The sequence below is a fragment of the Canis lupus genome, chromosome 9, assembly GCF_003254725.2.
Source record: "Canis lupus dingo isolate Sandy chromosome 9, ASM325472v2, whole genome shotgun sequence".
NCBI classification, from domain to species: Eukaryota; Metazoa; Chordata; class Mammalia; order Carnivora; family Canidae; genus Canis; species Canis lupus.
Window position 1 is genome coordinate 41,769,984 of NC_064251.1, and position 141,544 is coordinate 41,911,527.

A 141,544-nucleotide genomic window follows, 5' to 3' on the forward strand; every position below is an offset into this window, starting at 1 on the left:
TAACCAACTAGAATATATACCATTTCTCATTCTCATCTGTGGCCATGTGCTTAAGTTTTAGCCAATGGTACATGACTAGAAGTAATTGGGCCAATTCTAGATCATACCTTAAGATGATATGGAACCTCCCCTTATTAGTTGGTACACAGACTGTAGTAGCTGGAGTAGCTATCATGAACCAGAGAATGAAGGTGCCCAAATTGACAAATCAAGAAATTAAAAGGAATCTGCGTCACAAACACTCTATCAGCCCCATGCTTGGACTGTTACAAAAGAGGGAAAACTTCCATTTTATTAAACTTTATTATAGTTGGGTTTTTTTTACAACAGCCAGAATGTGTATCTTAATAAAAACATATTCCCACTGGCAGTACATAAGAGTATATTTTGTTTCACATCTTTACTGACATTAACTATCATGAAATCTCCGCCAAACTGATAAGCTTTTGAAATGGTATTTCACTATTTTTTTAACTTGAATTTCCCTGACTAGGAGTCAATTTTTCATATTTATTAGCCATTCTAGCCTTTTGTCTCAGTCAGTACACTTGTCCATTTTTAATTAAATATTTTATTTAAAAAATATTTTATTTATTTATTCATGAGACACAGAGAAAGAGAGTCAGAAACACAGGCAGTGGGAGAAGCAGGCTCCATGCAGGAAGTCTGACGTGGGACTCATCTCAGGACTCCAGGATCATGCCCTGGGCTGAAGGGGGCGCTAAACCGCTGAGCCACCTGGGCTGCCCTCTTCACCCATTTTTTCGCTGGATATCTTTCTTGTCAACCAAAATCTTTAAATATTCTGTATATATGATGCATTGTAAATTGCTTTTTCTTGAATTAACCTTGCTGTTTGGCGTAATCCCAGTATTCTCAACTGTCAAACAAGACGGTTAACATGGTTTTGCAGTATCTGTCACTTGAGAAGAGGAAGGAGGCTGAGAGCATAATTCTCAGTTCTGCATATAGAGACACCTCTCAGCATCTGGAATTTGCGAACAAATTTCTATAATACCACATAATGGATTTTCTTTCTTTTTTCTCTTATTAAAGAGATTTGAGAGTATGAGTGAGAGGAGGGGCAGAGAGAGAGGGAAAAGCAGCTCCCTGCCGAGCAGGACCCTGGGATCACGATCCAAGCCGAAGGCAGACTCTTATTAACTGAGCCACCAAGGCACCCCCATAATGGATTTTTCTTATAAAAAATGCACAAAAGGGAACACCTGGGTGGCTCAGTGGTTGAGTGTCTGCCTTTGGCTCAGGGTGTGATCCTGGAGTTTCAGGATAGAGTCCCACATCGGGCTCCTTGCATGGAGCCTGCTTCTCCCTCTGCCTGTGTCTCTGCCTCTCTCTCTGTGTGTCTCTCATGAATAGTAAATATTTTTTTTAAAGTGCACAAAAATCAAAAGGAAAAAGGTATATTTCATAGATTGACACTGTCTTTGAAAAACTGTGAGAACTAAAGGATTTAATAACACAGGCACAGTTGGGCACAGTTGGGACACCTGGGTAACTCAGTGGTTGACCATTTGTCTTCAGCTCAGGGCATGACCCCTGAGTGCCAGGATTGAGTCCCACCTTCAGATTCCCTGCATGGAGCCTGCTTCTCCCTCTACTTCTCTGTTTCTCTCATGAATAAATAAATAAAATCTTAAAAATAAAGTAGGCAGAGAGATGGAGCACCTAAGTGGTTCAGTTAAGCATCCAACTCTTGCTATCAGCTTAGGTCTTGATCCCAGGGTTGTGAATTCAAACCCCACATTGGGCTCCATGCTGGGCATGGAGCCTACTTTAAAAAGAAAAAAAATAGGCAGAGTGTGAGGGAGACTGACTAAATTGACTCCAGGAGAAACAAAAAGCTTCACTGAAGGGGCACCTGGCTGGCTCAGTTGGTTAAGCATCTGACTCTTCATTTCAGCTCAGGTCATGACCCCAGGGTCTTGAGATCAACCTCACATTGGGCTCTGTGCTTAGTAGGGAGTCTGCTTGTCCCTCTCCCTCTGTCCCCTTCCCCCAAGCTTTGTGCAAGAATGCACGCTCTCTTATGCTCTCGCCCATACTAATAAATAAGCAAAATTTTAAAAAAAGTTTTTCTTAAGGCTTCACTAGAAAAGAATTGTAATCACATTACATTTCTTGGCCTCTTTTTTTTTAAGATTTATTTATTCATGAGAGATACAGAAAGAGGCAGAGACATAGGCAGAGAGAAAGAGAGAAAGAAGCAGGTTCCCTGCTGGGAGCCTGATGCAGCACTCGATCCCAGGACCCCGGGATCACAATCTGAACCAAAGGCAGATGCTCAACCACTGAGCCACCCACGTGCCTCCATTTCTTGGCCTTTTAAATAAAATTCACAATCATAAAAAATCTTTGTCAATTTCCAATTTTAAAATCAATCTATAGGCAAAACACCTTGTATACAGAACAAAATGTAAATATCCCAACCTTGACACTGCAAGAAGTATAAATGTCCAACGTAGGAAGTGAAAGGTGGAAAAAGAACAGAAGAGTAAAGGATGATGGTATCAAGCAAGGGGTTGAGATACTGTCTTCAACTGATGGAACAGGAATAAAGATACATTAAAGAGATTAATAGTGAAACAAGAAAAGTGATACAATTACATAAAGAAGGAAGCTGTGGTAGAGATGCCACAGGTGAGCTAAATTCTTCCCTAAGACAGAAATCAATAGATATTAAGTCAATAACGTGAGGATGTTATTCAAATACACTAAGGTAAAGCCAAAAGAAATACTGTTAAAAGTAATTCTTCCTTGGGACTATGTGGGTAGCACGGGGAACTATTTGCTTTTTATTTGATCTACATTAGATTTTTAAAAGTGATGTGCATTGCTTCTCTGCCTTTTGAGTAAGATCAAGTGTAAAGGCGGTATGTAGTACTTTAAATAAAAACTTATCTTTAAAAAAAAAAGACAGCAAGGAGGGCACCTGGGTGGTTCAGAGGGTTAAGCACCAGTCTTCGGGTAGGGTCATGATCCCATGTGATCAAGCTCCACATCAGGCTCCCTGCTCAGCGGGAAGTGTGATTCTCCCTCTCCCTCTGACACTGGCCCTGCTTGTGTCACGCACTCTCTAATAAATAAATAAAATCTTTAAAAAAAAAAAAAGACAGTAGGAACTTTGTACAGATTTCCAGGACCTGGGTAAAAGATTTTGTGTTCTTAGTAACTATTAGCATCTAGAGTTAAATACTTTGTCTCACCACTATTTGCTGATTGAGAAAGAGGACCAAGGTATGCTTTGTCAACACTGTTATCAGCTTTTTTTGATTTGAAGATGACATCATAGGGATAAACCTATTCAACAGAACACTTAGTGCCATGTGCAAAGACACTATGAACCACAGGTAGAATAAGCTCTTTCAAACACCACAGTAATAAACTCAGTCACCTATTATGACTACTTCCAAGATATGCTCTCTCCCACCCAAACACGTTCATTTTTGCTTTTGTGATCTCAATACTCTTGGTATACTGCATTGCCCCCAAAAGTCTCCTAGGAACTGATATGATGCTAAACACTAAATACTTGTATTTATTCCCAATACAACCTGCAGCTGGATCCCAGTGGCCAATTACTGGCTCAACTGCACCAATCTCAACCCCCATGACATTATGCTCCCTCATACTGACAGATCATTTGGCACCTTGTCCATTATCAAATCTTTCTTTCTGGGACTCAGTTTCCTGCTATTGTTAGCGGCTAAATTCCAAAATCAGCTTCCAGCCAAGAAGTCCCACACTAGTAACCCATAGGAGAACTGGCTTACAAGTCTGTTTCATTTTAAATTTTAAACAAAACTCTTTTTGCTAAATTTGAAAAGGCTTCTAAATTCCCTAGAAAAATGAAATCTGGCAATCCTGACTAAACATTACACATGGCATAAACCTTGTTTAGAAGGAACAGTAGTTCACCACTCTCCAATTGGTTTGACTCATTTCTATTACCTATCTGGTTCCTGTGAGTATTTTAGCTTGCAATCCCTAGCCTAGCCTACCTCTATTCTAACCAAAAGCTAACCTTTCACCATATAGAAAACAGGAACTTTTTATTCTAGCAGACATCACACAGGAAAAGTTATGTCTCAAAAAAATCCTGATACATTGTATACCCTTCTAATCTTCCTGCAAAAAACACAAATTGCATTTCTCAGAACAGCTATATCCAAGATTACTCTGCTGTTAAAAAGGGTTATAATTTAGCCAATCAGTAAGTATACGGTCTAAAGATCCTGCTTAAAAGAACAGCATGACTGAGTCAGATTTAGATTGCACAATGTTCAAATAAAGGCATGTGCCTATCTGGACCTCTAATCTGTTTCAATGAAATCAATTAACCCACTGCTGGCAAGTTAGTTGGATCCAGCAATTATAAGTACCTCTCTTTAAGTTCCATACTACAGCATGCTAGGTTTAGAGATGCAATGAACAAGACATAGTTCTGCCTTCAAGGAGGTTACAGTCCAGCACAGACAGGCAATATTCAAGGTTAAATAACTGGAGCAATGAAAGCATAAATGAAGGTCATCATGAAGACTCAGGGGTTTATAATAGGAAATAACCTCCAAACTAAAATTTAGTAAGTATGGAAGCAGAAATTTCCAAGCCAAAGAGATAAGGGGAGGAGATATGGAGATATAGGCAGAAAAGAGCTAGAGCTTAGGACCACAGAAGAATGACAAGCATGGACACCGGGAAGACAAGTAGGGGTCAGATTATGAAAGGTGACCAAATAGAGAATAAAACATGAGTGTCATTCATTACTCCTACCCCTAATGTCACTTCCGATCATTCACGTTTTATCCTGAGGGAAAAGATAAATCATCAAAATATTAAAATAAGGGGATCCCTGGGTGGCTTAATGGTTTGGCGCCTGCCTTCAGCCCAGGGCGTGGTCCTGGGGTCCGTCCTGGGATCGAATCCCACATCGGGCTCCCTGCGTGGAACCTGCTTCTCTCTCTGCCTGTGTCTCTGCCTCTCTCTCTCTCTCTCATAAATAAATAAAAATATTTAAAAATATTAAAATAAGAATGGGAAAAGCTGAAGAAACACCAAAAAGAATAACCTAGAGACTATTATGAAGAGTCACTCTGTGAAAAATAGAATTAAGAAAATTAGAAGCCATAAACTGGAAGAAAATAATTGCAAAACCCACATCTGCTTTATCAAAAATATACAAAGAACTCTTAAAGCTCAACAAGCAACCCAATTTAAAAATGGACCAAAGGCCTCAACACACACCTTACCAAAATATAAGCATATGAAAAGATGCTCCACATTATATGATATCAGGAAAATGCAGATTAAAATGAGATACTGGGATCCCTGGGTGGCTCAGTGGCTTAGCGCCTGCCTTCGGCCCAGGGCATGATCCTGGAGTCCCAAGATCGAGTCCCGCATCAGGCTCCCTGCATGGAGCCTGCTTCTCCCTCTGCCTGTGTCTCTCTCTCTGTGTGTCTCTCATGAATAAATAAAATCTTTAAAAAAAATAAAACGAGTTACTACTGTGCACCTATTAGAATGCCGTAAATCAAACACTGACACCACCAAATGCAGGCAATGAAGTAAAGCAATGGCAACTCTCACACGTTGTCAGTGGGAATGAGAAATGGTATATCCACTGTGGAAGATGGTTTGGCAATTTCTTATAAAACTAAACATATCGGGCAGCCCTGGTGGCTCAGCGGTTTAGCGACGCCTTCAGCCCAGGGTGTGATCTTGGAGACCCGGGATCGAGTCCCACGTCGGGCTCCTTGCATGGAGCCTGTGTCTCTGCCACTCTCTCTCTGTGCCTCTCATGAATAAATAAAATTTTAAAAAACAAAAAAACTAAACATATCTTTATAATCCAACAATTAGCTTATGCTACTTGACATTTACCCAAAGTAGTTGAAACTCATGGCCACACAAAGACCTGCACATGATTGTTTATAGGAGCTTTACTCATAAATGCCAAAACCTAGAAGTAACCAGGATGTCCTTCAGTGGGTGAATGGTTAAACTGTTATATCCAATAGAATATTATTCAGCGCTAAAAAAGAACTATAAAGCCATGAAAAGATATTGAGGAAACTTAAATGCTTATTTCTAAGTGAAAGAAACCAATCTGCAGGGATGCCTGGGTAGCTAAGTGGTTGGGTGTCTGCCTTTGGCCCAGGGCGTGATCCTGAGTCACGGGATCGAGTCCCACATCGGGCTCCCTGCGTGGAGCCTGCTTCTCCTTCTCCATCTGGCTGTGTCTCTGCCTCTGTCTCTGTGTGTCTCTCGCTAATAAATAAATAAAATCTTAAAAAAAAAAGAAACCAATCTGCAAAGGCTTTATACTGTAGGATTCCAACTATAGACATTCTGGAAAACCAAGACTACAGAGACAATAAAAAGATCCAAGTAAGTGCTGGTGAGGATAAGGAGAAAAAGGACCTCTTGTGCACTGTTGGTGGAAATTTTTTTTTTTTTCTGTTGGTGGAAATTTAAGTTGGTGCAGCCACTATGGAAAACAGTATAAAGATTCCTCAAAAAACTAAAACTAAAAATACCATACAGCCCAACAATTCCACTTCTGGGTACCTACCCAGAGAAAACAAAAACACTAATGTGAAAAGCTATATGCACCCCTTGTTTACTGCCACATTTTTTACAGTAGCTAAATTATGGAAGCAACCTAAGTGTCCATTGATAGGCCAATGGGTGTTCACATATACAATAAAATATTACTGTCATAATAAAAAAAATGGAATCTTGTCGATGACATTAGAGTGATGACATTATGCTAAGTGAAGCAAGTCAGACAGGAAAAGACAAACACCGTATGATCTCATTTATATGTGAAATCTAAAAAACAAAAACAGAAAAAGACCGTAAGAGTACAAGCTGGTGGTTGCTGAAGATGATGGAGCGGGGCGGGGAGGATGAACAAAATAGGTGAAGTAATTTAAAAGATGCAAACTTCCAGTTTTAAGTCATGGGGATGGACGTACAGCAATACAACCAACAACAATGTAGCAACCGTATGGTGACAGATAACCACACTACTATGGTGAGCACCTCATAATGTTTGTAACTGTCAAGTCACTATAGTGTATACCTGAACTGGTGTATATGTCAGCTACTTCCTCAAAGGAAAAATATAAACAGCAAAAACAAAAAATTATGATCCGTGGTTGCCAGGTGTGGGAGTGGAGATGAATAGATCATAGAGCATTTTTAGGACAATGTAAACACACTGTATAATGCTGGATATAGGGATCCCTGGGTGGCGCAGTGGTTTGGTGCCTGCCTTTGGCCCAGGGCGCGATCCTGGAGACTCGGGATCGAATCCCACGTCGGGCTCCCTGCATGGAGCCTGCTTCTCCCTCTGCCTGTGTCTCTGCCTCTCTCTCTCTCTCTGTGACTATCATGAATAAATAAATAAAATCTTAAAAAAAAAATGCTGGATATATGCTGTCTTACTTTTATCCAAACCCACAGAATGCACTACACCAAGAGCAAACTCAAAGGAAACTATGCATTTGGAGTGACTGTGACATACCACCATAGGTTCAACCTTGGTAAAAAACTGTACTATTCTGGCATAGGATGATGATAAAGGGAGAGGCTATGAATGTGTGGGAGCAGAGGAGGTATGATAAATCCCTATGCCTTTAAATTTGGTCGTAAACCTAAAACTGCTGTGAAAAATAAAATCTAAAATAAGCAAGCAAGCAAATGGTGGTATTCCAGAACACAGTAAAAAACAAAAACCACACAACTGTAAATTTAAGTTTCTACAAGTTTTATACATAAAGCATGTAAAAAAGTAATGGGGGTGCCTGGTTGGCTCAGTCAGTTAAACTCTGCCTTCGACTCAGGTCATGAGCCTAGGGTCCTGGGATGGAGCCCTGCATCAGGTGCTCTGTTCAGCAAGGAGCCTGCTTCTCTGCCTGCTTGTGCTATGTCAAATAAACAAATCTTTAAAAAAGTGAAAAAGTAATGGCCTTGGCTTTTACTATTTTCATGAATCAAGAAAATGGTCATCAAACAAGTGCAAAGTGGCTCAAGAGTGATGCTGGGGGCACTTGAAGATTTGGAGAGATGTGGGAAACCTGACTATATCCTTACACAGAATGGTTTTGCAGCATCATGAACCCAGCAAATACTGTGATGTATGCTTATACATTATACACCTACAGTGTATGATACGCTCAGACATGAAATTGCAAGGTTATGTGACTGACTCAGTGGTGCAGCACTATATAACCAATATTCAAAAAGAAAGGATATTAACCAAAAGTAATCAAAAAATTTATCGAGAACTACCTAATACATCAAAGACTTCAATGAAGGGGAACTTCAGAAGTCGAGGGTTAAAGATGTCAGGAGGACAAGTATAATAAATATATTTATAAGTGGCTCATTTTATTTTAGATGAGGAGCAGCTCACTGATTCTCTCATACTCCAGGTACAAATAACCAGTAATAATCAATAGCATATCCATTTATGACAACTACTAGAAGCTGTACTTCTGTGGAGAACCAGGTTTCAGGAAGGTTCCATGGAGAAATTAGAGGGGAGTTCAATTACGTGCAGAGAACTTTGCTATATGGGCAGAACAGAAAGGTTATTGAGGGAGGGGAGCAATGTCTTACCACTGGCAAAAATGGCAGAAAAAGTGAGGTATTTACCTGAAGGTGACCAAGGAAAATTAAAGTCTTTAAGATTTTATTTATTACACACACACACACACACACACACACACACACACACACAGTCAGGAGGAGAAGCAGGCTCCCTCCTGGGAACCTGATATAGGACTCAATCCCAGGACCCTGGGATTATGACCTGAGCTGAAGGCAGATGCTCAACCAGTCACCCAGGCGCCCTGATAATTTCTAAGAATATTTTAAAATAGGCATGGTGAACAGAAATTTTTGATTTTTTTTTTTTAAGTGAGCTTCTACACCCAACATGGGGCCTGAACTCGTGACCTGGAGATCAAGCATTGCATGCTCAACTCGTTCAGCCAACCAGGTGACTGGAGAAATTCTTTGAACTTGACCAACTCAACAGCAGTCAGGCGCAAGTATAGTTCCCAAGTCTTTCTACCCCACATCAGGACAACATGAAGAAAACAGTGGCAGCCTCTGGTAATCCACTAGAGATTTGGGGCACTTCTGAAGAGATGTGAAGTCCAAAACCACAGCTACAGTGTTATTTAATCTCTATACCTAACAAGGGGCTTGAACTCTCAAAACCCCAAGATGAGGAGTTGTAGATTCTACCAACTATGTCAGCCAAATGCCACTAGTGTTATTTTTTTTTTTGATTTTATTTATTTATTCATGATAGTCACAGAGAGAGAGAGAGAGAGGCAGAGACACAGGCAGAGGGAGAAGCAGGCTCCATGCACCGGGAGCCCGATGTGGGATTCGATCCCGGGTCTCCAGGATCGCACCCTGGGCCAAAGGCAGGCGCCAAACCGCTGCGCCACCCAGGGATCCCACACTAGTGTTATTTTTAACGCTAAAATCAAAATCACTTCATTTTCTAAAGAAAATGTATATCCTAAATGTGATATTCAAGGACCTTTACGTATTAACCTCAAATTACTGTTTCTGTCTCTCCAACTTTCACTCACTTGACTCTCCATACTATTAACATTTTCCACTCTTTTCTCCGAACACCATTTTCAAATTGTCCAAATCCTAACAATCCTTCAAGACATAGTTCAAATGCCACCTCTTCTCGGACATGATGCAAGTGGAATTTCCTTTTGCCAAACTTCCATTGGAGAAATATTCTCTTTATGTTAACATCTATTTTTCTTACTCAACAAGACTAAATTTCGCACTTTTAAAAAAATTTATTTATTTATGATAGTCACAGAGAGAGAGAGAGAGAGAGAATGAGAGGCAGAGAAACAGGCAGAGGGAGAAGCAGGCTCCATGCACCAGGAGCCTGATGTGGGACTCGATCGCGGGTCTCCAGGATCCCGCCCTGGGCCAAAGGCAGGCGCCAAACCACTGCACCACCCAGGGATCCCTCGCACTGGTTTTTTAATCTCTCAATGTCTTACTAGATCCTCAATAAACATTTCCTAAAAAGCAAAGCCTTGCTCATCAGCTGTGGATAGAACCGTGAGTAAAAAAAGTTTAAATTCCAAATCTGTCCCTCTTGCCTTTTTCAGTGCTTCTTCCATTAAAGAGGGTTGGCATCATCTAGCTTCTCCAATGATCATCCAGTCAATTGTTAACACCAGTTCCACCGGAGTTCTCTTCTGAGCCAGGGTTTTCCTGCTTTCTAACTAATCCTTATACTGCCCACCAACCTTCCACCCCACCCCCACAGAAGAGTGAACTTCAAAAAAATCAAACTATGTAATTACTCACCAGCTCAAAAGTCCTTCAATGACTTCCGTTGAAGTAAAACTCAAATCAGTCCAGTGTGATCTGATCCATCTAACCTTCCCAATTTCCTATTACATGCATAACCCCTTCCCCATCCACTCACAAATCTTTTTGTTCTTCCTAAAAATGGTTATGCTCTCCCGTTTCTGCACCTACCCCTTCTGCCTGGCATATGGTTACCCAGAAAGACTTTTTCCAAGGGCTAGCTTCTTAAATCCTCAGCTCCAAGGTCCCTTTTCAGATGCATTACCTATATACATTGGATAGCATCCAAGCATATAGTAGGCATTCATAAGCATTTCCTAAATACAACTTTTCAGATTTTCAGTTAACCGCCTGCCCCCATCCTACCTCTGTAATCTCCACTGGTGGGACAAGGCTAAAGTCTTTTATAAATAGTTACTTTTTCTCACAAGCCTAGGAAATTCGTAATTGTATCATTTTTAGAGAAAGTCATAAAACTAGTAAGTAAATAGACAAGGATTTGACTGCAGGCTCTAAGTTTAGGCTTAGTCTAAACCACTATGCTACTACATCTAGTTCATTCTATCTGTTCAACCTCAACATTTGATCACATACCCCATAAATCCAGTGTAAACATCATCATTTACCTTACTTTCTCCCAAGACATTTCTTTTTTAATAAAAATGCCTTGTCTTTTCCACACAAAAACTGCTTAAGACAGCTGATGTTTATCAATCATTCTCAATATAGATTGTTCTGGATACACTTAATAAAATGAGCTCAGACAACCGTGATAAATAATAAATGAAAGATTTTATTCATCTTTGTAAATAACAGGCGCTGAAATATTAATGGTCAACCACAATCATGGTGCAAAGAGGCTTATGTTTAATAATGCAGAAGCAAAAAACCTTCCACTTTTAGACAAAAACACTAACTGAAAACTGCTTCAGCTCTGAAAATAAAACCCCATTTCTCAATGGTAGTTTTGGCTTTTTTAAAGCTTGGCAATCACCCCCCTCCCAGCCCCTACCAGATTACCTCAAACAAAAAACTGCAGGGCCTTTTGGAGTGTACAGCTATACACTAAGGAACTTCTCCCCCCCCCCCCCCCCCCTAGAAATAGGCTAAAATTCAACACTAGTAAACACAATTGTGGTCATCCACTTCATTTTTCTTTTATTAGCCTTCAGGTGATACGCCATTAGTGACAAAATTCACTAACATAACTTGTGCATGGAAATTTATTTAGAGAGTAAAGGGGAGACGGAGAATCTTAAGTAGGCTCCACACTAGATATAGGATTTATTCTCACAACCCTGAGATCACTACCTGAGCCAAATTCAAGTCAGATATGCTTAACCAACTGAGCCACTCTAGGTGCCCCATAATTTATGCTACTAGCCTAATGCTTGTTTAGCTAGATAATTTAACCACACAAAGGGACTAGTCCTTTCTTTCTCGCTTGCTTGTTCAGGTCCTCCTTACTATCATATATTCCTTGTATAACTTTTTCCATTCCCCTTCTTGCCAGTACAATGCTAGAATGAAGCCTATAGACTGAATTGAGGTGAGAAGGGCCCCCTCTTTCCTACAACCCTTGAACTGCTTCACAAAATAACATTATCCTAGTTTGGAAAGAAATGAACGTATTTCTCAGACATTGGTCACCTCCCCTGTGTAGCAATTAAAAGTTTTCACTTAAAGTTCCATTTACTATCTTATTACAACATCCCGGAGCAAACAGGAGAGATTTCAAATCTCATCACTTTTTCTATTAAATTAAAAAGCACTGCTTCCATGAAATCAAATACCAGCTTCACAACATTTTACTATTAGACAATTATTCCTACAAATATTCCAAAAAGAGCATCAAGTTGTGTTCTTCCCCCCCCCCCCCCATTTCTGATCAGCCGTCTATTGTCAGTTTTAACTGGAGCTGAAAAACAGAAGGCTTTAAACTGAAAAGTCATCACTGGGTTTTTAAATAGAGCATTTAAATAATTCTTCTTGAAGGTATTTTATCAGCCACTTATTTCTACCCTGAAAAAAGCTTAAAATACAATTAGTATTTAAAGCACTATACAAAATAAAAACAAACCAGACAAAAGAGTAAGGTACATTTCAATTTAATCATTGTGCACACAAATTTGTAAAAATGCTAGACACACATACATTAAGTCGCAAAGGAAATTTGAGAATTCTTGTTCATGTCTAAGCATTATTTTAAACTATGGAAATTTGGCTACATACTCTCACCACTATTACATGCATTTAGAGTTACATACTTACCACATTTTCAATGTCTGCTTATCCTTGCTAGGAAAGGACAGACTTCCTTAGAAATTTACTTCACTTTAAATCTTAAAGACATAAATTGAGGGTCCACACTTTGTTTAGTGTTTATCTAAAAGAATACATCACCATTATCACATACTCAAAATATCAATTTTCAGAAGACTATCATTTTCCATACTAAAAAGCATTAAGAGTTTACTATTCATTGTTGGTTTATGAACATCACAGCAAGAAATACAATTTGAAAACCTTAGAGGATGCCTGGGTGGCTCAGTGGTTGAAAACATCCTTAGCTTATATTGACACCAGCTAGAATATGGCTAAAGACTGGAGACAAAAAATAATAATAATAATAATAAAATAAAATAAAATAAATAAAATCCATGTATCACTCTGAAGGAAAGTACTAAACAGGGCGTAAATTTAAAATATACACAGAGGCTAATTCCCACTGGTATACACGGTCCCAGAAACCAGTATTTCTAACCCATGTTTTTCATGCAAGGTTAGAAAGATTTAAAGATTCACTTGAAATTTTCAAGCCTCATTCAGAGATAATTCTGTAGGCATTAGTCTGCAGGAGCATTTCAGGCAAGTCCTCCTTCAAGCCTACCCTCAGCTTTAATCGCTCATGAATCACTGCAACAACAGCTTCACAAAGAGACAAATTCTGATATTTAAATTTTACACCTGTACATCTTTTGAGAACCAAAAGCATTGAGACCAAACTTTCGGTTGTCAGCTAAAAAGAAAATCAAGCTTAAAAACATTTTTAAAAACCACTGGTTTTGAGTGAAAACATTTTTTCCATCCCACCGAAAGAAAAAAAAAGTATGTTAAAAGGTTTTGCAGTTACAGACTAAGTGGAAGTCAGAAAAGTGATCGTGGATTATTAGGAAAACGTCAGGAGGCGAAATAATCAACTTCTAAAATAAATGCCAATTCGGATATTATTTAGAGTGTAAAAACTCAGATTGCCCACTTCTTTGATCAGTAGCCCATTTCAGTTAAAACTTAAAAGGAAAAATTGTGACATATAAGGATAAAATAATACTTACCAGAAAGGCAGCTTTATAGAGATGGTTTTAAGGAAAACCATTTCCACTGTATATACGCCATTTCTTATACAGATTAAACTGTGAAAGGCAATGAAACTTAAGCCCTTAGGCAATTTTATATTAAAAAACAAGTGGATATCTTATAAAATATATTTTATTATCAGTTGACACATTGAGATTTTTAATTAACTAAATGCATGACTTTCATATAAAGTAACATTAAGATGACCTGTTTTCAGTGGCTAATCACTATTCCCATTTAATAGAATATAAGATCGGCTAGTTTTATGGATTGACTGTTTCAAAATAAACATCACATTTAGGGTGTAGAGGAGGTAGCCATGCATCCTAGTCAATGCTACAGAATGAAAGGATGGTTCAGGCTTATACAAACCAAATTGTATACTTTATTATTTTCTCCTTGGTATTTAAAATGTTTACCAACTAAAGAATGTAATATTTAAAGATCAAAGAAAAGGTCTCAAGGGATGGTTGAAGACAACAATGAATTCTGATAGAAACAATTACAGTAATAAAAACCTTAACATATATTTTACAAGCCGTTATACCCTCACTGCACCTCAAAAGGAATATACAAAGAATTTATCTAGGTTTCTTGATGGGTAGTCAGTTTTCATTTGAATATTAAAAAGTGTTCTTACTTTTAATTCAAGGTAAAATGAGCCCATAGTGATGGTGCACCAACAAAATAGATTATAGTTTACAAAAAAGATGAAAATTAGTACTTATACAGCAAGTTACTAAAAACATTTAGCAAAAAAGCAGTATGAAAATATTTTCTAGCTTATGATTGCACACCATTTATCACTGCTAGAGGTGAAGAAACTTGACTTTCTTAGGTTGATTCATACTGTAAAAAGTTGAAAGGTAAAATATGAGTACTACCATGGGAGTGGCTTAAGTAAGAGCCTGGATCCAAAGCCCTGCACTCCTTTATCAGATAACCAACACGTGTAAAGCAAATCGAAACTTTCACTGTCTTTTCCTTTCATGTAAAACGGATGTACTTAGGGTCAACCATGACCAGATAATAAAGGAATAGTATTACACCTTTCTCACAACTGAGGATAATAGCAAACCTAACTACTTTGGCCCAAGTACTAAGTGTTTAAAAGTGTCCAATGGATCTTTTATTAGTTATACTCACATTTAAGTAACTGCACAGCTTTCTTCCTTGTGTGGGTTATATGGATATGTTTGAAAAAAAATAGGAACATCAGGTACTTACAGATTAAACTAACCTGTACTGGCAGGGCTGTGGGATTTTTCTTCTCTACCAGTAAGTAGCAAATGCTGAAATTCTGCTGCTAGTTAACAAAAACACAAATTGTATTAAACTGAGGAGTTCAATCCATAGTTTTAAAAAGTCAATGTGCATTAAATTTCCTCAGAACCTGATATTAATACATTTTAAACTTTTTCCCTAAGTTTTACAAAAGTTACCTTACATTGGCTCTTAAAGTGACCTTTTTGAGAATGACTTAAGAACGCTGTATATCTCTTGGACACACCTCACTTTTAATAAACTATGTAATTCCTGTATGTATATTATATGGAAATTTTGGTTCCTCTAAAAAAAAAGAGGGGCATGTATCTGGGGAAAAAAATTTCAACATGGTAATTTCTAAATTTAAGTGTGTGCAGACTTACTCTATAGAGGAAACCAATTTTTAATTGTTTAAAATTAAATTTTCAAAACACTCGATTTCATTTTCTTTTATGAGATTTAAAACATGGGCTGAAAAGTAAATCTGCTTCTCCTGACGTATATTAATAAACTAGTAACTAAAAGGGAGGCTTTGCTTAATAAATATATGCCCCCTACTATTAGAACTCAAAGCTATAGAAACCTCATTAACTCTTCCCTTGGCTCACTTGGGTGGTTAAGCAGCCTTGTTTTATTAGTAGAGAAAGGAAATGATGCTGCAAATTTTATTTTCATCTGATTGCTCAAATATTTATGAACAAAATGTTAAAAGTAACGTTAGTTATAATAAATGATTTAGTGAAACCTTAATCACAAATGCAAACCAGGAGCAAGAATGCTGTTACCTTTCGCTACATTTAAGGTTCTTAGGCCTAAACATTACCTAATGACCTCTCCCCTCAAATAATATTGGTGTATAGTAAACTGAAGAAACATTCATTTTTATCCAAGTTGGGCATCAAAAATTTCACTGCCAGCTCCTCTCAAATTTAACCAAAGATGAAGGCATACAGACTCTTTAATATTATTAATGGTTTATAAAAAATAAAAAAAAAATCCCCACAAAAACCCAGACGCCGTAAGAATGCCAAAGGGGTCAAGAGAATTCCAGAAAAGGCCTTCCCCTCTTTATACAACATTACACAAACCCCTGGCCAAACACAAGCACATTACTGAAGCTGTGCCGTAAGACGACCTTACACAACATTACAGCATTTAGAATTAATAAATGGGGTCCAAGTTATCAATCATTAAAGTAGTTTACTCACATGTATCTTCTCTGTAGTTAATTTGATCAAGATTAAACATATACACATATTCTATTATAGCTGATTATATGCCTCCTAATGAACCTAATCATGAACAGTCTTGATTTATAATACAGCATTCAATTTGCTTCAAATAGTAATAGTTCAAATTAGCTTCAGTGAAGAGTTCCTTTAGGTCTTCAGTTTCTGCCTTAATATGACTTCTACATCCTGCTTATTAGTAAAATAAAGATATTTCCCTGAGGATACATGAGCTTAATTGAACAGATTTAAAGACATGCTTCAAAATATTCAAATTCATATAGTTTCAAGCTATTATTTTTCCAGAATTAGGAAAATGAAAGGCTCTTCCCTTTACGGCCAAATTATTATACAAGAATGTATACAGCTCAGAGCAGAATAAACAATGCTTATAAAAAGCAATTCTCTTCTGACCTTTATTAAAGAAATCTTTTTTTAAATGCTACTTTCAAACTTACTATATCTCAACAAAAATGCCAAGTATTAACATGAAGACACTGGGGAAAAGTTGGGAGATATTTCAAGTATTTGGGAGCTCAAACTGAAGTCCTGTATCCCATTTCCTAAGCATTTGTTTGATTTACATCCCATGATAGGGTATGCCTAACAGCAAGATATTTTATTTAAAGTATTGTTCGGAAAATTCAACATTAATCACAAAATTACGAATAACCACTATGTACATCATTAAAGTAACTGCTTCTCAATTTTGCCAAGAAATATCACACAGAAGTTAAAGGATTTCTATGCTAGAAAAACAAAAAGTCATTTATTAAAATGATTCAGATGACAGAAAACAAAATACTGAGAAAGGGTAAAAAAAAAGAAAAAAAAAGGGAGGGGGGAGTAACCTTTACTAATATTCAAGTCATGAGACAGTAAGGAGAAGTGTAACTAGGGGAATCGTTTACTTACAAACCTGCCTTAGAGTGAATAGTCTTATAACTGAATCCCTCCTTCTACAAGAGTTTTCCATAAAAGTTACAGTAAGAGAAAGCCGACTTTGTTTTAGAATAACATACAATGATTACTTAATGAAATAATATTGCCTCTTTAAAAGACATACCTGATTTATACAAAATTTTTATATTTTAAATGCTTTTTATCTCCTAACCAATACAAGTATCCATTTACTCAAAACAAAATGTTATCTCTGTAAGATAGCTAGTTCAACATTTCCTTTCATTTACGAAGTTTACCAGTGGAAGTGGACAGACACCTGAAAGTTTTGTAATTCTCAAAATCATACTACTTCAGAGGTATCAAGAAAATTAACAAATTATGCCACTCTTAGAAAATCCCTCCAACTCCCAGTACTCAAGTGTGCATGTAAGCCTATTTTAATTATTTCAAACTATTTCAATTATTTCACCCTATTTCAATATTTTCAATTCTAATTATTAGAATCAAGACAAGCAGCCTCACTCTTGAATATTTCACCATATTGGGTGATGGTAGATTCAATAGAAAACATCTCCAATTAAGGAGACTCAAGCTGTAATTGCCAAACAGGTTATAAATATATTCTTTTGCTGTAACAAATTTTTTTTTTCAAATACTAAGATCTTTTTTCCATGATTCAGTTACAGAGAAAATCCTATGTTCTAATTGTACAGGTGAAAATTTGGAATTCATTTAATGTACACTTCTCTTCATTATGCATTCAAGAATTAAAACCACATAGAAAACAATCCTGGGTTAGCTAAACACTGTACCTACACACTGTTACTGTTCAAAAGCAAATGCAATCTGGATAGAACAGATGTGTCGCTTAAACACAGGAAGGAACAAAAGTAAACCAGGTTTATGTTTTGGGCTATCTTCCATTTCCTTCTTTACCTCCCACAACACACACACATAAACACGTTTCTCACCAGATAAAAGCAAATTTTAGTTGGAATCATATGTGGATACTTTTCATGTGTGCATATTGCCTAAAACATCGTTCAGCAAGGCTGAAAATGAACCTCAAAACGATTATTCCAAAACCACAGTTCAATGTACTAGCTTTACATTTATGATTCTATTTGTTTGATTACCTGAAAATTAGTAATCTAGCCATACTGACAGGTCTGCAATTCCCAAACCCTTTAATTATCCTTTTATCTTATCAAATGTGTAGTGTATATGCATACATACCACACACCACCTTCCCACTCTTCACAAGGGCTCTACATTAACATTTGCTCTAATGTGGTGAAGTTTGAAAATATTAAAAATCACAAGCATTTCCACATGACCCTTCAACCTTAATGTTCAATGCATAACTTTGGGATTAAAAATGCAGATTTCAGTATCCTGTGGTATTTCCAATGATCAAACTTATCCATGAAGTTAAATTTAATAGTTTGAGAAGAAAACGTCTAGTAACTTTTTCCTAAAAGTGAAAGTGGAAAATTTGAACAAAACATTTCATGCCTCCAAATCAAGAATGTCAAATTTTGTCAAATTACTAAAGATTGATATAGCAGTACCAGCTATACTGAGGCTGTTAACACAAAATAAATTACGTAAGATTACATATATCAAATACTTTTTATTAACACCACAGTCAAACGTGAATATTAATATAGAGCCTTCTCTGCCAAAAGAGTATAAAAATCCTAAGTTTAATTAAATTTAGGGGCCTTCACCAAACTTGCTGCAAGTTTGGGGACATAAATATCCAACAGCCATAAAGCTGTGAAAGCCCCTATAAGGAATAAAATAAATCCCACTTGCCTCAGACTGAACAGGGCAACACTGAGACTCAGCCTCAGCCTGTCCTATGGCAGGGCTATAGGAAGAAGAAAATTTTAATTTTAGAAAAACATTACCCAATTAATTTAAAAGACATGCATTAAAAAAAAAGTCCCAATGATCAAGCAAGCAAAGGAAAAAAGAGCAGCTCTTTAAAAAAAAAAACAAAAACAAAAAAACTATTGTCTGCTATAATTTCACTCTGAACCCATACTTTTTTTTTGTTGGGGGATCTTCCCCCAAATAACTAAGTTCAATTAAGCTGAGTTTAAGCTTAATATGTAATTTGATCAGTGGAATAGGAGTACACTAGGAGTCTTTTTCCAATTCCTAATGGTAAATGTGTGCAATCATTACTAAAAATAGAAGTATTCAAATTAAATGATTAATTCCAGCAGCCACTCAAAAGTTGATCCTCACTTGCTGGTCTTGTTCTGTCATACATACAGTAGGTAAAATCAACACACAATAGAAACTAGTGCCAGACAAAACGTTAAGTCGTTTTGGCTTTTTTTTTTTTTTTAAGGTGATATAGAAGTGGACTAAGGGAGAGCCAAAGTTGGCAATCCCATTAATCTTACAACTTCCTAAATTATGGCAATCACAATGCCTGCCTGAATGAATATAGCAAGTCCTAAAGGATGTCTTCTGTGAGGGCAGATGGAAGTTTACTTCAACTCAACTCCATCTACTATTTAAGGGAAGGATAAGTCAAAGTAAGAGTTAATTATTTCAACATGGTTTGTTCCATTCATGATTTAACCACACTATGGACCCCAGAAGCAGTTAGGTAAAAGGGATTTTCTAGAAGCTTAATTATGCTGATGCATGCATATATTATACTTAAAATATACCAAATGGGCACCATCTGAGCCATATACCTAACACAACACAGGAGACGGTGTGCTTAAGTGACATGCATAACACTTTGGATTAACTTTTAATTAAAAGTAAAGCTCTACAATTTATTTAAAAGCAGTAAGATTTTCTCCCTTCAGACTTCAGAAAGCAACCTTGATATAAAATATGTTATCATTGCATTAAATGTAAATAATGCTCTGCATTAATTTTTGAAACATTACTAACCCGTTTGTATTTTGTTGTTAATTAAGCCTGTACGTTAAATGCCTGAGAGACATTTGGTTTCGGAAAACATTTCCTATCTAATTATTCTAAACGTAATCATGCCATTTTAACTTACAGATTTTCAACACAAGTTCTTCTTTGGCAGTCTGATAAATGTGCTGCCAAATCTAAGTGTTAATATTAATTCCAAAACTACTTAGTAAGCAGGTGTTTGGTAAGGGAAAGGGTATGGGCCTTAGCTGCTGGCAGAAGAAACGCGTTCTTGGTAATACACAGATGCTGCCTTTTCAAGCTACTGAATTTTTCTGAACTTCAATGGTATAAGAAAAGAGCTATAAAACATTTCACTGGAGCAAAATATCCGATTTAAGACAGCATGCAGCTTTGTAAATATTTGTTGCTTAAATGAATGACTTTCACTTGTTGCTTAAATACAGACTCTTTATGATTAAAACAGTTTTCAGTATTTTCTTACAAGATTAAAAATTTTTTTCAAAGCCAAAACCCCGATTTCATGTCGTATCTACACCTTCACATATAGGTTATAAAGAATTATCACCATTTTCTTAGAAGTCTTAACTTTATGTTGAGAAAAACTCAACTTGAGCTCATTGTATTAATAATTATGCTTTATGCAGGTCATCTGATCATAGATAACCACAGAACTACCCTGCAAAAATAGATTAAAAAAAAAATGGATGCCAAAAAATGTCAACAAGAGCTGTTATTGTAGGAGACTTGTAACACAAAGATATATTGAATAGCAGTGTCACCTCTACCAAAAAGTTGTTCACAGGACACAGTAACATTCAAATTCCCAAGAATGAAAAAGTTAAGAGAAAAACCACTGAGGATTTATAATAAAAGAAGGTAGCCATCTTAAAGAAATAATGTAATTTCCAGGAGCATAATAAAATAAAAAATTTTGAATCCATCTGTTAACCATCCTAACAGAGGCACATTTAGATCATTTGGCATTATACTTAGAAAAGATTCCAACCCATTAACAGCAAAAAAACTATTACTGCATGCACCTAAGCTTCTAGAAGTTTACACCTGAAAAGCTTCTGAGGTCCACGCAGTATTGCAGTCTCAAAAATAATCAGAAGGAAATGAATGGGTCTGGCACTAGGCTCTAAGCTTTATCAGCAGGGAAGAGGATATACTAAGGTTTACATTTTAAGTATCTAGGACATCTAATGTAGTGACACCAAGGGTGAGGAATGGTGACACAATATAAAGATTTCATACCCACTATATAAGACTCATATATACCTAAGTTTTTCTGTCAACTTAAGCACTAACATACAATTCTATATATAATGTCCAGTTTAAAACATGCAGCTAAGCAACACCTACAATTCAAAGACAGAATCCAATGATTTATCAAAACTGTATCAGTAACTATGAATTTTATTATGTGGACATCTACTGTGGCATGCATCTGTACAAACCTTTCAGGCAGTGGTCCACAGCTGGGTTATGAATAAAAAGGCATAAGTTTTTCTCTCATTTTATTACAATGAAGTTTAACAGTACAGAAAAGTCACATGACCTTGGTGGGTCAGATTTCTTAAACCCTGCAACATGAGGAACTCTAAATACATTAAATATTGTTATACATTCAGACTTCCAATGTACAGGTCTTGGAAACAGTTACAGCCCTCACCAAGCTAGGTTGGGGACATGAAGTCCAACAGCATCTGAAATGCTGTGAAGGCATAACTTTACAAATAGCAATGTAAGCTTACAGAACTTGCCTTTATTAAGGTGGTATGTTCATGTAATTCCAGCGCCTTCACAATATAACGAACCAAATTTACTATACTTCACTTCTAAAAACCTAGATGAAACATGAAAAAGAAGCCATACAGTATAAATTGCAACTTCAGGAAAAGTTCCTGCTTTATTATTCCAAATAATTTTTCCCATGTAAAATAAATGTCCAATAGTTCCTGGTATGTGGGAAGATAATGTTTGTTAAAGTCACAATGAAGCCTTATTGACGGAAGCTTGGCTATATAAACAGCACAAGTTGAGAAAAGGTTTAATCTCCAAACCTATTAGATTGGATGAAGTAAGATCAGTAACGGCCACCTTGCGACATTACAGGAGGTCTCATTCCCATCGGAGGTCGAGGAGGCCCACCTTGGTAAGGGGGTACCATTGGCGGTCCCTGCCCATACGGTGGCATAGCACCAGGAAGGTAACCTGGCATGCCTTGATGATGACCACCATACTGACCTAAAAAACACATTTAAAACACAAAAAATAGATTGAGTTTGTGCTTTATACTTTTAAATGCAATGTATTTTGCAGATAAATTTATGTGTATACTCAGAAAACCCACTACATACAAATATAGCAAATATAAATACAATAAATAAATAATTCAGAAATAAATTTCTAAAAAGAAATACCATGAGGCGGCATTGGGGGTCTCATTCCTTGTTGTTGTGGGATGCCTGGCTGTGGCGGCATCATACCTCCAATAGGTCCAACTGGTGGATTACCAATAGGAGCCTGTCCTGGTCGAGGAAGGTTACGTTGATATTTAGGTAACTGTGCCCTTCTCTCTTCCTACAAATAAAAATAAACACAATGTTAAACATCTGAATGGATGCAGAAAGTCATTAAGCATAAAAGGCAAACATCCAAAATCTTACAGAGTAACTTTTTAAAAATGTACCCTTACTTCCCAATCATTATTTTTCCTCCACAAACCAGTTCAACTATTTAAATCTCAATGCCTCAAGAAAACCTCACCTAATTTTATATTTGAAAAATAGCTAACAACATTCCAGGAATTATACACTGCCTCAGTAAGAAAGCGTCTAGTGAATAAAGTAGATAAGCTTCAAAGGATCTGTAGAATCTACCTCACATTTAACAATTTCATCATTTACTAATATATGTGTAACTAAAATGATTTTTGACTTAAGAACCCAACTTACTGTTTTCTTTTAAAAATAGTCTGGGAGCAGAGGAAAGAGTGTGTCTAAGATCAAAACACAATATTCACTTTATTTTGTGGTTCTTAAAAATCAGAATAATAAAAACCACATAGTAAGCATCAAATTTGATTGTAAGATGACTGAACAAATTAATATTTTTTAAAAAGTTGCTACAATGGTATTTAAACTATGCTAGTTAAAAGCCTATAAAAAACTTACCAGTGATATATCCTCATCTGGGTGGATCAACTTACTGGTTGCACTGGTTGTCGTAAGTGTAGCAGGCTTACTTGTTATTGAAGCTGCTGGTTTAGCTGCAGTGCTATTTGTTGTACTAGTGGTTGAAGCTGTAGACTGTGTATAAGCAGGGAACGTAGGCTTTGGGGGTTCTGTAGTTGTTGCAGGGGTACTATTTAAGGGCTTGAAATCTGTACCAACAGGTCCTTGGACAGCTGCCTGAGCCTGGAAAACACAATCTTTCATTAATGGAACATAAAACGCAAAATTGAATATATCTACTATAATTAACTTAAGTGAGATACCAACATTCAATAAAGGACCAAACTTTAAATGAAATTAAAACAAAGTTAACATAATAAAAACTCTGCAAAAATCAAGATACGTAAGAATATCAAAAGATGCTGAGTCAAAGTCACATCCAAAACTCAACAGTGGAAATAAAACAAGACTGCAAATGTAACTTCTAAGATGTTATCTACCTTCTCACCAAACTTTACTTGCTATATATAATTGCTATTCAAAGCTTTGCATTTATTTCAGACTTATGAAATACAGTTTATCAGAATAGCATGTTCTACTTTTACTACTCTAGATTAGTTTAATCTACCAAGCACCTCAAAAAAAAAAAGTTAGAAATTACAAAAATAAAAATGTTTGGATAAATTTGTTACTAAGCATAGCATATACAGTATATCAGTGGTGACATGTTCAAGATGTCCCTTCAGAAATTATTTTTATATAGATAATACAATGTCCTCCCAATTAACAATGGCTAGATGATTATCATGGACCAAAGGGTTTAGTAGGATCTTCTAAGCATAAAGTTACCAGTAATAAACGAGTTACTTCCCGTAATACCAAACATCTGAAACATGAGGACTTAGGCCAACTTTAGAACCAAATGCAGAGTACTAAATTCCCTTACATTATACGTGATGCATTAAACAGCATAAATCAAAAAAGCTTAATCATGCATCAGGGTAACCATTGGCCACTATAACCCATTTACTGCTTACATGCTTTTTAACCCTTTAGAACCTTAGGAGTTTGGGGTACATTTTTTCTGTTAATGAGTTCAAATTTTCAAATACCATTGATTTTTATACCATTAACTTTACTTAAAAAAAAATTAAACAGTATATTTTTGGGAAAAGATTTAGTTTTAAAGTAGGGTCCAAAGGGTTAAGTTTATAAAGCCATTTTAACAATTTTAAACTGCAACTTCCTGCGTACTTGTGCTGTGCTAGGAAACAGAGCTTTAGAAGATGCAGACAGACTTTCTGAATTGGATGAAGCTGTACTTGAGCTTGTTACAGGTGTCCCCATCTGTAGCATAAAAGAAAGGAAACAGTGAAAAGTCTCCAAACAAATGGGTGAAAATAAGCCACGTGGTAGACTTTTTTTCAGTATAGATTGCATTTTTACAAACGCAAAATATAATGCAATCAAATCTGATTTAAAGAGGCAGTTAATGCATTTACAATATACAAAGCAACAGTATGAGCCTCAAAAAAAAGTTTTTTATTCTATACCAATAAACCTAACCAGTTTCTTTTCTAAAACTGGATGTGTTTTTGCACTGTGCTATTTCAAAAATGATACCTTCAATTGAGAATAAAGATGCATTACTACTGACACTTCAATCCAATTCTCTATCAATGACAAGGTTTTTGTCCTAAGTTTGACATCTCTCAATAAACAAAATCCCCACCCACCTGAAAAACCTAAGTTATGTGCTTACAGGGGACTTAATAAGTAATGCGTGTAATTTAGCAACTACAAATTGAAAAAAATCAAGAAAAGAAAACCTCTATGTTAAATTGAAAAATAGAGAACATACATCCTGATCTTAATTCTGAATACATCTGTTTAATTTTTAATATAACTGGGACAAAAAAGAAAAAAAAATCACAATTATACAGATACTATATATAATGAAAGCATCTTTAACTTCTGAGTTCTGAAAAAGACAAATTCAGTAGGAAAGATTAAGTCTAAAAAAATAAAAATAAAAAGATTAAGTCTAATAAGTGAGTCAAATGATATCCTTCCTCCCAAAGTATAGCATTGTCATAAGGAGTCCAACAAATGATTTGCTGAGATCTTAGGATTTTCACCTTTGACTCTGGTTTATTCCACTCACAGTTTAAGAGATAAAGGAGGACCTCTAAACATTATCTTGTATTTAAGTCCCCAGAAATTAAACTTTCATTTCTAACTAAAGCTAAGGAATAACCAGAGTTCACAGCTATGAAAAAAAACAAAACAAAACAAAACAAAACTATCTGGCTCTAGTCAATCTTTTTTGAGTAGAGGAAATCAATGTGTGTAAACATGGAAGAGAACAGAACACTTCTTTGTATTTAATAAATTATATTAAAAAGATTATAAACAAAAAAATTGACCTATAACAGTTTCAAGGATTTCTATAAACAACTACACTTTACCTTTAACTATACGTGCACTCCTTTCCAGGAATGTCACCTTACCTGTCCAGCACTGGGGAAAAGAGGCTTCGTAACTGGAGGCTGTGGAGCAGGAACTGTTGCTGTCGGTGCAGGTGGTCTATTAAGAATGCCTGGCGCTGAAACAGCCTGTGCTTGAGTCATTGGAGGAATTCCAGGACGGGGAACAGGAGGGGGTATACCTGTAGAGAAGAAATGTAGGGGAATGGGTATGTTGAAACATTTAGTTCAGAAAAAAAGTTCCCAAAACTTTATTAACATGCTCTCATAAGCAAACAAGTAAATAAATAAAGCAAGCTTCTAATACTACAAAGTTACTGATGAACTGTTCAATTCAATGAAATCCAAACAACTTAGGCATTTGTCCACTGGAACAATCTTGCCTCAACCTTTCTATTCCTTTGTGTGTCCTCAGAATTTTGGGAAATGAGATACCACTAGAGATTCTATATATGAGGAAAGCAGCAATTAAGCTTACTGATGTTACTGATTTGGCAAACTTGTGACACATGAGAATTACTTCCATCATCCAACAGCTGGATGCTCTCTGAACTCAAATTACTGTAAAAACTTTAGGTTTTTACATAGGTAGGTCATATACCCATAAATATTTTTCCAGAAAACTAACAATTTATTAACTAATAATAAGCTAATTAATTAAACCAGTAATTTGTTTCTGTAAGCACTTTAGAGATGATCTTTAAGTAATGTCTACACCCAACAATGGGGCTCAAACTCAAAACCCAAGATCAAGTTGAATGCTCTAATGACTGTGCCAGCCAGGTGCCTCTCATTAAGCACCTGAAATAAATTTTCTTATAAAATCCATCACTAGTGCACTCTTCATACTTCAACATAACTTTGCCTAAAACCATCTCAAAATATAAGATATATGGAGCTATTGTACAAATTAATGGTTGCTCTGGCAATGATGCTAATTTTGCTGCTGCTTTATTTTTCCTGTTCCTCTTACAACAACTATCACTTAATGCACTTCTAAATCTGCTACCAACTGCAAAACAAACTTGCTAGAATTACATATAAAAAGGAAACCAAAAAAATTTTTTAAAAATTAAAAAAAAAAAAAAAAAGCAAGGAAACCAACTGAGAAAGCCTCATGAAGGCCTCTGTGGCACACCTACTTGGCTTACCATATTCCACTCCCCACATTATAGGATACAAAGTCAAGATAAGGTTTTTGTTTTTTACAGGCTTCTCTCAGCTAGAGGGTCCGTTAGACCTGTTTGTGGCCAACGGTAATAAGCTAGGAAGCTTCTGGGAGAGTTAATAAAAGAAGAGCACTGTGCTGTTGACACCCTTTCTTGGCAGAGTTCTAACAACTGAGTGATGTGTCTGAGGGAGAAAAGCTACAGTTAACCAAAAAATAAAAAAATAAAATACATGGGTTCTTGATATCACCAGCCACTGAAGCTACTTTTCTTTTTTTGTTGAGACAAAAAATGCCTATATTTTTAAATATGGTTTGATCAGTTTCTCCATTACTTGTCAAAAGACTCTGTTACTCATCTAAAATACTTTTTCCCCTTGTCTAAAACATTCCTAACAAATACAATCCCTCTTAGATATATGAACTTTGGTGCATAGGTTGCGACTCATTTTGACTGCTTCAAAACCTGTTTATTATCTGTTTCAAAACTCAAAAACATGGGATCCCTGGGCAGCTCACAGCAGTTTAGTGCCTGCCATTGGCTCAGGGCGTGATCCTGGAGTCCCAGGATCGAGTCCCGAATCGGGCTCCCTGCTTCTCCGTCTGCCTGTGTCTCTGCTCCCCTCTTTCTTTCTGTCTCTCTTATGAATGAATAAATAAATAAAACCTTAAAAAAAAAAAATCAGAAAGGGAGACAAAACATCAAGACTCCAAGACTCCTAACTCTGGGAAACGAACTAGGGGTGGTGGAAGGTGAGGAGGGCGGGGGGTGGGGGTGAATGGGTGACTTGCACTGAGGGAGGCACTTGACGGGATGAGCACTGGGTGTTATTCTGTATGTTGGCAAATTGAACACCAATAAAAAATAAATTTATTATTAAAAAAAAAATGCCCTCAAAAACCAAACCAAAAGCACACAGTCCATGCTAACACCTCTCCAAGTAATCAAAAAAAAAGAACTCACCAACCTATGAAATTATAAATTACAAATGAACATCCACAAACCTATGTCCAAAATAGCTAATAAAACATGCCAGTCATATTAAAAAGGAAATTATAACATTTCATACCTGGTGGCATACCAGGCATCAGAGGTGGTATTCCTGGTCCAGGTGGCATCATTCCACCCATTGGCATCATTCTATTAGAAAGCAAATTTCAAGAAACAAACCCAAGTTAATTAACAGTATAAATCATTAGAAAATATTTTGGCTAAAGCCTGAAACAACAGATAAAAGACTTGAATTTGACCCCTAATATTGAAATCAATCAAGCTGAAGGAACACACAACACCAAAACAATTCTATCAAAATAAATCCTCTAAAAACCAGCAAACTCTTGGGTTTACCAGTAAAATAAAGGGGGAAAAACCAGTCTTTGTTAACAAAACACTTTCATATATTTAAAGTCACTGAGAACAATTATCCTTCCTTAATATATACAAGAGGCCTCATCTAAAATGTATGATTGGAAATCAAAATCACCTTTGTCTCACTTGGAAAATATTCACACAAAACGTAAATAAAAAGGAAGAACTATTTCAGAGTCATCAGATTATTTTTCCAAAGGAAAATACTGAATGTACACCGTGGAGTAAAGTTTTTCTTGGGGGGTAGGATTACAAAACAAAACCAAACAAAACCCTACCACCAAAATTAAACAGTCAAAACTAATTCATACAATTGCCTATATCTACTTATAATAGCTACCTAACACTGAGCCATGATTAAAAACAGAACCGTATTTATTTTCCTTCCCCTAAAAGAGCTCACCTTCAAATATCAGTGTCCAATTCACTTAAAAAGTTACAAATTTGTGAATTCTTAATTGAGGACTTAATCAAAAGATTAACTTCTATAGATTTCATTACAAGAAAACCCAATTACCTTCTATAATAATAAAGCATTTAATTTGGCAAAAGAATATCTATTCTTTCTAACAACACATTTTGCTAAATTCCATTACTTCAGCAGTTTGGGGAAAAACAGCTGCACATTTAGAAAATGCTTTATTTATATTATATGGATCTATTACTATTTCCTCACAGATGTTTTCTCTCCCTCCATTAAGAGACCTGTGTCAACTAGCTTACACATTTTAGAAGTTTTAGAGAAGAAGGTTAGAAAATTTCTGAAGTCAACTGAATAGATACCATTAAACACACAAAAAAATGACATTATGATTATACCTCCTGAATTACATTATGAATGAGATGCTTACATGTTTTCACCGCAAAATGACTGGGTGTATTTTCTCTGATGATGCAATCTGTGAAAATGTATGACAAAATCAAAATCTAACTGTGATTTTCAAAATACAGTGGGAAAGTGTATTGTATACCTTTCACATCCAACAATATTTAAGTAAAAGTGATAGGCAGAGCACCTCATATTCAGTTTAGTTCTTGATGATTTGACAAATAATATCATTTACAGAGTTTGCTTCTTGTCACAACTACAAAGTGTCATGGACAGTTCTGAATCTCAGAAACATAAATCTACAACCAACTACTTTAATTACATCAGATGCAATTGAAGCAGATGGCTGCCTACAGACATCCTAAAACCCAAAAATCTATGCTTTTCAGAGGCAAATTTATATTCCTTTAATTTATTGGTAGACTCCTTTACTACACAAGTTTAATATTTATGGAGCCCATACCTTTTAGAAGAAGAAAAAAAGGGCAAAGTAACATTTTAAAATTCTTACAACACCCAAGTTGAAAAAGATCATTACTAGGCACAAGCCCACAAGTCAATTAAAAGTTCTCTTACCCAGGTGGCATGCCTGGCATAACTGGTGGCATTCCTGGCATCAGAGGAGGAACACCTGGCATTAATGGAGGTATGCCTATAAATAAGAATTTCAACAACGAAAAATCACAAATATTAAAGGAGTAAGAGAAAGATTTTAATACTACTACACCGTAAAAAAAAAATCCTTAAAATTTTAAATTTTAAGAAACCTTATGTAATACCTGGAGGCATTCCTGGTGCTCCTGGAACCGGTGGTAATCCTGGTTGTGCCATTGGGGGGATATAACCTTGTTGAGGCTGAACAGGCTGTGGCTGAAATGAAGTTGAAGCTGCAGAGTCATCATCATCATATTCGTCAGAGTCATCTTGTTGCTTCTTTTTTTGACTCTCTGCTAAAAAAGTTTTAATTAGTTTTTCCCATAAAATAAAAACTCAGCAAATTTGACAGTCAACATTAAAAAAAATTATTTCAGTGCAATTAGCTCATGAGATTTTCCTTACAAAAAGCTTTAGTCACTACTGTTCTTTTTACTCTTCAAATGTATTTTCAACCTATATTAAACAAGGTTAACTAAAGTACTTCCCCTCGTCTGATAGATGAAAGTAATTTTCCTCAGTTTTTTTTTTTATTTTTATTTATTTATGATAGTCACAGAGAGAGAGACAAAGGGGCAGAGACACAGGCAGAGGGAGAAGCAGGCTCCATGCACCGAGAGCCCGATGTGGGATTCGATCCCCGGTCTCCAGGATCGCGCCCTGGGCCAAAGGCAGGCACTAACCCGCTGCGCCACCCAGGGATCCCCTAACTCAGTTTTCTATTAAAAAACAGATTTCTATTTTATCCCAAAAGGTAAACTATGATAAAAAGGTCTGACCTCTCTGCAATGCTTTTGTTCTTAAGATATTTATTTATTCATTCATGAGAGACCCAGAGAGGCAGAGACATAGGCAGAGGGAGAAGCAGGCTCCCTGCGGGCAGCCCAATGCAGGACTCGATCCCTGGAATGGGATCAGGCCCTGAACTGAAGGCAGATGCTCAACCGCTGAACTACCCAGGCACCCTCCACAAGACTTTTCAAAACAAAAAGTTTCTGGGCACTTGGCTGGCTCAGTCAGTAGAGCATGGGACTCTTGATCTTGGGGTCTCGAGTTCAAAGTCTACATTGGGTGTACAGCTTACTTAAATAAAAAAACGAAATTTCATGGGGCACCTGGGTGGCTCAGTCATTTGAGGATCTCTTGATTTCAGCTCAGGTCATGATCCCAGGGTCACAGAGATCAAGCTCCACGTCTGGGCTCCCCAGCTCAGCACAGGATCTGCTTGAGATTCTCACTCTTTTTCTCTCTGACCACCCTGCACCCCCCACTTACCTAGGTTCTTTCTCAATAAAATCTTTAAGGTAATTTTCTATGTGATTAATGACTTCTACCATCTGGACAGTGATCACAAATTCCAAGACAAATAATAGCACTAAAAAATATTTTACTATTAGTGGTAATATAATCAAATCAAAACGATTTTCAAAAACTTCAACTCTTGCTAATTCCACTTGGAATCCAGTTAGGAACAAAAACATAATAAAGTATTTGGAATCATCCATTTAGTATTACATATATACACAAATCAAATATACAATTCTAAACATAAAGACATAAAAAAACTATAAAACAAAATTGGAATTTTGAATAAATCTAACATCCACTATTAAATTTATACATCAAAGTGGTCGTAATGCTCTCATTAGTGAAGTTGTGTTATGAAAAATGCATACATCTTAGTATCTACCTTGTGTTTTCTTTTTTTAAATATATTTTTTTAACTTTTAAATGTTTTTAAAGATTTTACTTATTCATGAGAGACACAGAGAGAGAGGCAGAGGGAGGAGCAGGCTCCATGCAGGGAGCCTGACGGGACTCAATCCCAGGTCTCCAGGATCATGCCCTGGGCTGTAGGCGGCGCTAAACCGCTGAGCCACCCAGGCTGCCCTTTACCTTGTGTTTTCTGTTCAAGAAGTCGTCTTCTTTCATCCATGTCTTTTTCTGGAATACCTTCCATACCATATATTTCCAATTCTATGTCAGTTCTCCCAGGAATTGCATTTGGTACAGCATCTATTGTCTCTTTATGCACCTGATATTAAAACAAACTTCTATTAGATAAAGTGCTTCATAAAGTCCTTGAAGAGTAATTTGAAATTACTCAGAAAACAACTTAGTATAATGGTTAAGAATAACTGGTTCTATAGTGAATCTCTCTGGATTCAACCCCCAGAGTTTTGCTTACTAACTATGTGGGATTAGGCAAATCATTTAAGATTATTCCATCCACAGTACCTAACACCTAGGATCATTTTAGGATTAAATAAAATATAATGAACATGAAAAGCACTTGGTAGAATGTCTAACACATAGTAAGGATTCGATAAGCATCAATTCAAGTTTACTACAATCTTGCTTAAGTATCATCAACGAACTAGCAATCCTACTCAAATCAGACATATTTCAAGTCTGACTTAAAGCTTATGAATCCGCCATATTATATTGAATTAAAATAAAATTTCCAAGAATGGATCTTGAGACAAGCCTATAGTTACAAACTACAAAAGTAACATTTACAATTAGCATTACCCATAAGTAATGAATTACACCTCAGGCACTTAACACTGCCATAACAGTGATCCTGTCATTACTCTCAATTTATTTGGTACTTCAAAATGAGGAAGAAGTTCTATTCTAAAACACTGGAAATCTACAATTTCTTTTCCACTGTACAGTTTTTGCTAGAACAAATGTCTCTAAGACTCAAACATGGGTAACTTCTGCCAATATGGTAAAATTGTGGTCTTGGCTCTTCAGCATCTTCCATTAACTTAGGCTAAAAAATGCCAAAGTATTTTGCCTGTACTATCAGCATTACCGGAAACCTTATTAAAAATGCAAATTCTCAGGATACCCCCACCCCCACAGCATCATAAACTCTTGGGTAAGGCTGGCAATTTGTGCTTTAATAAGCCCTCCAGGTGATTCTGAGGCATGCTCAAGCTTGAGAACCACTGATTTAGGCTAGTAATGCTTTGGACAAATTTGTCCAAACTCAATTTTTCTTTCCTCCCAAGACACTTTCACCCAAGAACAGAAAGATAATTTTAAAAGCTAAGTATTTTCTTATTTAATATGTATCTCAAAGATTTTAAGCAGTGACATGCAAATGAAATCCAGAAAATACCATAATTTTTTATCAATCTTGAACCACTGCTCCTTATTGTGATTAAAACATCAATGAATAAAGCTGCTGAACAAGTGACTTAATCACCGTTTAAGTTTTTTGGAATGTTACTATTCTTGACAAGTGCAGATAAATTCTTATGTTCTCCAAAAAATAAAACTGTATTCATGTACACATTAACTTAGTCTTGGTTATATTTCTAAATGATAAGGCCAAGAATGAACATATCAAAAGCTGTTGGAAAGAAAGGAAAAATAACATGATTTACCTAACTACCTCCCAATATCCCAGCCAGAATCAGATTTCTTACAATCTTGCCTAGAAGTTGATATGGTCTTGGCTGAAAAAATAGGAGCAAACACTGATGTGAACCATCTATATTATTAATGTCCTGGGTTTATCATCTATATTATTAATGTCCTGGGTTTACAATTGGGAGGATGTATCTGATTTAACTGCCATGCCTATCTCACAGGCTGCTGTAAAATTACACAAAGACTATAAAAACAGAAGGACTTAAAGACATTATTGAAATAATTTAGCTAATCTCCTACTTCAATTCCATTTCTCTGCTCTTCTTTATAGTACAACTTCTTGAAAGAGTGCCTCTACTTCCCTATTTTCCTTGTTTTCTCTTAAAAGCACCCCAATCAGGCTTTCATCTTCATCCTTCTAGGAAATCACTCTTGGTAAGTGACCAATGACCTCCACTTTGATTAATCCAACCTCAGTCCCTTCTTCCTTGATCTACCACCCACACTTCACCCATATTTGACTCAGTTAAATAATTCCTTTAAACATTTGATTTGGTTTCCAGGGCACTATTCTCTTGGATTTCCTACCTTTTCAATGTTCTTGAATGGTTATATTTTAATCTTCCAACCTTTAAATCCTGGGAGTGGCCTAAAGTGGAGTCCTTGCACCTCTTTTATATCTATATTCTACTCCCTAAGAAGAACAGACATCTAATATCATGGGTTAAAATAGCCATCCTTATATGGTATCTTTCCAAATTTCTATCTCCAGCTTCCACCTCTCTGAACCTCAGGCTTATAGATACAACTGCTTATATATCTCCAATTGGATATTCAATAGACCTTCTCAACATTAAACACCCATACACAAAATTAACATAACACAATCTTGGGGCACCTGGGTGGCTCAGTCATTTAAGTGCCCAACTCTTGGTTGGACCATCTCAGGTCATGATCTCATGGGTCTGTAGGACTGAGCCCCCAACACCTTACTCCATGCTTGGCGGGTTGTCTGCTTGAGGATTTTTTTCCTCTGCCCCTTCCTCCACTCACTCTCTCTCTAAAATAAATAAATCTTTAAAAAAAATTTTTTTAAACATAACACAATGCTGATATCCTCACCTCTAAGCCAATTCTTCTGTAGCTTTGTACATCTCAGTCCATGGATACTCATTTCTCACTCCTCAAACCAAAAACCTTCAGATCTTGTAACTCCTCACTTTCTTATACTCCACATCTAATCTGCCAGAAAATTCTGGTTCTCTGTCACCATCACCTCTTGCCTGGAATACTCTAGTCATTCTAAGTATTCTCACTGCCCTCTGCAACCTAATCTCAACCCCACAGCCAGGATAATCATTAAAAAAAAAAAAAAAAAAAAAAGTGACCCCGAGTATGCTGTACCTCTCTCAAACCTCCCATTGCATTCAGAATTTTAAAAAAGCAGCCTACAGTAAGTAAGACCTCCTATATAAAGCACACTGTTTCCTTTTCCTATTCCATTAATATAGAATAGGGGCAGCCCCGGTGGTGCAGCAGTTTAGTACTGCCTGAAGTCCGGGGTGTGATCCTGGAGACCCAGGATCGAGTCCCACATCGGGCTCCCTGCATGGAGCCAGCTTCTCCCTCTGCCTGTGTGTCTGCCTCTCTCTCTCTCTCTCTCTGAATAAATAAATAAATCTTTAAAATACACACACACACACACACACACAGGGATCCCTGGGTGGCGCAGTGGTTTGGCGCCTGCCTTTGGCCCAGGGCGCGATCCTGGAGACCCGGGATCGAATCCCACATCGGGCTCCCGGTGCATGGAGCCTGCTTCTCCCTCTGCCTGTGTCTCTGCCTCTCTCTCTCTCTGTGACTATCATAAATTAAAAAAAAAAAAAATTAAATTAAAATACACACACACACACATATATATATGAAAATACTCCTATATGTAAGGGTCTTTCATTTGCTATTCCCTGGAAGCTTTCTCTTACTTCCTTTCAGATCTCTGTTCAGATGTCGGCTTCTTTTTTTTTTTCAATTTTATTTATTTATGAGAGACAGAGAGGCAGAGACACAGGCAGAGGGAGAAGCAGGCTCCATGCAGGGAGCCCGACGTGGGACTCGATCCCGGGTCTCCAGGATCACACCCTGGGCCGAAGGTAGGCGCTAAACCGCTGAGCCACCCAGGGATCCCCCCAGGTGTCAGCTTCTCATTCAGGCCTTTCCTACCTTGTGGCCCTCCCTATGCCCCCTACCTAGTTTTAGTTTTCTCAATCACCACCAAAAAACAAACTAAATATTTAGTTTATTTTCTTCCACCATATAAATCTAAATTCCACAATGGGGATTTTTTTTCACTGCTATACCCATAGTGCCTCTAGCACAATGCCCTCTCATAGGAACTTTTTGTGATAAATAGTAATAATCTGTAACTGAACTAGCCAATACAATAGTCATCCACCAGCCACATTTGACTGAGCACTGGAAATATGACTATAATGTGATAGAGATGTTAAATATTTAATTTTTATATTAAACTTCTTTTAGGGCAGCCCCGGTGGCGCAGCGGTTTAGCGCCGCCTGCAGCCTAGGGCGTGATCCTGGAGACCCTCGATCAAGTCCCACTGTCAGTCTCTCTGCACGGAGCCTGCTTCTCCCTCTGCCTCTCTCTCTGTGTGTGTCTCTATGAATAGATAATCTTTAAAAAAAAATAAAATAAAATAAACTTCTTTTAAATAGCCCCATGTAACTAGTGATTGCCACAGTGGAGAATTGTGAGTCTAGCACGTAGCAGGCTCTAAAATACTTTTTTTCTAAAATATTTTTGAATGGATACTATTGTTATAATGATATACTTGAAGTGAAAACGATCTATATAAACTTACTTTCTTTCATAAACTTATTTTTAAACTTGGGGAACCATCTTATTTTAATTTACCTCCCTGCCTCCTACCAACAGTAGTTTCCAATGAATAGGGATTTGCTCATCTCACATCTCTCTAGGGTCCAATTAGGCAAAAATTCAGGCAGCTCTAGGATTGGCAAAAGTAGAAGAAATAACGTTGAATAAGACATAATGGCACTTACTAGGTCTTTAAAAATATAAATTGTAAAGTTCTCCCTACGTAGTAGTGAAAAAACTCAAGAAAACCAGAAATTACCAAATGAAACCCAATGTTACCATTCCAAAAGAGGTCCATGGAATAACTGAAGTAAGCCTATCCCCAGGCAACAGAATATAACAAATCCTTCAATGGCAGTGAGTAATGGTAGCTAATTATGCATTAATTTTCATGGGATTAGAACTGGTCAGACTGACCACAAAATTCAAGCCACTGATCCTTGTTCTTTAACCCAAGTACAGAGTAGGGGATAGTTTGGGACCTCAATTTAATTGTCACCAAGATCATCTAGGATAAAAAATATTATCAGTAATTCAGAAATAAACATTATCAACACAAACTTTCCTTAAATGTAAAGGAAAAAAAAAAAACTCCCAATTATCTTAATGGCTAAAAAAGTGTCTGGTTTTTTTAAAAGCTGACTGACCACATCTGATCTTTTGCAATAAACAAAACCCTACAGCTGTCAAATTCAAAATTTTTTCCATGGGATTTCCAAAGAAGGGAATAAAAATTAAATACAGAAAAAAAAATTCTTACCTGCATGCAATGAATAGCTAAACCAGGTCCTGTGTACAACTTCTTATGACATATATGGCATTTAAAATGTTTTGCTTTTTGGTGCTGTATAAGAATCTTCTCATCATCAAAATCTCTATTACAATACCTGATCAATGTTGTTAAGGTACAAAAAACAGTAAAGACACTGGTTACCAAAAAAAAAAGTGTCCTATAAGAGAACAGAAGCAATGTTAAAATATAAAAAGTTAAAACCAAAAACAAAAATGTACTTTATACAAACTTTACTTATGATACTTATTCTACAATTGGAATTATCTCGCTATGTAATTCTATTAAGTTTCCTGGAAACCCTTAATCTCTCTTCACCACCTCCAAATGAACACATCTCAGTAATCAGCAATACAGTTTTGTCAAATCCCTACATTTAACAAAGATTTAAGTGAAACTGCCTTTTGCGTTCGGTATTTCAACAATTAAAAAGCACACTGTGGACTGAACAGTTCAATGCTTAAAAATCCCCAAGTTTATGTCACACTGAATTTCAAAATAGAATACATTAAGTAGAAAACAAAAATAATCGAAATATTAAAAATCTACCCAAAATCTGGAATTTGAGAATATTTATATTATTTAGATCCAAAAATAAGCTCATAGTGGATAAGAATAACATAATTTCGTATGAACAATCCATTAGGCTGTAACTCCTTTACAAATTTGTTGCCAAGAATCTGTTAAAACTCAGAGACGTACACTAATAAAACAGCATTTTTATCTCATTAGCTAGGTTTTCCTAAAAGCACATGAAAAAAATTAGTGACCGTTTTTCAACAAGCATATAAATAAATGCAATTCTGTAAGAAATTTTTAAGTACAAAACAGCTGAGTAAAATCAGTTTTAATGTAAGGTGTATTAGCGCTTCCGGAAAAAGTATTAGAAAGACGCCACGTTTTAGTAAGCAATAAGTAGCATTTTTTTAGTCTTCCAAAGCCAGGTAATACACCCTAAGAAACTCCACCCTCTTGAGAGCGCTCCTTGAAGATTAAGGCGCCAGCGGGTGAGACGCGGAAGCTAGTTCTCCCCCCCAACTCCGGCCAAAAAGAAAAAAAGGAAAAAGGGGGGGGGGTGCTGTTTCGAAACCAGGGTTGACTAACACAAGCCTTTAACCACTGAATCTACAATAGAACGGAAAAAGTGGGTGACAAGACTCCGGAAGATCTTCCCTAACCCTCCGTGTACTCAATCAGCGTATTATACTGAAAAGAAGTCCCTTTGTTGAACTGCACCAAAACAACGGAGGGGGGCCGAACATCCTTAGGGGACACTGTCCTTGGTGGCGGGGTCCAACGGAGCACCGAAGCAAGAACCTCCTGAGTCACGGAGCCCCACGACCCCCAACTGCCAGAGCCTCTCGCCCTAGGGACTTCCCTTTTCTGCGAAGTCTTCCCAAATCCGGCTCTGGCCACCAAGCCACCCACCTCGAGGCCTAGATCGCGGACACCCTCCGCCACAGGCCGGAGCAAGGCCTCCCAGTCCCAGCCACCACCAACCGGCGCCCCCGCTCGGCCTCGACTTCGAACCGATAAAGGATATCAGCACCACGGCTTCAGCTGCTTCTTCTTTTTGCGACCCATAACTGCGTTCTACTGACAAAGTAAAACGGGGGGAGGGGGGGGACAAGCAGGAAAAACGAGGCAAAAATCGCTCACTCGTCCGAGCCAACGGCCACGACCGCGTCCCACAGGAAACAGACACAAAATGGCCGACGCCCTCGTTCGCCGCTCTGCTCCCGTCAGGCACTGCGGCCGGAGGCGGTGCCAGGCTCGGGAAGGGTCACATGACGCAGGCCTCCTCCCTGAGTGGGTGGAGACTCGTGGCCGCTGAGGTGCGGCCGCCATCTTGTCGGTGTAAGCTATGCCGGGCTCTCGCGTGGTGGCGCTTGGTGATCCCTCGGGTTTCCTTTGTAAGGGGGCAGGCGCCTGAGGAACGCCGCCGAGACACCCGCCAATTGAAGAAGAAAAAAAAAAAAAACAAAAAATACCGAAACAAAGCCTGGAAAGGTGGTTAGGGTCATTAAGGACAGACTACAAATCATGAATAATGAGACAGAGAGCCCAACTTTTAACTTTCGTTTCATTGCCCGGATGAATCGTTGATGTAGTAAGTGTTGGGCATTTGCTTGTTACGGGTGAAGTTAAAGAAACGGCAGCCTCCGCTTTGTAATTCGGAGATGGGTGGCAGAGGAGTAACCGAGGCCGTGAATGGGGGAAATACAAAGTGTTGCAGACCTCCGGAGGGGAGCCCCCAGCGGGGTCCTGGCGGCCACTGGGAGTGATAAGAAAGGTCTTCTGAGGGGATCCCTGGGTGGCTCAGCGGTTTCGCGCCCGCCTTCGGTCCAGGGCATGATCCTGGAGTCCCGGGATCGAGTCCCGCATCGGGCTTCTGCATGGAGCCTGCTTCTCCCTCTGCCTGTGTCTCTGCCTCGCTCTCTGTGTGTCTCTCATGAATAAATGGATAAAAATCTTTAAAAAAAAAAGAAAAGAAAAAGAAAGGTCTTCTGAGAGGGAAGTGGAAGAGACAATCTCACAGAAGGAGCAAAAAGTGCACGTCTTTGAGGCTGGGCGCCTGAGATAGAGCCGGAGCTCTCGGCGCTGGCTGGCGGCAAGAGACGATAATTCCAGGGAGGAAGAAGAGGAATCCAGGCTGGAATGGAAGAAGTCCAGCTATTCACCGGCAGCAGCATCTCGTGAGGGTCTGAACTGTGTCATTCGGTTACCCACCCCGCCCCATTCCCGCCATCCCCCACAAAGAAAAAGTAAAGTCCTGGACCCCAGTACCTCAGCATGAGACCCTAGAGCGGTGATGGAGGCAGACAGTGAATAATCCTGACGTAATGTCGGGAGTGCTGAGGGTCCTGAAGAAGAGCTGAACAGTAGAAGGGGACGGGACAGTCTTGCTGGGATGATGGCAGAGGTTTGTGTGGGATGTGGGTTGTGTAGGGCGTTTCTGACTCTCGCTCTGAGGAGGTAACATCTGTGAAGAAAACTGATTCGAAGGAGAAAGACATGCAGCTATCTGGGGGCATTCCAGACAGAGAGAGGCGTAAATTTAGACTGCTACGCTGCGGGGGGGTGGGGTAGGGGTGTGGGGGTAAAAAGGGACCTGTTTGGGAAACCCCTTGAAATGGGACCAGGACAGAGCTAGCAAGGGAGAGGGTGATAAGAAACGAAGGCAAAAGGAGCAGGTAGAGGCTAAATTATGAAGGCCTCTGTGCATCACACAACAGGGCCTTTTTCTTACAATTGTTTCCAAGACCCAAGCAGAAGAACACAATATAAAGTAACAGGGACGCTGGGGTGGCTCAGGGCGTGATTCTGGAGTTCCAGAATGGAGTCCAGCATCCGGCTGCCTCTGGCGGGGTCTGCTTCTCCCTCTGCCTGTGTCTCTGCCTCTCTCTCTGTTTCTCATGAATAAATAAATACAATCTTTAAAAAATAAGACAGCAGTAAAAGTTATAGGTTGATCAAGGCGCCCGTGTGGCTCAGTAGGTTAAGTATCTGCCTTCAGCTCAGGTCATGATCTCAAGAGTCCTGGGATCCAGTCCTACATGGTGCTCCCTGCTCGGTCAGGAGTCTGCTTCTCCCCTCCCCGCTCCCTCCGCCCCCAGCTCCACCCCACATTTGTGCACTTGCTCTTTCTCTCTCAAATAAATCTTTAAAAAAGATTATAGATTGATCACATATTGACTGAGCCTCCATTTTCTTCTCATCTATAAAATGAAGATAAACCCGTCTTACAGAGTTGGTCCAAGGATAAATGATATAAAATACACAAATCTCCTGGCCCATGGTTACTGCTAAATAAATGATAACTATTAAAATATAAATGTTAGGGCACCCTGGGTGGCTCAGCGATTTAGCACCGCCTTCAGCCCAGGGCATGATCCTGGAGACCTGGGATCGAGTCTCACATCAGGCTCCCTGCATGGAGCCTGCTTCTCCCTCTGCCTGTGTCTCTTCCTCTCTCTGTCTCTCATGAATAAATAAAATCTTTTAAAAGATAAATAAAATAAAATATAAATGCTATACTGATACTATTGCTGTTGGCAGTTGATAGACTAATTTGCAAAGACTAATGTCCTCGGTTTATGTTCACAGATGGTCAAGAAGCCAGTAATGAGATTGTGTAAGATCACCCTAACTCTCCATTACTTTCTTGGCAGTGATTACATTTTGCCTTTCCCTGTGTGCATGCTTTGGCTCTTTCAATTGTGTTGCCAGGAAAAAACTTAAATACTGGATTGTCTTCCTATATGTGCATATATTCCAATTCATTCTTTTAATAGCTGTAAAGTCCTCTGGTATACAGGTGTGTTAATTTCTTATTGCTGTGGTAACAAAATTAACCACAAATTTATTATATAACAATCCTGGAGACCAGAAGTCTGGAATGTGTTGGCAGGCCTGTATTCCTTCAGCAGGCTCTTGGGGAGAATCATCTATTGCCTTTCTAGCTTCTAGAGGTTGCCTAAATTCCTTGGCTTGTGATCCCAAATCACTTCAGTCTCTATATATCACAATTGTCTTCTCCTCTGATTTCCTGCCTTTTTAGAGAGATTTTTATGGTTACATTGGGCCTACTTGGATAATCCAAGATATGTCTCCCTTTTCTTTTTTTAAGATTTTATTTACTCATGAGAGATACAGAAAAAGAAGCAGAGACTTAGGCAGAAAGAGAAGCAGGCTCCCTATGGGGAGCCTGATGCAGGACTCAATCCCAGGACCCTGGGATCACAACCTGAGCGGAAGGCAGATGCACAACCACTAAGCCACCCAGGAGTCCCTAATTATCCCATTTTAAGTTCCTTACTATAATCACACCTGAAGAGTCTCTTTTGTATGCGAGGTAACGTATTTTCAGGTTCCAGAGATTAGGATGTGGCCATCTTGGCAGGGTGGGGGGAGTGTCATTATTCTATCACTGCATGTCTACTAAAACTTATGGAATCAGGGATCCCTGGGTGGCGCAGCGGTTTGGCGCCTGCCTTTGGCCCAGGGCGTGATCCTGGAGACCCAGGATTGAATCCCACGTCGGGCTCCCGGTGCATGGAGCCTGCTTCTCCCTCTGCCTATGCTCTGCCTCTCTCTGTGACTATCATAAATAAATAAAAATTAAAAAAAAAAACTTATGGAATCAGTCCTCTATTGACCAGCATTCAGATTGGATCTAGTTTTTCATCATAAACCGTGCCATGTTTGAATGTTCAGTTTATGTATTTGAACTACAATAAACCAACCCTTTTTATATATTAAAAAAAAAAAAACCGTGCTGCAAGGAATATTTTTGGGCTCCTATTTTCACACTTACATGAATGTATCCATTTAATGATGTCCTGGTGTTGCACTGATAGACAAAGGGTATGTGAATTTAAAATACTGATAGACATTTTCAAATTTTTTTCTAAACCGTGTACATTGGGGCACCTGGCTGGCTTAGTTGGTAGAACATGCAACCCTTGATCTTGGGGTTATGAGTTCAATCCCCATGTTGAATGTAGAGATTATTTTTAAAAATGAAATCTAGGGGAGCCTGGGTGTCTCAGTCCGTTGAGCGTCTGCCTTCGGCTCAGGTCATGATCTTAGGGTCCTGGGATTGAGCCCCAAATCTTTAAAAAAATATATGTGGCAAATATTTTTCCTAGTTGGTCATTTGTGTTTTGACTTTAGGCTACACAGAAGTGTTTAGTTTTGGGATGCCTGGGTGGGTCAGCGGTTGGGTGTCTGCCCTTGGCTCAGAGCTTGATCCCCAAAGCTAGGATTGAGTCCCACATAGGGCTCCCCATGGGATATACTATAAAATATTTTTTTTTAAAAAAGAAGTGTTTAGTTTTTACTTAGATTTATTAATCTTTCCCCATGTGGCTTTTAAGATTTTATTTATTCATAAGAGGCAGAGAGAGAAGTAGGCTGCCTGTGGGGAGCCCTATCGGAATTCGATCCCAGTACCCCGGGATCATGAGCTGAGCCAAAGGCAGACCCTCAACCAGAGCCACCCAGGTGGCCCTCTCGTGTAGCTTCTAAGTATTTTAAATATTTAGAAAGGCCTTCTTCAAGAATCTTCAAAAACCTGGGATGGGGCATTTTAAATTCTTACATCTTTTGGAGTGCCTGGGTGGCTCAGTCATTTGGGCCTCTGACTCTTGATTTTTGGCTCAAGTCAGGAAATGGAGTCCTGGGGTCACGCCCCAGGTCAGGCTCGGCGCTTGGCGGGGAGTCTGCTTGTCTCCTCCTCTGTCCCTCCCCGTTTGTGTGTGGGCGCGCTCCCTCTTTCTCAAATAAATAAATCTTTAAAAATAAATTCTTGGATCTTTTATCAAACTGGTGCACGTGAGTGGATGGTAGGAGGGCAGATTCATCCTTTTCCATGCGGCTGGCTAATGGCACCATGTTTATTACGTCTCCTAGACGTCTTAGACAATAGCCAGAAGAGCAAAGGAGTCAAAAGAGAAATGGTAGAAGATCCTGCGGGAGGTAATTGGGCGCGGCCACGAGCCCGTGCGGGGAGACACCCCTCACCCCCCCACCTCCCCACCTCCCAGGCCAGCCCGCCAGCTTCCTGGCCTGCTACTCCGGGAGGCCGGCGGAACGCAGGTGCGCGAGCGCTGGGAGCCGCACGAGCCCGGCCTCGGAGGACTGTACGGCAGCGGGGGAGCGATTTGGCGGGAGCACAGGGCCGCTCGGAGGCCGCCGCCGCGATGCTCCCCTCCTTGCAGGAATCTCTCGACGGGGATGAAAAGGAGCTAGAGAGCAGCGAGGAGGGAGGCTCCGCCGAGGAGCGAAGGCTCGAGCCGCCGCCCAGCAGCCACTATTGTCTCTACAACTACCGCGGAAGCAGGTGCAGCGCCGGGCCGTCCCTGTAGCCCCGCCCCGCCCCGCATCCCGGCCCCGCATCCCGGCCCCGCATCCCGGCCCCGCATCCCACCCTCGGCGTTCGCCAGGGCCTTCTTTTCCCCCTCCCAGCTACCTGGTCTCTGGCCTCAAGCCCTTCTCCCGGGCCAGCGCCCTGGATTCCTCGGCACTCCCACGCCCCTGCCCTCCAGCTGTCCCCCGCGTCCTCTCAACCCCTACCGGTCGCCCCATGCCCTTGTTTGGCACAGCGCCTCGCGCACTCATTAATGTCACTTTCCACCCCCGTCCTTTCCTGTCATTATCGCCCCACTTTCTCCTCTTGGCCCCAAGCATCCACACCTCCACCCCACCCTCTGATTATCCTCCGTTCTCGCTGCCTCCTTTTCCTTGGTCGGGGCAGACATTTCTGGGGCTCTTTTGGCCCTGGAAAGTTTGGTTTTTAGCGGAAATTTCCTTGACTCTTGTTGGTATTTAATTTAGCCTTTCCTCCACCTTTTAGAGGGCCCGGAGAGCGAAGGGGCTCTTGTCAGCACCGTTTCATGGGTTTTCCCTATTGTGAAGGTAGGAATGGAGGATCCATGCACTTCTACCTTGCAGCATTTCCAGTTGACTTTCACCCCCCCACCCCCTACCCCCCACCCCGTGCTTGCCGGCGGGGAAGGGGATGGACTCCGCTGCACTTAGAGCCCATGACTGACAGTTATATTGCTTTTGTGATGTGCAGATTGGCACAGCAGCGAGGGGACAGTGATGATGGAAGCCCAGTTGGCACAAATGCAGAAACTCCCTCTGGTGATGATTTCAGGTAAAAACAGCTTGACCATAGCCCCCACCCATGTGCTTTTATCTTCTCTGCACTCATCTGTCCTGTAGATATCAGTGGTTACCCTATTTCCATTCAGCTTTCCCAAGGCAAACCATCAAGCCCACCTATCCCCTGGGAACCTCATCTGGCTTTCCTCACTAGTTCAGTCATTCAAGGCTGGGCAGATCCAAATACTGGTAGTGCCCCTGGTGATTAGCCAGAGGCAATTAATCTTAGTTCCTTGATTGGGAACTGCATTAAATATTAAATGTCTTATGGGTATAAAGAAATCTAAAATCCTCCTTTTCCCCCGCCTCAATGCCCTTTCAGAGCTCCTCTGCTACACACTAGAATGTAAACTCTAGGACAGCAGATTGTTGTCTCTTTGGTTCATTGATGTCTCCTGACCTGGCACCCTTGGTACTAGGGTAGACATGTAATACAAATTTAGTAAATGAATGAATGAACTTTAACACTGGATGCAGAGTAGGGTAAAATACGACAGTATGTTCACTGACTGGATGATGGATGATATAAGGAATGTTTTAATAGCATTATGGTATTGCAATAAGGAAGTTAAGGTCAGTGGATTAGGGGTCCCAGAGGAGTCATAATACTAGAGAGAATGAGCTGGAAAGATAGGACTATTTTAAACTGTTTGATGAAATAGATCATACTTGGTGACATACACACCTAGAAGCCTCACCAACAGGAGTCATAAAAAGCTTTTTCAAATCCTTAAAGAGATTCTGGCTTTTGGTAATATTCTGACTTATGGGGTACAAATGCAGTAGTCCACTGGTAAGGAATGTGTCTTTCATTTGTCAAGCCTCTCCTTGGTGGATACTAATCTGCCATCTGAAGTGGAGCCAGAGCTGCGCAGTTTCATTGCTAAGCGTCTTTCTAAGGGAGCAGTATTTGAAGGGCTGGGTAATGTTGCATCTGTGGAGCTGAGGTAAGTGTAAAATGTGCTGTGTTCTGAATTTTTTATTTCTGAGCTAAATATGAGAAGATGAGAAATTGCAAAAGATCAGCTCTCACTAGACTTGCAAAGTTCATCTTTGTTCTTTGCACTGGGTCTTACACACACACACACATTTGTGGAATGGAATTAATTGAATTAATTGAATGGCAGACTCTGCCACCTAAGTATACTTATTTAGTCTTGTATTTGGAAAATAAGAATTAATTACCCAAACTAAAATTGTATACACTAGTATACAATTGTAAAGCGCTTTCACAAACTTTGATGCCATTCTCTTCTATAACGGGGCAGTAGAGCAGGTTCTCTTACTTCCATTTTCAGATGAGCAAATAAACTGAAATGTTTGTGACAGTAAGGTCACAAAGCTGGTCATATTGATGACATTCAGGCTAAAACATAGGTATCCTCTGTTGAATTCCAGCCATCTTTCCATTACACCCCTTGATTATAGTTTACTTTAGATTATGATTTTGGCATCAAGCCCCCTCAGGAATATGAAGCCACAAACCAAAGATAAAGCCCCAGGATTAACATGGCACATCTGCCTGAAGCTTCAGTGATTCGTGAAGTTTTGGGGGAAAAGAGAACATGTTTATATTTATGTAAATGTGGATGTACTATGAATGAGAATAAAATTTGCATAAGTTTTTCATATAAGAGAGGACTCAAAGAAATTCCATGTTTGAAATTCCAGGCGCTACTCTCATTAAAGCCTATAATGGTACCTGATAGTTTTCCTCTGCTGTTTCGAGTAAACCAAGAAGTCTAGGACATTCTGACCTAGTTTGCAACCTAACAGTATTGCCAGATCAAGATGACCAGAGTTTGGACAGTCCATAAAACTAGATGTGTGAGTTAGCAAAAGTGTACATTTTATTGTCTTGTCTTTTCTAGGATTCCAGATTACCGAGTCGGTTGTTATTACTGTCTTTTCCAACAAGAAAAAGTGCTTCCTGAAGCAGCAACAGTGGACTCTGAACATAATGCTTCAGAGTACGTGGTCTGTTTTTTAGGAGGATCTGAAAAAGGACTTGAGCTATATCCTTTCTTTGATCTTTGAGGATATCAGGAAGGAAAACATGGGAAGCCGAATGGAGGAGTATTACTACCAACCTAGAAAGAGCTTTTCTACCCCTTACGTATTTACTTCATTTCATACTTTCATACAACCAGTTTGTCTTGGCATGTTTTAATTTACAGTTTGCATTATTTGAGAGATTTTATGTTTCCTATTGAGAAATCAAACGCTGTCTTGATTCATCCTTTATTGCTTCCTTAAGAACATACTTTCAGGCTTGAATTGGACAAGTACATTCAAGGGCTAAAAAATAATATGAGCCATGAGGTAAGATGATCACTTTAGTTGATAAGACTGAGATGATAAATACGTTATACTTATTAAATCATAGATGGACACAAAGACACCCAAATTCTAAAAACGTATAGCTTTGTGGGCTAATAGGAAGGTGCTGGTTAAGGGAAGTAGAGAACATAGTCCTGTAACTGTTGTAAATTTCACAAGACTGTTTCTTATGTTTTGTATCCATGAAAAATTGAATCCATTAAATTCAGGGTATATGGTAACATTGCAAGTGAGGAAGAGGATGCTCTTTTCCTGATTTCTAGGCACATAAGACTTATAGTTTGGACAGAACTAATGCTTATGCAGCCTCTGGTACCAAAGACATGCTCTACAATGGTATGACTGTCCTTGAACTCAACATCAAAGATTTGGGGAAAAATTCCATTTTTTATTAGTCGATCTTTGGTGAATTAAATACATCCATATTGATTAAGTTATCCTTACCTTTAAAAAAAACACACATCCAGCATGTAGTAATTGTTAAAGTCATAACTCTTCTAACTTTACTACCCATTTATTTGGTAACAATTCCTTTTACTTGTCATGTGCTTACAAGATCCTGCAGGAGAGGAAAGGATAGCATAGGAGTAGAATAAGCCAGAGAAATGGGTCTAAGGGGAGCTACTCTCCCAGAGTGGAGCTCTTCCACTAGTCCCCAGTGAGCACCACAGCCTGGAAAGCTTAGATGTCCTCCTGGCAGCATGTCTGACAGCTGGAGCGGGCTAGAGTACTTTGATGAGTTAATATGTGTCCTTCTCTGATCCCATTTGAATCTGAATAAGCTGTCTCACTCCTTCAGCCTCCTTATAAAGGAGGTGCTTTATAAGTTCACACATGATGTTTCAGGCACAGCCAAGTGCTGAGGGATAAGGATTATTAAAAGAATATCTTCTGGGGTGCCTGGCTGGCTCAGTTGGTAGAGCATGCAACTCTTGATCTCGGGGTTATGAGTTTGATCTCCACTTTGAGTGTAGAGATCACTTAAAAAGAAAATCTTTTTTAAAAAAAATCTCCCCAGGACGTCTCTGGGTGGCTCAGTGGTTGAGCATCTGCCTTTGGCTCCGGGCATGATCCTGGCATCCAGATCGAGTCCCACACTGGGTTCCTTGCTGAGAGCCTGCTTCTCCCTGTCTATATCTCTGCCTCTCTCTCTCTCTCTCTTATGAATAAATAAATAAAATCTTTAAAAAAATCTCTAGTAAGTACACAAAGTATACAGTGTGGTAGGGAGAGATGGACATGTAAATGCCCAACTTCTCCCAGCAAAAAAAATAGCATGCAACCCTATTTATTTGGTCTCTTTATTTTATGTATTACATTTCTAAGTGTGTTTTTTAAATTCAGTACAGGATTAATCCCCACTCTGCTCAGGGAAGTTATATTACAATTCCTTTTTTGAGTTGCTGGTGGTAGCTTAAAAAATGGAGGTATCTATCCTCAGTTCTTTTCACTGTCCAATTTAAGTACACTAAGTGAAGGCTTATATTAAAGCAGATGACATTCTTTCTTGATCTAGGAAAGGGGCTTGGAGAATCACATAAAATCCTACCTGAGCAGCTGGTTTGAGGATGTTGTATGCCCAATCCAAAGGGTGGTTCTTCTCTTCCAGGAGAAGCTTACCTTTCTGCTACATGCCGTAAGTATTGCCCAAACAAAAGCATTTCTTTAATTGAGAGTCACTTTGGCAGAGTTTGGATTATTTAAAGACTTATTCACTTTCTCTGAATATTACTCCCCACACCCCTGCCCGATATTCATTCAAACTATGCTTGCAATCAGGACAGACCAAATTCTGTTTTCTGAGACCTAGAAAGTTCCATTACTGAGGTAGAATTGCAAATACTAAATATTCCTAATAGGATAAAACATTATTATTATTTTTTTTTTTGAGTAGGCTCCATGCCCAGCTTGAGTGGAGCTTGAACTCCCAACCCTGACAGATCAAGACCTGAGCTGAAATCAAGTGAGCCAGCCAGACACCCCCTAGGATAAAACATTTAAAAATAATAATTTTGAAGTGATCTGGGAGAGGCATAACTTCTAAAACAATTTGAGAAGGAAAACAAAAATCCAAAGTGATTTTTAACTATATAAAAATGTCCAAATAGGGGTGCCTAGCTGGCTTAATCGGTAAAGCATGCATCTCTTGATCTTGTGATCAAAAGTTCAAGCCCCACATTGTAGGGGAGATTACTTTTTTAAAAATGTCCAGATAAAAAATGAAGAATTCCAGATAATTCTAGAGTATATGGCCAGGCTTTTATTTATATATGTGGTAGGTAAATTCACCTGCAACTGGACAGTCCCATGAGACCAGGGTGGTAATGCCAGGTTTTAGATTGTCAGTGGACAGCTGCTGAACAAGGCTCTGTAGAGCTTCTGGGTGGTGCCCATCAAGAATCGTCCAGTGTGGTGGTTATTGGGGAAGTTATTGATGTTTAGCATCTAGTAGCTGCTCAGTAAGGAAAACTAGAATACATGTATCAATTAGGCTTTATTTTTCTCTCATAGGCTCTAAGTTATACTCCTGTTGAAGTTAAAGAATCAGATGAAAAAACAAAGAGAGACATTAACAGGTAAAGAAGAGTTTTGCAAGGAGGGAACCTTTTCCATAGCAAGTCTGATACTACATTTTTAAAGCCATCACCCAGTGCAGAATGAATTTGCTTTCTTCCTCCTATCCTGCAATACTGTTTGTGAAAAATAACTTGTGTGTTTGGTAGGTTCCTGAGTGTGGCCAGTCTTCAAGGCCTTATTCATGAAGGCACCATGACGTCTTTGTGCATGGCCATGACGGAGGAGCCACATAAATCTGTGGTCATCGATTGCAGTGGCTCCCAGCCTCAGTTCTACAATGCAGGTGAGCCATAACCCCTGAGGCAGCCTCCCTGGCACTGTTGTGAGTCTGTTTTTGCACTGAGAACACATGATGCAAACTTATCTCTCCTGCCTTTTACTGGTACATATTTATCTCAGACTCACCAAAAACAGTATTAATTCTAGAACCACAGATATCCCATCATGCCTAGCAATTCCACTCCTGTGTATATAGAGAAACTCTTACATGTGTATGTAAGGAGATAAGTTCAGAAATATTCATAAAGCCATTGTTTGAAATAGCAAAGAATGGAAGCAAATGTCTATCAACAAGAAAACTGAAAAACTACTATATTCATACAATAGAGTCCCTCCTATATAGCAGCGAAAATGCACGAACTAGAGCTACATGCCTCAGTATAGACCAAAAACGTACTATTTTGAAACAGCCATTAAAAACACAAAGTTTTAACAAATGTAATACTATATAGGCCTTAGAGATTAAAAAAAAAAAGTATGTAATAGAAGTTGAAAGAAATACATGGGAATGAAAATCTTTTCTGATGGGAAAGGAGAGGGGATATGATCGGGAAGACACACTCAGGGCTTCAACCATTGGTCATTTCTTAGCCAGGTGGTGAATAGACTATTTTTTTAGACTATTATAGAAGTCTTAAATAATTCACTGTAAGTGGGGTGACTAGGTGGTTCAGTCTTGATTTGGGCTCATGATTTTAGGGTCATGAGATCAAGCCCTACATCTGGCTCCTCGCTCAGCAGAGAGTCTGCTTGAGATTCTCTCTCCCCCGCCCCTCCCGCCGCTTGAATGTGCTTGCTCTCTCTCTGTCTCTCCCTCAAATAAATAAATAAGTCTTTTAAAAAATTAACTAATTCACTGTAAATGTTTTTACCAAGAAAGAAGGAAAATCACAATGGATATATCTGGTGTACACCTGAAACTAATATATGTCAATTACACCTCAGTTAAAAATACATAAATAACAAAAAGAAAGAATAAATGTTTTATACTTTGTAGGATTTCAGTTTTATTTATTTAATTTTTCTAAAATATTTCATAGGAAGCAACCGGTTTTGTGAGGACTGGATGCAGGCTTTTTTGAATGGCACTGAAGGAGGTAACCCTTTTCTTTTTCGACAAGTACTGGAGAACTTTAAGCTAAAGGTAATTAATTGGCTATGTGCCAAATGCCACACATATTTTTGTCTGAATTTTAATTAGTACCAGTGACAGAGTAACAAATCTGCTTTACAGCTGTGATGTCTATTAAATACGACGTTCTCAAAACTAGAATTCCCAGAAGGCATTTACTTTATATTTTTCAGGAGCTTCTGCATATATATATCATTGCATTTCCAATTAATTTGTTTGAATGCTTGCCTGTATCTCAGGGACATCAGTCTTCTAATTTGTGACGTATCTTAGTTGGAAAGCACCGAAAAAATGGCTCAGTGCCTAAGGGTTCAAAATTCTGATGGAGAGGAGTGTTATTACTTTATTTAGGAGATTTTAAAAGTATTTTTACTTTGTATAAGAAACTGTGGGGAAGCCTGGGTGGCTCAGCAGTTGAGCTCCTGCCTTTGGCTCAGGTCGTGATCCTGGAGTCCCGGGATCAAGTTCCACGTCGGGCTCCCTGCATGGAGCCTGCTTCTCCCTTTGCCTATGTCTCTGCCTCCCTCTCTGTGTCTCTGATGAATAAATAAATAAAAATATTAATAAAAAAAAGAAATTGTGTTCTCCCAAGGGCAAAGCATATTAGTAATAAGAATGATGCAAATATTCAAAAAAAAAAAAAAAAAAAAGGAAACATCTCAGCAACATATGTCAGGCTCTCAGCTGAATAGGAGATATTTTTCAGGCTTCATTATTTTCTCAAGTATATAAACATATATTTAACTGGGTAATCTTTTTCTAGGCCATACAAGACACGAATAATTTGAAGAGATTTATCCGACAGGCAGAAATGAATCATTATGCTCTGTTTAAATGTTACATGTTTCTAAAGAACTGTGGTAGTGGAGATATCCTTTTGAAGATTGTTAAAGTGGAACATGAAGAAATGCCTGAAGCCAAAAACGTGGTGGCTGTCCTAGAAGAATTTATGAAAGAAGTTCTTGCCCAAAGTTTTTGATCACATGTTTTGAGATCATCATATTGTGAAGTTGTACATTCAAGCCTTGGTGTTTGAAACTGCAGTTGTTGTAATTGTCATAGGATTGCTACTTAAGACTATTTCAAATACATTCTAAATTTTTTCATTTTTTACTTTTAAATAACTTACTTAGAACATAAAAATCTGAAGACCATCTTCACTGAGTCCTAGATATGTGTTAGAGTTGTGTAATTTTAGTATACTGCTGGCCCCATAAATTCTAGACTTTAAGGGTTTGATGCTCAAAAATCTTGAAAGGTAATTTTGTGGCTTCTTTGAGGAGTTGGCTGCAGGATTTAGCAATTTTTCCTTCCAGAAAAATTGCAATACTCCTTTCTCAATGTACTATAGCTTCTTATAAAAAATGTCCTCCTAGTCTCACAAATTAGTGCTGTGATACCGTTTCAGAGACAGATCTGTGCATCCTGTGGGTGCTTGGATAGATTTTTTTTTTTGTCTGATTGGTAATGACATGGATGATAAAGCCAGCTTTTAAGTCAATACACAAATCACGAGTGTGTGAGAAATTAAATGAGCTTTAAAAATAGATGCACTAGCTTCAAGACAAAACATCATCTTTGATGGAAGGCTACTGCAGAAGTGGCCTCCATCCCCTTTCTTCATTCATTTGTTCACAGGTATTTGCCAAGAGCCTGTATTTTATTTTCTCTGAAAATGCTGGAATTTTCAGAGTGTTAAAAAAGAAAATACACAAATTCTACAAGCAAACTGTAACATAAAGAATATAAACTGATTCTGCATATTGGAGTTACTCATTGATTTTAGTTTTTTGTATATTTGTTACAAGCCTTATATTGTTTTATTCCAAATCAATTGAATGTGCCCTCAGCTAGAGCCATTTATAATTCCCATGGAAGCCAATTGTAGCTGCACACGTATGATGGCAGTTTGTTCTGCATAGCTCTTTAATAAATCCATTTGATAGTGATTTTTGTTTAGAAGATCAGAAGTCTTCTCACTGCCCTCAGGATGCTCAGAGGAACACAAGCCCGTAAAAATCCTCTCCTAAGCTCATCTAAATTCACGTAAGTGCTGAGTTTTAACTTTTAAAATGACTGACAACGGTCTTCTGCTTTCTCTTCTATAGAAGTCTGGGGACATGACTCACCAAGCCATTTCTTTTCCTCTAATGAGAAATACAATTCAGGATCTTCATAAAGGCTCTCATATGGTTTTAAATTTTAATAACTTGGATTGTAGGCAGTGCAGAAAACAAAATCCAAATAGCATTTTTTAATAGCATTAAATTCAGAATGACTATAGGAAATAAGCAATTCTATGGCACTACTCTTGACTCTTTTTCTAATGTACTTGGTTGCTCATTTAGAAATCAATTTTTTTAATAGACAACATTAGGACATCAACATTTAGAGTCTTAAAAAATGTATTTTTCCTTTTTTAAATTCACATAGCATTCAACAGTCCATGATATAAATGGCATTTAAAAGTAAATGTAATACCTGCTTCAAGCCATTTATGGATATAGTCAAGATATAGTTATATATTCCTTACGTGTACTTTTATATTTTGTGATGCAGGCTCACTACATTATACAGTTGTGTAGCATACAGTCTTATTTTACAAGTCTGTGTCAAACCATCACTACTGTAGGCAAGGAAAATGGTGACATGGAATCAAGTACCTTGTTGGCCATGAGAAGAAACCCAAAGAACTCATGACCAGAAATATGTACTGTATTCAAATTTTAATAAGCTAATGTATTAACTTTTAAAGTTTTAAAAAGGATTTGTTCAGTGTGGAATACATTTATGTATTACTTGTATGCTCTACACACGGAGGAAATATGTTTGTCATGTACCAAAAATGGCCTCGGCTTAATTGTAATTATATTTGTAATAATAATAATAAATCAACTTAGCTTCTCATCAGTAGAGTCATTTTTATTTAACTAGCTCCATTCTCAAGTCTGACATTTTTATTAAGGCACAACAAGCTTATGGGGAAATTATTCTTGTTATGCTAAGGAATTTGTTGAATCACATCACCTGCTGGAATACAACTTTCTACACCTTGCTGGAGGCATCAGTCAGGGTGTGAGGGCAATTTCCCTCACAACGTTTTATTCATTGTCCAGGGAAGTTACACCTGTTGAACTCAATGATCCAAGTCACTTCCCTTTACTCTCATTCATTATTAACGATGACACAATGCCTGTCCTTTACCAGAGGTGCACTTATAATACTAGATACTAGGAAAGCCTGCAGGCATTTGGGAAATAAGAGGAGGACCACAGGAGGACCTAACCATGTATCTTAGTAATGGAGATCCCCCTGGGCGTCGATGAAGTCTTTCTACTTGGACGTCCAAGAGGGCAGCTCCAGTTCTACAACTGTTAAACTTCCTAAATGTGTCACAGACTTCAAATATTTCCGAGTTTGCATAAATGCTAGATTCTGATTTGGGGGTGAAGGGGAGTAGTAATGAATTCATAGCTATGGACTTTATTGCAAAAGTCCTAAGTCTAGGAGGTCTGAGAAAGCAGAGATCCTGTTAAGTGAGCACTGAAAGAATGTCCCAAAGTTCATTACTTTACTACTGCAGTGAGACTGGATCTTTAACACCAACACTTCTACATGTTTAGTGTCCTTAAAGTCCTATATGAACAGCTGAGGATTGAGAGCATGAACTTGGGAACCATAATGTGAATCCATCTATGCCATAAGGTACCCACAAGTCCCTAGACTTCTCTAAGCTTTCCCCTTGTGTAAATATGGGCATATTATACCATTTCATACCAAGTAGATGTGCATTAAGTGAGGATAATCTGTTGAAAATGCCTCATCCTGTGCCCAGCACATACTAAGTAATAAATGGTCTTCACAGTTACCTTATCACCCATAAACATCTCATGAAGTTATCAGAAGAATGAGAATCTAGTAAGTGGGAAAACCAGAAAAATGAAGGGGGAAGTGATAGGAGGCCAAAGGCAAAGCTAGCTGAACAGCTTTTGGCTGTCCAGAGAGCTTGCCTGTACGCTCTAGTAGAGCCTGAAACTGATGGCAGGAGGGGGAGTGAGGGGGGATGCGCACTGGGGCTCAGACAGGGTCCTGATGTGTCCCTCAGGGAAGTTAGTATCCACATGTGAAAGAGAAGTGAGTTCTTTGGTCCTTTAGACTGAGCTGTACTCTCAAGTTTGTTCTGGGATAACTTCTGCAGCTTTTAAAAATGTTTTTACATGGCCTACAGGAATCTGATGAGACATAACATTATGGGAAACAGCTCCCAGGCTGAATTTAACAACGTGGTTTAATCCCTGGATGAAACTGAATGGTTTATCAATGGCAAAACCACATATGCTGCCAATGGTTTAGAAATGGTTTAGAGAAGCTGGAGAAAACAATTCACTTTCTCAGACTTCATCCATTCAAAGCCCATTCGATTGTGAAGCTTCCTAACACTACACTTTACCATGTACGCCCCTCTTGTTTTCCCCTTCTTTTACCCTGAGAACATTCCTATCACTTCCTCAAGATCCGGGTGTTGACTGCCCCTAAAAAGGCATAAAGGGTAGGCTACTGGGGTAAAGAAGGAAGTTCCTAGATGTTTCAAAGAAGAGCATTCCAATAATAGTAGTCAAGCTATTAATCTCTCGTCAGAGTATAGTGTGAGAGTAGAAGGGGAAGACAGGGCATCCACCAGGACAGCTGGCACAAAAATTCTTGACCTGAATCCACAGATGAGTTTTCTTATTTACAGATCACCTTCCCCTAGACATTGTACACAGAATTGTCTGTGCATTTTTAAAGCAAGAGAAAAACATAGCTTTCATCAACCATTCAAAAGAGTTCAGTGATTCTAGAAGGATTAAGAACCACCGAGCTACCAGCACCAGGACCAAGTACCAGGTCCCGGAGCTGTGCTGTACACACATCAGCACCACTGTGGTCCACCGCCTCCCACCTCCCCAATCCAGACAGAGATAAAACAGGCTCCAATAGCCCTTCAGGTCACTTCCTGAATAACGGATGGCTTAAAAAAAATCTTTAATGGAATCTGTGTTCAAATAATATGTTACAACAAAAATATACAGAATGTACACAATACAAAAATATTTAGAAACAAACATTGCAGCTTGTGTTTCCTTTTGTTTCCCACTTACTCAAGTCCTTGGAGGGAGGGGGAATTCAGCCTTGGGCACTGTTTTTTAAGGCAGAGGAGTATTGGTGCTTTCCAGCCGGCGCTGGGAGCAACATGAAGGATGCCAGGAAAGGGCTACCCCTGCACCCAGGAATCTGCATTATTTGCAAATGAAACTGGACCCTGGGCGGGAAGGGGAAGATCTGGGTTTGGTGAGCAATGACTCCCCTAATCCTCTGGGCAAGAATGGTCCTCATAGAAATTGAGAATCCTATTAGCTGGCAAAAACGCCTCATTAGGGAGCTTTTCCTAATTAAAAAAATGAATGATTAATGGTATCATTAAAGCCAAATTTCTCCTTTGAATATTTGTTTTCCCTTCCCTAGTTTCTGTGATTCCTCTTCCATTTAATGAGTGTGCAAATCTATGGCTGCTGTTGGGGGAATCCCTAGTTTTCAATTTCTGCATCCTACAGATGCAAGGCCAGCCACCCTCCACAGCTCCAAGAGGCACACCGGACCAGTGGCTGTACCAGACCAGGAAGGAGGGATGATGGGGGCATGCTGCTGGCAGGGTACTGGGGGTGAGGGCACACGGACTGGCCAAAGAGAAAGCCAGACGCCAAAAAAGAAAACTTTCTTATCAGACAATCTCTGGGTCTGGTTTTGGAGACCTGGGTTATGTAGGATAACTGTGGACCCCACTGGTGGCCCTGCCTGGAGCTGACAGCTGGGTGAGGGTGGGGAGGTGCGTGTTAAGCAGACCAAAGAACTTTTGGGTTACTTTTGGACACTGCTGACAGGGAATAGCTGGGGCTGGTGACCTGAGGTTAGAGGAGGCTCCCTTGCTGCAGCTCAGACAAGAGGGCAAATGAGATTTTCGCCCCAGGCAGTCCTTCTTGGTAGCAAGCTCCCATCTGCAGCCCTGGGTGCTTCTCTGAGGGCTTTCTAGAGTCTTCTAGCTCACCGTCTTCTCACCCCTGCGAGAGGGAGACTCCTCTTCAGGCCACACTGGATGAAGGCAGGGGTGACCTTCCACTCCAGCAGGGCAGACCTGCCTCCCAGTAAGGCACCAGCTGCCTCTGCTCCTCCAGGGAGAGACAGCACCACTTGGGTTTAGGGGGCTGCAGCCCATGGCCAAGGCCCTCCTCGCCATGCTTACCCAAGTCCTCTCAGCCCCCAAGTCCAACTTGGTCTCCTCTCTGAGGAAGCGGACCCTTCCAGCTACACCCTCCTCTCAGTAAGGCAGAGACGGGCTGGTAGGACACAGACAAAATGCCTCAGGGTGACGCCACTCAGCCACCGACCTGGGCCTGAGCCAACTCGGCCTGGCAGTCCTTAGTACTGTGCTGGCATGAGTCCAGCATGACCTCAGGAAATGTGGGGACCAGGACAATCTATTTAGCTTTGGGCAAAGACAGGGAAAGGCTCAGTGTAGTTTGGGGCTGAATGGAGAACTGCCCATTTACCTGTGATCACCAAGGACAGGAAGCCACAGTGCCAAGACCCCTCACTGCCTGGCCCAGTTGACTTCAGATGAAGCCCCTGCCCTCGCCCCTGCAGATCCAGTCCCTCTGCCTCCCAGGCTGGAGTTCTTCATCTTTCTGGGTGGTCAGGGGTTGGGAATTCCAAGAGCAGTATAAAGGGAATCACATAGTTTGTCAAAGGCCATCCTACCCCCACTTTCTCTTCAAGGCCTCATCAGGCCCTGCTCGGGAGTCATTCCTTGAGCTTGGTTGTCCCACTAGTACAACGGGGGTGGGGATGAGCTTGACAATAGCCAAGTTGCCTCCACGCTCTGAGCACCTGAGTCTATGGGCTGCCCTCACTTCTGACCCTCACCCAAATACCCAACAATCCTCCAGAAGCAGCTTTCCTCTAAGCTAGAATTTCTTTTACTGCAGCCTCCTGTTCCCCTCCTACTCAATGGACACACAGCTTCCATATTCCTGCCCTAGCCTCTCTTACACCCCCTAAAGCCTTTCCCTTCTATGGATAACTGAACAGAAGCTCCTCGAGTGTGAAGGTCATTCCAGAGGGAAACAAGAACAGAACTTGGCAAAAGCCAATTGCAGCATCCTGGTGGTCCCTGGGAGGGCCCAAGGTGTCTCTCCACCCCAACCCCCCCACCCCGCACTGGTCAGTGGCTCTCAGAGAGATACCTGGAAAGGATGAGGAAGAGGAAAGAAGGGGCTGGGTTTGCTGAAAGCAAGATCCTCAGGAGTCATGCCCTCCCACCTCTCGGTGCCTTTGCCCCTCTCATGCAGACCCCTGCATACATTCCCACGCCCCCCACAGGCTTCCTCCGCAGCCTCTGACTGCACGCACAGTGTTTTTCCTTCCCTCACATTCCCTCACCTCACATTCTTTCCACACCATCTCCTACCATCACACGGCGTCCTCACCCACCACATAGACACACACACACACACACACACACACACACACACACACACACATATCCCCATGACCAAAGGAAAGGCAGAGCAGGATACTGTAGGGGAGGGCAACGGAAGAGAGAAGGAAAGGCTCTGAGAACAAGGCAGGGCACGGGATGCTGGGCACCAATGTGAGATTCTGGGGGACAGGAAAGGAGAAGTCCAAAGTTGGTACTGGGCATTCCCTAGGCTGAGCTTAGGATGAAGTGTATTCCCTCCTGCTGGGGTTTCTCTCGCTGGATACCCCCAGGGCAAGAGGGAGGCCTGGAGTTATAGCATCTCCCTCCTCTTCCCGCCTAGGCACTAGAGGCCATGCCCCAGTGCCCACCACCAGGAGGGCACCCTGGGCTCCCCTACACCATGTCCTCTGCCACGCTCTCTTCTACTCCAGATCTCCAAACCCAACAGCTGTAGAGCAAACATTTCCTGGCCTGTAACTGTACTGCTGGGCTGGACAAGGGCCTGCTTGCCATCTCAGGGTGAGGGTGAGGGAAGAGGCCATTGCTCAATCCGTAACAAAGGAGGCATCGCCTGAACACACGGAATGAGCCCAGCCCAAGGGGAGCGCTGCTTTCACCGCCCCCCAGGCCTTTGCCCTGGCCGGATGTGCTCAGAACAGTCTAGAAAAACAATGGTAACCACATCCAACTCATCCAGCAGGTGCCTTTCAGAAAAGAAGCTCCATTGTCCAAACCTGAATGCACATATCACAGGGGCCCAGCATCGCGTGCTGTCCTCCCTGCCTCATGGAGCTGGTGCTGAGAACGTCCACGCTTCTTTCTCCTGCTGCTTGTCCCTCCGCTCCCTGACCTCGGTCCCCTGGTGCCTTAAGGAGGTGGTGGCAGCTTTAAGTCCAGCAGGGTGTAGGCGAAGATGTTCCAGAAGACAGCGAACAGCACAAACACTGTGTACATGGCCACAAAAATCCACCACAGCGACTGGTCCTGCAGCCTCTGCTCGTAGTTCCTCAAAACTACCACGCCCAGGGTGATGCCCACAGCCACACCGCCCAGGTGCGCCACGAAGCTCGGGTGAGGGCATGGGGGGTAGGCGGATGGGTGGAAGCGGAGCCACACGGCCCGCCCAAACTCCATGCTCACTGCAAGAGGAGGAGGCAAAGAGAAGTCACAGGAGGACCACTAGGCAGGGGCTGGGGGGAGGCCTTGCACTCCAGCCATCCACCCGGCCATTTACTTACACATCCGTCCGTGAATTCGTTCACTACCCATTAGGTCGAGCACGTTTGTTCTCTGCACTGGAGATACAGGAGTGAGGGACAGACAAACCCTGTTCCCCCAGGGCTTACGGATCTGGCAATCGGCCAGCATTGATTACACATTCCCTCTAATGAGAGAATTCCAGTAAAAAGAAAAAATTCTATGGGGAGTAAAAAACAGGTAATTCTAAATCAATACTGGGTATAAGGAAGGGGATTCTTTAGTTTGGGGAATCAGGCAAGATCTCCTTAGAGATGCAAAATTTGAGCAGAGATGTGACTGTCAAGAGAAGGCCCTGAGAAGAGCATTCCAGGCAGAGTGGATAACTTGTGCACAAACCCAAAGACCCTCGCGGCCCTGCGTTCATGAGTCCAGGAGACTTCGTTTCCCCATCTGTAGAGTACCAGGCTGCACTGCTGGAACGTTAATAACTTCAATAGCTGCTAGCACTTTACAGTTTCTAAAAGTGTTTTCATGTCTTATTTCGAAACCCTTAGGAAACCCTCAGAACCAGTGCTTTTGCGTTTGGAAAGAAGGGATGGGGGAAGAAATGGGCAAAGAAAGAATGGGAATACCCAGCCCCAACAAAGCACTGGCATTCTCTCCTAACAGATGCTAAAATGCCCCCATACCATTCTTTTTTTTTAAGAATGTATTTATTTATTCATGAGAGACACACAGAGAGAAGAAGAAACACAGGCAGAGGGAGAAGCAGGCTCCCTGTAGGGAGCCCAACGTGGGACATGATTCTAGGAACCTGGAATCATGTCCTGAGCCGAAGGCAGACACTCAACCACTGAGCCACCCAGGTGTCCCCCCACCGACTCATCCCATTCTCCAGTTCATTTTTCTTGCATGAATTTGCTGGGTTGGCCAATCCACTGGGATGTACTCTCTCAAAAGGACAGATGCTGAGCAACAGCCATTTCACTGCCTACCACCAAAGAATACTGACAGTCATCGTTATTCCCATTTTTCAGATGAGGAAGCCAAGGCACATTTGACGATGGATAGAAAGTCCTGCGCAGGGACTTTTGTACTTGTTCAGTTACCACTTAATTATCCAGCATGCCTCTTGCCACCTTCACCACCCAGAGATGCCTGCACCTCCATTCCCCTGGGGATTGTCCGGTCTTCTGGCCCAGGCCCTGCAAGTCTAAGAATGACCGATAGATGGCGGAAGAGGAGCAGCCGGGGACCAACACTGAGTCCTTCCTTGAGCCCTCCCTGAGCCCCAGGGGCGTCTTCCTGCCTTTGCTTAGCAAGCCCTGGGTACCTTAAAGGAGGTCTGAAAGACTTTGGTCTCCTGCTCCAAAACAGCATTTTTAGGTTTTATGATATTTTGAGTTGGGTTTTTTGAAACATCAGGACTCAGCCTTCTCCTCCCTTCCTTGCACACAAACAGACTCAGAGTCTGAGCAGACAGGGAAGCTATGCTCACCCCACCCCCACTCCACGGTGCCCCACTGTCCCCCACTGCCCTGATTCAAAGAGTCTGTGGGCCTTAGGGCAAGGAATGTGGAAGTGGACAGAAGTGCAGTCCACATAGGTAGGCCCATGTCTATTCTGACTCTTCTTCCCCACGTAGCAGGCAGTTCCAGGCAGACAGCCCAGGGTGCTCCTGCCCCAGGCTGCCTACAGTGTGGGCATTAGAAACAACAGAGGCCGGCTCTCAATTCTGCCCCCATCACCTCCAGCTGGATGGCTGTGGGCAGGGGCCATGAGCTCCAGTGGCTACCTATAAATAAAGCCTTAGAAAAAATAGACTCTTCAGGTCACCTGGGTGGCTCAGTGATTGTCTGCATTCAGCTCAGGTCATGATCCAGGCCTGGGTCCTGGGATCGAATCCCTCATCAGGCTCCCTGCAGGGAACCGGCTTCTCCCCCTGCCTGTGTCTCTGCCTCTCTCTCTCTGTACCTCTCATGAGTAAATAAATAAAATCCTTTAAAAAAAAAATAGCCTCTTCACAGCCATGTTCTGAGGGCTGAATGAGAGACCATGTGTCCCCTCTTCTCTCTGCCTCCATCACTTCCGTTCAGATTCTTACCTCTTTCCGCCTCAGAATGAGCCTCTCATAACACCCCTACTTTGTCACACACTATTGACATGTTTCCCTTTTTATTTTGACCACAAATGCCTCAAGGGCAGGGATTTGCCATCTTTCTACCCTCCAGGCCTGATGCAAGCAAGGCTCTATTCCACCCAGTTTGCCCTGTCAGTACTTACTACAGATCAAGGCCACAGCCATTCGCAGCAGCTTGAATTGACACTTCATGCCTGACCAGTTCTAGGGAAAAAGAAAGTTTCATTAGTTCCAGATCTGACCACTCCTCTACAGATGTACCTCACTTAAGAAAATCTAACATTAAAAAAAGTTATCTCGGGGATCCCTGGGTGGCGCAGCGGTTTGGCGCCTGCCTTTGGCCCAGGGCGCGATCCTGGAGACCCGGGATCGAATCCCACGTCGGGCTCCCGGTGCATGGAGCCTGCTTCTCCCTCTGCCTGTGTCTCTGCCTCTCTCTCTCTCTCTCTGTGACTATCATAAATAAATTAAAAAAAAAAAAAATTAAAAAAAAAAAAGTTATCTCAGGGGTGCCTGGTGGCTCACTTAGTTAAGGCATCTGACTCTTGGCTTTAGAGCTCAGTTCATATTCATAATCTCAACGGTCTTGAGTTCAAGGCACTAGTCCAGGCTCAGGGCTCAGAGGGGGTCTACTTAAAGATTCTCTCCCTTGGCCCCTCTCCAACTTGCACTTGTGCTCTTTCTCTTGTGCTCTCAAATTAAATAAATAAATAAATCTTTTAAAAAATAATCATCTCCATTAAGTCTTGAATGAGGCAGCTGTGGTTTGGTTGTAGATCACACCAGCATGAGATTTCAGGCAATGGTAAATTTATTACTGTCATGAAAGCACTTGAGCTGTACTATAGGAGAAAAAGAATACAGATCTAGGGAGATGAGGTCCCTGTCCTCTCTACATGGGCAGATAACAGCCAAGAGCTGTATCAACTGCTGGGGTCCCACGGTTGCAGAAGGGATGCAGGACAGCAAGCCAAGCAAAGTCAAAGCAGAATGGTCAGGATGATAAAAGAAACCCAAAATCCCACATATGAGAAATGGATGGAGAGAAGAGCCCGGGGTCAAGTTCACTGTTGTCAAGTATCAAATGAGTCACTGTAAGGACAGGCATATTCAGTATAACCTGTAAGCGGAAGACTCAATGGATGAAAACTTCAGGGATTTTTTTTAAAGCTCCGGACCTTTCTATTTCTAATAAGTAGAGCTGTCCAAACATGAAATGTGCCATCATGGGGGATCGCGAGTCTCCCATCACTGAGAGGTTCAAACAGGGGCTTGACATCACTTGGAGGGGATGCTCTACAGAATCAGGCGTTGGAAAAGAGGGGGGAGCCAGATGGCCTTCAAACAAATCCCTTTTTCCCCTGAGAATCTCAGAACACTCTGAACCTCCACAGCAGATAAACAGAGTATAATTATTCACCTTACAAAAGGATTTTTCACTTTACAAAAGACTTCGCCACAGGGTTCCTTTGAGGGGCTCTCCTGCAGCACATTCAAAGCACCATTCCATTTATCCAGATACACGCATGCACAGAAACGAGTCTGGAATCTGCCTGGAACACATCAGCCCTAGGGAAGGAGGCCACTGCGTACAGACAGGGGCTCCTGTCCCCTCCCACCCAACCCACTCGGTCTTTGCTGCCTGGCCCAGGCCCAGCTGAGGGCGGCACATCTCGTACTTCTTTGATGTTGAGAGAACACATGTGTTAAATGTTACCGGGGCCCTGAGCCCTGGCACATACAGTAACATTTATGGAAGCTTCAGTGGAGCAAGCAAGAGAAGACACAGGGCAACTGCCAAAAAGTTGGTGAAATCTTGCAAAAGACATTCAGCATCCTGCCCGTCGCCTCCTATTCCCCCCTTACTCGTCACTGACCGGCAAGCCCTCTTCATCAAAGGTGAGGTGAGCAACACACAGCCCCTCTGCAGGTGGGGAAGTCTCAGCTTTGCTTGCTGATGTGTTCTCTGCTAAGAAGCAGATGACAGGCAATGTTTGTCACCTGCTGGTGGCTGTCCACAGCGAAGGCCCGCTGGAAGACAGGGAACAAAACAGGAATTGGTGCTTTCCACTGGACCTGGTAACCCAGTCTAACCCAGCTTGGCCAACTGATGGTGGGCAGCCCCCCTGCTCCTCTGGAATGAAACCCTAGGATGGGCAGGTACTTGGGAGGCACCTGACAGACCATCTCCTCTCAAAGGGAGACACCCACTACCAAGCGGCTGACAAAATGGCCCTCCCACCTTTGTGACACTCCTGGAGCAGCCCTGGGAAGGGGCTCTAACCACTAAAAAATTCTTCCTGCTCTTGTCCAGCCAGGCTTTGTCTCCTTGCGATGTCCACGGATGGATCCTATTTCTCCCCTATTAGGGGAGTGACACCCATGTCCATAGCAGCATTATTCACAACCACCAAAAAAAATAGAAGCAAACCAGTGTCCATAGATGGATGAATGGAGATACAAGGGAATGTTAAAAGGAAGGAAATTCTGACATAATGAATGAACCTTGAAGACATTATGCTAAGTGAAATAAGCCAGTCTCTAAAGGACAAATATTGTCTGTATGAGTCCACTTCTATGAGCCACCTAGAGTGGTGGAACCCATAGAGACAGCAAATACAATGGTGCTTGCCAGAGGCTAGGAGAGGCAGTTGTTTAATAGATAAATAGTTTCACTTCTGCAGGATGAGGAGTTCTAGATATAGATGGTAGTGATGACTGCCCAACATTGAGAATATACTTGACAAGGGACGCCTGGGTGGCTCAGCGGTTGGGAGTCTGCCTTCAGCTCAGGGCATGATCCTGGGGTCCTGGGATTGAGTCCCACATCCAGCTCCCTGCATGGAGCCTGCTTCTCCCTCCGCCTGTGTCTGTGCCTCTCTCTGTGTGTCTCTCATGAATAACAAATAAAATCTTTAAAAAGAGAGAGAGAGAGAGAGAGAGAGAGAGAGAGAGAGAATACTTGACACTAAACTGCATAATAAAAATGGTAAATTTTATGCTATGTATATTTCACTCCCCCCAAAAAAGTGATACAGAACACTTCCAATATTCCTTTTCCTCAAAAAAACCCTCTGAATGAGTAGCTTACTTAAAAAGACAGCATCTCTTTCACTGTGTTCTGAGTGATACTATCAGGCCAAGTCAGTCTAGAATATATTGGCCGCGCTGTCCTTCAGCTGAGCTCCATGTTCCCTTTAGGCCCTATCTGGGGCCTGTCTTCAAAAGCACCATCCATAGTTTTGGTCTGGCAAGGCCACTGGTGAGGTGGCTGAGAACTCCTTTCTGGCTAGTGTCTTCATTTGTAAATCTGGGGTAACAAGAGTGCCTATCTCAATTACCTACCTCGCTGGATTGTGAAGGGAAAATGAATTCAAATGCGTAAAGCGCTAAGAACATTGCCTGGCATGTGGTAAGCATCTAGGAAATGTTTGATATTATCAGTCAGGCCTGAGACAAAGGCAGTGGGTTTGGCCTGCACAGCATCTTTAAAACTCCTGAATGACCTTGAACTACTAGCCGGGCAGTCTCTCCAGGCCAGCTCCCTTAATAATCGCTGCCTGGCCCCTGAAGGCACTGGAGTTGGCCAGGTAGATCCAGTCACATCTCCACCCTAAACTTTAGGGAAGAAGAAACTGAGAGTCCACAAGGGGGGCTGGCTCAAGGTCATAGTAAATTAACGTTGAGAGCAATAGGGCCCTCAGGTCTAGGGGTCTGTCTCTTCCTGCTGGCGGCTCCAAGTGCCCCCAAAGCTAAGTGAACGTGGTCAATGCCTCCCAGTAGCTGAAGGGTTAAACTACAGTCACCCCATCCCACACCAGCTGCTTCATTTTCCCCGACCCATTATTCCCTCCAATAAAATGAACCGCAGTGAAACAACAGGAGAAATGAAAAAAGAATCTCCCCACAGCTAGCACTGCTGCTATAAATGTGGAAGCGCCTGTGGCCCCAGGGAACACACATCTTTTGCAGCATCTCCGAGGGGTGAGAAAGAACCCACCCTCAGCAAACAAGGCAGTGACCGGTCTCCTCAGCAGTTTGGCAGCTTGTTCACCCAACCATTTAAGAGCTCAAAGCTGAAATCCAGGCTGGATCTCGATGGCTTTATGTATCCTGGTCAAAACGACTTCAAGAAAACCCAGCACAAGGGAAGGAAAAGCATGACACAGATAAATTAGGGAGCCATTATTTGTCCTACGAAAGGACTTTTATTAATAAAATGAGCCTTACAACAAAGAGACCTCTGGTGTCTTCTAGATAACAATCTTTCTTTGTGCTTTGACAATATGGTCCTGTTGCAAAAACTGAGATCTCAAACACTTTAGGGAAATATCTATTGTATGGAGCAAAGTGTAAGTAAATATTTTGTATATTTAATAATGGAACTCTGGCCTGTGGGCCCCAGCAAAAAGCAATTAATAAATTATTCAATTATGTATATCTTAATACTTCTGGCATTTTTTTTTAAAGATTTTATTTATTCATTCATGAGAGGCAGAGAGAGAGAGAGGCAGAGGGAGAGGCAGGTTCCACACAGGGAGCCCGATGTGGGACTCGATCCCAGGACTCCAGGATCACACCCTGAGCCGAAGGCAGGTGCTAAACCTGCTGAGCCACCCAGGGATCCCCATACTTCTGGCATTTAAACTAACAAGTCTTGATTGCAGGTCTTCTATGCCATCAGTTTTTTTGTTGCAAATTTTTAAAAAAGATTTTATTTATTCATGAGAGACACAGAGAGGCAGAGACACAGGCAGAGGGAGAAGCAGGTTCCATGCAGGGAGCCCGACGTGGGTCTCGATCCCGGGACTGCGGGATCACGCCGAGTCGAAAGCAGATGCTCAACCACTGAGCCACTCAGGCATCCCTGTTGCAATATTTTCTGAATTTAATCCCTTGATGTAAACTGCAAGTTTTTTGGAACTCAGTTTGATTTTTTATTTTTGCCTTTTTTCCTTAAGATTTTAGTTTTAAGTAATCTCTACACAACGTGGGCCTTGAACTCACAAACCAGAGATCAGGGGTGGCATGTTCCATCAACCAAGCCAGCCAGCCAGGCACCCATGGAACTGAGTGTTTTTGTGAAAAATAAGACATGTTTTCATTTCAGGCAGAATCTTTCACTTAAACAGACAACCTGAAAACAGAAGTGTTCAACACTTTTCTATTTTGTATCCAAAGTAAAAAGAACATATTTCCTAATTGTTCTCTGTAGATAACAGACAAAAATGGGTATAAATAAAAAAAAAAATTACATGTATTCAAGGATACAAACACACACACATACACACGCACACTCATGTGCATACACATAAACACACATACACACATGGAATTTCACAGCTGTGTGGTGATTTGCCACATGGAAAGCATTTTCCCATCCATCCTTTTTTTTAATATTTTATTTATTTATTCATGAGGGACAGAGAGAGAGAGAGGCTGAGACACAGGCAGAGGGAGAAGCAGGCCCCTCGCAGGGAACCTATGCAGGACTCCATCCTGGGACTCCAGGATCAAGCCCTGGGCCAAAGGCAGATGCTCAACCGCTGAGCCACCCAGGAGTCCCTCCATCCATCCTTTTCATGTCTTTCTCACAAGTACCTTGTGAAGAACGGGTTACAGATGAGGGAGCAGAGAAGTGAGAAGTAAAGGAGCTCATGGCTCTTAAGATGGTGACACCAGGACTCAAATCCACATTTTCTGACTGTTATGGTTCTTTCTTCTGTCTGTTCTGACAAGGCGCTTTATTGTGCACATGTGTGCACACATGCACACACATATACACACATAGACCAAATCTTCATTTGGGAATTTAAAATACTAGTATATATATAAAAAAAAATACTAGCATATCTGGGGCACCTGGGTGGCTCAGTCAGCTAAGCATCTGCCTTCGGCTCAGGTCAAGATCCCAGGGTCCTGGGATCAAACCCCACATCCAGCTCTCTGCTCAGCGGGGAGTCTGCTTCTCCCTCTGCTCATGCTATCTTTCTCTCTCTCTGTCTCAAATGAATAAATAAAAATTTTTAAAAAATAAAATACTAGCATATCTATTAGATGGAACCACATGACACTGCCAATTGAGTGCTTCTGGCCCATAGAAATGGCCATCTTATAGCATTGTTCCTAACTCGACTCTGAAGTGCTGGGCACTAAGCTAATTTGGGTAAAGGTGGCCTCTTGTTGAAAGGAAATCAACTTTTCTGATAAGAAAATGAGATGTTTTGTTTTGTTTTGTTTTGTTTTTTTCCACCATCAAATAAGTACCACACAACTTCTAGGGAAAGGCAACCCTATGTCATGCTCTGGAGACTATAAAGTTCCCAGTTGGCCAGGGAAAGCTGTGTTCTTCTAGAAGGACAATGGGCTCTTGGACAGGACTGCTCATCTCCACCACCACAGGTCATGGGCTACTTGCCAGAAAGAAGTGCGAACTGGAACAAGACTGCTTTCATACCTCCCTCCTCAACTGCCATGTCCCACCCTGTCATTCTGGGGGTGCTCTGTCCTCACCATGGGAACTTCTGGGGCCTCGGGGCCATTGCCCATGCTGTGGGGAAGGGGGTGGGAACAGGGCATCTCTATGAACTCCAGTTTGTTTCTTCTTACCCTGTTCTCCCCTCATCCCCTCACACACATACACATCTTGAGGGGGAAGGAGGGTTTGTTAGCATTTCCCAGTCCCCTACAGAAAGGAACTGGGGCAGGGGGAGGGGGAGCAGCGGAGGTGGAATTCAGAGAAAAAGCTGTGTCTGGGGAAAGCTGTGGCACTGATACAGAATGACCCATTTAAAAGGGCTACATGAGGCAGCACTGCGCTGCAGACAGGCTGTGTGTGTGTGTGTGTGTGTGTGTGTGTACGCACGTGTGTAAGCACATGTGCTCACACACTCGCACATCCACACAAAGCCTTTCCACACCTGCTGGGTCTCTCCAAGTGCTCATGTGAAATTGCCAAAATTCAGACAAGTAGCAAGTGTTGATAGTGTCTGTCTGTCCATCCCCCTCTCCCGTCTCCCTACCCCGCACCCACCTTCCTTTCTTTCCCTCTGTCCCTCTCCTGTACGCTCACTTATACTCTCTTTTCTCTCTCTCTCTCTCTCTCTCTCAATGCACAAAGGGGACTTCGGTGAAAAGGAAAACGATGGTGCGTTGAGCAGGCAGGTGACGGTGGCAATAATAAAGAAGAAATGGGAGAATTTAGGAACTCCAGACTGTTGTAACAGAGCATTCACACATCTGCCACGTGGGTGAAGACAGTGAGGGAGGAGGAAGGTGAGAACAGGAGGACCGGGTGGGGAGCTACGCCTTTTCTAGAAAGACACACTTCATTCATTCCCTCCTTCCTTCATTCAAAATTTAGTCGGCAGGTGGTGGGGGGGGGCGGGCACCGGGCTGGCTCAGTCAGCAGAGCTGTGACTTGATCTCGAGGTTGGGAGTTCGAGCCTCAGGTTGGGTGTAAAGATTCCTTAAAATAAAAAAATGTAGTCGGCACCACCTACCATTTGTCCAGTCCTCTGCCGGGTACTGGGGATGAGTCAGACCTGGACCCTGCCTAGAGGGCCCCTCCTTCTAACTGCCTCTAAAACAAGGACTTTGGCCTTTTCTGAGACTATCAAACTAATGACAATTTCTTGCCTTGGAGACTCTGTCTCCATTCTGAGTCCACCCTGGCCTCTTCTGGGAGGAGTAGGGAGTTAACATTTATGTTGAATGGTTATCTTCACTTTATCTCATTTATCACATATCATCCTGTTTCACAGATGTAGAAACTGAGGCACAAAAAAAAAAAAAAAGAAACTGAGGCACAGCATAGTTAAGTAACTTGCCCAAGATCCTCCTTTAGGAAGTACGTAGCTAGGACTCAGATCTCGGCTGACGAGCTCCAAAGCCTATGCTCTTAACCATTACCCTAGAATGCCTTTCATGAAAAGGCAAAGAGCACAGGAAAGGAACAGCAGTGTCTTGCCACTATGAGAGGTTGGTGTAAGGGAATGACACTTGAATCATTGTCAGGAGCTATGGGTTCAAGTTCCAATTTTGCCACTGGTGATCAAGGATTGTAAATTTTTTTAAAGGTTTTTTTAAGCAGGCTCCATGCCCAGCATGGAATCCAATGTGGAACTTGAATTCATGACCTCAAGATCAAGACTTGAGCTGAAATCAAGTGTTGGATGTTTAGGGGCGTCAGGGTGGCTCAGTTGGTTAAGCATCTGCCTTCAGCTCAGGTCATGATCTCAGGGTCCTGGGATTCAGCCCCGGGATTGAGCCCCACATCGTCGAGCTCCCTACTCAGTGGGAGTCTGCTTCTCTCTCCCCTTCTCCTTCTGCCCCTTGCCCCCACTTGTGCTCTCTCGCTCAAATTAATAAATAAAATCTTTACAAAAAAAAAAAAAGAGAGAGTTGGATGCTTAACCAACTAAGCCACCCAGGTATCCCTGTCTCCTTTTTTTTTTTTTTAAGTAAGCTCTAGGCCCAAAGTGGGGCTTGAACTCATGTCACCAAGATCAAGTGTTGCATACTCTGCTGAATGAGCCAGCCAAGAGCCTCTATTGTAACATTTTTTAAAGTCTAGTGGGAAAGGGGTAGAATTAGGGAAATGGGTAATTTCATAGTCAAGAAGAAAAAAAAAACATAAATTGTATATGGAAGGGCCCCATCTGAAATAAGCCTGCAGAAAGCAGAGAGCATCTGCAAACTCTAATATTAGCCAGGTCTGCCTGGCATTTATGTGCCTGAGCTGGGGAGTAGATGACTGATGCGCAGGGGGGACGCCAAGATAGGCATGCTGGGACAGGAGGTGCTCACCATCACGATGTTGGCCAGATGGGCAGAGACAAGCGCATACACCCCTCCAGAGGAGCCCACGACCGGTGCAGTCATGTCAGCCACAGACACCGCCAGGGACCCTGGTACAGAGAGATATGCGGAATTCAAGGATGCTGGAGCTTCCTCCCTGCCCCTGCCCCAGGCCCTTGAACCTAGCCTCCATGTCCTCTTCCCTGCATCCCATGTCGTCCTGGAGCCCCCTAGAGGCCTTAACTGATGGCTGGAAGAGCCATTGATTGAAACTTCTCCTTTTATAGGAGACTCAGTGGAGGGGAGGGATAACATGGTGCCACCTCAGGGTTCCGGGCAATACGCAATACTATCAGAGCAGCTGTGATGCATAGGTACCGTGCATCAGACACCGGCCACGTGCTTTACGTACTCTGTCCCATTTAGCTCTTTGAGGAAGACAACAGTGGCCACGCTGCAGAGGTGAGGAGACTGAGCCCAGAGTCACTCAGTAGGAAGAGCAGGAACCAGGATGTAAATCCAGCTTTGTGGACACGAGGCCTGTGCTTTTGGCCTCAACAGCAGCCACTCCCCCAAATGGGTACAGAGGTCAACCTCCATCCTCCATCATCACTCTTGCTGCTCAACTGCGGCATCTAGAAACCTGCTTGGCACCACCTCCAACCTCCCTTCAGCCAAATGAAATCACAACAGGCCAAAAGGATCTCCAGAGTGGGGGTTTCTCTGGAAGAAAAATGTCCTTGAAAAGTCCCAGGGAAGAGAGGGAGAGAGATGATGTCATATCCTCTGGGGGAAAGGAAGGGTGTAGACTCTTGGTCTGGGGGATGACAAACTTTTGTGCTGCGAGGGAGGCTGAGCAGAGAGGAGGGAAATGTATTGTTCTGGTCTCATTTAAGTATGATCAATGCTTTCGCTTCCACGGAAGGACATGGGAGACTAAAAATAACTGGGAGGTAGAGCCTAGGGCCCAGAGGCTGAGAGGTGGCTGGCCCGGGTGAGTGTGCAGAAACCACCACTGGAAAATGCCTGCAGGCTCAGGAGCCAATTAGCTGCTGCCTGGGTGGAGAAGGAGGGTCCGGCAGATGGCCAAACTCTGCAGGTTCTATGGAGGTGGAGGGTCTGCTACATAAGGGGAGGCAGGGCCCAGCCCAAGAGCCAGAGCACCTGACACCCCTGAGCCTGGGGAACCCCCATAACGGCATCCCCCTTCTCTCCCCTACCTGCGCCCTCAGACTTCTCTCAAGGCTCCTTGGCTCACTGAGATCCTTCAAGTAAGAGATCCCAACAGCAAATTCTGGGTCTCAGGGGGATGTGATCTCCCAGGAAAAGGCACTGTTGGGAACTGAGAACTCCCACATCCTTCTCCCCTCCCAGGGTAACTATAAATCTTTCTTCTCTCCTTTCATGCCTTCCCTCTGGCTTTAATTAGGTATTGATCTATTGTCAGATAACTTTCTTTTTTTACTGCCTAGCCAAGGGGTCAGCTGTATATAACAGAAAAAAAAAAATCCCAGGGTGGCAAACCGGCAGGCAGTGGGATCTGCATGACAAAGGATTCCCACGCTCTCCTGGCAGCCAGCGAGGAAGGCTGCATTGCAGGGCTGGCTGCCCAAATGGCTCATTAATTACCGCATGGACAGAGGAAGCCCCAGCCTCCCTGGACTGGCCTCCTTCCTCTCACAGGTCCCTACACACCGGCCCAGCTTCTGCTCCCTCGGCCTCCCCAGTGCGGTGACATCCACCAGTGGCAGAGAGACAGCAGGGAAGCCTGTGCAGTCCAGCTGCCCCACACTGACCTTTCTCTCACCCTACCCATGAATAAGAGTCCTGACCCCAGGATCAGGGGTCAGTTTGGGATTGAGGCAAGAGTCTGGAATGGGGGGTGGGACTGGCTAATCGTGTGACCTTGGGCAAAGCCCCTGAATTGTTTGGGCTTCAGCTTTCACATCTGTCAAATAAAGAGGTCTAAGGCTTTCCAACTTCTGAGCAGCTGAGCAGTGAAACCCTCTTTTCAAAGGAAACTTTACCCACACCCCTACCCTATGGAGCAGAACACAGAGAGCCTATGGCTGAATGGGGGTGGGGTCTGGGGAGTCAAATATGCCTCCCACTGGGGGCACCTCAAGAGTTCCTTTCAGATCAGAGATTCAACAACCTGAGCCTTGGCCTGAGATCCAGGATCTGAAGTTTGGATCCCGGTTCTAGAATCCTGAATGTAACCATCTGGCCCTCCATGTGTGGCAAAGAGATTTTCCCCAAATGGGTGCAGATTAGCCCAGGACTAAAGGAGGTGGGAGACATCAAATATAAGCCTGGGCCTGTGTGCATATCAGTATAGCAATAATGGCCATTCTAGGGCAGGAGGCCTGGGCCAAATAGGATTCCTGACAAGCTGTTTGGAACCTAACCTAACCTTATGGACGACAGTTCCATAAGGCCAGTACAAATTTCCCAGAGGTCCCGGGGGCAGAAGATGGGGACAGAATGGCAAGCTGGAGGGACACACACACCTCTGCACAGCAGTAGGCCAAGACTAGTTCTAGTGGGGGCTATGAACTTTCTCAAAAAAATTCTGGGTCAACCAGCACGCAGATAAATTGGTGACTTTATCATAACACACAGCTGCAAAAATTTTACGCTGAAATATTTAAAGCAGGTGTTTTCCAATGTCTCCCTTAGCCATTAAAAAAAAATCCTAATAAAAATCAGTGGAATATCTACCTTTAAGCAATATAACTTTATTTATGCATGTATTCTTCCATTTGTTCTACAAATATTTGTTGCTTAACATATGCCAATCCCTGTGTTAGGCTCTGGGGAGGCACACATGGTTGATAATCTATATAATCTGTAAGAAAAGCTTGCTGGAGCATTTAAAATGCTGGTTTTCACACACTGGCCTCAAGCATTGGTTAGAAGCATGGGGCAGAGGAAGGGTTTCCACTCACTTCTAGTACTTCTTGATCCTTCTGAGAAAACCAACAAGTCATTTCAGCTCTCTGAACTGCCTCTGAAATGGAGATGACAGGACCCATGTCATAAGACTTGGGGTGAGTATAGGAGGTAACGTATGAGAATCCCCTATTGCAGGCCCAAAGTACCAGATGCACCTGCGCAGAGGTTAGCTGTGCAAACTGTGCTACAAAATCTGACAGCCTCGCCTTTGGAATATTTTCACTGGGTGGGACCTAAAGAGTGGAGCCTGATGTTTGTTAAGACCTCAGTTGGTTTCTGACCATAAATTATCTGCACAAAGGAAAAGGCCTGCCTTTGGGTTCTCACTGCACCTGGCAGTAGGCTGAAGCACAGCCTTTGGGGTCAGGCGGCCTGGGTTTGACGCCAGCTCCACCACATACAACTGAGTCTCCTTGGGCAAGTCTCCTGAGGCACTCTACCACTCAGGTTCTGTACCTGTGACAAGTGGAGCGTGCTGGTACCTGCCTTAGGAAGGCAGGCCCTTCCTGACTACCGGGTATCCAGTCAGGATCTGGCTCTCTGTGAATGGGCCCCCCTCTGGACTTGGGATGCACACAGAGTTGAGAGGGAGGAATGGTGCAGGCAGATCGATCAACTTGATCCTAGAGATTAGTGATATGATACATGGTGACCAGAGTGTCCTCTCTGAGTCCCTGCCTCAGATATAAGAGCACAGGTTATTTGCTTTATGATACACAGTCCCTCCCCATTAGTTGGCAAGGCATACTTCTGTTGATGCACCATCCCCCTCTGCACTGGTGTCACTGGGAAGTGACACTGGCACAGCTTCCCCATGGGGTGTCATCTGGTTTGGGTGAGCCCTGAGTCATCTTGAATCTCATTTCTGTCCTCTGGGTTATTGGCACTCCCATCTAAATGACTACTAACTGCAAGCGTTATGAGTGTCTTTCCTGTTCCTTGCCATTAACCATCTGGGTCTCTGAGTATCTAGGTATAGAAAATGGGACTACAAATCTCCAGATGTCAAGACTTGGGGGTGGGGTGCGTGGGTGGCTGAGTACATCTGGCACACAGAGATCCTCATCAGACCTTGGTTCAAGGATGCGGAAGGCACTAAATGCTGGGAGAAGCTCGGGGGAGAGGGGTGCTGTCCAAAGGGGCCAAGTTTTCAACTCTCAGCACACAGAGAAATGAAGGTGTGGGGCTAATCTGCCATGCTGAGGGCTCATGAACTAGCAGACCGGCCTTGCCAAGAGTGGGCAGTCGGGTGGGACCCTTCTCTCTGGGGTTCTTGAAGTCACTTCAGTGGCTCCCAGGGTCCCAGACTGCCTGTTGTTTACAAGGTCAACGGTGCCCTGCTCTCCTGATGACAACTTTAATGCCACTCAGGAAGGATTAAGATCTTACTTAAACATACACACAAAGCTCCCTTGGGCACAGCTGTCAAGGTGAAGAGCTGAGGCAGCAAACCTTGTTAAAGAAAAAAAAAAGCCAGCTATAAAGTTGGAAACATCACGAGGGAGATCCCTCTGTTCAGAAACCCAGTTGGCGCAGACTTTTCCTGCAGAAATGCAGCCTGTGCTCCCCAGCTCACCCCAGCCTACCTCACCCCCATTGGGGAGGAAGAGGGGGAGTCTTGCTGGCTCTAGGGACCCTGCTATCCTCAAGGTCATGGTCTTGGCCAAGTGAGCGGGGTTAGCGGGGCCCCAGTCTCCTTCGGCTGGCACAGGTGCTCACTATCTCTTAGGCCAGACTGGTTCCTGTCAGCAGGGGGTCAGTCAAGAGGACAGGCGCTGGCCTGGCTGCGGAGGCACCTGGCTCCACACATTGGATGTCCCCAAGGGAATCTCACTGTGCCCAGCACAGTTTACATGGCACTCTTATTTTATTCGTCACCTCACTCTACCCTCCTAACACCCTACAGGCAGATCTTATAAGTTCCTTCCTAAAACCTCACGGAGCCAAGAGAGGTTAAGGAATTTCCCTAAGCTCGCACAGGTACAACATGGCAGTGGAAAGACTGAAATGTTGCTCCCCTGGCCATCCTCTGCCTCTCTTTTCAGATGGCAGTCCCCTTTCCTGCCTCCCTGGGAAGGTGGGGAGATTGGCCTGGAGAGCAACCCTAATAGTTAGGAGCCTAGGTATGGAGTCCGGAGTCCCTGGAGGCCTGGGACTTGCCGACTCCCATGGGATCTCCTAGCCGCCCCAGGGAGGTTGACCCCTGTGGATTCAAGGATCACTTGCCTACCTGCCACAACGCCAGCCACGTAGACAAGCCCAATACGGGTTGCTCCGTGCACCATCTCCAAAGGTACCCCCACGAGGAGCTGCAGCACCACATTGAGTCCCAAGTGTTCTATCCTGTACAGAAAGACCACATTCCATCATTCATTCATTCATTCATTCATTCATTCAACAAATACTGCATGCCAAGATGCTGGGGATCCATTAGCGAATTATACCTGCCAACCTGCCCTGGAGGAGCTCCTGGTCTGGGTTGAGGACAGGAATCACAACCATCTTGGAAAGAGTGCACCCTGCCCTGCCTGCCACCTGGGACAGGAACAGTGCAGGGCCTGGACAGTGACTGGTAGTGTCTGTACCTGCCTTAGTAATGGGGGGCTAACCATAGTCAAGATCCAGAAAATGCATCGGTTGACACACAGGAAGCCAAGGCTCAGAGAGGGGCACTGCCTGGCTTTAAGTCACAGAGCCCAGGTTCCTGATGTACAAAATCTGCTCCATCCACCAGGAGACAAGGTAGCTCTGGCTCCCTACTGTACTTGTAAGAGCTATAGATATTTAAAAGAGAAAGACGTTTTCAAAAGAAACACAAGCATATATCTCTTAGAATTTAATAATTCAAAGTTCTCCCTTAAAATCTCATAGGGGAGGCTTCTTCCTGGTGAGAAGGGACCCACTCTACTCCCAACCCCCTGGGGTTGGGTTTTCTTACTCTGTGAATACTTTCCTTTTTATACTATCATATATCTGTGACCAGATCTTGTTGCTAAATGGTATCTAACTGGGTGAGCCTATTACTAGAAAAAATTGTAACTTTACTATTACTGCATCAATGTGTGCTTTCAAGTTTATAAGACACTCTAGCATCCATTACCTCATTTAAATTGATCCTAGAGCACCTGCTTAGCTTCCTGGGGATGTTTAAGTTATAGGGTAACAGGGTACGTCATGAGAGGTCTGGACCCTGGCCTGGGTCACAGCCCCATCCTGGTCTGGAGGGCCAGGCTTGGAAGCAAACTGCTGTGCCACTCAGGTCACGTGGGTACGTGCCTACCCAGGAGGGCACCTGCAATGTAACTCAGACAAATGGTGCTGTCCTGTGAGGTCAAAGCATGGGACGTAGCAGGCAAAGTATCAGCCTGCACTAACCATCTCCTCTGGCTCAGAGTGGAGACATCCCTTAGAAACCACTGACATGTCTCCTCACCCCAAAACCCCTCTCCTGTAAGTGCAGCCAATTAGGGTTTGGCACTTGTGCTGCTTTGGAGGCTCAGCAGGAGGGGAGACTCACAGTGTGGCTCCCTCTCGGCCATTGTGGGTCTTTCTGCTAAGGAATGGGAACCAGAGTGACCCTCTTCCCACTTCCAAACCCAGGGACAGGCACTCCCAGAGCTTTTCCCAGGCTAACAGTGAACCCTTTTGCTTCTCTCTGGAGACACTGCAGAAGACACCACAGAGGCTAGTGTCTACGGACTCTACTTTCCCAACTGAGTGCTTTTACTATGTAAAAAAAGGTCTCTAGCCAAGATCATGCTCTTCAGGGGACTGGGACCTGGGTGGTCACCTGGCCAGCCAGCAGGTCCTTATCGTGGGGTAGGAGGCACCAGTGAGAACCGACTATATTCCAGCCCCAAAAGAAGCCACATATCTACAAACAGAAACTACCAGTATTGCCAAAATTCCTCAAAGACTCTCACCACCTATGGAGACCACCTTGAGAAAAAGGCACTTTCAAGAAATCTATTCTTTATTTCACTTATGGAGCCACTTGCACACACACAGAGTTTATGGACAATGAATTTGGTTGCTAACCACACTTCCCTTTTTGCTTTGGCCACTAGGAACCTCAGAGCAAGCTTATAACCTACATTTATACTGCTCTCACTATGGGCTTAAATTTAGCATTTTCCTCCATCCATTTCCCCTTTCCCATACGCTGACAATAATTAACTCATATATTTTGCTATTAGGTAAATTTCAAGGAGCCACCTCAAATGCTGTGTCCAGAAAGATAAAAAATAATCTAAAACATATATTTCAATCTAGGCTCTCTGGATCTATTTTCCCACAAGGACTCTGGGTGGAGCAAATGAAGGCAGGTACTCACCCAGCATGCATGAAGATGTACGTCAGGTAGCGCCACGCCTGTGCGCGGAGCTGTGGATGATAAACCAGTGAGTTCTTCAGGTATCGCGGATGGGTTACCTGTAGCACAAATTGATCCAGCGACACTCCATTGTAGAGGAAAAAGGCAACCTGGATGAAAACACAGAATGATGAGGGCCTATTACTAGACACAAGACTGCCCACGAGCCCCTCTGGCGCTAATGTTCAGAATCTCTACTGAAAATTGTCACCTTTCCTCCTTAGAGAACGAGGGGCACCCGATGGTCAGTGTGCAGCCTAGCTTTCAATTACCTCACCCCACTTCTGTCTATTTTGTGTTAAGTGGTCACAATATGTTCAGATGGGCCCTGCCCACACCTCCTCGGGGCTAGGCAGGAAGGGTTCCAAGGTTTTAAACTAATTGCAGTGGGTTGCCTAGGTGGCTCAGTCGGTTGAACCTTGGTTTCGGCTCAGGTCATGGTCTCACGGTCCTGGGATCAAGCCCCACATCAGGCCCTGTGCTCTGCAGGGAGTCTGCCTCAGATTCTCTCTCCTTCTCCCTCATGCACTCATGCGTGTGCTCTCTCCCTCCCTTGCTCTCAAATAAATAAATAAAATCTTAAAAAAATAACCTAATCACAGTAATAATTTACATACCATTTGGGGGAAGAGGCAATTCCACATAAGTAGTTTTTTAAAATTGTGACAAAATACACATAACATAAAATTTCCCGTTTCAATCAGTGTTAAGTGTACAGCTCAGTGGCATTCAGTTTACTTAGGATGTTGTGCGATCATCACTGGCACCATCCACAGAAGTCTTCTCATCTTGTAAAACTGAAACTCTGACTCCATTAAACACCAACTCCGCCCTCCCCTTTCCCCCAGCCCTGGCAACTGCCATTCTATTTCCTTTCTCTATGAACTTGATTCCCTGGGCACCTCATCTAAGAGGACTCATATGGTGTTTGTCTTTTTGTGGCTGGCTTATTCTACATAGTATCATTCCTCAAGGTGCACTCATGTTACAGCATGTGTCCAAATTTCCTTCTTTTTAAAGACTGAATAATATTCCACTGAATTAAAAAAAATTCCACTGAATATATAGACCACATTTTGTTATCCATTTATCCAACACTTTGGTTGCTTCCATATTTTAGCTATTGTGAATAATGCTCCTATAAAGACGATATACTAATAAATCTCTTTGAGTCCCCGCTTTTGATTCTTTTGGGTATTTACCCAGAAATGGGGTTGCTGGATCACATAGTAGTTCTATGTTTAATTTAAAAAAAAAATTGGGATCCCTGGATGGCGCAGCGGTTTGGCGCCTGCCTTTGGCCCAGGGCACGATCCTGGAGACCCGGGATCGAATCCCACGTCGGGCTCCCGGTGCATGGGGCCTGCTTCTCCCTCTGCCTGTGTCTCTGCCTCTCTCTCTCTCTGTGACTATCATAAATAAATAAATAAATACCTAAAAAAAAATTTTTTTTAAAATAAAAAAAATAAATAAAAAAAAATTTATTTATTTGAGAGAGCGAGAGAGTGAGAGTGCACATGCATAAGAGAGAGAGAGAGAGAGAGAAAAGGAGCAGGAGACACAGAGAGAGAGAGATGGAGAGGGAATCCCAAGCAGACTGTGCTCGATCTTACAACCATGAGATCATGACCTGAGCCAAAACCAAGAGTTGGATGCTTAATTGACTATGCCACCCAGGTGCTGCTCTATGTTTAATTTTCTGAAGAACCTCCACAGTTTCCAGTAATGGCTTCATTTTGCATTCCCATCCACAGTGCACCAGGGTTCCAATACCTCTACCTCCTCACCAATACTCCACATGAGCTGCTTTCGCCCATGACTGAAGCATATTTGTTTATACCCTAAAAGGGTACTTTTTAAATAGAACTCTTTCTAAAATGCATCATTCAGTGGGCGCCTGGGTGGCTCAGTCAGTTAAGCATCCAACTCTTGATTTCGGCTCCCATCATAGTCTTGGGGTCATGAGATCAAGCCCTGCACTGGGCTTCGTGCTCAGCATGGAGACTGCCTGGGGTTCTTTCTCTCCCTCTCCTTTTGCCCCTCCCCTCATTCTCTCTCTCTCAAACAAACAAATAAATAAAATCTTAAAAAGATAAAATGTATCATTTAGGGGCACCTGGCCAGCTCAGTTGGAAGAGGACATGACTCTTGATGTTGGGGTTGTAAGTTCGAGCCCCACGTTGGGTGAAGAGATTACTTATATAAACTTTAAAAAACATAAAATAAAATGCAGGGCAGCCCTGGTGGCTTGGTGGTTTAGCGCTGCCTTTGGCCCGGGGTGTGATCCTGGAGACCCGGGATCGAGTCCCATGTCGGGCTTCCTGCATGGAGCCTGCTTCTCCCTCTGCCTGTGTCTCTGCCTTCTTTCTATCTATCTATCTATCTATCTATCTATCTATCTATCTATCATCATGGATAAATAAATAAAATCTTTAAAAAATAAAAAATAAAAATAAAATAAAATACATCATTCATGTCCCTGTGTTCCTCCTCAGGGTGTATGCATACTCTTTTAAAGCTATCTCAGGTACCGATCTGGGCTGGTAGCTTCCTACCATGCCCCTTCCATTATCTGTTACAGAACCAGAAAACCAAAAACAAAAGCTTTGAGCTTTCGTACAAATAGTTTGAAATAATTATTTCAGGGGTGCCTGGGTGGCTCAGTCGGTTAAGCATCTGCCTTCGGCTTGGGTCATGATCCCAGGGTTCAGGGATCAAGCCCTACATCAGGCTCCCTACTTAGCAGGGAGTCTGCTTCTCCCTCTCTCTGCTCACACTCTCCCTCTCTGTCTCTCTCAAATAGATAAACAAATAAAATCTTAAAAAAAAAGAAACGATAATTCTTAAAAAATTATTTCAGTATTTTCTTCTAGATTCGTGGTTTGAGTTTATAAGTTGAGGTTTCTGGAAATTTGAAACCAATCTGGACACTCAATCTGGCCTCTCTGGATGACCTTGGACACATTATTTGAATTCTCTGGTCCTTGGTTTCCTTACCTGGAAATAGGGATACCAAGGTGATCATGAGGTTTGAAAGGGGTGAAGTGCAGGAAGAGCCAGCTGGGTGCCTGTTATACACTCAGCAAATGAAGCTATAATTAGTGTGGGGTTAAGGCCTCCTGGGCTGAGCCTGAGAATGGCTCAGGCCCCCCAGCAGGACTCCCTTGGGAAACGCTCTGTCCATCTCACACAATGCGGGTGGCCTGGCAGCAAATACAGCTCCCAAGGCAGCTCATTATTATTGGTCCTCAAATAGAATTTAATAAATAGACCAACACAGAAAGCATTTGGAGGACGATTCCAAGAATATCTCAGAAAAATCACATCTTCAACATGTACTCGGATGAAGCCATAACAACAAACGGAGGAGCACTGGCTTACAGATCAGCTATTCTGATTTAGGAAAAAAGGAGGATGCCATGGAGCTTAATGATCCTGTTATTTGATTCGGCATCAACTTTACAAGAACATATGCCCAGGTGGTAATTAGGCCCATGGCTAGGAAGAGAAATACTGCAGATTATAGAACGCCGTTCAGGAGCTGGGGTCGGGGGCTCACAGATTCTAGGCTGAACAGCCAAAAGAACTCAGAGTTTCTCACACATAGGCACTGATTGAGAAAGTGGTACCTCTGGATGCTGTTGCATCAGCAGAAGATGTTTAGAATAACAGGTATGGATGATTCCCAAGGGGAGAATGTTCTTTCAAAATATGTTAAGCCCACATTTACCTGTTCATAAACACCCCTTCCCATATGTATTTGTAATGCTTTTGCATTCAGAAAGCACCACCAGCCACTCTTGCTCTAGAGGAGTCCTATGGGAGGAGGGTGGGTCTGGTTATCCTTACTTTACAGGTGGGAGAAGGGGCCCCAGGGGAGCAAACAACTTGTCCACATTACTCACCGAGGGAGGAACTAAAATAGCTTGCTTTAAGGAGTTAGCCTGGCTAACTACCCCAAATCAACAAACTTATTACATTGCTTTTGCTACTGCTGTTTTGGTAGGGATGGGAATGTGGGAAGTTTGCTGTGGTCAATATGGCTTGATCATCTTTGGGATATCTTTGGGGTCCAGGGGTTAAAACAACACTTGCAGGCTCTGGAACACAGGTCTGACTGGTGAATGACAACTGGTCCTCAACCACCTCAATCTTTTGGTGGAAAAGATGCTGCCCTTCCCCTCTTGATCTCAGAGAGCCTCCCGCTGCCTCTCTCCCAACCCCCTCCCCCCCCACTTGTCCTTGCCTCCAGCACTGTGACTGTGATCATGAACCAGGGTGGGGGGCAGCAGGTGTAACTGTCGTAGTACCACTTCCGGTCAATCTCCCGGGGCAGGGTCTCATAGGCCACGTGGCGGATCAGACGCTGGGACAGGTTCAGACCTTTCTCCTCCAGCAGGGCTTTGCTGCAGAGCCTGCGGTTCCCCTGCAGGATGGCCTGGCGGAAGCTGTTAGATCGCTTGTTGCTCATCTGCACAGGACACAGGATGGGGCAAAGGGTCAGAACTGGGGTCTCGGGGGGAGCCCTGACCCATTTCCCAGCCAGTACACTCCTTGGACCAATCGGGCCTGATTCCACCTTCCTCTTTCCTCTGTAATCGTTAACAAGAAGCAATATTCACTGAGCTCTTATCTGGCAGCTGTTGTTCTCAGCATTTGCCATGTGTTGGGCTCATTTGGTACTCTTAACTGGTCTGCCTGTTAGAGAAGGATTATGAAAATGCCCATTCTACTCAATCACACAGAGTTTTAGGGACCCACTGAGTTCAAACCCAGGAAGGCTCTGGAATCTGTACTCATGTTCACCATACCTTCTTTCCATCCCCCTATCCACCAGCCATCCATCACAATTTACTGGGCAATTACTAAAGGTCAGTGCATTGCCAGATACAAGGCATACAATGCTGCTCAAGACAAATAAGTAACCAGCAACTATGCATGGTTCAGAGTGAAGGCTGCTGAGGAGCAAGCAGGAGCCTGAGCCAGTCCCACAGTGGGGGCAGGGAGGGCCTCCTGGGAGGTGGTAACTCAGAACTGAAGGGTGATGAGGAGTTCATGTCCTCAGACATCCTAGCTTGGGAAGAGGTGGGCAGATCTTGATTAGATGGGCAAGTTTGCAGAGAGGTCTCTAAGACTAGAACCCAAAACTGTGCTTGTGGGAGGCCATCACCCCTGAGTGCTTTCAAGGAGCCTGTAATGCCTGGCAAGCCAAGGAACTGGTCCTAGAGCCTTGTCTGCAGACTGGTCATACCATGGCAGCATAATGCTGCCGTGATGCAGCCTCCCTGGAGTCCTGGCTGTCTCCCTCTATGGTCAGTTTGACTCCCAGAAACCAGCTGGCTGATCCTGCTGACTTCCAGCCTCCCGGGGCCTCTGTTGCCTCCCATCTGCCCTCCGTGACCACACTCTAGACCCTCCTTACAGGGAGATACAACTCTTCCAACCCTAGAGCCATAGGGCTGCCCAGGTAACTGAGGTAGGGACTATCAACATATTCCTGAGACTGTAGTCTTAGCAATGGACAGTTAGCTAAACCTGATGGCAGAAGTCCAGAGAGGGCTGGCCAGGTGAGCCAGTCCAGACCAAGACACAGGGGTCTGAAGCTGTGTCATGAGGGAATAAGTGGAAAGGATCTGTGTTCAGAGCAGGCCAGGTGGAATGAGCCTCTGTCTGCAGTACCCTTCTCCATTCCCGGGTTCTGTGATCTTTCACCTTCAAAGTCTGGCTTAAGGCTTGCTCCCTCCAGTCGGCCTTTCCAGATGAGCCCCTTCCATCAATCCCTATTCTCATCCTCCCCATGCCCACAAAGCTTGGATCTGGTTCTTGGTGGCACAGGAGGAGTCCTATAAATGTGGGCAGAGCTTGGGGCTCTGTGTTCACTCACTGCAAACCCAAGACAGGATCACATTATTAAACTGTTATTTTTTTTTTACAAACTTTTTTTTTTTTTAATTTTTAGAGAAAGAGAGTGCACAGGGAGGAGGGACAAAGGGGGAGGAGAGGGAGAGAGAATCCTAAGTAGGCTTTAGGCTCAGTGCAGAGCCTGACATGGGGCTCAATCCCATGACCCTGAGATCATGACCTGAGCCTAAATCATGAATCAGATGCTTAACTGACTGAGCCACCCAGGCATCCCTGTCAAACTGTTTTGTAGCCACTCTTTCCATCCTTTCTCCCAATCCCTGGGTGTGCACAGCATACCTACTCACAACACACCCATGGCCACACCCTGAAGACCCACATGGAGGGAGTGGGCTTGACAGGAGGACAGGGAAAGCAATGTGCACACACTCACCATTCACCTGCACCCTAATGTGCCCAGAACTGGGCTGGGTCTCAGGCCTCATAGGGCTCACAAGGAGAGGTGAATGCTAGTTAATTGGTGCAGAGCACTATCCTCACATTATAAAGATGGGGACTGGGGCACCTGGTCGGCTCAGTTGTAAGAGCATGCGACTCTCTATCTTGGGGTCAGGAGTTCAAGCCCCACACTGGATGTAGAAATTACTTAACTAAATAAATAAACTTTTAAAAATAAATAAATAAAAAATCAAGATGGGGACTAAAGCTTGAAGAAAGTGAGCAATTTTCTCAAGGACCCAAAGATCAGGATTCAAATCCAGATACATCTGACTCCAGAGTCCATGCCAGCCTGTAGGGTGCTCTTGTGTCCGTTAGATAAGGGAGCCTTTTCTTCCAAGTGGATGCACCCATTCTAGGCCTTAGTGAACAGAGCCCAGGCCAGATTTCTGTCCCCATTTATCTTACTGGCAGGCATCCTTGTATAGGATGCAAGCTGCACGCCCATACATTACAACCCTGGCCACCCAGCTGGAATGCAGTACGGTCTGTACTCAAGAGAGGCCTGGGCAAAGCACCAGTGGGGGTCTCTGGGTAAGGTCGGTTCATTCTGCCTGGTCCTGGGTTGGGTTGGGTTGGGGAAGGGCTCCCAAAGGATGCAAAGGGAGTTTCCCTGGGGGAAGAACCTTAGACATAACGAAATCTTTCAAATACTCCACCTTAGGGACACCAGGTTCAGTGGTTGAGCATCTGCCTTTGGCTCAGGCCATGATCCCAGTGTCCTGGGATCGAGTCCCACATTGGGCTCCCTGCGTGGAACCTGCTTCTCCCTCTGCCTGTGTCTTGCCTCCCTCTGTGTGTGTCTCTCATGAATAAATAAATAAAATGTTTAAAAAACAAAAATAAACCAAAAAAAAAACAAATACTCCATCTTATTTAATCCTTATGACAACACCTAAGAGGGCAGCCTTTGGCTTCAATTTACAAATTAGAAAACCTAGGCCCAGGAGATCTTTCTCAGTGAAAGGCAAAGGCAGGGGCAGAAGCAGGACCCAGGTCTGCCTGACTCCAGCCCCTGAGCACTCTGCTTTACCGAGACCTTCCCTCGGGGAGAGAGCCCTTCTTAGGCCTCCACATCCCCAGGGCAGCCCTGCTCACATGAATCCAGGCTCTGGCTGGCTACTCCAGCTTAGGAAGTGAACATAGAAATCCCAACAGTAACAAGTAATCTCCTGCTGGAGTTCACACAAATCTGCAGTTGAATAGAAGCATCTCACTGGCCCATCGAAGCCTTTGCTCCGCCCTGAGACTGAACAGGGCATGTAGCAAACACACTGGGCTGTGGATGAGCCTATGCAGGCTCAAACCCATGGCCTGGTTTGGTGGCACTGCTGGGCTCAAAGTCACAGGGCTCACCACCACTGCTCATCAAATGAATCTTGACTGTCCCCACCCTCTCATTTAGCTCAGCTCTGTCTCCCACCCTCTAGAAGGCCTACTCTCGAGATCTACCCTGAACAGCAGTAGATTTCTTCACCCTCCCTACAGCTGTTCCTTCCAATCATGCTAACCTCTGGGCAAAGGCAGGCTTTCGTCAAGAAGCAAGTAACACAACTCCAAAGCCTGGATACCCAATCAGAGAGCTCACCTAGCACAACCGCAGGTACCATGGTATTGGTCACCCCCATCACCAGTGCTTTTGAATTCTAGGAGCCTGGGGAACCTCTCACAAGTCATTTCATTCTTGCCCCTCCCTGGGTGACAAGCAAAGGGGTGGCTTCTCCATTTCACTAACAGGGAAGCTGAGAACAAACTTCTGGCCTTTTATTCATCCTGCTGGTTCATCCAGCTTTTACTCACGTCCCATTCATCCATGGTGGGAGGCTTCCTATTGGACCCCACTGAACCCCACTCCAACCTTGCCACAGTGGCTCCCATAATAGCACAGCAGTAACCCCCAGTGAGGAGGAAGTCCCTACTCCAAGACACTGGACCCCTGGTCAGGGCTCACAGGTCTCCTGTTTTCAGCCCCTCCAACAACCCAGGGCATCCTCCAGCAGGTCTGAGGAACTCTGACCCCCATCCCAAGCCCTTTGCTCCCAATATCCCCTCCCCAGCTCCTGTCCTTTCATGGATTGCCTCCCGTCTCCTACTCCCAGCCCTCCCTCTCAGTGCAATTGACCCCACCCCCAGCCCATGGGTGGGCACCGATGGGCTTGATTCAATCAACACATCCCACCTACCCAATCTAGGCCAATGGGACAGAGGAAATCCCAAGCCTTGTGTGGGAACTACCACAGGAGTCCCTCTCTCCCTCAGCATGGTGGAAGGGCTGGAACAGCCGCAGCCACTTTGCTGCCACATGGGAGAGTCTGGAACTGCCAGGGGTAAGGGCTGACACTGCAGAAGGCAGAACGGAGACAAAGAGAAACCAGGTCCTCAGTGATTTCCTTTCCCCTTCTGAAGTCCGGACTTTTCCAATTCTGCAAGCCAACAGACCCCTTTAATTGCATAAAAAAGTCTTCTAAGCCATAATCCCCAAACAGGCCCTCCTCCCAGCAGTACAGTCCCCAGAGTGCTCACCAGGTTGACAAAATCCTGGTAGCAGATCTGCCCATCTGCATGGCTGTCGGCGAGAGCCAGGAGCACCTCCCTTTTGTGCGGGTCCAGCTTGGAGCTGTGACTCTCCAGGAGGCTGCGGAACTTGCCTGTGCTGATGTAGCCTGTGTTTCCAGGGTCATACTGAGGGAGAAGCACAGACGGCAGTGGGGTCAGTGGGGTCCCACAGGTGCCTTGTCTCCATCACCACTCACCAACTCCTGTCCCCCACCCTCTGCCAACAGAGGCCCAGGCTGAGTCTGGGATGTTTCTAAGGCCCCCATGGGAAATATCCAGATAGGGCATGGACAACCACTTAAAGTCTTAGAAGGCCCTGGAACCCTTTCAGATCACCCAATCCAACTATCTTGTGTGTGGACAGGATCACTGAGGCTCAGAGAAGTTAAGCTCCCTCCTGTCCACCCCTAATCCTGACCCTGGACAAAAGGAAAGCAGGAAGGAAAAGGCACCGAGGGCAGGGAAGATGAAGAAATTCCAGGGCATGGGCCAGAGGGACTCTGGTGGGGGATGCTGGGGCCTCGGGGAGCAGAGGCCCAGCCTTGTAAATCCTGCTGTACCTGGCTGCTGGCATGGCTCTCAACCACACTCACGTACACTCACAGCGACGCACATAGGCCTGGATGGGGGTCCCCAGAGACACTGTACAGCTTTGCAGCCTGTTCCCCCATCCTTGCCACCCTTGCCTGCCGGGGAGACTCTGACTCACCCTGTCCAGCCACTCTGTGCAGTATCAGGACTCCCCAGGACACAGGCTGCTCTGGCTGCCCCCTGCACACCGGACAGACCTCTGGCTGCCAGCCTGCCCAGCCCTCTAATGTCCTACCTGTGCCTCCTCACTGGGCTGCTGGATCTTAGGCGCTGGTGGCACTGCATACCTCAGGGTTTAGCAGGAGCCTGGTATAACTGGCGCTCAGTAAGCATTTCTTGGGCAGATAAATAGTGGGTGTGGGGATGAACAGAAGGGTACTCATCTTCCAGGGAAAGTATCATCGAATCAGGTAGGAAAGGAGCTCATCCATCTCTCCCAGAGAAGCCCCCAGCCTTTCAATGCCTCTTCCACAGCCCCTCCTTCCTCACCGAGCCCCATCCAGGGTCCCCCCCCCCAGCACACACCCTGCTACAGCATGATGAGAACTGTCTATCGCTAATGTGGACAGCTCTGCTTGTTCACCAACTGCTTCCCCACATAAAGTTGCTGTGCCTACAGACGCTGCAGTGGGCGGCTTAGATTTTAAAGGCAAACAGACGTTGTGGATGTCCTTGTGTGCATCACAGGGGAGCCCAGATGACCAAATCCATGTCTCCCCCTTTCCTAGATAAGGTCAATGGAGACTATTTTAGGAAGGCTGATTCAGTGTGCAGTACCTCTAAGACAACCCAAGAGAAATAGCCAAGAGTCACAAGTCTTGGGCTATTTCAATTCTTCCCAGAACTCAGGGAAGGAGATGACATTCCTAAAGAGGCCTATTTAAAAATTTGCATGTGTCCCCACCCTCAATTCCAAATACCAGGTTCCAAGAATGACACCTATTTGTGTCAAGCACGTTACACCACTGAGTATTTCAGGAAACTCCGAGACTCCCTGCCCCACAAAGATCTTTAAGAATAAAAACACCTGGGCACCTGGGTGGCTCAGTGGTTGAGCGTCTGCCTTTGGCTCAGGTCCTGGGATTCGAGTCCCGCATCAGGTTCCCCACAGGGAGCCTACTTCTCCCTCTGCCTATGTCTCTGCCTCTCTCTGTGCGTCTCTCATGATTAAATAAATAAAATCTTAAAAAAAAATAAAAACATCTAATATTTGCTGTTTTCATGGAGCCAAACGCCTCTCTAAACACTTGATGTGTATAATTTCTTTGACTCCCCGACAACTCCGTGAAACAAGTCCTATTACTATCCCCATATTACAGATAAGGAAATAGAGGCACAGGGAAACGAGTGCTGAGAGATTAGGTGACATGCCTGCCAAGAAGCATTCTGCACCCAGGTGGCTTAGCACTGGTAGCTCATGACCTTCAGCCTCCAGGGGCCTGCTCTGCTGCTCCAGAGCCAAAGTCAAGGATCAAAGAAGTGAGAGGAGGGAGAGGAGGGAGCTCCACGGCTCTAACAGGCCCACCCTAAACAGATTTTGAAAGCAGGAAAGAGTGGCACACTTGGCAGCGGTTCTGATCCCCCCCGCCCCCCCATCATTCAGATAGGAAAGTGAGAGCTTGGGACGCCTGGGTGGCTCAGCTGTTGAGCCTTTGGCTCAGGGCGTGATCCCGAGGTCCTGGGATGGAGTCCTGCATTGGGCTCACCACAGGGAGCCTGCTTCTCCCTCTGCCTGTGTCTCTGCCTCTCTCTCTCTCTCATGAATAAATAAAATCTAAAAAAAAAAAAAAAAAGTGAGAGCTGAATCAGGAAAGGGAAATGATAGCCAGCGAAGGTCTCCCTTGGGTGCTTGGGACCCCTTGTATTCCCGCAGACTGACACAGACCACTGACTCACTGGCATGGCCTCACGTGGCCCCTTGTGCTAGGTGGGCTATGACGGGGGTGAGGGGTAGAGGTGGAGAAGCAACCCTGAATCTGGGGAAAATCCACTCTCCCCCATGACCACCCCCCATGAGCACTGCAGTGGGGGAAGAGATATGCCCACAGCATGGAGTCTCTCCTGACATGGTCTGAGGGAGAAAGCTCAGTGGCCTCTCATTCAAGAGCAAGAACACCAATCCCCTCCCAGGGGCTGCCTCAGAGGCTTGGGAGGGCAGCGGGGTGGAGGACTGGGATCAGGCTAGGGCCCCTCTCCCTTGTTCCAGCTCCAGACAAAGAACCACCTGCTCCCCGGGTCTCCCTCCCCCTCCAGGGCTCCCTGCTGTTGTCCTAGTGACAGGGGCTGCCCTGTGGCTCCAGGAGCCCCCACCCCCCTCCAGTCCTGCCCCAAGCACATTACAGGCTCCAGACTACAGAGAATGAGCTGGAAACAGGCCGAGTCTCCCTTCTCTGCCAAAACTCTACCTTTCATGCCAGGGCCAGACAAGCCAGACAATGGGGGTCATCACTACCCTAATAATGAGGCCTCAGGGATGAAGGAGGGTGCCTAGCAGGGAGGGAGAGGCAGGGAAGGGCTGGCTGCACAGAGGACACCTTCTGCCCCCACCACCAGGGAAGATGAGGGCAAGAGCAGAGGCAGACAGTGAGCATGGGGCACAGGGGCAGGCAGGAGGCAGAGACAGGGAGACAAAGGGAGAAAGAGGGCAGCCCGGGTGGCTCAGCGGTTTAGCGCCACCTTTGGTCCAGGGCGTGGTCCTGGAGACCCGGGATCGAGTCCCGCGTCGGGCTTCCTGCATGGAGCCTGCTTCTCCCTCTGCCTGTGTCTCTGCCTCTCTCTCTCTCTGTGTGTGTGTCTCTATGAATAAATGAATAAAATCTTAAAAGAAAAAAAAAGGGAGAAAGAATCAGGGAGAGCAAGCAGAAGGCGGACAGCGGTAGGTCCTCTCACCCCAGAAGAGGACTGAGGGCTTCTAAAGGGGGCTGCAGGGAGCAAGGCAAAATCCCATTCCAGCCACTAACTAGTTTGTATAATTTAGAGTAAACCTCTCAAGGCATAATTGTCTCATCTATCAAGCATGCCCAGCGTCCCCTCAGGTCGTGGCGGGTTAGAGCAGACACAGGGCAGTGGCTCCCCAGGGCCGAGGGCGGCAGGGACGCAGTGTCCAACTCTTCCTACCTCATTCAAAGTGAAGCAGGAAGCACTCCTATCATGGGGGCCTGGCTGGCCCTCCTGGGCACACTTCCTGCCTTTGGGGCTCCTTCAAAGGCCATGTATGAGGGCTAGGGTCCGTGGTTTGGAGCCTTGGGGAAAAACAATTCTACAAATGCAATTTTCCTTGTTAATAATGTGCGGAAGGCCCCAAAGCTCCCCACATGCCATGCGCCCCACACCCTGGATTCATCCACTTTTAGCAGTGGGTCGCTCTCAGGGTGAGGCCTGGGCTGGATGGGTTCGAGGCAGCAGGGACTAGGGCTGGTGTGTGTGTGTGTGTGTGTGTGTGTGTGTGTGTGTAGGGGGTTGGGGCAGCGGGCTGTGAAAGGGCCACAGGCAGGGGCCCAGCAGGGAGCCAGGAGTCAGGAGCATCCTGCAGCTGCCTCCTGAATAGGGCCCAGCACTGTGGAAGGCAGGGGCAGGCCAAGGCCACATTCAGCCTAGAGAGGAGGTTGCTGGGGGCAGGGGGAGAGAAAGGCCCCGAGGGAGCACTGACCCTCCCTCGGCTCCGCCCACCTGCCACCGCCATGAAAAGAGCTGCCAGAGGCTCTTCAGGGACATTTAATCCCACCACCACCCAGCCCTCTGGCCCCTTAATCCTCCAGGTAGCCAGTTTTCCCCAGCCTGCCCCCCCCCACACACACACCCGGTCACATACCCCATCTCCTGACCTGGACCCCTTCCTGATGCCCTCATGACCCAGCCTGGGAAAAGAACCCACCACATTCTGGACTGTGGACACTTAGGGCTCCTTCTTCCCCTCTCTGGGGCAAGGAGTGAGGGGAGAGTTTCCACAGGTACCCTGCTCTCCCAGCTGCTGTGCCATCTTGGGCAGATCATTAACCATGCTGCCTCAGTTTCTCTTCAATCACATGGTAGGAACTCTCCCTTCTTAGGGTGACATAAGGGGGTCCATCCCCATCCCTGTACATATAAGCACACCATATGTAAATGGGGGCTGGGGAGAGAAATCTACAACCCATACAGCCCCTGGGGGCAACCAACCTTCTCTCCTTGGTCAAAGGACTGATGGGAGATTTGGGATCAGGATGAAGCAACTCACTCTGAGGGTGAGATCTGTGCTGTCGGAGGGACCTAGCGACAGTGGGGAGAGGAACAGCAGGCTGGAGAATCCGAATTTATGGTCCAGGAGAGCTGAAAGGAATCTCTACGGTTCTCAAATCGCTCTGCAGAATTTTAGGGGCTCTGAGGCCCTTGAGAGGATGGGAGGGAGTTACTGAGCAGACCCCACCCTGGAGCTGTTTGACATACTGGCCTTCTGCATAGCACTCGATTGAACATGTTAGAAGCTACAAATACGTAGAATGGCTGCTAAGTATCAGGCCGTCACTGAAACCTCAGCTCACCCCAGGTCCTGGTTTGCCTGAGATCTCCTGCCTGAGCATGATTATTGCCAGCACCCCTTTCACCCTCAAAATGGTCCTGATCTGGATGATAAATTAGGTGGTCCCCCATTTACCTCTCACAACAAAATTCTGAGGTCGACACTATTACAAGCTCCATTTGACAGGAAGGGAAAATGAAGCATGGAGAGTTGAGTTGACCACGTCTGAACAGCCAGTAGTTGGTGCAGACAAATTCAAATCCAGGTGAGGGGCCCAGGGCCTGCACTCTCCTATCATTGGGGCAAAATGGCTAAAAATGGTTTGAGAGACTCCAGTCAATCCTACCTTTGTTCATTTAACAAATATTTACCAAGGATCAACCATGTGCCTGGAGGCGTCACACCTCATTTTCTGGACAGGGAAACAGGTATAGAGAGCAAAAAAACTAGCTCGAGGTTACAGCATGAGTTAGTGGTCAAGATGGGAACAGTCCGGGGTTCCTCCGTGGGAACCTGCCCTAGTCTTGCCCTTCCTTGTATTTGTTCTGTCTTGCATATGAAATATAGCCCCTGGCTCAGAGTTTCCCCATGTGTGTTTTGTGGGACACCAGGCCCAAGATGGTGTCTAAAATAAGGGTTCCAAGGTCTCACAAGTTTGGGAAGCTCTTTTGGAAGGTCCTGATGCATCAAATCATACTGAGATTCTCACAGCAAAGAGACCCGTCTGGTTTTGCTCAGCCTGGCATTTCCCAAACTTATTTGACCTTTGAGCATCATATTTTCCACAGCAGCATGCCATAGAACACTTTTAGGGAAAAATGCATGAGTCCATGGAGTCATTTCTTCCATTTGTGGCACCCAGCCCCTCTGTTCATGGTTCCAAATCACCCTTTCATCTCCATTTCCTGGGCAGCAAAGGCCCTCAAGTCTGCCGCTGGCTGTGTCTGGAGGCCTCCAGCAGTTAGAAGTCTGCAGGCCCCAGGCCGCAACCCAAGGGCTGAGGGGGACGGGACGCTGCCCTGCCTGGGAGGGAGAGGCCTAAGAATCAGGGATTGGCCTAAGGGAAGGCTGGGCTGAGCTCTCTGGGAACAGCCCTGCGGGAGCCAGGATCCGCCTGGTCAGCACCCAGGACAGCGGCGCCACGTTCCCATCCCCACCTCCTGCCGCCAGCCAGGGAGCCGGGCCAAGGCTTCAGAGTTTACCCAGCAGCAGTGAAGCGTAAGGGAAAGAAAGGAACAGTACTTATTTTATATCTATTATGTATGTGTGAATTGGACAAACTGCATTTCCAGGACAATTACACGTCTGGCCCCTATTCCCAGCACTCGAATTCCCTTCCTGCTCCCACGACAACCCACTCCCTCTCCCTGATGTAGAGAGGCCCAGGAGGTCAGTGAAGGGTGTGGGTACCTGCAAGGACTCCGAAGGCAGCACCTGGAATGCCATCCTGGTAGAGACCAGGAGACCCCTCCACTCTGGAAGGTTGGGACCTGGATCTAGGGAACACTGGCCCCAGTGTCTTCTCACTGCCCTCCAAGACAGAATGAGCCCTGGGAAGTGACCACATGGCATGCATGCGAGGGGCAGGGGAAAGTACAGGGAGCTGCCCCTCCCACTTTGGGAACTGTTACCAAGCCTCATCTGCTTTTCCTTGCATCATTACCCGGCTTCTGAGCAGAGATGAATTAACGAGGCTACTCAGGGGCTTATGCCTCAGCAGAGCTGTCCCCACCCAACAGGCAGAGCCCACCAGGGGACTCTGGCCCATTATGGATATTGACTGCCCCATAAATTAGGTCCAGGCGTGCAGCTGCTGAGGTCAGGAGGTGAGGTTATGGGAGTAGCAGCTTTCTCCTCTGGTTCTCCTTCCTTGCAAATGAGGATGCTAATTCTCCCCATAAAGAAAATCCCCTCACATCAGTCCCTGACTTCTCCCCCTGACTCTGAAATACAGATTTTTCACAGATATCTTAATAAGATATTTATTCTTATGTTCCTTTTCTTTTTTTATTCTTTTATTCTCACACCAAATCTAGAGTGAGTGTGATTAATCCCATTTAACAGATTTGGAAACTGAGGTACACAGAGATAAACAGCTAGTCCAGAGGCCCTCCCAGTGAGTGGAGCGGGGCACCATCTGGCTTGCTCAGGCTGGGGCTGGAGTGGATTTTCAGACATCAAGCCTCCCTGGGAAGAAGAGAGACCAGTTCCTGAAGCCCGAGTTCTGACCCTCCTGTTCTTGGGTCACCCCACATGGATGCACAAGGGACCCTTGTGCTCCCCTGGGATTTGGGCAAGCCAGGCCTCTGACAGCTAGAGAAGCTTCTGTGATTCTAGGATTCCCAGCTGTATTATTTCTGTTCTTTCAGCTGCCAGGGAAGGGGTCTAGGGGGGAGGCAGCTCATCCCTCTCAAGAGGTTTCTCCCAGAAGCCCCATATGGGCTCCTGAGCATCCCTCCTCCCCATAAGTCAAACAGCTGAATCTGGCTCTGAGGTTGGCAGGCTGGTTGGGGAGCTAAAACACCTTTCCCTTAGCAGAGAAGCAGGTATCCTGGCCTGAATGAATCCAGGCTGAGTTGCTGGATAATGGGCATGTTTCCAAAACCACCCAACTCTCTCAACACCTGGGCTGGAGGGGAAGAGCGCTCAAGCTCCCCCCAACTCCCATGCAGGAAACTGGGGTTAGGAGGGCAATGAGGGGTGGGCGCTGGCTCTTTCCTCCAGGCTTTGTCTCTTTCCACCCTGAGAGCCTCTTGGAAGCCCCTGCATGTCCTCTTTCAGAGCCCCCCAAGGAAGGCCTTAGAGACTCTGAGAGGGCAGCTGGGGGCTGGGACTCAGAGGCAGGTCCCTTGGGTCCCCAGGAGCAGACGTACTGCCCTGCCTGCGCTGACTCATCCAGGCAGAGCCATCCCAGCGGCCTAAGGACTAAAGCTGAGTCATGGCCACAAAGGCAGGCATCCCAGCCCAGAGAGGAAGCCACAGGCAGGGAGGGGTGGGGTTGGGTCGGAGCAAGGGTCAGGGGCTTTACATCTGCCCCATCCCTCCCTTCAGCCTAAACCCATTTCCTCCTACTGCTTCTCTTGGAAGCCACAGAAGGGTCCCTCATTCCTCAGAAAAGAGAGGGCTGAGAGATCCAAGAGGCAGGGGAGTGGGAGCCAGGCAGGTAGCATAAACGGGTCACCAAACACTTTCACCTCCTGGGGCCCTCCACCCTGTTTCAGAAGCCACCCGAAGCCTTGTGGACAAACTACAGATAACCCCTTCTGCAGAGGACCCTCATTTGCTTTGTGTCTCTGGGCGAGCCCCACCCTCTTGGGCCTCAGCTTCCTCCTCTGTAAAGAGGGGATAGTACTTCTCACTTCACAGAGCTTCTGAAAGATCAAAAGGAGATGAGGACATATGTACATGCAGTAGGCACTCAATATTTGCTCTCTCAAAGAAATATTTACTGACTCAAACCTGTAACTTGCTTCAGAAAAGCTGCTGAGACAGAGATGGTGGCTACCCCTGGCTGTTCACAACTCAAGATACACATGGGCCCATTTCCGTAACACAGAAGACCACTAGGAACTGCCAAATGGACCACCAGGCAGAGGAAGCTGGCTCTGGGCTCTAGTCACTGATGGCCAGGCCCTTCACCCTCAGCCATGCAAGCATCCAGCCTGTGAGCAGAGGGGACACTTGAGCGTCACCCCCATCCCAGGCAGCCTTTGTCCCAAAGCTTCTCTTCTTTCCCTATGGAAAGTTCAGAAGGAATGTGGATTTCCAGCTCCTGTCCTGAAGAAGCCAGCTCAATAGGGTAGAAGGAACCCTAGCCTGGGGACCTGGACACTTTGATTGGCCACTTATAGCTATTACATATCAGAGGTTCTTTTGAAAACAGCATCAATTCTCTTAAATTCCAGTAACATGACACGACTGCCAAGGCTCACTATGTACTGTGCCAAGTGCACATACATGCTAGCTCCTGGGCTTCACCCAACCCTGAGGGAAGGGTGGTATTCTAGGCAGCGTACAGATGGGACAACAGAAGCTTGAGAGGTCACCAGGCTTGCCTGTTGCCACACAGCTGAGAGTAGAACTGGGACTGGAGCCAGATGTGTGAACTCTCCGCTGCCCTAGTCACTCAGGGCACTAAGTAAGCAAATGGAAGTCTGCAAGGCCTGGTGGCGGGAACACAGGTCAGAGGGGAACAGAACCGGGCTCTAGTCCCAGCTCTGATACGACTGCACCAAGTGATCTCAGAAGGCCACTCACCTCTGTTTCTGAGTTTGCAAAATGAGCAGATTGGGTACGATGCTTCCACCAACCTTCTACTAACCTATTAGGTCTTCGAGGTGGTAGCAGCCCCAGAGTGGCCAGCATGAGCAAGGCAGCCCCACAGTCAGGGCCTGCTTGTGGGGAAGACATTTGAACCCAAAATAACACAGGCGGGGCCAGTCTGACGCGTCATCTGCTTGAACACATGTGTGCCTGTCGTGTGGCAACCAACATACAATCTCAGATCCCTTGACCTCATTGCTCAACTGCCATCAAATGTATTTCTGGGAGTGGTCAGGGATAAAAGGGTTCATTCAGCATGACTGCCAGGGTCACTGGGGCAGGATCAGAATAAGAAAGCTGGCTTTGTGGTAAAGGGACATCCATGGCCTCAAGGGCCCTGGAGGCCACCTGATAAGGGGTTGGAGGTACAGAGCCTAAGCAAGAGCTCCAGTCAAACCCATGGCTTTGTCCTTCTCTGGGAACCTCTTTCTGCTGGCTAATCATGTGTTGCGGGGGGGGGGGGGGGGGGGGGGGCTACCATCAATGCCCTGTCTCTGTGACAGTTATTTCCTCTGTGACCTCTCGCTAATCCATTCAGTGGCCCCATCTGAACCTTTTTTTTTTTTTTTCAGCTCCTGCAACTTAAGCCAGCTTGCAGGAGAACTGCAAATGAACTGGGCTTCAGGGTCAACCCTATCAAGCTGGCTTCTTCAGGGGGCTTCAGGGAAGACCCCAGGCTTGAGAGAAGGGGACCATCAGGGGAGACACTTGGGGAAAGCAAACAGGAAAATCCTCTGGGCTCAGAAGTGGCTGTCTTTCCAGGAGCCTGGATTGGGAAGGAGCCAGTTTAGAGAGGTCACTGCCTTCCCTGTGGGGGTCTGGATCTCAGAAGCAGCCCTATGCTTCTTCCAGCAAATTCTGATTGCCAGTTAAGAGACAGCTGTCAAATGTCCACTCGGTATCAGACATTGTAAAGAGTCTCCACTTCAGTTTCATTCCCACAGTTGACCCTGGAGTTCAAGATTACCATCCTTGTTTTACAAATGAGGAAACTGAGGCTGAGAGCTAATGTACTTGGCCTCAGTCACAAAGTCAGCAAGGTTCGAAGCCAGGTCTCTCTGACTCCAAATCCAGGGTCCTGTACCCAGCAGGCTAAGTTGCTCTGTGTGCTGGTTGTAGCACATTTAGAATTGATCCCTGAGGGCACCTCCCTGGGGTCAGGAAGGGACAAAGAGTGAGACTATCAAAGCATAACCTGAAAAAGAAGAGCCTGTGGAACAGCATAAAGCCAGGACCAAAGGGCACATTACTTGTGCAAAATTACAAATATCAGGGCAATAGATGAGAAATAAACAGAACCACGTATAAAAATTTACCAAGTGATAAAACTTTCCAAACACATTAAAGTAAGTGTTTCTTAGTAAGTGTTGGCATAACTGGATAGGAAAAATGTCTGGATGGAGTAAAGGGCCAGATGACTTCTTCAATCACAGAAAAACTGGTAGGAAATAGAAGTGCATTATTTGTAAGATCTAAAAAGGGATGAAGACTGGGGCACCTGGCTGGCTCAGTCGGAAGAGTGTGAGACTCTTGGTCTAAGGGTCGTGAGTTTGAGCCCAACGTGGGGAGTAGAAATTGTTTAAGTAAATAAATAAGTAAATAACATTTAAAAATTTTTTTTAAAATAAAGAGGGTTGAAGCCTGTCTTGAGTCCAAAGCAAAAGAAGGAATCATGAAGGAAAAGCTCAGCAGATTCACTGTCGAAAAGTAAGACATTTTGTACCATGATAGTACACTATGACAACAGACTCATATTTAGGTAACTTTAAAATCTAATACTTAGGAAAACCATTAAGATCCCAAGCATATGAAAAGATAATTCCCTCAAGCAGAAGTGGAAATAGGAAACAAAGCATATGGAATGTCTGGGGGTTGAAGTGATGACGTGCAGGTTTCCTGCCTGCTACAACTTCTGAGATCCATGGGGAAGAAGTCCAGGGTGGGGTGAGGATGGATGGCATGCTACTCTCCTGCTTGAGCAGGACAGACAAATTCCCACAAGAGGGAAGGGGGAGGGAGGTAAACCTCCACAGGACTGGGGTCACCCGTTTTCTCCACTTCCAACTCCCACAAAAGGCATCCTGACTATTTAGTTGAGGGGTGACCACATCAGACCAACAGGCTAAGGTCATGACTTCTAGTTCTTGGGTTTTTGTCTTTTTTACGATTTTATTTATTTATTCATGAGAGACACACAGAGAGAGGCAGAGACATAGGCAGAGGGAGAAGCAGGGTCCTGGAGGGGAGCCCAGTGTAGGACTAGATCCTGGATCCCAGGATCACATCCTGAGCCAAAGGCAGATGCTCAACCCCTGAGCCATCCAGGCATCCCTAGTTCTTGGGGTTTAATTAACTTCGGGCTGGGTGAAAGCTAGTCTATGTGCTGAAGAACCAGACAGCAAAAAAAAAAAAAAAAAAAAAGAACCAGACAGCAGAGGGAACAATGGGTACAATGCCATTCCTAAAGCCTGGGGGGAAGTTCCAACAGGTTCCAGTTTGAAACTGGGTGATCACTGCTGTTCCCTTGACCAAGGAAAGAAAGGAGGACCTACTGGAGCCAGCTTCTCATTCCATCAACCTCTGAAAGAGGAACACCTCACCTTGCAGGGACGGACAGGTGTCATGAACCCTACCCCACTGACAACAGTTTGGTCAGGGCTGTCTATTTCTGTATGAGGTGGTTGGGGGCTACTTCAACCCCCAGTCAAATATTCAGTCCTAAATGCACCAAGTTCCCCAATCCCCAAGTCCTATCTTTAAGCAGGCCCACAGGAAGAGGCAAGGGGAAAACCCTTCCAAGTTCTGAATAACCTTGGATCCTGAAGTTGCACGCTCCTTGGTGAAGCTTCATACCTACTCTCCAGTTGGCATACTGGGGAATGGTCCAGGGGCAGCTTCACGAAGTAGGGGCAAGGAACACAGAGGCACTGGATCTCTGCCAGAGATCAAGCCCCGCTCAGGAGCAGCTCAGCTCTCCTTAAACACAAATCACCCATAGAAAGGAAGGTGACAAAAATGGGCTGCTTCTTCCTTAAAAAAAAAAAAAAAAAAAAGTATATATATATATATATACACACACACACACATATATGGCAACCCAGGTGGCTCAGCAGTTTAGTACCACCTTCAGCCCAGGGCCTGATCCTGGAGACCCGGGATCGAGTCCCACATCAGGCTCCCTGCGTGGAACCTGCTTCTCCCTTTGCCTGTGTCTCTGCCTCTCTCTCTTTCTCTCTCTCTCTCTCTCTTTCTATGTCTCTCATGAATAAATAAATAAATAATATTTTTTAAAATTTAAAAATAAAATAATATTTATTTATTTATTATTTTAGAGAGAGTGCATGCAAGTAGGTGGAGGAACAGAGGGAGAGGGACAAGCAGACTCCTCACTGAGCATGGAGCCTGATGTGGGGCTGGATCCCATGACCTCAAGATTATGACCTGAACCAAAACCAAGAGTCAGACACTTAACCAACTGGGCCACCCATGCGCCCCCACAAATGGGCTTCTAATGTCACATGACAGATGGGGAATAGACATAAGGCTGAACTCACTGTGAGAAAAAATGGTTTGCCTGGAGTACTTTGGTAGTTTCTTTCCTAGAATTTATTTTGTCTGTCTGGCGTGGTTTCTGGGTGGGCCCTTCTAGAAGCAGGGAGATGCTCTCTGTGACACTAGGGACCTCCCTGTGGGATGTGGGGAACACAGAAAATGGATTTCCCAGACCACCAGAGAATATTAGTTGCTACATGTTCTCTCCTCTCTCTGCTCCAAATTCTTCATACTAAAAGTTTTCCTCCATTCACTCAAATAGTTCCTTTTCAAATGTAAACACACACAGAAAATTAATCAAATGAGAAAGACACAGAGGGAAAAGAAACGATACACTTTGTTCTAGGTTCTGATTCTAAATCTGGCAGGAGGTGTGAAGGGCTGGCAGCCTGCTGGTCGCGGTACGGTGGCAGCAGACGGCCCCTCCTGCCTCAGGGCAGCAGGCCAGCAGCTGCTGTGCTCTTAGGAACTGGAGGGAGAGTGGGTGTCCCGTGGGAGCAGAGGGAGAGATGCGCCACCCCACTGGGACAGGAGCCGGTGGATGTTCCCCAAACCACAGCCAAAACTCCCGCTAAGGTGGATGACACCCCCCAAGCCCCGCCTCTGGCCTGCCATGACTTCTCAGCTTTCAGGACCACCTGGGCACCAGCCTTTGGTAGGTTCCTCACACTAAATTTGTCTGAAGCCCAAGCTGTCAGGTTTTTTTTGTTTTTTGTTTTTTTTGCCAGCACCCCACTGCCTACAATAGGATAAGGTCTGGTCCAAGCTACTTCCTCAGCTTCTTCTCCTCCAACCCAGCAGGGCTCTTAAAGTTGCACATACTTCATGGCACAATCATGCTTACATCACTGCAGGACCACAGCACTCGCCACTTCCCCTGTGCTGGGACATCCCTGGCCTCCTCTCCTCTGCATGTGGTGGAATGGAGAGGGGAATGTACATAAGCGCTTAGCACCGGTACTAAGCAACAAAGAAACCGTTTCCTTGCTGAAGGTCGAATGTCCACCAACAGATTCCAAAGTTGGCATTCCCAACACCATTCCGCACATCTAGACTCCAGGCGTTGCAAACAATCACACACTATTTCACAGAACTCTCTCACCCCTGCCGCAAAGTTAGAGTCAGCTTTCAAAAGAGCTCAAACTGTGAGTCACCCTCCAAGGACAGCAGAGGTTTGACTTCAGTGGTGGCCAGGGATCTTTGAAGGTGGAGGTAAAGAAGGAGACGGGATGTTAACCTAAGCCCTTCCCCCACCTCCCCAGTCCGGGCTGCGGTCTCCCCAGGCATACGGGGAATGTCCCAGGCTTCCAATACCTATTGTGCAATTTCTACATGGTATAAACCCAGCTCTGGTGAGGCCGAGTTGGGAGGAGGAGGCAGGGAAGGATCTCTCAGGGGAGCCCACCGCCTACTCCTGGAACCTGGAGAGCCGTGGAGAGCCCTGTCGATCAGTTTCACAGATGCACTAAGCCACGCCTCCCCCCAACGTCACCGTCTCAGGAGTGCGGAGCTAGGGAAGCCCACGCAGGCAGGGAGACTGATTGTGGGGAGGGCTGGAAGGAAGTGGGGGGATTTAACTGCTCACGTACCTGATCAAACAGGACTTTCCAGTGCTGGTAGAGAGGGAGGCCATGCAGAAGAAAAGGAAGAGGAGAGAGAGAGAGAGAGAGAGAGAGACAGAGGGAGAGAGAAACACACACTTATCACCAAGGTCTCTCTAGCCCCCTGATATTTCTGGCATAGCCTCCCATCTGCTCCCCAGACTCAGGAACCCTCAAGACACCAGGGGAAACCTGGGAAGAGCTCCCCAAATGAGGCTGCACTAAGCAAAGAGAGGGAACTGAGGTGGGGGGGGGGGAGGTTGTCCCTCTCTTGGAGACAGGCGGGAGGAGGAATAAGCTGAAGGAGGGGGATTCTCAACAATTACTAAATAAAGGCAGTCCCACTCTGTCCAAGGGCCTCTAATAAGTTCTGTCTAAAGCTTGTGTCCATGTCTACTCCCACACCGGGGAGCGCACCCCCTGCTGCAGTAGCCTCAGCTCGCGGGGGGCCAGAGACCCCTACTCTGGACAACTCAGCCCTGAATAAACACTAACCTTTGCCTGCAGTTTGGGAGGAGGGGTCTCCGGAATGCCCCGAAATCTAACCGGCCTCTTCCAAGGCTGGGTCTAAGTGCCCAATGTATGAGAGGGGGGGTACTGGGGCTTGGGGCCAGAAGCAGGTGAGGGGTTTAACCCAGGCAGCCCAAGGGGAGGGAAGAGGTGAAGCTCCCCTGAGGCTCATTCGCTGTGGCTTAGGGTCCTGGCTTCACTCCATTTCCCTACCCTGGCAGAGGGAGGGCTACGGCAGGGCAGAGAGTCTCCAGTCTGTCACCTCTGTTTGCAGGTTAACCTCAGGAGCGAGTAGCTGAAGCAATTGCAGCTCCCAGGGCTCCCCCGGCCAGAGGGAAGGAGACTCCCGCGGCAGATGGCAGGGAAGCCCTCTGGGGCAGCCCCTCCCCATCCTCGCCCCGCGGACCGTCGCTGGCGCTAGACCCGGTCTGGGACTCCCGGGCTCTTTTCTGGAAGCAACACCGCTCCCGGCACGCTCCGTCCTCCGGCCGGGTCCGGGGGCTGGGGCCGGCGGGCATTTCAATCCGTGTCGCGCCGGGGCAGGTGCCGGGAGGTTGCTAATTCGGAGGGGAGCAAGGCGGTGGCCAGACCGGCCGGCGCGGCCAGGTCCGCGGACTCTGCGGCGCTCGCTGCTTCCCCGGGCCCCGGGGGCCCGCAGGTCGCGAGTGGGAGGGGAGGGAGGGAGGGGAGGGGAGCGGAGTCCCTGCTGCGACGCGGCCGCCTCTGCGGGAAAACGCCGTGTCCCGGGCACTGCACCAGCCGCGGGGAGAGGGCTCCGCGGCCGACCGGTCCCCTGCGCAGCGGCCGGCTGCGTCCCGCGGGGAAGCCGCCGAGCCCGCGCCCGAGCCGGAGCCGGAGCCCGAGCCGGAGCCGGAGCCGAGCCGGAGCCCGAGCCCGAGCCCGAGCGGGGGTGGCGCGCGTCTGGGGACACCGGTCCCTCCGCCCCCTCCCGCCCGCGGGGACCCGGCCAATCCGGGGCGCTCCCGCGTCACCTTGAAACCTCCAAGTGGCCCCGCGGGGGCGAGACGGGGGCAGCTCCCCCTCCGGGCCCCCAGAAAGTTTGCCCGGGCCGGGGAAGGGGCACTCACGTCCTCCGGCGCCGCGGGCGGCCGCTCCTCGGCCTCGGGCTCCAGCTCCTCGATGCGCTCCGCCTCGGCGCAGGCGGCCACCGCGGGGCCCGGGCTGGGGTGCTCGCCCATGCCGGCGCGAGCTCGGGGCGGGCGGGCGGGCGGCTGCGGGGCTCGTCCCGGGCGCCGGGCTAACTTCGCGCCGCGCCGGCCGCGCCGCTCCGGGGGCTCTGAGCGCGCCGCGCCGCCTCCGCCTCCGCCTCCGCCTCCGCCTCCGCGCCAGCCCAGCCGCCCGCGCCCGCGCCCGCGCCCGCCCCCATGGCCCCGGCCCCCGCGCCGCCGCCTCGCCGCCTCGCAGCCTCGCCGCCGCGGGACGCCCAGCCTCCCGCCGCCAAACTTCTCCGCGCCGCGGCCCGCCGGCCCCCGCCTCCGCCCCGGCCCCCGCGCAGGCTCCGGGCCGAGGGCGCCCTTGGGCTGGCCCCGGCCCCGCGCTCCCCGCGCTCCCCGCGCGCTCCCGGCGCTCCCTTCCCGCTCCCCGCGGCCCCCGCTCTGCGCGCGAGTCTCCTCCTCCCCGCGGACTCCTCGGGGGCGGGGCGGGGCGCGGGCGGGGCGGGGCGGGGCGGGGCGGGGCTGCTCCCGGGGACCCCAGTCCCCAGCCCCCGGGCGCCACGGCCGGAGCCAAACCGGTCGGGAGGGGCGGGGGCCGGGCTGCGGCGGGGCCGGCGGGCGAGTGGCCGCGCAGCCCGGGGGTGGGGGGCGGGGGAGTGCGGCGCTCCCGCCGGCCTCCACCCCGGGCCGGGACGGTCTCGGGGCCTGGATGGGGCCGTGCCCACTCCCCAAGACCTACCGGGTTAACGACCACTTGGAGACTGCGGAGGCGTGAAGGAGGCAGGGGCGAGGCTTTCAGTAAGTTGGCGACGTCGGGGTTAACTGGGAGTGAATTGGGGGCGGGATGCTGGGAGGACTGGATCCCGAACACCCTTCAATCTCGCTTCCCCTCCCTTTGGTCTCAGATTCTGGGAGGTCCAGAGACGCCCAGTAATTCGGGGATGGGAGAAGTCAGAGATGGCCGGCGGGGACCCCAAATCTTCAATCTTGTCCTCCCTGCAAGAGAGCCCTGTGACAGTGCCCTGGCTGCATTTGACCTGGTTGACAGAGGCAAGCCCAGAAAACTGCCCAATGGGGAGAGGGGAGGTAAAGAAACTAAAGCAAGTAGTAATGAAGTCAGATCAGAGGAACAGGGGATCTTTTTAAAAAGGGGTGTTGTTTCCCCGCAGGAAAGTGCTCCCAGGAGACTGCCTCCCAGAAGCAGAGGCTCTGCCTGCAAACTGGTCCAGTGGTCCACGGGGACAGATGCCATCTCTCTCTCCCAAGAGGCCCAGGGACTCACTCCTGGTCACTCAGTCCCCTTCCAGTCCTCTTCCCATCACCCAACACCCACCTATTCACTGGTCTTTGCTCCTCCCACCCTCCTGTCAGAAAGGGACACTCTTCCATCGGTGAAAGTTGCATTTAATGCTCACATCATCATAAAGCAGACACACAACCCCAACCCCAGAATCCAACCTGTGACCATCTCACCCGATAATGACTATTCCCCTTAAACACAGAGGAGGAAATTAACTCCGTTCTAATTAGGTGAGTTTGCTACAGACACCAATTTTCATCTCGGTTTCAGAAAGTGTGATCATTTCAACTATTTTTGTTTCTCACCACCCTCCCCCATCCCTACTCTACTAACAAGTCAAGATCCTGCCAAGATTTCCTTGTAAATAAAACTGTCTGCCTAGGGTGTGATTTTGAAAACAGCCTTCAGGGGGACAGAAGAGAGGCCTACTTCTTTGGGGAAAGAAGCCCAGAAGGACAAAAGGAAGCATGGGGCTCTGAGGTCAGTATCACTGCCTCCTCCCCACCCTCTGGATATCATTTACATGACCTGTCTGGGGGCTGCCTGTGTTAGACTCAGATCTCTGGGACTGGACAAGTCATCCAGGAAGCCTGGGGTGGGGTGAGGGGAAGAAGGGCTTAGAGAGGCATTAGCCACTCTGCCGAGATGCCCAGCAGCCCTGGGCAGTGTTCTGACCCCAGGTCCCCTTCAGTTTCTTCAGCCCAGGGGCACCTCTTATCAGCAGCGCCAACTCTGTACTACCCTCAGGTAGAAGGGACCTCAGCAGGCTCCATCCTCTGAACATTTATTTTTTATTTTTATTTATTTTTAAGATTATTATTTATTCATGAGAGACACACAGAGAGAGGCAGAGACATAGGCAGAGAGAGAAGTGGGCTCCCTGCAGGGAGCCCAATGCAGGACTCCATCCTAGGACCCCAGGATCACACCCTGAGCCAAAGGCAGACACTCAACCACTGAGCCACCCAGGTGCCCTGGTACTCTAAACTTTTACTGAGTTCCTACTGAGTGCCAGTGGCAGAGCTTCAGGAATATAGAAATAAATAGGGTCTGGACCCTGCCCTCCAGAAAGTGTTTATCTGGAGGTGACAGCCAGGGAAGGCCAAAGGAGTATAGAAACCCAAAGGACAGGTTTCTTGAGGGTCTAAGAAGACTTGCTAAAGGAAATGTCCCCAGAACAAAGCAAAATGAGATACCTGAAGAGAAGGCATTCTAGGCAGAGGGAACAGCCCAGGCACAGGCTGGGCCTGTGAAGCAATGTAGTATGGCACGGGAACTATAAGGAACCTGGCATGGCTGGCCATGAGGGCAGGGTGCTTCCTGTGAGGAGCCCAGCCTGGAAGGGACAGTGCAAAGGGCTGTGGATTTCCTGAGAAAGGAGCTTTGACTTTACCTAAGGTCTATGGGGAGGCACAGAAGGACTGTGATCAGCAGAGTAATAATTTAGAAGATCTTTCTGGGGGTTCTTGGATGGCTCAGTCAATTAGGCATCTGACTTGATTTTTGGCTCAGGTCATGATTTCAGGCGGGTGAGATCCAGCCCCACGTTGGGCTCCATGGTGGGCATGGTATCTGCTTAAGATTCTCTCTCTCTCTCTCTGCGCCTCCCTCTGCCCCTCTCCTGTTCACACACATGCATATATGCTCTCTTTTTCTCTCAAATAAATAAATAAATAAATACCCTTCCAGGGGTGCCTGGATGGCACAATCAGTTGAGTATCAGACTCTTCATTTCAGATCATGACCTGATCTCAGGGTTTTGGGATTGAGCTCCACGTCAGGCTCCACACTCAGCACAAAGTCTGCTTAAATCCTTCTCTTCCTTTGCCTCTGTCCCTCCCCACTGTGTGCTCACTCTTGCTTTCTCTCTTTCTCAAATAAATAAATAAATCTTTAAAAAAAGAAAAAAAAAAAAGAGACTTCCTTCGGCTGTAACATGGAAGATAGGAGGAGACTGGCCTGAGCATAGGAAGATGGGAGATGCCATCCAGGGAAGGGGTCATGAGCACAGCAGCAATTAGGGGAGGGCGTCTTGTTTCTGTGTCTGCCCCAGGAACATTGCACCCACATGCATGCACCAAAAGTATCCTAGAAAAGAATTCCCAACTGCTAACCAGAAGCCTCCAGTCAGGACACTGCTTCCCTTTCCCTGGCCCCCACTGGAAGGAGAGTGGCCCTCTGGCTTCAGAGGTGGGCTGTAACAATCTACTCTCCCCTTTAGACTTCATGGTAGCCTCAGCCTCATCAGCCAGCCTGTTTCACCCCTCGGCCCCTGGGAATCTGCAGCTAGGTACACCTCGCTGCCCAGGGGGCAGTGGGACTCCCTCTGAGGGATGGGAGTGGCCAGGCTATCTGATAGCTTCTGGGCCACTCCAGCCTAGGACAGCCTGAGGACCAGCACATTCAGTGCCACTCTGCAGACAGAGGAGGGAATGGGCATTGGTGCCTGCTCACTTTCGATGAATGGCTGTCATGTGCCAGGCACCTGTAGATGACTGTACGGGGGCCCTGCCCTCAGAGAACCCTAGGTCTGGTGGGAGGTGCCAGCAAACAAGGACCAATTGGCACTGATTGGTACCCTGCTCTTCATTTTGTTAGTGCTCTACACCCAGGACCTCCCTTACAGTTCCTAACAAGACACTCTTAGGAGTGTTGCGGGACAGGAGAGGAGCCTGAGGGAGAGTAGTTTGAGCTCAGTTAAGAGATGAACCTTGAAAGATGGAGCAGCTTTAGGGTAGACAGTGTAGAAGGGTTTCTGGATGGAAGGAATCACCACAGCAAAGGTGCAGAGGTGAGGAAAGCCACTGACTGTGTTGGGAACAACCACACAGCCAGGTGCTGAGATCCAGGTCACAGAGGTCCTTGAGTGCCAAGCTGAGGGAGGGGCCCTCGCCCAGGGGGCAATGGGGAGGCAGTGATAGCTTCTAACTGGAACAGCATTTTAGATAAAGTTGGCAGCAGCTCAAGAGCGCAATTCAACTAACACATTGCAAGTGTCCCTTATTTGCCAGACCCTGGCCGAGGTGCTGAGAATACAAAGGGAGTAAGACCCAGGCCTTGGCCTCCCAGGAGAAAATCAGATAATCCTCTGATTACAGCTCAGTGAGAAAAGGAAGGAGGGAAGAGGAAGAGCTATTTGGGGGCTGAGTCTCTAATGTACACCCACCAAGAGAGGGAGGAGTAGTTTTTAAGGATGGGATGCTCTGAACCTGGGGGCTAGGACAATGGGTTGCCGGTGGCGAGCTCGGAAAGGCAGGGGGAACAACTGGGAGAGGGAAGCCGGGTAAGGGGAGCCAAGGAGTTTGTGGACCACATGAGCTAATGAGAAGCCAGGGAAGGAACAGTGAGGGCTGTAATTACCCCCAAAGCAAATGGCAGCACAGAGGAGGGGGTGAACAGGCAGTGGGGCGTGGAGGGGGTGGCGGGGTGGGTGGAGGGGTGGGTGGGGGTGATTTTCTCCAGAACTTCTCTGGCTTAGGCCTCTTCTCCAACACAGTCTCCCATTCTTAGGTCTCCCTCAGTCAGGCATGAACCACACAAGGCCCTTTCTCTCCCCAAAGCAAACCCAAATTGACCCCTATAGTCCCCTCTCACCACATGGAGTTGTGATCTTCTGAGAAACCTGCAAACAGCCCTGAGCTGCCGCCAGTTTGCTTGCCTGAGATGAAGACATAAGTTATTTTTGACTGAGATCCAAGCCCCAGCCCTGAATTCTTTTGTCTTCCAGGAATCCCCCAGTCTTGTTTGAAGCCTGCAAGTCCAAACAGCGGACGCTGCTCAGGGAGGGCTTGGAATCCAACCACCCTCCATCCCGGATCCTAAATTCTTCTCTTATTGCCCGCTGTCTTGGAGATCAAACAGCACAACGCTGCCTTCCTTTCGTCTCTTCCTTTCTCACTCCCGCCAGGGCCCCCTTGTTGCCGAGTCACTTAAATCATTACGGAAAGATGTCTAGGTTCACAGACACCAAACCCTTTCAAAGAGAGGCGTGGGCTCCCGAAAGCGAAGCTCAGAAAGGCACAGAGGAAACTCTCCCAGTTCCAAAATGTAGCCAACCACATGTTCAGGGAGAGGATCAGCTGCTTTGCTGGCTCTTGGTGTCCTTCTCTGGCATCTCCTCAGAGCTTGGCTCCCCAGGGGGCCACTTCTGGACTGTGGTTGGGCCTCTGACACAATGTGGGACCTTTGGTTATGGGAGAGGTAGGTCAAGTCTCCTTGAGAAGCAGCCTGTTCAATCAAGTGCTCCTCTCTGTTGCATGCCCCTCCTTCCTAAAGCCTTTCCTTAACCCTCCAGCCCAAAAGGACCACGCCTCCCTCTAAGTTTTATCTTCTTTATCCAAGAATGTAAGTTCCTTAAAAGAGAGGTTATGGCCTGTTCAATTTTGCATCCATCACAATATGCGACAGTGCACACCATAGGAGTCAAACAAATGTCTGTTTAATGAGAAACAGAGCTTGTCTGTTGATATGACATGAAGTCTAATTACATAGTTATTATTCTCAGCCCCCAATGAGGAATGAGTTTTATGTTATGGAGGAAAGATTCTTCTGCATAATAAAAATACCATTGTATGCCTGCTGCCTTTATGTCAAAGCACTTCTACGTTTGTCATTCCATTTCATCCCCCAAAAGCTGGCCTTCTTGAGGTAAGCAGAATAGGTACAATTACCTCCATTTTACAAATAGGGACACTTGGGCCCAGAGGAGGTATGAGTCTCCATTCCTCTCACCAAATTTCTTATTTTAAGAGTGAATGGGGGGAGAAAAACCTGATGAGTGTCCTTGGCCCCAACTACCAATCTTCTCCCAGGGCGACCAGACGGGGTTAAATCCGGGTGTCCAAGTGCGGCTTGTCAAGGTGCAGGCTGGTGTGCGTCAGGGGATGTCTTTGGCTTTAGGGAAAAAGCCACTGGTCTGTTTCTCTGCTTTGTTTCTCTTCAGCTACCTGTGCAATATCCTCCCAGAAGGAGGGGGACGGTTTGCTTTCATTCACCACTGCACAGTGCCAGGCTCAGATGAGGGTGTTCAACCAGCTGTGCAGCCACGAGGCCCAGGGTAAGCCTTTCCACTGAGTGTGCGCTCCATGAGGGCAAGGATTTGGTTTTATATACTTATGGCAGTGTCCATGACTCCCTAGAACAATTTGGGGCACATAGAAAGCCCTCAAAACATATTTGCTCAATGAATAGACCTGTCCTATTTAACTTCTCCAGGCCAAAGGAAGGCATCCCAGAGGTCAGAATTCCCAAGAAATCTACCCAGCATCTGGCCTCAGAGGACTTTCTGGGCCTACCCTGGGAAAGAACATCATTGATCCTGCACCTCCTCCAGTGAGGGGCCGCAGTGAAGAATGCCTTGGGGCCCATGAGGCAGGCTTTCTGAGGATGGGGACACAGCAGCAGCAGCCACCTGGGAACACTAAGCAGGGGAGTGAGACGGTGGGCACTCAGATCTGCTTCCTCCCTCTCTCAGCCACAGGGCCCAAGTGAGGCTGTGTGAGAACTTCTCCGCGCACATTGTAAATACCATCTGTCATACCGCCTGCCCAGACACGGCCTTCCTCCCTGGAAGGAAAGTGTTCTTTATTATTTATGCAGAACGCACCCTACTTAAGTGCTGTGCCACCAGGAGAGGGAAAGAAAAGCCCAGAAGAATGGAGGACTCCAGGGACCTGCCCCTCGGATAGCAGCTGGTCAGGAGGGCTTGGCCATCCTCTCTCTCATCTCTCTTGGGTGGGAGGATAACTCTCAGCTCTCCTGGGGATCAGGAGGCCTGCATTCTCCTTGCTTTGCCATCAGCTTGCTGTATGACCTTGACCAAAGCACCTCAACTCTGTAGGCCTCCATTTTCTCATCTGTAAATGCAGAGGTCAAACTAGATGAGCTGTGACCTCTCCCCAGCCCTGAAATATGACTGGGTCACTTGGATCCTTCTGCCTCCTGCCACTTGCCCAGTAGCTTGTTCACTTCCCATTACCCCTTCCACCCCGGCTGGATGGGGGAAATACAGATCAGGATGTAATTCCTTAGTACTTGCAAGCAGGATCAGGAGTCAGCAGACCTGGGTTCTTGTCCAAGCTCTGTCACTCTTTAGCCATAGAGCCACTCTTTGGACTCTTATGATTGCGAGAAGAATCCATCTCAAAATCCCATGATCTCCGACTTGCCATTCCAAAACAGTGCCTGTAAACATCTTTGCAGACTGAGGCTCCGGACACAGAGATAAATGAGACATAGTCTCTGCCCACAGTGAGCTCTAGTACAGATAGAAAAGACACGCTACAAAATCCTTCAGGTACGATGCTACTGATGCTGAGTAGAGATGTATGCAAAGTATGTGGTGGCAGAAAGGGGGTCCAAAGAGGTGATGCTGGAGCTGGATCTTAAAAGACTAAGTAGGAGTTTGCCAGGTGGATGAAGGCTTGATGCATTCAAGACAGAGGGAGCTGCATGTACTGAGGCAAGAAGGTGTAAATTTGCATAGAAACTGCCTACTTGTTGTTAGGTGATGGGGACATTCTGGGAGTCTTTGCATTGACTACTTTCTCTTCTACCCCTCTGGAACAATCCAGTACTCCCCGGATGGGGGTAAGGGGACTTATGATTGATGGCTCAGCTTGCCCTCCTGGTCCATGAAACACATCACCAGGGATATGAGAGACTAACAAGACTCTCCCCTTCCATCTCCTGCCTTTATCTGTTCTCTGAACTAGAATCAGTGAAGCAGGCTGGAAATGGGATGGCTGAAGTGGCCTCAAGGTGACCCACAATTTTCCAGCCTCGCAAGCCATCAGGCCAGGTCAGAAGAGGAACATGGCTCTCTGCAAAATGGGGCCCAGCGGCTGGCAGTCAGGGTTGCTGGGCATCCTCCTGTGTGTGGCCAGAGCACGTGATTTGTCCTACAGCTGTGGCAGCCTGTTGTGGCTCCTTGGGGAGCTGTCTGAGTCCTCTGCAGAGAGATGGAGTTAACCTGTCCCTTCTCCGTGAAGGACGTCCTGCAACAGAAATGCGCTCAATCTGATTGCTGCAGCTATGGTCTGCAGCTCTCATGCCTGCTCTGCATACTCCAAAATACATAAGAACAGCACAGAGAATGCCTGCATCCAAGATATCCATTAGCTGTGAGCAGCCTCATAGGCTGCGAATCATGGGGTTAACCAGGCTCGGGGAAAGCCTATGAAGCACTGTAAGCATTCTGCTGGTTTGGCTTGCTGCAACAATTTATATCCAAGAAAAAGGGGCTGCAAGTCAGGGAAATACCAGAACCGCTGAAGAAACGGGCACATTTGCCAGATGGTTCCCAAGGCACAATTGTGTTTGCAGAGGGATCGTCTGCAGAGGGAGGTCCTTTCCTCGGAGAGCAAAGGCGCTGGCTGATGGCTCATTCATTATCCTAGGGCTGGTTTGGAAGAGGGTGCTGGCTTAAAGCACACCCACGCTTGTCCTCATCTCAGAACCTTGCAGCTGTGATTGCCTGAGGTTGTAGTGGCGTTCGGGATTGAGCCTCTCCAAGCGCTCCTAACTGTGTTTCTTTAGACACCTGCCACCTGTATCTTCTTTCCTAGCTTAAGCCAGTTAGTTCATTTTCCCAGCTGCCAGCTGTCACTCTCTCTCCTTAATGTATCTGACTGCATTTAGTCAATTACACAGCTTGGACTCTTATGATGTGAGTTCAGCGGTGCTGCCAGGGCTGAACTACGAGGCAACAGGGACAAGGCTGGGGGAATGGTTAAGTGGGCTCGAAAATATGAATAACTGGAAGGGCATCTTAAATTATTTGCACAGAATTTTTAAAAAGATTTTATTTATCTACTTGAGACAGAGAGAGTTTAAGAGCAGGTGGAAGGGGCAGAGAAGCAGACTCCCCACAAAGCAGGGAGCCAGACATGGAGTTCGATCCCAGGACCCAGGGATCATGACGTGAGCTGAAGGCAGATGCCTAACCGACTGAGCCACCCAGGTGCCCCTTGCACAGAATCTTCAAGAACTCATTGCTTTTGCTTGATCATGCATGTGTCTGCCTGTCTTCCTCCATGAAACTACAGATTGTGAGCCGACGAAGCCATCTCTATCTTGGTTTTGCTACATATTCCAGGTGGGTTGGTGGTCATGGTCTGAGTCATGCAGATGCCCCCAAAAGCCTGGGTCACAGGGCAGATGGGGTGAGGGTGAGTTGGCAGTTAGTCCTGCAGAGCCCCGGTGATGCCTGGGCTGGCGGTCAGTGGGCTCTCCCCTGTAGAAAGATAGTACCATAGCAGGGGGTGGTGAGGGTGCCCGCGTATTAGGGGACCTGTGATCATGTGTCTGTTGTAACATCTGTGTTACATCATGACCTCCATAAGGACAGGATGCCTTTGTCATTGCCACACTTTTTCTGTTCTCCAGTATCATGCTGTCAGTGTGGCGTCTAGGGGGTTAGTGGAAACAAACATCTTTATTTACAGACCTCCATTTGCATCTGGCAGGATAACCTTCACCCAGTTAGTTCACTTAGGCTCAATGGAACTCAGTTTCCTTTAACTTAAATGAAGCTGCTATGACACATCTTTCGAGGATGTAGATAAAAAGGATGGGGCAGTGCCTGGCACAGAGTAGCTCTCTGTAAGTAACATCATTTCTCCCTCCCTTTTCCCCCTGGATACTCAATACATGGTGTTGAATAGGTGAATAAATTATTTCAGAGATGAATACACTTTGGCATCTTTCTTGGATACATTCATATTCCAAAAAGCCCATATATCACAGTTTTGTTTTGTTTTTTAAATCCAACACCACATAACCAAATTTGTGGTTTACAGCTGGAAGCAGCCATCCCTGTGGGGGGCTAAAGTGGTTTCTAACAGATGTAGAAATACCTCTCTTTATCCTTAAAGAAAAATACAATGGAACTACCTTGGGAAACGATTCCACAGGACTTTGTGTTTGACCTCTTTTCATCGCTCTTTTTGATACAAGAGGCACACAGTTGGTGCCTAATAAATGCACACCAAAGGTTTGGCCTTCTGAGAGGCCTCTCAGTTGCAGGACTGACTGGGAGCCACGTGAAGACCTGGAGCCACAGTGTCCTCTAGTGGGGAAGACCGTCATAACACCCCACACAGCTGACCGGACATACCAAGCCCAAGGTTCCCTAAAGTGCCCAGGATCAGCCCCGCAGTGCAGCCACCAGGGCAGGCTTCCAGGGCTGTTTTCATGACTCAGAAATAACAAACAACACATTCTCCAGGAAATGCTCTTCCGAATGCATTGCCCAGAGACAGCCATCACAGCCACATTTATTCCTTAAAACTCATTAGGCGTCAATTAATGGAGTCCAGGCAATGATTCTAGACTGCTAACACCACAAATGAAACCAAACATTTTCTGCCTCTGGTGGAAGTACATAGCATTACCTATGACGTATTTTTTAAAGTAATCTCTACACCCAAAGTATTGCTCAAACTCACAATCCTAAGATCAAGAGTTGCATGCTCTACCAACTGAGCCAGCCAGTTGGTAGATAATATTTTTTGCCACAGAGTTGAACCTGTGCCAGGGTGCCTGGGTGGCTCAGTCGGTTAAGCATCCAACTCTTGATTTCAGGTCACGTCATGATCTCAGGGTCGTGCGATCAAGCCTGGTGTTAGACTCTGTGCTCAGCAAGGAATCTGCTTGAGATTCTGTCTCTGCCTGTCCCTCCCCCACTGCTCACGTGCGTGGGCTCTCTCTCTAAAAAAAAAGGAAAAGAAAAAATAATTGAACCTCAGCCTGATCAAATATCTAGATCTAACCTCCAATTTATAGGAAACAAATTGGCAGCTAACAAATTAATACATTTACAGAGGAATATGTTGAACAGCACCATGGGGAATGTGATTGGAAAAATCCAGACTGTGGAAAACTCTACAGGAAAAATGACCTGCTTTCTTCAGCAATAAATTGCAAAGAGGAAAAGAGGTGAATCTTTTTTGAGATCTTGATTTAAACACAGTGAAGGGGGGATCCCTGGATGGCTCAGCGGTTTCGCGCCTGCCTTTGGCCCCGGGCCCGATCCTGGAGACCCGGGATCGAGTACCGCGTCGGGCTCCCAGCATGGAGCCTGCTTCTCCCTCTCCTCTGCCTGTGTCTCTGCCTCTCTCTCTCTCTCTCTCTATGTCTATCATAAATAAATAAAAATAAATTAAAAAAATAAACACAGTGAAGGTTAAAAAAAAAAAAAAAAAAGCTTGTTTAGACAAACCGGGATATCTGAACACTGTATAGTTGATCTTAAGAAAATGTTCGCTGTAGGGATCCCCGGGTGGCTCAGCAGTTTAGTGCCTGCCTTTGGCCCAGGGTGTGATCCTGGAGACCCGGGATTGAGTCCCACATCGGGCTCCCTGCATGGAGCCTGCTTCTCTCTCTGCCTGTGTCTCTGCCTCTCTCTCTCTGTGTGTGTCTCTCATGAATAAATAAATAAAATCTTTAAAAAAAAACAAAATTGTTCATTGTTTTTAAAATGTGAAGATAGTATCATGGTTGTTTATTTTTTATAGATTCTCTATATTTTATTTTATTTTTCAAAGATTCTATTCATTTATTTATGAGAGACAGAGAGAGAGAGAGAGAGAGGCAGAGACACAGGCAGAGGGAGAAGCAGGCTCCACACAGGGAGCCCCATGTGGGACTCGATCCGGGGACTCCAGGATCACGCCCTGGGCCAAAGGCAGGTGCCAAACCACTGAGCCACCCAGGGATCCCAATTCTCTATATTTTAGAGGTACATACTGAAATATTCTCAGATAAAATGATGTGCTGTCTGGGATTTGTTGAAAATAATTTCAGGGTGGGTGGGGGAACAGATGAAACAAGGCTGCTATGCTACCTGTTAAAGCTGAGTGAAGGATACCTAAGGGTTCAGTATTACTATTTGCTTTACTTTTGCTTATATTTGAAAAATTTTATAACTAAATGTAAAAAAAAAAATCTCTACTAGAAAAAGTTTCAGCCTTGATTTTCTTCAGGAGAGTCCACAGATGACTTTTTTATTCTGCTGCCTCTATGAGAGAACAGGAGCCCATTATTTGACAACTTTCTATATAATGAGATTTTAGAGATTGCTTTCACCTGGCATGTCTGAGAAATATGTTCCAAATCCAATGTACTGGTAAACTTTCTAGATGCATCATGTGAATGCATCTCTGTTCTTTTATTTACTCCTGAATAAAAGTAGGAAGAGGCCATGAACCAGCGGACAGATCCAAGGGACCACTTCAACCAGTTCTCTGACTCGGGGCAGCCAGGTGCTCCCATACTCTCTGCAAGCTCCAAATGATCCGCATGTCCCTCTCTCCTTAACAATAGCTTTTTATCCATAACTTTCCAACAAAAGGCATTGGCTGTCAGAGCATCAGAAAGGGTACAGGTGGACCCAGCACCTCCTGCCTCCTTGCTAATCCTCATACTCTCCTCTGCCATCAGCTTACATAAACACAGCTGTATCAGCAGCCCGCCAGCTGCCAACTCTCCTAAAAGATTTTCGGCACTTTTCCTATTCAGGCTAAAAATAAGTCCCAGGCTCTCAAGGGTATCCGCAGGTGGTGTGCTCACTCTGCCATGCTGGAGTTTTCCTAGGTTGCTGTAACTCAGAAACAGGGAATTGCTTATATCAAGTCTGTGGTAGAAGTTCTGCTTCTTCTTTGGGGAAATGGTCACAAACACTATCAAAGTTGAAAGGAGCCTAAGACCTGTCCCTTAAGGCTGTTGCTAACTGGATATTAACCGCAATCATGGCATCTGACAGAGGGTGCTAGTCCAAGTCCCAGTGCTGCTACTTAGCTGGTCCAAGACTGGTGCTTCAAATTCCTTTAGTGGTGGGACACCTGGGTGGCTCAGTGGTTGAGGGTCTGCCTTCTGCTCAGGTCATGATCCTGGGGTCCTGGAATCGAGTCCCACATCAGGCTCCCTGCAGGGAGCCGGCTTCTCCCTCTGCCTGTGTCTCTGCCTTTCTCTGTGTGTCTCTCATGATTAAATGAATAAAATCTTAAAAAGAAAAAAAAAAAACTCCTTTAGTGGAGTTTTGTTATATTTATAATGGAGACTAAGTCTCTTGGTGATGAGAATTAACTCATATGGAAAAAATATATATATATTTTAAGATTTTATTTTATTTATTCATAGAGACAGAGAGAGAAAGAGAGAGGCAGAGACACAGGCACAGGGAGAAGCAGGCACCATACAGAGAGTCTGACGTGGGACTCGATCCCGGGTCTCCAGGATCACGCCCTGGGCTGCAGGCGGCGCTAAACCGCTGTGCCACCGGGGCTGCCCTGGAAAAATATTTTGATAAAAAAAGAAAAATTATTTTGGAAACAGCTCCATAATATGTGCTAATCCCCCCCCCCTTTTTTATTAAACTCTCCCTCTACCCCATGTGCCAACAGGCTCTCATTTATTCACTTAAAAAATCTCATCCATCTCATTCACTTAACAAATATTTGAGTGTTTGCTATGTGCCTGGTACTACTGTGCTAGGAGCTGAGAGCAAAGCAGTGAACAAAATAGAGGAAAATTCTGCCCTCTCAGAGCTAACAGTGTTGGGCAGACTAACAACCAGCAAAATTAATTATATAAAAGGGTACAGGATGTAAGATGATGATAAGAGCTATAGAGAAGAATAAAGCAAGGATTCGGGAAATGCCTATACAAGCAGACACTGAAGTTTTAAAAATGGGGTGGAAGGGAAGATCTTACTGAGGTGACATTTTAATAAGACCCCGAAAGAGGTGAGGGATAAAGCATGTGGACGGATGGGACATAAGCATTTCTGGCAGAGTTAGAAGCAAGTGCAAAACCCCTGGGATAGAAGTATGGCCCATATATTCCAGGAATAGAATGATGTCAGAGTAGATGGAGAGGAGTAGGAGAAGGACTTAAAGTCAGAGAGGTAATGGATGAAGTCAAGGTAATAGAGTCTTGTTGATCATTTTTAAAACTATGACTTTTTATCTGAATAAGACGAGAAGGCACTGGAAGGTTCTGAGCCAAGGTGTAGCATGTTACATTTTAACATGCTGACAAAAGCCTGAAGATAGGCAAAGGAAGAAGCTGGGAAGCTGTGAAAATACAAAAAAGAAAAAAAAAAAAGAAAATACAAAAAAGACCAAAATCAAATATGTAGAGATTAAAAAAAAAATCCCATGCATGTCTTGATGAGCAATACCCTAGAAAGATTAACAGAAGGAAAAGAAAAGATTAGTGAACTTGAAGACACAGTAACAGGAGCTACTAAAATGAAATAAAGAGAGAGAAAAAGAGTAAAAAATTAATGGAGTATCAGTGAGCCATGGGACAACATCAACCAGCCTAATATATTTATGTATGTTTGAAGTCCCAGAAAAAGTAAGGAGCAAAATATATATATATATATAATATATATATATATTATATATATATATATAATATATATATTTGAAGGAATCATGGTCAAAAACTTTCTAGATTTGGTGAAATCTATAAATGCACAGATAACAAGAAACTCCATGAACCCCAAGTACAAGAAATATGAAGAAAAATATGCAAAAGCACTTCCTAATCTAATTGATTAAAGCCAGTGATAAAGCGAAAAATCATAAAAGCAGCCTGAGGGGAAAGATACATAATACATATGGAAACAAAGATAAGATGACAGCATATTTATCGCCACCCATAACACAAGTAGAGTGAGATCTTTAAAATGCTGAAAGAAAAATACTGTGACCCTGGAATTCTTTATCTGGGGAAAATGTCTTTTAAAAATGAAAGTGAAATAAAGACTTTTCAGACATATAAAAGCTGAAAGAATTCACCACCAGCAGACTTGCACTATAGGATATGTTAAAAGAAGACCTTCAGGCAGAAGGAAAAGATATCAAATAGAAATCTGGCTCTATACAGAGGAACAAAGAACACCAGAAAAAATAGATGGGTACTTAAGTATGCGTCTTTTTTTTTTATTTAAATGTCTTTAAGAGGGGCACTTGGTTGGCTCAGTTGGTGGAGCATGTGACTCTTGGTCTCTGGGTTGTGAGTTCAGGCTTCACATTGGGTGTAGAGCTTATTTTACAATAAAAAAATTAAAAATAAATTTGTTGGCACATGGAATTTAAATAAAATATTTTTTTTAATAAAATATTTAAAAAAATAAGTGCCTTTAAGAGATAACCCATTTCTTAAAAAAAAAAAAAGATTTATTCATTGATTTGAAAGAGAGAGAAGTGGGGAGGGGTGGGGGAGGGTGAGAGAGAAGCCTCAGGAGACTCCATGTTGAACGTGGAGCCCAACATGGGGCTCCATCTCACGAACCCGGATCACAACCTGAGCCAAAACCAAGAGTCCAAAGCCCAATCAACTGCACCACCCAGGTGCCCCAGAGATAATCAACTTCCTCTTTTTTAAAAATATTTTATTTATTTACTTGAGGGAGGGAGAGAGAACATGAGAGCATGAGCAGGGAGAGGGGCAAAGGGAGAGGGAGAAGACTTGCCATTGAGTGGGGAGCCCAAGATGGGGCTTGATCCCAGGACCTCAGGATCATGACCTGAGCCAAAGGCAGCCATTTAACTGACTGAGCCATTCAGGTGCCCCGGTAATCAATTTCTTAAAGCAAAAATATCGTACTGAATCATGGGGCTTCTAACATACGTGAAAATAAAATATATGACAACAATATATAGCTCTAAGGCCAGGATGGGAGATGAAAGTATACACTTACAAGGTTTTAATTGTTGTTGTTGTTGTTTTAGTATTGAAGTATAATTAACATAAAATGTTCTATTAGTCTCCAGTGTACAACATAACAATTCAACAGTTCTATGCAGGGATCCCTGGGTGGCGCAGCGGTTTAGCGCCTGCCTTTGGCCCAGGGAACGATCCTGGAGACCCGGGATCGAATCCCACGTCGGGCTCCCGGTGCATGGAGCCCGCTTCTCCCTCTGCCTGTGTCTCTGCCTCTCTCTCTCTGTGTGACTATCATAAATAAATAAAAATTAAAAAAAAAAACAGTTCTATGCATTACTCAGTGCTCGCCATGGTAAGTGCAATCATCATCTGTCGCCATACAACGTTTTTATGATCTTTTTTTTTATTATTATTCATAGAGACACAGAGAGAGAGAGAGGCAGAGATACAGGCAGAGGGAGAAGCAGGCTCCATGCAGAGAGCCCTACGTGGGACTTGATCCAGGATCACGCCCTGGGCTGCAGGCGGCGCTAAACCGCTGCGCCACCGGGGCTACCCCGTTTTTATGATCTTTTTGACTATATTCCCTATGCTGTATTTGTCCTCACCATGACTCCTTTACTTTATACCTGGAAGTTTGTACCTCCTAATATCCTTTATCTATTTCATCCACAAGATTTTTTAAAAGATTTTATTTATTTATTCATGACAGAGAGAGAGAGAGAGAGAAGCAGAGACATAGGCAGAGGGAGAGGAGGAGAAGCAGGCTCCATATAGGCGGAGCCAAACCGCTGGGCCATGGGGGTTGCCCTCATCCACAAGATTTTAATGTAGTATGTAAAGTGGTATAGTATCACTTGAAGGTAGATGGATATAAGCTAAAGATATATATTATAAATCCTAAAGCAAGCACTAAAATAAAGAGTAATTGCTAAATTGGATTTAAAAAAATCACAATCTAACTATATAATATCTATAAAGGAACTTATTTTAAATAAAAAATAGGTTGGGGATCCCTAGGTGGCTCAGCGGTTTAGTGCCTGCCTTCAGTCCAGGGTGTGGTGCTGGAATCCTGGGATCAAGTCTCACATCAGGCTCCCTACATGGAACCTGCTTCTCCCTCTGCCTGTGTCTCTGCCTCTTTCTCCCCATGTCTCTCATGAATAAATAAATAAATCTTAAAAAAAATATAGGCCATGACTAAATGGGATTAATTCTAGGAATGCAGAGTTGATTTAACATTTGAAAATCAATGTAATTTATCACGTAACAGACCCCCAAACAAAACAAAAACAAAACAAAAACCCCAAAACAAAACAAAACAAAAAACCCAAATAACCATAACATGATAATTTCAATAGATGCAGAAAATCATCTGACATCTGAATTCAACATCTATTCATGATAAAAACTCTTATGTGGTGTCTATGTTGAGAACAGACTGAAGGTGAGCAAAGGAAGAAACAGGGAGACCATTTAGAAGGGTATTACAACAATCCCAACTGGAGAAATACCAGGGTGATAATCTAATCACAAAGATGGTCACTCTGGTTAATATGAAGGTAGTCCAAACAGGATTTACTAATGCAATGGGTAGGGAGTGAGAGAAAGAAAGGAGCCAAGAAGGATGACTCTGAGATTTTTGGTCTGAGCATTTGGGAGGATGAAGTTGCAGTTAATAGTGATGGAGAAGATGGTGGGACCTGGTGGATTTGATGGCACAAATCAAAAGTTTTATTTTGGACGTGGTAAGTTTGAGATGTACCTTCAAAATCCACATTAAGATGTCGACTAGGCAGTAGACATATAAATCCAGAGACAGAGAGATATCACATATGGGCTCTAAATTTGGGAGTCTTCAGCATGTAATTGGTGTTTAAATTCAGAAGAGCAGATGAAATCACCAAAAGTCTGAGAAAATATAGAAAAAATTGTCAAGGCCTGTGGTCCTTTTATGAAAATATATGATAAAGGGAGAGAATCCAGCAAAGGAGATTCACAAAGAGTGTTCATTGAAGCGAAAGAAAACCAGGGAAGTGTGGAAGCCAAGAAAAGTGAGTATTTCAAGAAGGAAGAAAATGTATCAAACGCTGCTGATGAGTGTAAGATGATGGCTGAGAATGGACCACTGAATTGCAGCATGGAGGTCATTGGAAGTCTTGACAAGAGCAGTTTCAGCACAATAGCGCAGGCAAAAAGCCTGATGAGAGTGGGTTCAAGACAAAATAGGAAACCAATCCTTCACAAACTGTTCCAAAAAACAATAGAGGAGGGAACACTTCTCAAATTATTATATGACATCAGAATTACTCTGATACTAAAACCAGACAAAGATATCACAAGAAAACTACTGATCAATATGCTTTATGCTATAGATACAAACACCCTCAAGAAAATACTAGCAAGCTAAATCCATCCTAAAGCTCTTTTTATATACAAATCCCACCAGAAGTGGGATTTATCCCAGAATTGCAAGACTTGTTCTACCTACAAAAGCAATGTGATACATCATATTAATAGAATAAAAGATAAAACCCCAAAAGATCATTTAACAGATAAGAAGAAGCACTTGACAAAACTCAACACCCTTTCATAATGAAAACACTCAACAAACTTAGAAGGGAATTCACTTATTTTGATAAAGTACATCTATAAAGAAGCCACAGCTAACAACTTACTTAATGATGAAAGGATGGAATATTTTCCCAAGACCAGGAATAAGAGAGAGATGTCCACTCTCATCACTTTTATTTAATATTGTACTGGGGTCTAGCCAGGGCAATTAAGAAAGAAAAATAAATGGAAGGAATCTAGGTTGAGAAGGAAGAAGTAAAACTCTATAAACAGATGACATGATCTTATATGTAGAGGATCTTAAGGAATATGCACACACACAAACTATTAGAGCTAATAGTTGGAGGATATAAGATTAATATACAAAAATCAATTTCATGTCTATAAACTAGCAGTGAATGGTCAGAAATGAAATTAAAGGGCAGCCCAGGTGGCTCAGTGGTTTAGTGCCGCCTTTAGCCCAGGGCGTGATCCTGGAGACCCGGGATCGAGTCCCACATCGGGCTCCCTGCATGGAGCCTGCTTCTCCCTCTGCCTATGTCTCTGCCCCCCTCTCTCTCTCTCTCTCTCTCCCTCTCTGTGTCTCTCATGAATAAATAAATAAAATCTTAAAAAAAATGAAATTAAGAAAACAATTCCAAGGGTACCTGGCTGCAACTCTTGATCTCAGGTTATGAGTTCAAGCCCCACGTTGAGTGTAGAATTTACTTAAAATAAAATAAGAAAATAATTCCATTTACAATAGCATCAAAAAGAATAAAATACTTAAGAATACATTTAACCAAGGAGGTAAAAGACTTATACACTAAAAACTACAAAACATTGTTAAAGAAACTAAAGACCTAAATAAATGGAAAGACATTCCATATTCACTGATTACAAGACTTGGTATTATTGAGATGGCAATACTCCCGAGTTGATAAACATATTCAATGCAACCTCCACAAAATCTCAGCTGGCGTTTCCCCCCAGAAACTGACAAGCTGGGATCCCTGGGTGGCGCAGCGGTTTAGCGCCTGCCTTTGGCCCAGGGCACGATCCTGGAGACCCAGGATTGAATCCCACGTCGGGCTCCCGGTGCATGGAGCCTGCTTCTCCCTCTGCCTGTGTCTTTGCCTCTCTCTCTCTCTCTCTGTGTGTGTGACTATCATAAATAAATAAAAAATTAAAAAAAAAAAGAAACTGACAAGCTGATCATAGAGAAAACGCAAATTCATATGGAAATGCACATGACCCAGGATAGCCAAAACAATCTTGAGAAAAAAAAAAAAAAAGAACAGTTGGAGGACTCACAACTTCCAGATTTCAAAACATACTGTAATGCTACAGTAATAAAGACTGTGTAGTACTAGCATAAGGAAAACATATAGATTAATTAAATATAATTGAGAAATAAACTCTTAGATTTATGGCCAACTGATTTTTGACAAGGGTACCAAAACTATTCAGTAGGAGAATAGTCTTTTCAACAAATGGTGCTGGGACAACTGAATATCTACATGCAAAAGAATATAGTTGGCCCCTTGGCTCATATAACTAATAAAATTAACTCAAAATGGACCAAAGACTAAATGAAAGAGCTAAAACTCATAGAAAAAGAAACTCAGGTGTAAATCTCGGTGACTTTGAGTTATGCAATAGTTACTTCAATGATACCGAAAGCACAAGCAACAACAGAAAAACATTGATAAAAAACTTATATGCTGGGGCACCTGGGTGGCTCAGTCAGTAGAGCATGTGACTCTTGGTCTCAAGGTCTTGAGTTTGAGCCCCACATTGAACGTAGAGATTACTTGTTTTAAAAATATTTTATTTATTTGAGAGAGAGACAATGAGTAGGGATGGGCAGAGGGAGAGGAACAACAGACTCCTGCTGAGCAGAGAGCCTGATATGGGGCTCCATCTCGGGACTCTGAGATCATGACCTAAGCAGAAGCCAGAGGCTTAACCAACTGAGCCACCCAGGTGCCCCAGACATAGAGATTACTTAAAAAAGAAACTTATATGCTTCAAAGGTTACTATCAAGAAAATGAAAAGACAATTCACAGAATGGGAGAGAATACTTGAAAATCATATATGTGATAAAGGACTAGTGTTCAGAATATGTAACAAACACAACTTAATAAAAAGATAATTTTTAAATAGACAAAGGATTCAAATGGACAAGTCTCTAATGAGGACATACAAAAGACCAATAAGCACCTGAAAAGAAACTTAACATCACTAGTCACTAGGGAAATGAAAATAAAAACCACAATGACATACCACTTTATACTTTTTTTTTTTCCACTTTATACTTTACAGGGATGGCTATGATAAAAAAGATGGACAATCACAAGTATTAACAGTGGGAAAGAATGGTGGGAATGTAAAATGTTGCAGCCACTTTGGAAAACAGTCTGGCAGTTACTCGGAATATTAAACGAGTTAAAGCATGACCCAGCGATTCCAATCTTAGATTTATACTCAAGAACATTGAAAACATATGTCTCCCCAAAAACTTGTATACAAATGTTTATAGTAGCATTATTCGTAATAACCAAAAGGTGGGGAAAAAACCCAAATCCATCAATTGATGAATGGACAAAATGTGGTATAACCATGCAATGGAATATTATTTGGCCATAAAAAGGAATGAAATACTGATACATACTGTAATGTGGATATATCTTGAAAACACTCTAAGTGAAAGAAGCTAGATATAGAAGGTCACATATTGTATGATTCCATCTATATGAAAGATCCAGAATAGGCAAATTCATGGAAACAGAAAGTAGGTAGCATTTATCAGGGGCTGGGGGGCAGTGACTGCTAATGCATATGGGAATTCTTTTTGGGGTGATGAAATGCTCTCATATTAGATCACAATGATAGTTTTACAATTTTGTCATTATAATAGACACTACTGATATATATTAGGATTGTATACTTTAAACAGGTGAATTTGGGATGCCTGGGTGGCTCAGTGGTTGAGTGTCTGCCTTTGGCCCAGGGCATGATCCGGGGTTTAGGGATGGAGTCCCACATTGGGCTCCCTGCATGGAGCCTGCTTCTCTCTCTGCCTGTGTCTCGCCTCTCTCTGTGTGTCTCTCATGAATAAATAAAATCTAAAAAAAATAAGCAGGTGAATTTTACAGTGTGTGAATTATATCTCAAGGTTTTTTTTAAGATTGTATTTGTTTATTTGAGAGAGAGGGAGAGAGTGCATGAGCAGGGTAGGAGCAAGTAAGAGGGACAAGCAGGCAAGCAGTGCTCCGCATTGAGCACGGAGCCCGACATGGGGCTCGATCCCCCAACCCTGAGACCATGATCTGAGCTGAAATCAAGAGACAGATGCGGGCAGCCCGGGTGGCTCAGCGGTTTAGCGCCGCCTTCGGCCCAGGGTATGATCCTGGAGACCCTGGATCGAGTCCCACATCAGGCTCCCTGCATGGAGCCTGCTTCTCCCTCTACCTGTGTCTCTGCCTCTCTCTCTGTCTCTCATGAGTAAATAAATAAAATATTGAAAAAAAAAAAAAAGAGTCAGATGCTCAACCCACTGAGCCACCCAAGCGCTGGTCTCAAGTTCTAAAAAGAGAATGGAGGAGACATGGGAGAAACTTTCAAGCAATAAAGAGGAACAGAAGAATAGGGACAAGAAGACAATGTTTTCAGGTCACAGAAAAACAATATGATTGTATAGAAAGATCCAGGAGGAAAAAAAGTTGATAATGAAGGAGGGAGGAGGTGAGAGGGGAGAGAGGTGAGGGGAGATAATTGTTGGAGCAGATAAGAGGGAGGGGCTGGAATCCAGCGCTGAAGTAACCGACTGCCTTGTGGACAGTTTATCTGTAGTCACGGGGAAAGAGGACCACAGATACATACAAATGCAGGTAGGTGGATATAGATGGTGTGGGAGCTCCAGGAAGTTCTCTTACAAGTGCCCTCCTTCAGAAAGCTCAGTCTATTTTCCTTGAATTTCTTGCTTATAGCCTCCTGTTTCAACACATACCTTCAAAGAAAGCAAACTGTCTTCAAAGAAAATAAACAATCAAGCAAGCACATTACTAACCGCCCCCCCCACCTAGTAACTTCTAGAAACTAGTTCTACCCCAAGCTGATCATTCTTTTGCTCTGAGTTCTTTCAACAATGTTATTTATTTATTTTAATCAATTTTTATTTTATTTTTTAAAACGATTTTATTTATTTGAGAGAGAGCAAGCATGAGCAGGGGGAGGGGCAGAAGAGGAGGGAGTAGCAGACTCTCCCTGCTGAGCAAGGAGCCTGATGTGGGACTTAATCCCAGAACCCTGGGATCATAACCTGAGCTAAAGGCAGACACTTAACCCACTGAGCCACCCAGGTGCCCCTTTAATAAATGTTTAAAATTAAATTTTATTTTATTATTAAAGAGTAATTCTTGCACATATAAAATTCAAAAGGTACAGAAAGCAAATCACTCTCCTACCTCTGTCCCCAGTCCTCCTCCTTAAGGCCAGTTTACTGTATACCCTCCAAGAGATAATCTATGTATATGAAAGCAAATGCATGTATATTTGCATATATTTCCCTCATCGCTTTTAAAAACGGCAAATGGTATCCAAACTTACTGTTCTGCATCTTGCTGTTTTCACTGAATATGTATCTTGAGGTTTGTTTCATATCAGTACATATAGCACTGACTCATTCTTTTTCATAACTACTATGATATGACAATTTTAAAATATGTTCACAAAGTCTTTGATATTCCTTCCTTTAAGAGGTGGAACTTGATTCCTAAGTGTGGGCTGGACTTTGTGACTCACTTCTAATGAACTAAATATGGCAGAACCAATGTGTGTCCTCTGAGACTAGGTCATAAAAGACAATGCAGCTTCCTCCTGGGTCTCCACCTCTTGGATCACTTGCCCTGGGATAAAGGGAGCTGCCATGACACTCAAGCAGCCACATGGAGCGATGGCACGATGCTGTGAGGAACTAAGGCTTCCTGCCCACAGCCATATGAGTGAGCCACTTTAGAAAGGGATCCTGAGGTCTTACCCAAGCCCTCAGATGATTGCAGCCCTAGCTGGCAGTTTATAACCTCATCAGAGACCCTGAACCAGAACCACCGAACTAACCTGCTCCCAAATGTCTGACCCACCAAAACTGTGAGATAACAATTATACATGGTTTTTTTAAAAAAAGATTTTATTTATTTATTTATTTGAGAAAGAGAGAGTAAGGGAGGGCCAGAGGGAGAGGGGGAGGGAATCTCAAGGAGACTCTTCGCTGAGCACGGAGCCTGATTCCACAACCCGTGATCAGGTCAGATCATGACCTGAGCCAAAATCAAGAGTTGGATGTTTGACAAACTGAGCCACCCAGGCGCCCCACCATTATACATGTTTAAAACAAATGTGTTCTATCTCCTTTATCATCCCATTTGAATGTGAAAAGTCCCAGGTCCCCACATGGGGTGCTGCACTGGGTGCGGAGCCTGCTTGGAATCTCTCTCCCTCTCCCTCTGCCGGGCTCCACTTCCTGCTAGCATTCTCTCTCTCAAAAGAAAAGAAAAGAAAAGAAATATATATGAAAAGTCCCTTGCCAGCCATAAAGTATGTCACGAATATAAAGTACAGTGCTTTCTTGTCCTATGCCTCTCCAATGTTCATCAGCACATACATCTGAATTCGCTCAAACCACGTTGCTCTGCAGTAAGTGTGGCATGTGGGGCTTTGAACCATGTTTGTGCTGGCCTATCTCGTGTGTTCTCAGGGGATGACTTCCCCAGGAGAAGTTGACATTTTTCATCTGTGTTTCCACCAGCAATTCTCTGGATCAATGTGAAAGCCATATAAATTTTAAGTTTAGTTTAGTTTTTTTTTTTTTTTTTTTTTTATGTTTTTACTTTGTTCAGAAAGTGAAGTCAGCTAAGAAACAAATCTGGTTCTCTGGACTTTTTTCTCTCTGCTCCTGACCTGGGCAGGCCTCCCAGCAGTGTAGACAGGACCTGTCATCTGTACTCTGAGGATGAAGATGAAAAAAGAAAAAAAAAGAATCTAGTCTTTTCCCTGGAGGGGAAAGCAGCTAATAGCATTCAGATATTTTGAGATGAAACTGTTACCATGGGAATGTTTCCCTATCTCTCTCTTAATAATGATGGGTAGAAACAATGATCAGTATAGCTCCCAGAATTCTAGAAATAAAGGCAGCAGGGGAAGGAAAACGAAGCTGGAAGAATACGTCCCAGAGAAAAGATCCATTAGTTCAGTCAAAACTCTGCCCTGGATGCATTCTAGGAGAATGGGGCACGGTCCAGGTGGGGTGATTTCACAGGTCAGGAGTTCTTCTCCAAAGACCAGAGTTCCCCTATGGGCTGGAGGTGGGTGATCTGCGATGAGGTGTGGGGACAATTCTGAGTATTGCTGGTAAGGGAGCTAAATTGCTCTTTCCATCTGTCTGTGGGGCAGGGAGGTGGGATTGAAAAACTCAGATGCTTCTAAACACTTCCCCATTTCTCTCCTGGCAGGAGGTCAAAGTGCTTGGGGAATCCCTCCATCCTCAGGACCCCAGACTAGCCTGAGGGCAGACGCACGCTGGCATAGGCATGTTCTATCTTGCAGCCCAGAATTTCCTATGCTGTACTGCCTCCTACAAGGGCTCAGAAATCCATTTCCTAAGCAAGAGGGGACAGTGTGCTACCTTGTCGCTCACCCTAAACTACCTACTGCTTAAAGCACTAAGGGTCCCTCTACTCTGCCCCAGTTTACTGCCAGCTGGACTCCTGTTTCTCCAGGACCAGAGAAGTCAAAGGACAGATGGCTCATTGATGAGCAAAATAGGTTATATTTTGTGGTAGGCATTTTACCCTGGTCTGCTATAATCCCACACATTTTTTACCTTTTTTGTTTCACTTTTTGAGAAGGGACACCCCTCAATAGAGCTATCCTGCCTTCAGAGTAAATGGGAATCCAAGCTGCTGGCTGGGAACTTAACTCATTTCGATTAGTGGGTAAAGATATGCAGATTGGGTACTCTCTTAATGTAAGCGCCTCTTAAAATATCACACGAAGAGGAAATAAGTGGATTCCTGCACCCCTGCACGGTGACAAGCACCCCTGCACGGGTGAGCTGACCTAAGGTGAAGCAGGATGATAATGGACTGCCTATTCACCTAAATCCTTGTCTGTCAATTCTCCCAGACCTAGGTTTGTGGCAGAATCCTGACTGCAATGTGAGATGCACTGGATTATAATCTGGTACAACTTTCAGCTGCCACTTACTCCTAACAAATTAACACAGCTTTCATGCTGCTTAGATAAACACCTATTCCGTGGCAAGTGCGCTATCAAAGTGCATATTTTTCAATTGCAGTTGGTCCCTTGACATTTTTAATAGAAGTGTGTGTCTACGTTTTTATATACCATGCTAGAGAAAATCCGTTTGAAGAGATGATGGCTGATCTCCAGCCCCGGAAGTATGAGGCACACAGGCACTGGAATTCTTTCAGCCCAAGTGAAATTAAGTACTTTAAATGAAAAGTTTTGGGATCCCTGGGTGGCGCGGCGGTTTGGCGCCTGCCTTTGGCCCAGGGCGCGATCCTGGAGACCCGGGATCGAATCCCACGTCGGGCTCCCGGTGCATGGAGCCTGCTTCTCCCTCTGCCTGTGTCTCTGCCTCTCTCTCTCTCTGTGTGACTATCATAAATAAATAAAAATTGAAAAAAAATAATTAAATAAAATAAATGAAAGTTTTTATAAATAAATAAATAAATAAATACTTTTTATGTATACATTGTTCAAGGTCAAGTTGAATGTGATTTCCTTCATAAAACTTTTGGGAAGATCCTCAACTTGAGAAAATCCCCCTGCTGTTTGAATTCCCATTGCACTGGATTTTACTTCCTATAGTTACTACTCTTCTACCTGCAGGAGACACTTATTTACACATGACCTCTTTAAAGATAAAAATCTTCCAATAGAGCACCTCCCCCCACTGTAACTCTTTCATCTTTATCTCTCACACACTCGCCCCCCCCGCACTTTATTTGTATTTATTTGTTTTTGTTTCAAGCTTTTATTTAAATTCTAGTTAGTTAACATATAGTGAAACGGCGGTTTCAGGAGTGGAATTTAATGTCACTTACAGATAATACCGGGTGCTCATCACCACAAGTGCCCTCCTTAATCCCCAGCCCCCATTTAGCCCATTCCCCACTCACACATCCCTTCATCATCACCGCTTAGTTTGTTCTCTACAGTTAAGAGTCTCTTATAGGGAAAGCCTGAGTGGCTCAGTCAGTTGAGTGTGTGCCTTTGGCTTGGGTCACGATCTTAGGGGGTCCTGGGATTGAGCCCCACATGGGCTCCCTGCTCAGTAGGGAGCCTGCTTCTGCCTCTCCCTACTGCTCATGCTTGCTCTCTCTCTTAAATAAAATCTTTTCTTTTTTTTTTAAATTTTTTATTTATGATAGTCACAGAGAGAGAGAGAGAGAGAGAGGCAGAGACACTAGGCAGAGGGAGAAGCAGGCTCCATGCACCGGGAGCCCGACGTGGGATTCGATCCCCGGTCTCCAGGATCGCGCCCTGGGCCAAAGGCAGGCGCTAAACCGCTGCGCACCCAGGGATCCTCTCTCTTAAATAAAATCTTAAAAAAAAAAAATCTCTTATGGTTTGCCTCCCTCTTTTTCACCCCCTGTATGTGTGTGTGTGTGTGTGTGTGTGTGTGTATCACGTCTTCTTTTTTTTTGTTTAAAGATTTTTTTTTTTTTATTTTATTTATTTATTCATGAGAGACACAGGCAGAGGGAGACACAAGCTCCATGCAGGGAGCCCAACGTGGGACTCGATTCTGGGTCTCCAGGATCAGGCTCTGGGCTGTAGGTGGCGCTAAACCACTTGGGCTGCACTTTGTTTAAAGATTTTATTTTTAAGTAATCTCTACAACATGGGGCTTCAAACTTAGAACCCTGAGATCAAGAGTCGTTTGCTTTACCAACTGACCCAATCAGGTACTCCCACATCTTTATCCATTCCTCAGTAGATGGACATTTGAGTTCTTTCCATAATTTGGCTATTGTTGATAATGCTGCTATAAACATCTCAGTGCATGTTCCCCTTCGAATCACTATTTTTGTATCCTTTGGGTAAGAACCTAGTGGTACAATTGCTGGGTCGTAGGGTAGTTCTATTTTTAACTTCTTGAGGAAACCATACTGTTTTCCACAGTGGCTGCACCAGTTTGGAATCCCACCAGCAGTGTAAGAGGGTTCCCCTTTCCTCTGCATCTTCACCAACATCTGTTGTTTCCTGTGTCATTGATTTTGGCCATTCTGACTAGAATGAGGTGGTATCTCATTGTGGTTTTGATTTGTATTTCCTGATGATGAGCATCTTTTCATATGTCTGTTGGCCATCTGGATGTCTTCTTTGGAGAAATGTCTATTCATGTCTTTTGCCCATGTCTTAAATGCCAGCCCAGCACTTTATACACAGGAGCTTCCAAATACGTTTCTGAGTGAATGAATGAATGACCAAGCAGGATGAAATCCCTCCTGATAACACTAAGTGTAGCAGTAGGAGAGAGATGCCTGAGCTCAGGCTAAGGAGCCTCGTTGATCAGATGACTTGAAGAAAAGCCCAAACACCAATTCTGAGGCCCATGGCCTACTGGATCCAAAGTATATGAGTCCCTGTCATTCTGTAGTTGATTTTGCTGGGGCCCCTCCCCACAACTCAGTTGTCAGAGCCCATTTCAGCAGGAAGTATTTAGGTTTCCCTTTAGTTTTTATTTCCTCACCCAGCCAATATGTTGCACTGACTTCCACAGTTTTAAGGGAAATAGCCTAGTTTGTTTATTTGCCTGTTCACTTGTACATTCAAACCGTATTTATTGAGCACTGATTATGTGCCAACTATTGTTCTAGTCCCTGAATAACACAGTGATGATTTAAGACACCCTGACATTGGTCTTGGCAATGATTTTTAGAATCTCACTCCAAAAGTAATGGCAGCAAAAGCAAAAATGAACAACGGGACTACATCAAACTAAAAAGCTTCTGGATTTGCAAAAGCAACCATCAATGAAATGAAAAGGCAACCTACAGAATGGGAGAAAATATTTGCAAGTTATGTATCTGATTACGGGTTCACTTCCAAAATATATAAAGAGCTCATATAACTCAATGGCAAAAAAACCCACAAACCATCCAGTTAAAAAATGGGCAGAAGATCTGAATAGACATTTTTCCAGCAAAGACAAAAATTCAGTTGGCCAGCAGGCACATGAAAAGATGCTCAACATCCCTCATCATCAGGGAAATGTAAGTCAAAACCAAAATGAGGTATCACTTCATACCTGTTAGAGGCGCTATTATCAACAAGACAAGAAATAACAGCATTGGTGAGGATGAGGAAAAATGAGAATCCTTATGCATTGTTGGTAGGAATTTAAGTTGGTACAGCAACAGGGGTGCCTGGCTGGCTCAGTCAATAGAGTGTGTGAACTCAGGGTTGTGAGTTCAAGCCCCACACTGGGTGTAGAGATTACTGAAAAATAAAATGTTTAAAAATATATTTGTTTTTTATTTGAGAGAGAGAGAGAGAGAACATGAGCAGGGGGAAAGGGCAGAGAGAGAGAGAGGGAAAAGCAGACTCCCCATTGAGCAGGGAGCCCCACGTGGGATCATGACCTGGGCTGAAGGCACTCAACTGACTGAGCCACCCAGGTGCCCATTAAAAATTTTGGTGCAGCCACTATGGAAAACAGTACAGAGTTTCCTCAGAAAATTTAAAATGGAACTACTATATGATCCAGCAATTCTCCTTCTGCATATTTATCTGAAGAAAATTAAAACACTAAGTTAAAAAGATACACTCTCCCTCATGTTCATTGCAGCATTATTTGCAATAGCCAAGATAAGGAAACAACCTAGGTGTCAAAAGGATGAACTGATAAAGAAGATGTACACACACACACACACACACACACACACACACACACAATACTATTCAGCCATAAAAAAAAAATAATGAAACTGGGAGCACCTGGGTGGCTAGTTGGTTAAACATCTAACTCTTGATCTCAGCTCAGGTTGTGACCTCAGGGGTATGAGTTCTAGCCTCTACTTAAAAATAAATAAATAAAAATAAAAATAATTATTACAGTATAATTCTAATTAATAAACATAGAAGAAATGAAAGAAGTAGAAAATGTGGCAAGTATCACAGTAATACCAGTGGACCAGTATCAGTCACTATCATAGTGAGATACCACTTCACACTCACTAGAATGTTTACAATAAAAAAACAGATAACAAGTGTTGGCAAGGCTGTGCTGAAACTAGAACACTCCTATATTGCTATTGAGGATGTAAAATGGTGCAGCCACTTTGGAAGACCATTTGTCAAATATTAACACAGAGTTACAGATGGCCCAGCAATTCCACTCCCAGGTATATACCCAAGGGAATGTGAAAACATATCTGCTCACAAAAACTGTACACAAATGTTCATAGGAGCATTACTCATACTAGTCAAAAAGTAAAGGGGAACCTGGCTGGCTCAGTCAGAACATGCAATTGTTGATTTGGGAATCATGAGTTCAAGCTCCATGCTGGATATAGAGTCTACTTAAAAAATAATAATAACAATTGCTTTTAAAAAAAAAGTAAAAATAATCTAAGTATTTCAACTGATAACATAACAAAATGTGGTATATCTATGAAATGAAATATTATTCAGCCACAAAAGGGAATGAAGTACTGATATGTGTCACAGTGTAGATGGACCTTCAAAACATCATGCTATATGAAAGAGACAGTCACAAAAGACCACGTATTGTATGACTGCACTTATTTGAAATGCCCAGAACAAACTCTATTATTATTTTTGTAACTTCTAAAATGTTTCACATTATTTTGAAATAAAAAGTTAAAAAAATATAGTCAAAGAGCTCAAGGAGATCACCTAGAGACAGAGTATATATAAGATAAGAAAACTCAGGACAGGGGCACCTGGGTGGCTCAGTGGGTTAAGCATCTGCCTTTGGCTTGGGTGGTAATCTTGGGGTCCTTGGATGGAGCAATGTGTCAGGCTCCCTGCTGCTTCTCCCTCTCCCTCTGCCTCTCTGCCCTGTTTGTGCTATTTCAAATAAATAAATAAATAAATAAATAAATAAATAAATAAATAAATAAATAAACAAACAAACAAACAAACAAGTAAGTAAGTAAATTTAAAAAAGAAAACTCAGGATGGAACGTTGGGTTATACTAATACGTTAGAGGTTCAGCAGAGGTCCAACAGCCAGCAAGAGACAGAAAAAAGCGGAAATAGCCAGCAAGATAGGAAATTCAGCTATTTGTGCCACTTGCCAAGGCAATAGGGGGCTAAGGGACATTTTATACTCAAGACAACTTAGTCAAAATATTTCTCATATATACACAGGAAAAAAATGTGGCTGTCACCCAGGCCTCTCCAGCTCTCCCAGATGCAATAGTTGAGCTCTGCTCACATGTAGGAGGAGCAGAGCCTTGCCACTCAGTGGTGCTTGCTGTGGGGGACACAGAGCTCCTATTCTCTTGGGGAAGGAGGAAGGTGGAAAAAAAACAGGGACAGGGTGCCTGGGTGGCTCAGTCAGTTAGGCATCTGCCTTTGGCTCAGGTCATGATCCTGGAGTCCTGAGATGGAGCCCTGCATCAAGCTCCCTGCTCAGTGAAGAGTCTGTTTCTCCCTCCCCCACTTCCTCTGTTCTCTCTCAAATAAATAAATAAATAAATAAATAAATAAATAAATAAATAAATAAATAAAATCTTTAAAAAAGAAAAAATCAGGGACGGATCTCAGTGAATGTGCACAATAATCCCAATAGAAGGGGGACAGAACCAGAAAAGTCAAGCAATTTGCACAATGAACATGGCAAAGTTGAGGTTCAAACTCAGGCCCTACCTCTTAAGTCCATGCTTTTTACTCTTGCACTTGCAACCTAGTGAATGCCCAATACCACAAAGAGACTGTTTAGATTCTAGAGCTGCTAGTCAGTACCTCCACAAGGGCAGTGGTGACTGAATACAGCTGCTTCTCCAGAAAGGATTGTGTAATTCAAGAAAATTCAGTGAGACACAAGAGATGGGGTGAGGTGGGTGGCTCAGTGGTTGAGCATCTGCCTTTGGCTCAGGTGGTGATCCCAGGGTCCTGGGATCAAGTCCCAAATCCCCCTCAGGGAGCCTGCTTCTCCCTCTGCCTATGTCTCTGCTTCTCTGTGTCTCTCATGAATATATAAATAAAATCTTAAAAAAAAAAAAAGCACAGGAAATGGACACATATCCTCCTGGGTAATCTAAGTTAAAAGTAGGCAGGTGTGAGGCACGTGGGGCAAAGATCTGAGCTTGGTGCACGGTCAGCAGGGCAGAGCCAGGCAGGAAGGACACGGGTCAGCTGTTCCAGGTTCAGTTCCTTGGCGGTCGAGGAAAGCGCAATTTGCAGACACCTGCCAAATACTTCCCTTCCCTGCTTACACCCTTTAATGGAGCCTCTAGAGAGGGTAAAGAGACAGTCTCTGGAAAAAACATAGGTGAGGGCTGGGAAGCCATACTGCGAGCAGGGGGATGGAGTGAACAGATCCGGGACATTGGCAGCCTGGCCTCGATCCTCCTGAGACCTGCAGGACAAGAGCTGGAAGACAGGGTTTTAGAGGGAGCATCTGCAGAGTGTCCAATGGAGAGTGAGTGAGGTGCATTGGTAGAACAGAGGAATCTCTGGAGTGTAGTCAGATGTGAGAGTGCAAATTTGCCCTGTAGGGCCTTGGGTCAGGTCTGTAGGGCCTTGTCAACCACTTTCAGATTTGAATGTTATCATGAATGGGAAAGAATGGCATAGGTTTGCTAACCTTTTTAATGTACACATGATTTAATTACTCTGTTGGAAAATAATTATTTTTTTAAGATGTTATTTATTTGAGAGAGAGAAAGAGAGTATGAGCACGGGGAGAAGGAGAAGCAGGTTCCCCACTGAGCAGTTAGCCCAATGCAGGGCTTGATGTCAGGACCCTGGGATCATGACCTGAGCTGAAGGCAGGTGCTCAACTGACTGAGACACCCAGGTGTCCCCCACTTTTAACGATTTTACTGGAAAATAATTTTAACCACCATTAACTTAGTTATCCAAGTGTGCTGTAACCTCTGTGAAGGGAAAGACTGTGTGCTGAACTACCTGGACTGCCTCCAGACCCAGTGAGCAGTTCTCAGACTTCAGCATGCATCAGAATCTGGGCAGGGTGTGTATGTGGGGGCGTGTTTGTGAGCACTCATTTTGCTGGACCCCACCTTCCAAGTTTCTGAGTCAGTAGGTCTGGGATGGGGCCTGAAAATTATTCCTTACAAGTTCCCAAGCCCTGTGACCACACTTCAAGAATCTGGGAGGGAAAGTAAGAGATCAGAGAGGGAAGCGGTAAAAAGAGTAACTGGAGGGCAGCCCAGTGCCCACTGAGGTGGCTCAGTGGTTTAGTGCCGCCTTCAGCCCAGGGCCTGATCCTGGAGACCTGGGATCAAGTCCCATGTCAGGCTCCCTGCATGGAGCCTGCTTCTCCCTCTGCCTGTGTCTCTGTCTCTCTTTCTATGTCTCTCATGAATAAATAAATAAAATCTTAAAAAAAAAAAAAAAAGAGTAACTGGATGTGTGTACTCAGCCACTTCGGGTCTAGATGGTACTCAAAAGTGGCTGGGATGCAGGAGGCTGGAATCACAGAGGTCCCAGAGGCAGATCAGAGTAGTAGAGGCCAAAAGAGTTAAGTGAGTGACAAAATGTTATCCTAGTAAAGCCTCTGTTCCAAGGTACTTCTCTACTTATAAATAAAAAGAGAAAGCATTTTTTTTTCAAAATCAACAAGAACAATTAAACAAAAATCATACACAGTTCTTTTAAAAGAGTGGTTACAGCCCTACTTCCCTCAGTAATCTATCCCTGAAATAAACCTAACCGCCAAACCGGCACTCCTCTAAATAGACACCATCAATTACCTACTGACAGCTACCAGAAGCGAAGGCAATATGCCTGAGGAACTGAAAGTCTTCCAGAAAATTTGCTTTGCCAACTTTAACCCTTCTTACTAACAGAAATGTCAAAACGCTATTGGTTTTTTCTTTCTTCTTAGGCCTGACTTTTAAAACTGAACATACTGCAAATTTACTAACGGTACAAAATCAAGTCGAGTTGTCAAGGGCTGGCTCTTACCGTGGAAGGAGAGCTGACTGGGAGTCAGTCAGGACCTGGGTTCCAGACCTAGCTCAGGCATAGACTAATAGAGGGGCTCTGAATAAGTTGCTCCTACTCTTTGTGCTCAGTTGATTCTATAAAAGTATAGTGTTGGACGGATGATATCTTGGTCTATTTTAGCTCTGAAATTTTGCCTCTAACATCTAAAGAAATGAGAAGTATTATCACACTGTCATGCACACAAGGGGATCGATCACCCAGGAAACTAGAGGTCAAAGTAAACACTCTTGTGGGATTTTTTTTTCTCCTAAAGATTTTATTTATTGAGAGAATGGGTGCACAAGTGAGGGAGGGAGTGGTGGACAGAGGGAGTGGGAGAAGCAGACTGCCTGCTGAGCAGGGGGCCTGGCACAGGTGATCTCAGGACCCTGAGATCATGACCTGAACTGAAGGCAGATGCTTAAGTGACTGAGCTACCCAGGCACCCCTCTCTTGTGGGATTCTTTTACCTTTCAGGTGTGCAATTATACAATTGCACAAGTGAAAACAAACATGGATAACGTACCAAAAAAATAGCTCCAGGTGAGTGCTCAGAGGAAGGGAAACAGATGTCCTCTTTACGTGCTTAGGCCACACTGCCTTGAAGGTAAGCCCCTGCCCAGCTGGAGCACTATGTTCTGATGAACAATACAATACCATCGGCGAAAGTGAAACAAATCAAACACCTCCTACAGATCCAATCTCAGTTTCCCTACAAATAAAACATGACTACAATACTTTCAAGTTCTTCCTAGTCTATCTTTTCAAATTTCAAAACAATCAGGTAAATTTTTTTAACTACCAGTAAAAGCTGCTATGCACTATTTCTATACTTTCATCAGTTACACGAAGTGTTGTTCAAATCTGGCCCAAGGTCTGTTTTTGTACAGCCCTTGAACTAAGATAGGTTCTACATTTTTAAGTGGTTAAAAGTTAAGAACAAAAATTATTTTTTGACAAATGAAAATGATATGAAATTCAAATTTCAGTACCTATAAAGTTTCATTAGAATGCAGTCATGGTGGGGTGCCTGACTCTCAGCTCAGGTCATGATCTCAGGGTTGTGAGATCAAGCCCCATATCTGGCTCCTTGCTTGGCACAGTCTACTTGAGATTCTCTTCTCCTCTTCCTCTTCCCCGCCCCCTGCTCACATGCATATACTCTCTAAAATAAAATTTTTAAAGAAAAAGATGCAGTCATGCCCATTTGTTTTCTGTGGCTGCTTTCCTGTTATGATAGAGGAGCAGCAAAATCTCAAACGTTTACTATCTGCCACTTTACAGAAAAAGTTTGTGACCCATGTTACTCTACCCCATATATACCCACATCATTCTAATAAAAACTTCCAGGGGCACCTGGGTGGCTCAGTGGTTAAGCGTCTGCCTTTGCCTTTTTATTTTTTTTTTTAAGATTTTATTTATTTATTCTTGAGAGACAGAGGGAGAGAGGCAGAGACATAGGCAGGATCACAGCCAGAGCCAAAGGCAGACAGACGCTCAACTGCCGAGCCACCCAGGCCTCCCTAAATAAATTAAATCTTTTAATTAATTAAAAATAAAAACTTCCAAGGAGTACCTGATTATAAAAGACTTAAATATAAACCATGAATAGGAAAATCCTGAAAGAGGAAAAAGTGATCTTATGGAATCTGGATTTTTACCATGCATATGTACAAAGGTAATACTGGCAATGCCTCCTTATGAGTATACATCTGACATTCAGCTTTCAGTCCTAGAACAAATGGCAACCTCTCAATTTCACTGACTTTTCCAACTGTCTGTGCTAAAGGAAAAGATAAAATCTACAGAGCAAAAACACTATCACTGGAAAATACATCCAGGAACTGGAAAGGCGTAATGGAGTTAGTAAGTGTTTCCTAATGATGTCAAAATCTTGCTTTCTGGTAAAGGTGTCCATAACTTCTGAACCAAAAATAACTAGGAAAAGTGTTCTGAATCGTTTGAGTATGCCACAGGAGTTTTTGAATTTGGGATTCACTAAAGGGATGTCAGAATTGTAACTGTGATCCTCACAGGTCAGAGACTTCCACACAGCTGAGATTCAAACAAGTTAACACACATTCATTCTCACAGATGGACTTTTGATAAACAGAGTTTAAAAAGACAAGAATCTCTTGCAAGCTTAGAGTTTTTAACAAGTGGGTTACTGGGGCTGTGAAATCTGGAGATCAGGGTTTTTAGAACAGTCAGGCTATCTGTGTGGAGCAGTCTCATGCCATAAACATTAAATAAATTTAGCATCTTGACGTCCTATTTTCCAAAAAGTACCTAGTCCCAAGTCAGCTTCCGAAAAGCACATGGACTATTAAAATTTAAAGGATGATGCCAAATAAAAATGACAACTTGGTCACATACTCATTTTTAAGATAGATGTATATATATTAAAGATTTTATTTATTTATTCATGAGAGACAGAGAGGCAGAGACATAGGCTGAGGGAGAAGCAGGCTCACTGCAGGGAGCCCGATGCAGGACTCTATTCCAGGACCCCGGGATCACGCCCTGAGCCGAAGGCAGATGCTCAACCACTGAGCCCAGGTGCCCCTTGTACATGTACTTTAAAGATACTTTCATGTTAACTTTTACTAGTACAACTCAGACAAAAGGGGCACCAAGGCTAATACCAGTTGAATTCTCAGGGCCTTTAGGAAAGATTTTTTTTTTTTTAAGATTTTATTTATTTATTCATGAGAGACACAGATAGAGAGGCAGAGACACAGGCTGAGGGAGAAGCAGGCTCCATGCAGGGAGCCCGATGTGGGACTTGATCCTGGGACTCCAGGGTCATGTCCTGGGCCGAAGGCAGGTGCCAAACCGGTGAGCCACCCAGGGATCCCCCAGGGAAGATTTATACTCTCCACAGAGTTTGAGCACTTACCTCTGTTTTTCCCTTTCCTTTTTTTTTTTTTTTTTTAAAGATAGATATCTTTTATATCTTTTTTTTTTTAATTTTTTTTATTTATTTATGATAGTCACACAGAGAGAGAGAGAGAGAGAGAGAGAGAGAGGCAGAGACACAGGCAGAGGGAGAAGCAGGCCCCATGCACCGGGAGCCCGACGTGGGACTCGATCCTGGGTCTCCAGGATCGCGCCCTGGGCCAAAGGCAGGCGCCAAACCGCTGCGCCACCCAGGGATCCCGTTTTTCCCTTTCCTATTCATTATTCAGTTGCCTTCCCTCAGGTCAGAAAAACTCTCATTTCATCCAGGACTGGCTCATCAGTGTCTCCTCTTTGGTGCTTTCCCCTGATGGGTGATGTACAGATATACATAGATACCCACAGCCCTCCCACTGCTTCTTTCACAGGTCCTTTCAGAATGGTTATGTGCCTCCCACCAGAGCCCACTCCTACTATAGCATTTATAAGTTCTAGCAAGTGTGAGACATTACTCATTTTTTAGTCAAATGTGAAAGAGAAAGACATATGAATGGCAAGATGCAACAGATCCTTAATGTGCTAGATAAAGCTAAATTACTACATTATGCCATAGGACTACAAACCTTCCAAGTGATGTTCCTGCACATGACTGCCTCACTATTCATTAAAATACTGTAGCAAGCAGGGGCACCCGGGTGGCTCAGTTGGTTAAGCGTCCAGCTTTTGATTTCAGCTCAGGTCATGAGTTTGAGCCCTGTGCTGTTGGGCTCATGCTCAGAGGGGAGTCTGCTTGAGATTCTCTCTCCTTCTCTCTCTCTGCCTCTCCCTCCCAGTAAATAAGTAAATAAATCTTCAAAAAACATATTATAGCAAGCAGCTATAATAACTAAGAGAGTGCAACCTCTCAATTTCTAAGAGATAATGCAATTGACGCAAAGTCAAAGATTGTCTTTTAATCTTCAAGTTCCTACTTCCCTCATTTTTCTTAGTGCTCACTGCTTGTATCTTCTGAGAGTAAACTGTAAAAGCCAGCAGAAAATTATATTTATTCACATATTTCCCCACATTAACTGATCCCTAAAGTGAATGTGAAATGAAGAAAATATATGTGTAAACCTGTAGGTTACAGAGGAGAAAGCAGGGAGGAGTATTCCCTCCGCAAACCTACCCCACCTGCACTTGCTGCCAGTACAGGAAGGCTGCTAAGCGTAGCAGGGGATGCAGGTCAAGAACAGGTGAGAAGGGGCGACTGCCGGCTTTCTTGTCAATCACACATGCTTCAAATGAAAAGATTAAGAGAGAAAAGTCTAATAAATATACAAATGTCACTTTTCACATCTTAGCAAACTACTTTCTTTCCTCTGTTTCTCATAGACATATCAATCTATGAGGCGTACCCATTTAAAATAATATTTGAGGGACGCCTGGATGGCTCAGCAGTTGAGCATCTGCCTTCAGCTCAGGGCATGATCCCAGAGTCCTGGGATCAAGTCCCATATTGGGCTCCCAGTGAGCAGCCTGCCTCTCCTTCTGCCTGTGTGTCTCTGCCTCTCTCTGTGTCTCTCGTGAATAAATAAAATCTTAAAAAAAATAATATTTGAGTCTGAACAGGGAAGAACCTGGAAAGAAAGAAGTAATTGTCCTTTGAAGCTGTGTAACTGACAAATATATTTGGTAAACAGGAGACTCGAAGAAAATGAAAATAAGGAGTCATGAGATTTTTGCTTAGTTTTCCCTTTCCTCAAATTTAGAATGGAAATGGGGTGGGGGGACAAGGAAGTATGCAGTTAAATACGGCATAGATTATTTCACAAGTGTATAGCTTGTAAATTATGCTGTTACCAGCTGCTCAGGGACTGTGATCTTTAGACATCCATCAGAACAGTGAAAAGGAAAAAAAAATCCATGTTAGAGGAGCAGATAAGC

General features: G+C 44.2%; 3 protein-coding genes and 1 long non-coding RNA gene across 15 annotated transcripts; 1 reads left to right on the top strand and 3 right to left on the bottom strand.

Moving 5' to 3' along the window:
- Positions 1-11,162: 11,162 nt before the first annotated feature.
- Positions 11,163-19,016, bottom strand: LOC112654967 (uncharacterized). The gene is made up of 2 exons (XR_003133485.3): positions 14,987-19,016; positions 11,163-13,802 (listed from the first exon to the last, which is right to left on the bottom strand). It is a non-coding gene; the product is annotated as an uncharacterized LOC112654967 (long non-coding RNA).
- A 2,445-nt stretch (positions 19,017-21,461) lies between these two features.
- Positions 21,462-38,549, bottom strand: ZNF207 (zinc finger protein 207). 7 transcript variants are annotated; one of them, XM_035721465.2, is made up of 12 exons: positions 38,356-38,549; positions 36,783-36,909; positions 31,642-31,780; positions 29,871-30,041; positions 29,668-29,743; positions 29,114-29,161; positions 27,964-28,034; positions 25,750-25,907; positions 24,494-24,586; positions 23,240-23,482; positions 22,487-22,646; positions 21,462-22,310 (listed from the first exon to the last, which is right to left on the bottom strand). In XM_035721465.2, the coding sequence occupies exons 1-12, from the start codon at positions 38,394-38,396 to the stop codon at positions 22,150-22,152; spliced, it is 1,488 nt and encodes a 495-aa protein (XP_035577358.1). In that variant the 5' UTR covers positions 38,397-38,549; the 3' UTR covers positions 21,462-22,149. The 7 variants fall into 7 exon arrangements, with proteins under 7 accessions (XP_035577358.1, XP_025295382.1, XP_035577359.1 ...); XM_025439597.3 differs by having other exon boundaries at positions 29,871-30,038; positions 38,356-38,548; XM_035721466.2 differs by lacking the exon at positions 29,114-29,161.
- Positions 38,550-43,405: 4,856 nt separating this feature from the next.
- On the top strand, positions 43,406-53,718 carry C9H17orf75 (chromosome 9 C17orf75 homolog). The gene is made up of 10 exons (XM_025476504.3): positions 43,406-43,656; positions 44,395-44,475; positions 45,305-45,430; positions 46,355-46,498; positions 46,748-46,805; positions 48,340-48,459; positions 49,335-49,399; positions 49,547-49,683; positions 50,720-50,823; positions 51,575-53,718. Exons 1-10 carry the CDS (start codon positions 43,517-43,519, stop codon positions 51,788-51,790), a joined length of 1,191 nt encoding a protein of 396 aa, XP_025332289.3. The 5' UTR covers positions 43,406-43,516; the 3' UTR covers positions 51,791-53,718.
- Positions 53,719-55,817: 2,099 nt separating this feature from the next.
- On the bottom strand, positions 55,818-102,995 carry RHBDL3 (rhomboid like 3). Of its 6 annotated transcripts, none has more exons than XM_025476507.3 (9): positions 102,873-102,995; positions 101,263-101,286; positions 86,677-86,835; positions 82,040-82,264; positions 77,755-77,903; positions 75,652-75,764; positions 70,476-70,576; positions 61,811-61,871; positions 55,818-59,466 (listed from the first exon to the last, which is right to left on the bottom strand). In XM_025476507.3, exons 1-9 carry the CDS (start codon positions 102,981-102,983, stop codon positions 59,195-59,197), a joined length of 1,215 nt encoding a protein of 404 aa, XP_025332292.1. In that variant the 5' UTR covers positions 102,984-102,995; the 3' UTR covers positions 55,818-59,194. The 6 variants fall into 6 exon arrangements, 5 of the variants coding, with proteins under 5 accessions (XP_025332292.1, XP_025332290.1, XP_025332293.1 ...); XM_025476505.3 differs by lacking the exon at positions 102,873-102,995 and adding an exon at positions 102,047-102,447; XR_004819108.2 differs by lacking the exons at positions 55,818-59,466; positions 102,873-102,995 and adding exons at positions 63,545-63,698; positions 102,047-102,459.
- Positions 102,996-141,544: the final 38,549 nt, after the last annotated feature.

What these genes read in the sequence shown, in the direction of transcription:
- ZNF207 (XM_035721465.2), bottom strand. Translation starts at nt 38,396, where the DNA reads ATGGGTCGCAAAAAGAAGAAGCAGCTGAAGCCGTGGTGCTG. An exon ending in GATGCCTGGTATGCCACCAG is followed by an intron (nt 25,908 to 27,963) that starts GTATGAAATGTT and finishes TCTTCTCTACAG; the next exon opens with GTATACCCCCTCCTGTTCCC. An exon ending in ACCCCCAATGCCGCCTCATG is followed by an intron (nt 22,311 to 22,486) that starts GTATTTCTTTTT and finishes TGTGTTTTTTAG; the next exon opens with GTCAGTATGGTGGTCATCAT.
- C9H17orf75 (XM_025476504.3), top strand. Translation starts at nt 43,517, where the DNA reads ATGCTCCCCTCCTTGCAGGAATCTCTCGACGGGGATGAAAAGGAGCTA. An exon ending in AAAATAATATGAGCCATGAG is followed by an intron (nt 46,806 to 48,339) that starts GTAAGATGATCA and finishes TTCTTGATCTAG; the next exon opens with GAAAGGGGCTTGGAGAATCA. An exon ending in TGGAGAACTTTAAGCTAAAG is followed by an intron (nt 50,824 to 51,574) that starts GTAATTAATTGG and finishes ATCTTTTTCTAG; the next exon opens with GCCATACAAGACACGAATAA.
- RHBDL3 (XM_025476505.3), bottom strand. Translation starts at nt 102,175, where the DNA reads ATGGGGAGGGGCTGCCCCAGAGGGCTTCCCTGCCATCTGCCGCGGGAG. An exon ending in ACCAGGATTTTGTCAACCTG is followed by an intron (nt 82,265 to 86,676) that starts GTGAGCACTCTG and finishes TGTCCTGTGCAG; the next exon opens with ATGAGCAACAAGCGATCTAA. An exon ending in CGTGGCTGGCGTTGTGGCAG is followed by an intron (nt 70,577 to 75,651) that starts GTAGGCAAGTGA and finishes TCTCTGTACCAG; the next exon opens with GGTCCCTGGCGGTGTCTGTG.